General features: G+C 45.2%; 2 protein-coding genes across 4 annotated transcripts in view; both read right to left on the bottom strand.

Annotated features, from left to right (window-relative positions):
- The window catches only part of CAMKK2 (calcium/calmodulin dependent protein kinase kinase 2), a 190,314-nt gene extending 161,130 nt beyond the window's left edge, over positions 1–29,184 (bottom strand). For 2 of the 3 annotated variants that reach the window (XM_077461985.1, XM_077461983.1), the window contains exon 1: positions 29,038–29,184. The gene's annotated coding sequence lies outside the window, so the exon portion shown is untranslated. Of the gene's footprint in view, positions 1–23,445; positions 23,566–29,037 lie in introns of those variants that run through there. The other variant, XM_077461984.1, reaches the window with a different exon arrangement.
- Positions 29,185–55,305: 26,121 nt separating this feature from the next.
- On the bottom strand, positions 55,306–134,806 carry ANAPC5 (anaphase promoting complex subunit 5). Its single transcript, XM_077461982.1, has 17 exons — positions 134,508–134,806; positions 128,128–128,207; positions 127,847–127,956; positions 124,088–124,313; positions 118,544–118,610; positions 116,348–116,449; positions 115,979–116,169; positions 114,257–114,338; positions 110,093–110,185; positions 107,713–107,894; positions 102,526–102,661; positions 93,520–93,594; positions 91,966–92,087; positions 91,492–91,599; positions 77,056–77,203; positions 76,568–76,730; positions 55,306–56,584 (listed from the first exon to the last, which is right to left on the bottom strand). Exons 1-17 carry the CDS (start codon positions 134,706–134,708, stop codon positions 56,373–56,375), a joined length of 2,298 nt encoding a protein of 765 aa, XP_077318108.1. The 5' UTR covers positions 134,709–134,806; the 3' UTR covers positions 55,306–56,372.
- Positions 134,807–144,179: the final 9,373 nt, after the last annotated feature.

Here is a 144,179-nt window from a genome sequence, read left to right as displayed (position 1 = left end):
ACATTAACAAAAGAGACTAACCCCAGAAATGTGGTACAGCAGCTTAATTAAATCCCCCCTACAGTATTTTACAAGACAATTATGTAAACTGTGGTGAGAAATACAGGCTCTACAATCAGACCCCAGACACTTCCTGAAGTACACTATACACACATTTTATCAGATTTCACTTTCCACATTATATTACTAATGCCATGTACCCTTACTAATTTCATGTACCCTTCCACAAAGACCCCAGCATGCACTGCTCCACTGCCCTCTCCAAGGCCTCTTCTCTTACCAGCAGAAGCTGGCCACCTTTCTTTTCATTGCCGCAAAGCGTGCCATTGCCAGAGCTTGGAGGAAGCCCTCGGTTGGGTTGCAGAGGTGAAGAGTATTCTGACTACCCTCATGCTTCATAAGAAAATGACCAGTACACTTCAAGACTCTCACGCTAAGTTCCTCAAAGTGTAGAAACCATGGTGCCCTTATGCTCTCCTCACTCTGCCCCCAGCCAGCTTGGGAATTCTAGACTGTTCTGGAACACAATCTAACCTGCAGGTTCCACTCTCTTCCTGCTTAGGTCTACACTTCTTTTCTTCCATTCTTGTATTGACCGTTTCCCGATTTCTCCTCTTGCCTAGTTCTGCACCTCTCTTCTTCCTTCCTTGTTCTGACCGTTTCTCGACATTTTTCTTCCCAATTTCCCTTCCTGCCTCCCAGTTCCTCCTTATCCCCCCTCTTTTTTTTGCCCTTTCCCCTCTGCTAGGTGATGACGATCCCACCCTCTTTGTCTCACTATGTCCTGGGCCTCTGTGCCCAGTTACTCATGGCCACTTCCAACACAAGATGCCGGCTGCATCAACTTTTCGCTTTGAAACCTTGAAAATGTGTTTAGTTTGTATTTACATGTTTTGCTCTCTTGCGTGGGACCCTTTTCCTTTTTTGCTCAAGCCTGTATCTTGGTATTGTTTTACTCAATAAAAAACGATTGTTCCAGAAACCTTTATTCTCTGATACTCAGTATTATTCCAGAGTAGATCTATTTAAAATGAGTATACCACCACATCTGTCACATTAACCACTAGCCGCCCAGCCACTGTAGTTATACTGCGGCATTTTGGCATGGCTGCGCAAATCGCCGGAGGTGTATGTTGGCCCTTTAAGGCGCTATTACAGGCGCGCGCATTTGCCCGCAGCGTGTCCACGGAGCCAATGAGCGCACCCGACGAGCACGATGCCTGCCAGGAACACCTACACAAAACTAGTTATTACCTTGAAAAAGTAATAATGCTGTCACCCGCTGGCTCTACACAGAGAATTGAGCAATCAAAGATTGCTGATCACTCAGTTCTGTGATGACTGTCAGTCACCGCTCTGTCCCTCCTGAGATCACTAGAGTGCCAGTGAGAAGAGGGGTAAGATCAGCTGACTCAGACTCTCAGCAGCACAAAGGGAGGCTGATCCAGCTGTTGGTCAGGCATCCGGGTAGGATCCTGACATTGTCAGGATCCCTGCAGAGCCTGGACCGTCTCTGTGACTTCACCCAACAGTGGACTTTAGCCTGCTGTTGGGTGAATATGGATCACAGGAGTGCAGAACTAGGTGCATTTTTGTGATGCATGGGAAAAGTATTACCAAAAGCGCTTTCGGCCTTGTCCATGAATCTTTTTATGATATTACATACTATAGATAAGTATATATTTAGGCCTCATGCACACTGGATGTTTTTTCTGCTGCTCCTGGGGGAGTTTGGTGTTTTTTTTTTCCTGCTTCTAAATGACCGTGCATGTTAGCCTATGTGACCATGCATACATAGATGCTTAGAGGAAATTTTATATTGAGAAATACCATTACAAAATTGTTTGACAATTTTTACATACAGTTTCTCACAGAATGGTGAACCTCTGTCCATTTTTACTTCTGAGACACGCTGGCTCTCTAAGGCTAGATTCACACTTGTGCAGGTTGCATATTGCTGGTGCATTTTGCTTTATCCAATACACATCCTTAAAACCATTGAAGTCTATGGAACTGAAAACCAAAAAAAAAAAAGAAAGAAACCTGCAGATGTGAACTACATCCATAGGAAACCATGTTTAAGGCTGGATTCACACCTATGCATTTTTAATGATTTTTGCATTTTGCAGATTTAGACTACAGAACGTGTTCCATAAGAAACAATGTTAAATGGACTGTAGTGCAAATCTGCAAAATGCAAAAAGCACTGAAACTGCATAGGTTTTAATCCAGCCTAATGGACTGTAGTATGTTTCTGCAAAACTGCATAGGTGGGAATCAGGCGTAAGATGCCCTTTTTATATCATATTACTGACCTGTTGCCCATTAAGCTAATTTGTTGTTCTTCCAGCTCTTCCTTGTTAGTACCATTTATTTTACTGGCTTTTTGTTGCCCTGTCCCAATTTTTTGAGAAGTGTTAATGCCATAAATTTCAAAATTACCTTTAGTTTAAACATGTGATATGCTTTCTATTTTCTATTGTGAATAAAATATTGGTTTATGAGATTTGAAAATCATTGCATTCTGTTGTTTGTACACAGCGTCCCAATATTTTTGGAATTGGGATTGTATAAGCAACTTCCCCAGCAAAAGCAAAAAAAGCTAAAGCTGGCTGCCTGGTGACCTAACAATACCAAGAAGGTCATGCAGACAATGAAAAGAAAGATCCGCATTGTTTTTTTGTTTTTTTCTGGTAGTGAGCAATACGGGCCTTACAACGAGATCCCACGTGATCCCTGAAGTAGACTGTCAATAAATTTAATATCCTATTCAAATTACATTTTTTTACTTGCGAGAACAAGCTGTCTGTGCAAAGCTCATCTGAAATGTTTTGTGGCAAAAGATGCTTTATAAAAAAACAAAACACTCAGCTCTTTTGTTGATAGACTGATAAACACATTTGCAGCTTTAACAAGCAGGATTAATCTGACATATGCTACGTTAGTTGGCAGAGGAACAAATGAGAACAAATGCAGTTATCAGCCCCTGCAGTGCAAACAGCTTCCCACACCATTGCTTTTTATACTCCTGGTTCCAGGTAAGAAAGACATCTCTGAATCATATCCAGCTTGGATTGAGATAGCTTCCAACAATAATAAAAGGAGGTAATAAGAAGTTGATTGATAAAACTGGAGCAAAGGAAAAAAAAAAAAAGACAGCTACCTTTAAAAGCCAGTCAAATGCCAGGTTGTAATTTCACATGTGCACTAGGTGAAAGATACATTGATTTTGATTGGCTGCAGCAAGATTGGCAAAGGCCAGATGACAGGTCCGTATCCTCTCAGTTTATGCACAGCAGCCATAGACACAGCCTGCTCTGCTCTATGGGAGGCCAGGAGTAAACTGACTCCACTGTCAGTTTACACCTGTCTGCCGTCCAATCCGATCTACCTAGATGGAGGGGGATGGATCCCCTTCCATTTTTTCATAGTGGACTGGATCGGATTGAAGGTAGGTGAGTGTAAATGAACACAAGTCTGTTTACTCCCACCGCTCCATAGAATGAATGAATGAAATACTTGTATAGCGCACAATGCGAACTGAATCGCCTCTAGGCGCTGTGGCGAGCTTTGATCATCTGCTAAAAGAGGAAGGTCTTGAGTTTTTTCCTAAAAGCCAGGTGATTTTCTTCCAGGCGGATGTTGATTGGTAGAGCATTCCACAGCCGAGGCCCTTAGAGGTGAATGTAGGGTCTGATAGAAAGGTCTGAGCTATCAGGTCCAATAGAAAAACCGACCGGCGGACTTGATCAGACTTCGTATGAAAGTGGTCTTATGCTTTCATTTCAAGTTTTAAAATAACCTCTACATATTTCAAATTAATGTTTAAGTAATCTGATCACCAAAAAGAACCTGATTCTGCACAACATAATAAAGTTCTACACAATCCTCATTACATCCAAGCTAAAAGTTTAGATTTCAAAACAAGCTATGAAGAACTAATCACGCCATTTTATATATTTAAAAGTCCAATTCCAACCCCAATATTTTTTTTATTTTAGTAGCATTTTATAGAATGGGAGAGGGTTTGAACCCTCCATCAGACAAGCACAGGGATTATCACACATACAAGCCTCTGACTTGTTACCATGTAGGGAGGGGTGGGAGCGAGATGTTGGTCCCATCGATGGCGAGCAATGGAGTCAAATCCTGGGAGTGGGCCCCTTGGTATCAGTATTAGCAGCACAGAGACTATCCCACCTGTTCATACTACGAAGAGTATACCGCACTCCTGTGCAGTTACATAAGTGGGGTAGGCGCGATTCCCCCATATGTCCCAAATGCCAGGCTCACCCGGGTGATCTCATTCATATGTTCTGGCGATGCCCAAAGCTAGTGAGGTACTGGAATTGCGTTGTTACTAGAATAAACAGTGTATACCAAGTTCAGCTTGTGGTGGAACTTCAAAAGTGTTTGCTAGGTAGCCTAGATGAAGACTTGTACCTCCCCTCAGTATACATTGCCCTCATGAGGCTCCTATACTTAGCTAGGAAGCTGATTGCCCGTTTGTGGCTATCAGCACACACCCCATGGGAGACGCAGTGGATCCAAATGGTCAATGCTACTCTTATTTGAGAAAAAAAAAAACACATATCATCATAGAAAATCCCAAAAAAAAATGTACCAACATCTGGCAGAGTTGGTTGAACTCCCCAGACGTGGCACCACCACAATTGGCTCTGGATAGGCTGCTGATGGGATAATTGGGCCTGTGGTGCTACTCTTGAAGCATTATACTATATGGAAAGATGAGCGACGTGCTAGGAGGGCTTTGCACGATTGACAGGTTTAAACCTGTAAGTGGTATATCAATAGTTGGTCCAACACTTTAATTTTAATTTAATTTAATTTTGTTTCTTGATTAGTTAAGCACTAGGCTGTTCATCTGTATTTCCTAAAACCTGTGGGAACCAGGAAATCAGGGTTCCATACAATGTTTTTTGGTTGTATGATAGCAGTGTTGGCTTTACAGTTAACGCCACTCTTATGTTGATGTGAGTACTAAGGCTCCTGCTATTTTTATGTATCATACGTATGCAAATGTACCATGTAATGCCTTTTGTCCTCATTAATAATTGATATGTGGGTGTGGAGGTGGGGATAAGCATGTGTTTTGTGTCCCCCAGGTCACAGTGGGGGTGGTTCCAGAGGTGCATACAGTAACAGCAATGTAGTCTGGATCCTCTGCTTTGATGTGGGCACTGTGGTTGGGGTGGTATCATATGTTGTACTGTATGTGGTTTCGTTTGGGGATTAGGATACCTGAAGTTGTGTATTTTTTTTTGTGTGTATATGTGTGGCAGTTGAGTTGTTGGTAAGTTCGGTGTGTTCATATAAAAATAATAGTGTCACTTAAATGAAAGTGACAGAAAAAGTGAGGCTCTCTGAAAAGCATAAACTTTTTTGTTTATAATTAACACTTTTATTCAAAAATTATTATTAAAAAATACGGTACATTAATTACCTAATGTGCGCTTGTGGGTAGGATCAACAGGTCACTGTCAAAATCATATGGGGATAAAGTGCAACTGACTAGATCTTAATCACTGTCAGAACAAACACAGACAGGGGAACATAACACATATAAACATGTATACAAAAACCATATAACAAAGACACGTCCGGAGGCCAGTAAAATTGGTGTCAGTCCGGTTGGCGTTAGTAGTATACGGATCCGGAATAGGGATCAAAAAGGACTGACACCAATTTCCCGGGGGGGGGGGGGGCCTGGGGGGGCTCGAGCCAATTGTAGCGGAAAAGATAGGGGCTTAGTCTCCAAACATACTGTTATACTAGCAAGGACCTTGCCTATTAATTCAATAAAGTGGTATAAGTCACTGTATAGATGTCGTGGTGCACTGAAAGGTTATTTCCTGAGGTTATGCTTTTCCATCTATTAAACGCCTGTTCATTATTTCAGAGTACAAATGCTTTGATCCAATGGCATAAAAGGATAGCAGGACTCAGTGTGCATCCATGCACCATATAGTCATATAGATGGAACAGTTCAAAATTAGTGCTAACACATCCGATAGTTGGAAACAAGTTACGGTATACTCACAGGCTCCGGCTGTTTCATCTATGCCTACAGTCATAAATAGCATACCGTAAGTGTTATGTCCTGTGGCTCAGTAGTCGTATACCGTGTATTAGCTCTCTTCGCTCACAGGGACCCACAGGTCATGTTTTGTCATCCAGCATATCTGTGCTCATAGCCTGACTGGGGTTCAGCGCCGTAGCGCGTCTTCTGGGCGGAAATGACATCAACGCGTTTCACCATACTTGTTAGTAAAGCTTCCGCTGGACGTATTGGGTGGTGTGCGGGCACTCCATCTTAACTGCTGTCGGTTTCCCTTACACGCCCACCAAACAAATGAATATTAAAGGAGCACTGTGTTGCGGTTACCTTCTTATATTTCACAAGATTGTCAATTCTTGCATATTCCTGGAAAAAATTTCCTTTCATCAGGTACTTTTTAAAACAATCAATATCAGTGTCTTTTATTGTAACTCTAATAGGTACTCTTTGACTTGCTAGTTTAGTAGGCATAATTGTTAATATAATAATTGTTACTATCATTATATATCGGTGTGTTCATAGTGTTGAGTGTGAATGATTATTATCAGGAGGGGGAGACCTGACCAAATATTTATATAGCTGTAGTGGTAGTTGGTTTGGAGTGTGGCGTAATCCAGTTATTAAATTTATTTTATGGTTAGAACAATGATTGAGTATGAATGTCTGCTCTATTCAAACCCACATATGATTATTGTGGCTCATAGGTACCTTACATGGTTATATGGTTGGATAGATTACAATTACCACCCCTGATCTAGTGGCATTCCAATCTGGGAGATTCCAGAGTGCCGTTTTTGTGGTAAAATCTGAATCCCCTTATAATGTAGAGAATGAAAGCCTTAAGGGAATTTGTGTTATTATAATTTTCCATCATCTTTTTTTTTTTTCATCCCCTTCTTGTTCTAAGGTCATTTGGTATTATTTTATTTCTGGCAGTCTACTTGAGATAACATTGTGCATTCTCCCTCTTTCTTGTAATGTATGGCTCAAGGATATATCCTTCTCTCTTTCATCTTGTACTTATCAACCAATTTACCATGTAGGTTTCCTTAATTTCTATTTATTTATTCAAGACCTCAACTGGTCATTGTCAAGGATGTTTATTTCCATAGTGGATTCTTAAAGAGGAAAGGCTTGAACTCAGTCAGTAAAATTATATAATCTATAATAACCATTGTTTAATGTGCTGTATAAATGCTGTATTTGTATGTTGTATATATTGGCAATCCATTTCTCCTTTTTTATGATTATTAGATTGTACTTCACCCCCTGAGGAAGTGGGCTTTCCCCTCGAAACGCATTGAATCCAATGGGGATCTCATATACATTGATGCTGTGATAAATAAAGTGTGATACAATATCTGTAACATAGTTCAGTCACATATAAAGTCAGCAATTCTACAGAGGAATAAAAATCTATTTTATGGCATGTTCTTTATGTATAGTTTTAATTGGTTTGTTTTATAAATTTTACAAAAATACATTTTATTTTGTTATCTGTGAGCACCTTAAGCCTGGGTTCATACTATTTCAAACACAGACATCGCATGTGATTCTCAACGCATTGTTGTGCAGAATAAATGCGATGTCTGTGCAATGCAAATTCAGTTAGTTTCTATGCCTAAACTCAATTGTATTCGCATGAAAATGCTGCAGCTGCAGGAACCTTTTTTTTCCCCCCTGCACTGAGACTCGGATAGCATGGGTGTGAACAGCCACGTAATTAGATTCCTGTCCGAATTCACAGTTCATACTGCGATCTGCGAACCAATCTGGTGTGTTATTAACTTTGTATTGACACCCGCAGCGGTTCGAAGAGGGCAGTGTGAACTTCCTGCGAGGGAGAATCGTGCTGGTTCCCATATCGCAATAGTGTGAACCCAGGCTAAAAGTCTGCAGTGTCTTTGAATCATTTTTTGTTTATATATACACACAGGATGTGATGCTTTAACACTGGCCCTCCTACTGCCTTTTCAAAAAAATGTAACTACTGTAAAAATGTACAGTGCATCCGGAAAGTATTTACAGCACTTTTTCCACATTTTGTTATAGCCTGATTCCAAAATGGATTACATTCATTATCTTCCTCAAAATTCTAAAAACAATATCCCATAATGACAACATGAAAGAAGTAAAAAAAAAAAAAAACACATGTACAGTATCTCACAAAAGTGAATACATCCCTCACATTTTTATTACGGTAATCTTTTCATGTGACAACACTGAAGAAATTACACTTTGCTACACTGTAAAGAATTGAGTGTACAGCTTGTTTAACTGTAAATTTTCTGTCCACTCAAAATAACTCAACACACAGCCATTAATGTCTAAACCACTGGCAACAAAAGTGAGTACAAAAGTAAAAATGTCCAAATTGGGCCCAGTTAGCCATTCTCCCTCCACGGTGTCATGTGACTCGTTAGTGTTACAAGGTCTCAGGTGTGAATGGGGAGCAGGAGTGTTAAATTTGGTGTTATCACTCTCACTCTCTCATACTGGTCACTGGAAGTTCAACATGGCACCTCATGGCAAAGAACTCTCTGAAGATCTGAAAAAAAGAATTGTTGCTCTACATAAAGATGGCCTAGACTATAAGAAGATTGCCAAAAGCCTGAAACTGAGCTGGAGAGCGGTGTTAAGTGCACGTGCGCAGCTTCATATTCAGAAGTTGTCTTTGGGAAATAGATATGAGTGCTGCCAGCATTGCTGCAGAGGCTGAAGGGGTGGGGGATTAGCCTCTCAGTGCTGAGACCATACACTGCACGATGCATCAAATTGGTCTGCATGGCTGTTGTCCCATAAGGAATCCGCTTCTAAAGATGATGCACAATAAAGCCCACAAGCAGTTTGCTGAAGACAAGCAGACTAAGGATATGGATTACTGGAACTATGTCCTGTGGTCTGATGTGACCAAGATAAAATTATTTGGTTCAGATGGCGTCAAGCATGTGTGGCGGCAATCAGGTGAGGAGTACAAAGACAAGTGTGTCTTGCCTACAGTCAAGCACAGTGATGAGAGTGTCATGGTCTTGGGCTGCATGAGTGCTGCCAGCACTGGGGAGCTACAGTTCATTGAGGGAACCATGAATGCCAACATGTACTGTGACATACTGAAGCAGAGCATGATCCCCTCCTCTCAAAGACTGGGCCACAGGGAAGTATTCCAAGATGATAACGACCCCAAACACACCTCCAGGATGACCACTGCCTTGCTAAAGAAGCTGAGGTTAAAGGTGATAGACTGGCCAACCATGTCTCCAGACCTAAACGCTATTGAGCATCTGTGGGGCAAATTTAACACACCCGCTCCCCATTCACACCTGAGACCTTGTAACACTAACAAGACACATGACACTGGGGAGGGAAAATGGCCAATTGGGCCCAGTTTGGACATTTTCACTTAGGGGTGTACTCATTTTGTGTTGCCAGCAGTTTAGACATTAATGGCTGGGTGTTGAACTATTTTGAGGGGACAGCAAATTTACGCTGTTATACAAGCTGTACACTCACTACTACATTGTAGCAAAGTGTCATTTCTTCAGTATTGCCACAAAACATGTGAGTGGTGTACTCACTTTTGTGAGATACTGTACATAAGTATTCAAAGAAAAAACTAACTGCAGCGATCTAAAAAAATGTATCAATTGTAATCCAAAGTGATGCTATGTGCAACTGAACTTTTGACAAAGCACATGCGTGCGAAACAAGTTATGGCAACAGAACAGAGCAGTAAATGTTTGAAGCAATTGACCTCCGTGATTCCTCTTCCCCCTCTGGCACGGCATTGACATCACAGGAGGTGCGCAGACACGCTGAGAGTATCGACTCCGCTCGGCTTGGTTGTTCTCCCTGGAGCGGTCACCATCACACAGGCTGCCTAGTTTAATTCTCCATCCAGCCACGGAAATCACTCCGGAGCTGGCGGTTCCAGATAGCAGCCAGTTTGCCCCCCCCTCTGGGACCCGGAATTCCTCTCCACTCCTCTGGATACTGATTGGCATTTTGTCCCCCCCAAGCAAGCCTCCCAGATGATTGTTTCCCCCACTATCTATCCTGAGGTCACTGGTAATGTTCACCCGTATGAGTCAGTCATTTTATTTTTCTTTGATTTTTATTAATCCTATGGAATAAACAGACTTATTCATTCATTTGATTGGTAGCAAGCTTTATTTATGCACATAGCATCACTTTGGATTGCAATCGATCAATTTTTTAGAGCGCTGCAGTTTGTTTTTTCTTTGCATTTTTCCATGATGTGCTGGATGCACTGACTTTGATTCATCCATTCTTCAAGAATAACTGATCTCACCTGACCCATAGATTTGCAGCACCTCAGGTTTACTGAGTGTTTTTTGTACATAGAGTATTCACAGCCTTTGCTCAATACTTTGGTGAAGCACCCTTGGCCCTAATTACAGCCTCGAGTCTTTTTGAGCATGATGTTACAAGCTTGGCACACCTATTTTTGAGCAGTTTGACCCATTCTACTTTGCAGGACCTCTCAAGCTCCATCAGGTTGGATGGGGAGCGTCAGTGCACAGCCATTTTCAGATCTCTCCAGAGATGTTCAATTGGGTTCAAGTCTGGGCCACTCAAGGACATTCACAGAGTTGTCCCATAGCCACTCCTTAGTTATATTGGCCGTGTGCTTAGGGTCGTTGTTTTGTTGGAAGATGAACCTTCACCCCAGTTTGAAGTCCAGAGTGCTCTGGAGCAGGTTTTCATCAAGGATGTTTCTGTACATTGATGCATTCATCTTTCTTTCGATCCTGACTAGTATCCTAGTTCCTGCTGCTAAAAAAACATCACTTGCCATTCAGGCCAAAGAGTTTCATCAGATCAGAACATTTTGTTTCTCATGGTCAGAGTCCTTTATGTGCCTTTTGGCAAACTTCAGGTGGGCTGTCATGTGCCTTTTACTGAGGAGTGGCTTCCGCTTGTCCACTCTATTATAAAGGCCTGATTGGCCTGGTTGTTCTTCTGGAAGGTTCTTATCTCTCCACAGAGAAACGCTGGAGCTCTGTCAGAGTGACCATCTAGTTCTTGGTCACCTCCTTGACAAAAACCCTCCCCCCCCCCCATCACTGTTTGGCTGGGCGGCCCCCTCTAGAAAGAGTCCTGTTGGTTCCAAACGTCTTCCATTTACAGATGATGGAGGCCAATGTGCCCATTGGGACCTTCAATGCTGCAAGAAATCTTGTATTAGAGGTCTACAGACAATTCCTTAGACTTCATTGCTTGGCTTGTGCTCTGACATGCACTGTTAACTGTGGGACCTTATATAGACAGGTGTGTGCCTTTACAAATCATGTCCAATCAACTGAATTTACCACAGATGGACTCCAATGAAGTTGTAGAAACATTTCAAGGGTGATCAGTAAAAACATGATACCTGAGCTCAATTTTGAGTGTCATAGCAAAGGCTGTAAATACTGTAAATACTTATGTGCATGTGATTTTTTTCATTTTTTTTTAAATTTGCAAAGATTTCGAAACAAGCTTCTTTCACGTTGTCATTATGAGGTATTGTTTGTAGAATTTTGAAGAAAATAATGAACTTAATCAACTTTGGAATAAGGCTGCAACATAACAAAATGTGGAAAAAAGTAAAGCACTGTGAATACCTTCCAGATGCACTGTAAAATGTAATACTACTGTATTGTCTTTTCTTGAGATACTTCCAAATCTCAAGATAATTGTGTATTCTTTAATGTTATTACAATCAGAGCCACCTTCCGCTACTTCACCTAAATTCAATGGAAACATGTTGAGGTAGCAGCAACATTTATCATAGTTCCATAGCTTGCCATGTCCTTTCTAATCACACATATTACTGTAATTTTGCCGCTGGTGACAAGATGATAATTGGCACAACAACCTGATAGAGGTTCAAGCTCTCTTCTATTCTATGAAAAACTACAAAAAATTAATAAAAAAAGCTTGGGTTGGAATTAGACATTGGCCATTAGTTCTTCATAACTTCTTTGAAAGCTAAACTATAGATTGGAAGTAATGAGGCTTGTGTAGAGCTTTGTTATGTTCTGCTGAACCAAATAAAGTTTTGGTGAACAGATTACCAATACATTATTAGGAAATACAGTATATAGTGGTTCTTTTAAAACTTGGAAGTGAAAGCATTAGCAGTTTCTTACTGCAGCCAATCAAAATATCATTAAATTTCAAGTCTGGGCTAAGAAAGACCAAACCTCCAATCCTCCTCAGCCATGATGGAGTGTCGCTGACCTTATCCTTGTTTCTATCATGCTTTTTAGCTTGCTTACTTTCTTGCAACCCCACTTTCCCTTCATTGTTGCTCGTTTACTGCTGATTTTTTGCATTTCTCCACACTGATTGATAAAGGATAGTTAAAAACTATGTCTTGCTCTGCTTCCCCCTACCTCTGTTTGCTTTGCCTCCGTTTGCTAATCCTTGCCAAAACCCTTGTCTTCTTCTTGTCATTTCCCCCTATATTTCCCAGTTTACCCACCAAACCTACTATCCTGCCTCCCACAATTCCCTATCCCCCAGCACTTGGCTGGAGTATAGAGAGTGGGGCATGTCTGTGCTGGGTAGCTGTAATAAATGTCAGGGTTCTCTCCCATTGAGCAGCAGATGGCAGTGGGTGAATTTAAAAGCTGCCATTTTCCGGTGTGTGCTTATAAAGCACGGAGTGAGAATCAAAAAACAAAAAACAAAGAACGGCGTAACTAACCTCTCTCCACAGCAAACTACAGGCCTTAGAAGCCAAACACAAGCAGACCCCAACCAGATCATTGGGAAATGAGCTTGACACCGTACGCACGCAGATTACTGAGCTTCTACAATTTAAAGCGAAGGCAGCGCTCCAAGTTTGCTGCAAAAAAGATTTCCGAATCTGGCAATAAATGCAGAAGACTGCTAGGCGATAGGGCACACTAAATCAGGGAAGGCCCCAGTACCTGAGGGCCTCACTATTCAGTACTATAAGATACTACTCCCATCTTTAGGTGATCACCTAGTTAAACTCCTAAATGACCTTAGTAAAGGGGGTACATCCCAAAAGATGGTAAAGACCCAGCTCAGTGCGGGAGCTACAGACCAATATCCTTACTCAACACTGACCTTAAATTATTCACTAAGATAATAGCTTCCAGATCTCACACCTACCCCAACTGATGCACGTGTACCAAGTGGGCTTTGTGCCAACCAGAGAAGTGGGGGACAATACCACTAAGGTTTTGAATCCTATCCACATACCTGCTACCTACTTTAAACAAGTGCAATCAGCACTCGGAGTTTATATGGGCCCGGAAAAGGCCTCGGCTTACCAAAAGATTACTCGTACACCCTAAACAACACAGAGGTCTAGCACTGATGGATATTCAGGCCTACCACCAGGCGGTGCACTTGGGAAGGCTTATAGATTGGTGCCGACACCACGAGACCAATTTATGGACTCAACTAGAGCAAGAACAAAGTATAGTTCCCCTTGGGAAAACCCATCAGTGTTTTTCAGCCCTCCCCGCAGAGCTCAAACGTCACCCACTGATAGGCAACTCGATACGAATCTGTGCCCAGCTTGTTTCCAGACCATGCCTCTCCTCTTCAAACTCCCCGATATACCCCATACTAGGGAATCCTCAGTTTACACTAGGCTTACATGATGTGGTCTTTCGGGGTCTGAATGACATGGGCTTACACCAAGCCTCCCACTTTAGCTCTGGAGGGCAATGGAAAACGATCACAGAACTCTCTGACCCCACAGGCCCGTTCCGCTTAGACTTCCTGAGAACGCTTCAGCTGCGCCACTTCCTTAACTCCATTCAGCCCCCCATCAACAGCAGAAAACCACTCACAACATTCAAAGAGCTCTGTACTGACTCTGGAGTGCTACCACACATGCTTTCTCTTACATACAGCCTCTTGAATACACCATCAGAATTTCTACCCCTGGGACTACTCAAGTGGGAAAGGGAGCTGGATTGCAGGTTCAGCGCATACAAGAGACAGCATATCCTTAGATTCACGCACAAATCCTCAATCTGTGCCAAAATTCAGGAGACCAACTACAAGATTCTATCACAATGGTACAGAACCCCAGCACTACTACACAAGTTCTTCCCGGCAACATCTGACCTATGTTGGCGCTGCCTATCAGACAAGGGGACTCTGGTACACATTTTCTGGTTGTGCCCTAGACTAAAACATTTTTGGTGGGTAGTTCAGATCAAAACATCCCGGGCGCCCCAGTATTCTTCCTCTTACATGCGTCGTACATTCCCGAAAGAGTCTACAAGAAACCCAAGATTCGCCACCTTCTAGATGCCCCCAAAGCCTGCATTCCGCTCCACTGGAAATCCCCACACCCACCAACCACTGACATATGGCTCCAAAAGGTAGAGGAAATGTAAAATTTTATTCTCACAGCTCAAAACAGGCAGAGACATTCTCCAAAACCTGGCACCTATGGAATAAATTCATATACTTGGGTGAGGGCCAGGCTCTGCGTGGGTCCACCTCTGACTCAAACAGGCTCACCAGAGTAGCCTTGACCTAAGCTCTGATGGCAGAGATATAATGCCTCGTGGATATACGCTAGATGAAAATGTCTAGTACTCCATGCTCGTGGGAACCCCCCCCCCCCCCAGTTTTCTATTTTCTCTTTTAACACCTACTTCTTTACAATAGGTTTACATATCCTTTCGTTTCAATCCCCCACACAAGGGGGATAAGAAAAGAAAATGTGGGAATGACCCCAGGGGCCACACCACACCTCTAGAACACATAAGTTTGCCTCCGAGGTGGATGACTTAAATGACAATACTACAGACACCACACAGATGCGTCTCCCGAGTATGAGTATGAAACAATGTTTGAATTTAACACACCACTTTTGCCCAACAGGATGTGCTCCAACGTCAGAAGTACTGTTAAATTTGACAAGACTATGTATTACTAGTTACATTATTGTGATTGTGTCCAATCTTCTGTATTGCCATGTAACACTGCAATCCATGTGGGCCCCTTTCCTGATATAAATAAACAATAAAATAAAATAAAAGCTGCCATTGGACTGAATAGTGGCTATCAATCTGCACACTGCCAAGGGCTGCAAATCATAGACAAGCCAAATCTAGTAATGTTAATGTGACTGGCGCAGAGGATAGAGAGGGAACGTACTGAGGAAGTAGTGTTCAGTATGGGCCAGTTTCTGACAGGTACATGAATCTGGGGCAAACAGCAACAATTTTAGTGCTGAGGCCTTTATGAATTTCCTCCATTATATCCTATGCATTTCCAAGTTAATTATGTGTCTTGTTAGGCCTGTTTAGCATATGATTGAACTGGTTGTGCCCTGTAAGCTCTTTGATTAATTCTGTTCATGAACAAGAAATTAGGAATTGTAAATGTGCTTGAAAGACCTGCAGGGAAAACACAGTTTAGTAAGGGGTATAAAAACTGAAAAGCTATTTCCCTGTTTTTTCCTTCTGATTTTAAACATAATTAATACTTGTCAGAAAAAATATGTAGCATACAGTTTTTTGGGCTAGTAGCAGAGAATGAGCCATCATCCTCCTTTAGGCTTCATTCACACCTGAGCGTTTTTCTTGGCGTTTCTATGTGCGTTTTTTTGTACAACCTTTTTAAGCACTTTTTGAGCTTTGGCATTTTTTTACTAGCCAATAGAGAAAGATACCATGTTTCATAATTTGCTGCTATGTTTTTCATTATTATTTTTTTTTTACTTTGTAAGGGGTTAAGGGTTAGGATTAGAAGTTAAAGGTTATAGTTATGGGTTAATTTAATTATAATTTGTTTACTTATTATTTATTTTACCAACCTAATCATCCTCTTCATTCTTCTCAAGACTTCGACTCTCTAGCTCCCTCGTCACCTCCTCCCATGCTCGCCTCCAGGACTTTTCCAGAGCCTGTCCATTCCTATGGTATTCTTATCCCAATCTGTCTGATTATCTCCTACTCTATTAACTTTTAGGCTGCTTTCACACTGGGGCGGTATTCAGGCGTTACAGCTCTAACAATAGCGCCTGTGTAGCGCCTGAAAAAAACCGGCCCCTTTCCCTCCAGTGTGAAAGCCAGAGGGCTTTCACACTGGAGCGATGCGCTGGCAGGACGGTGAAAAAAGTCCTGCTAGCCGCATCTTTGGAGCGGTGAAGGAGCGGTGTATTCACCGCTCCTATACCGCTCCTACCCATTGAAATCAATGGGACACCGCGGCAATACCGCCGGCAAAGCGCCGCTGCAGCGGCACTTTGCGGGCGGGTTTAACCCTTTTTCGGCCGCTAGCGGGGGTTAAAACCACCCCGCTAGCGCCCGCAGACCGCCACTAAAACGACGGTAAAGCGCCGCTAAAAATAGCGGCGCTTTACCGCCGACGCCGCTCCCGCCCCAGTGTGAAAGCAGCCTTAGACATCCCTGAAAACCTTCCTCTTCAGATAAGCCTACCCCACCCACACCTAACAACTTTATTTTCATTTTCTCAATCTGCTCATCCCCCACAGCTATTACCATTTGTTCCACTTGTCCCTCCCTTCTATATTGTAAGCTCTAATGAGCAGGGCCCTCTGATTCCTCCTGTATTGAATTGTATTGTAAGTGTACTGTCTGCCCCCATGTTCTAAAGTGCTGCACAAACTGTTGGCACTATATAAATCCTGAATAATTATAATCATATATTTTATTAGGTTACGAGTTAGGATTAGGGTTAGGGGTAGAAGTCGACTGATATGGGTTTTACTCTGGCCCATGCTTATGCTGATATTTAGAAATCGGGCCAGGCAGATGGCTGATATATGATGCCGATTTTTGCAGCCGATATTTTAAGCAGATTTTTCTTTTTTTGTCAGATGGCACTGGTTGCCACTGGCAATTGACACTGGTAGGTGGCACTGATTGACACTGGCAGGGGGCATTGGTTGGCACTGGCAGGTTTCACACTGAGCCAATTTGTCAGTTTCAGTTACACTATATGTAACTGAATGCAGAGACCAGCTGTCAGAATTCAGCGTGATGTTGTTGGTGGGGGGGCGGGGCCCTGCAGCTAACACCAGCCAGTGACTGGGCGACTTAAGAAAGTGGGCGGAGTCACATACGCGCATTGGCCCACCCAGATCCCATTCCATTGGCTGGTGTTTGATATCTGGGTCACACCCACCCCCGACATCACGCTGAATTAAAACAGCTCCTCTCTGCATTCAGTTGCAAATCAGTTTGCTCAAAAATCGGCTGATGCCAATTTCTTAAAACAGGCCAAATATTGCCCGATATATCGGTCGATCTCTAGTTGGGGTTAATATTAGTGTTAGGATTAGGGGTTAATGTTAGGGTTAGGCTTAACATTAGGGATTCATTTTAGGGTTAGGGGTTCGGCTTAGTGGTTTAAATTATTTTTTTATGATGATCATTATTATTTATGTATTAATTTACTGTAGTTATTATTGTTTATTTTTATTGAATTATTGCATCTGAGCAGAAAATCGCACTGAAGTGCTTTAATCAAGCGTTTCTATGCATTTTTAATGGAATGAAAAAACTCTTCAAAAAAATGCACTCATCTGCCAGACATTTTTTGAGCTTTAGGTGTTTGGCTTCAGGCAACTTTTCTTGGAGATGTGAACCATCTCCATGGAGAATAATGAAAAAAATTCCCTGCCAGTGTTTTGGAGCTTCAAGCTAGCCACTGCACACAATGTGATTCCATGACGCTGGAAATTCTCCCCCTACTTACAAAATATATTGATCTTTAACCCTATGACATGCCCCAGGAACTGACGGAAAATATAGGGAGTTCGAATTTGCGTACAATGTTTGTGTACATTGTCAACAGGATCACTTAATAGTAACATAACTCTGTTGCAAAAGCAACACAAACTGTATATACAAGGGCCACTGTGGCTATTTTGTAGAAACGAATAAATAGTGCAGTGTTGCCCAAAGAGTGATATTATACTCACAATGATTAAGTGGCACTAATCATTATAAATATGATTTTCCATTGTAGAACTAGCTCCTGCTGCTCTCAATAAAATCCTGTGAGGAGGGAGCGGGGGCAGGGCCTAGCCGTGTGTATCAACATATACACATAGATTGGCTTGGGAGTGAGCCCGCAGGTGTGCCATCATAGGAAGGGACTTCCTATGGTGGTACACAGAGAAGAGGAGGAGCCAAGAGCTCCGATGCAGGACCCCAGAAGAAGAGGTTTTCGGGCTGCTCTGTTCAATACTATTGCACAGAGCATTTAAAAGAGAAGTAAAGGATTTTTTTTCTCACATTTATACTTACCTAGGTGGATGCAGCAATGGTCCCATACTGTATATGTCCACTGGCGCCTCTACACTGAGAGCTGAGCGATCGAACACCGCCGATCACTCGGTTTTCAGAGCTCCATGAGCAGAGACCTGCAGGCTGTCAGTCTCAGCTCTCTGCTCAGCTCCCTCTTCACGCATCGGAGCACTGAGCTGTGAAGGGGGTGGAGCAGACATCACTGAGAGGTCATCAGTCCAGGCACCTGGCGGATCCAGACGCCCGTTGTCAGGATGACGCGATGCCTGGACGCATATCCGTAATGGGTCACAGGAGTGCAAAACAAATTGGAGAGTGATTAGAACACCAGTCTAGTTTTCGTATTGGTCTGTGTGCCCATTCCAGAGATTACTTTCTCTCTCGGTGACAGTAGTCAATAGGACTTACACAGAGGGCTAAAGAAAGAAAATGCATTTGAATTAGAAGAAAAGGAATGGAGGAGAAATCTTAATATGGGGACACTAGTTCTGGGGATAACTATATAAGAGGGGAATTCCCTCACATGGAAGAGATTCCCTCTCAATTCTTTATGTGACTATTGAAGAGGAAGTGACGGTAAATCTTCACAACAGGATACAAATGACAAGGGTTTTAACCCTTCCTTACCCTATCCAAAATGAAAAGAAAGTTGTGTCTTTGGGTATAATTTAAAGTGTATTTCTATACATTCCATGTGATTTGGCATGGTGTAATGCAATAAAATGCAGGTCTGTATTTTAGCACAGCCATAGGCTATGTTGCAGTGTGAATGGCACATAGGAAATAATCGTGTCCTTGTGGTGACAGTTGTTTTACAATGCAAGAAAACATCTGTCACCGCATATTCTGTGAGTGAGGCTGAATACACACCGACTTGATAAAATGCAATAAAAATTAGGGATGCACCGAAATATATGGGCCAAAAATTGTCTTTTCAGCAACTTTCCGAAAGAGAAAAATGTCCGATAACAGAGCCGAAAATGGGGCGGTGCCTGGGCGGGCTATAGGGCAGAAGAACCGCCACCTGGTTGATTAGAGCGCCGGGAACATAACAGCTTTCATTTCAATATCTGTGTGTTCCCCGCCCTCACATACAGCCCCTCCCCCATGTCCGGGTGAACTTTGATAGACCGATCACCCTTCCCAGGATTGGACGGTGATCTGTCTATCAAAGTGCCCAGACAAAGAGGAAGGGCTGTATGTGATGGTGCGCGGCGGGGAACACCCAACTATTGAAATGAAAGCTGTTATCACCAGCTCTAATCAACCAGGCGGCGGCTCTCCTCTCTCTTCCCCTACACAGGCAGGCTGCATCTGACAGGCACTGGTGAGGCTGCACTGATCTCTTGTATCATGTCTGCAGTCTCTGACCATCTCTTTTACCATGTCTCCAGTCTCTGACCATCCCCTGTACCATTGTCCCTAGTCTCTAGCCATCTCCTATACCAGGGGTTGACAAATTTGCTTTGAATTTAGGAGCCAGTTAAAAAAGTTAGGAGCCATTTTTTTTTTCAGCTCCCGGGGTAAGGCCACTCATTTTCACCCCCTATCCCTAACTCACAATGGAGCACCCAGTCAATAACTCCATTGAAAAGCTGTTACATCAGGGGTATGGGCTGACCAGAAAGAGTAAGGCTGGCAACAGATGGAACTGGCTGGCACTGCCAGGTGGCACTGGTTGCCACTGGAAGGCACGTGGAACTGCCAGATGGCACCGACAGGTGACACTAGTTGGCATTGGCAGGTGACACTGGTTTGGAACTGGCAGGTGACACTGGTTTGGAACTGGCAGGTGGCACTGGTTTGGAACTGGCAGGTGGCACTGGTTTGGAACTGGCAGGTGGCACTGGTTTGGAACTGGCAGGTGGCCCTGGTTTGGCGATGGCAGGTGGCCCTGGTTTGGCGATGGCAGGTGGCCCTGGTTTGGCGATGGCACTAGTTGTCACTGGCAGATGGCACTGATTGGCGGTGGCAGGTGGCACTGGTTGGTGGTGGCATTGGTAGGCGGTGGCAGGTGGCACTGGTTGGCGGTGGCAGGTGGCACTGGTTGGCGGTGGCAGGTGGCACTGACAGGTGGCACTGATTGGCACTGGTTGCAGGTGGTATTGATTGGCGGTGGCACTGGTTGGCACTAGCAGGTGGCACTGATTTGTGGTGGCAAGTGGCACTGATTGGCGGTGGCAGATGGCACTGGTTGCCGCTGGCAGGTGGCACTGATTGGTGGTGGCACTGTCAGGTGCCACTGGTTGGCACTGGCACTGATTGGCGGTGGCAGGTGGCACTGATTGGCGGTGGCAGGTGTCACTGATTGGCGGTGGCACTGGTTGGTGGCAGGTGGTATTGATTGGCGGTGGCACTGGTTTGCGCTGGCAGGTGGCACTGGTTGGCGGTGGCACTGGTTGGTGGCATTGATTGGCGGTGGCACTGGTTGGCGCTGGCAGGTGCCACTGGTTGGCGCTGGCAGGTGGCACTGGTTGGTTGCAGGTGGTATTGATTGGAGGTGGCACTGGTTGGCACTGATTGGTGGCAGGTGGCACTGATTGGCACTGGCAGGTTTCACACGGAGCACTCTGTTACTGAAATGTAACAGAGGAGCTGGCGGGACCCTGCCGGGGTGTGAAACTGACAAGTAACAGAGAGGTGGATATGTCAGATTTCAGCCTGATGTCAGGGTGGGCGGGACCCAGCAGCTATCAAACACCAGCCAACGATTGGGCTGCTTAAGAAAAGGGGCGGGCCACATACACGTAGCGGCCCGCCCAGATCCCATTGGCTGGTGTTTGATAGTTTGCTGGGTCCCGCCCCCACCCCGGCCGGGTCCCGCCCACCCCGACATCAGGCTGACAGATCCTCCTCTCTCCATTGGGTGTCAGTTTCACACACAGCGCGGTGCTGCAGAGTGTGAAGGAGGGAGGGGGACGGCAGTCAGTGTTAATGCTGCTGCATGTCTGGGGCATCGATAGTGAGTCGGCTGGTGGCAGCTTAGGTGCCAGGTCGCGATTTCTGGTCGCATTGGCGACCTGGCGCCTGGGGTTTGTCGAGCCTTGTCCTATACCATGTCCCCAGTCTCTGACCATCTCCTGTACCATATCCCCAGTCTCTGACCATCTCCTGTATATAAATATATATATTTTTTTAAGTTTCGGTATCAGTAATTTTTGGCATCGGTTTCGGACTAGTGTAATTTTTCATTTTCGGTATTGGTTTTGGCACCAAAAAACCCATTCGGTGCACCCCTAGTAAAAATGGATGAACATTTCCATCCCTTTTAAAGAGGAAGTAAACCCTGATGGGTTTACTTCCTCTTTTTTTCCCTGCAAAGGTAAAGCATAATGGACTACTATGCATCGCATAGTAGCTCATTATGTGTCACTTACCTGACACAGGAGCCAGCGAAGTCGCCGCTGATCCCTGTAGTCCGCCGCATCCATCTTGCTGGTGGCGTCTCGCAGCTCCGACCAATGACAGCGGCGAAGCCGCGATGACGTCACTCCCGCGCATGCGCACGGGAGTCGCGTCTCGCAGCTCGGCCGCTGCCATTCGGCGAAGCCGCGATGACGTCACTCCCGCGCATGCGCACGGGAGTCGACAAATTAGGCAAATCCATTCTTGGATTTGCCGCATTTAGTGCGCCTGCGTGCCGCTGTCTACGGCGCATGCGCCGTAGACAGCGGTGCCCATTTTCGGGCAAATATCTCCTAAACCATATAGGTTTAGGAGATATTGCTTGGACCTACAGGTAAGCCTTAATCTAGGCTTACCTGTAGGTCAAAGTGGTTTGAAGGGGTTTACTTCCTCTTTAATGCGTGTTTTAACACACGTTGACTTGTGTTGATCTGCGGTTTAGCTCACTTGTATAATAAAAGGTCAATGCACAGGCACATAAAAACAATTGTGAATGGTTTTTATGTGTCAAGTTGACAATACAACACTGTGTTAACCTGCGTTGAGTTAAAACCCATACATGTGTGAATTCAGACTGTAACTGGTGGCAGGCTATAAAACAACCACATTCACCTGCCTCCACGGTCCATGAAAAAAAATGTCTTCAATAAAACCGCTCTTTGATGCCAAAACGGTTGGGGGCCACTGCTATATGGTATTAGAAGCACTGTAGCGCATTAGTCCACCAGTCTCCTATCAGAGTTAAAACTCAGTGCGGCACAATACAAAGATCAACAAGTCCATGAATTTCTTATAAGAAGGTGTGCGGGATAACCACTAATAAATTACAGATTAGAAGAGATCTTGCAGTGACTGCGCCCACTACTGGACTGAAGTTCACAGCTGCATATGCACAGATTCACACATTAAGCACACCATCAGTCTAATAAAAAAGTACCAAATCCCACTTTGATCCAGTAAGAATTCTTCTATATTTTTAGGAAATTCATAACAAACATTATCTTGTAAAAGTGTCTAGTTACATGTCAAAGCCACCCTAGGATTTTCAATTCCTCCACCTAATATTTAGCTTGTTGAAGATTACAGTATTCACTAATGAAACCACTGATGGGTAACAGGATCTCTCCATGTCTAGATGTTATGTACAAATAATTGTTTGGAGAATGCCATCTGATAGCTGATTTTTACACTTTACAGTAGTAAATCCTGTATAATAATAATAATAATAATCTAATACCCTTCAAAGTCTCAAATAAAATCCAGTTATCCAGAATAGACAATGTATACACAATTTGTACAATGTTTACAATTTGTGGCTTGTTTAAAAATAATGAAGGAGTTATTTGAAATACTAATAAAAATGATATTTGCAAAAAAATAAAAAATAATGAAGGATATTTCCTATCTCTGTTGCTTATAATAAATCTGGTTTCAGCTACCGATTTCCTACTGCAAGTTGAAAACAAAGAATCCCATTACCGCTGACACTACAGACACTTCAAAATTCCCCATTGCAGAGCTCAATATCCCTCCACAGTTCTATCATCTCCTGAGATCACACATCTAGGAGCACCTTGACAGTTCAACAGGTTAGCTAGAAATATCTTCAGAAGATATTAGTTCCCAGCCTTGTGTACACTGCCTGTACCAACCTTATCACTAATGGAAAAATGTACAGACCTTGTCAGAAGGAGGTTCCCAGCGCTTTCTAGCTCATTTTTCCTCTCCTGTTTGTTCTGGATCTATTTCTGCCGTTCACATTCCTTTATAGCTCTTCCTGTGAGCTCGCTCCCCCCTCCACCCAGACGGCACTGATTTCAGCAATGTTGCAGCATCTGCCCAGATCTTCCGTTAGCCCTCACACAGGACACCCAACCCCATCAGCATCACCCACCTCTAGCACGCTGCCGGCTCCTAGCAACTGATAACCTGGCCAGCAAAGTTCACAGCGATAATACTGCGAGGAGCAGGCTCGGAAGTGCGAACGATCTCCGCGTATCCCACAAACCTAGCGGATGTATCCGTGCAGCTTTCTGGGATTTAAAAATAAAATCTTCACAAGTCTTGTAGTGGAAGAGCTTTTCCATAGGGCCTCATTCACATGAGCAATGACATATATGTGGTCATAGGGCATTTCTAAACGCATATAATAATTATAAATGGTAGAATTCTCCCTGTGAGAAAACAGAATTCTGTGTCCAGGGGCAGATTAGACACTCTGATCACATCTGAACACATGTAAACATGAGAACATTTAAACACAGGAGAATGTGGTCTGGGAAGCATAAGGTTTGTTAAGCCCAGGTTCACACCTTTGCCTGTGTGACAGCACGCACATAAGTAGGCGCATGTTACATATGTTACCATGCAGCGTGTTTAATAATCCCATTTAATTCAATGGGCTACCTAATTAATCAGTGTTTTTTACACACGCCACCCCAAAACATGTGGGGGGGGGGGCGACTTTATCAAGTTTAGACCAGCTGTACATAGCAACAAATCAGCCTTGTGTATTTCATTTTCAAAGCTTAAAGTGGAACTTTAAAATTAAAATAAGAAATACTCACCCACTATATGCAATTGCATTTCACAGAGCGGCCACCAACCTCCTCTTCTGGGGTCCCCTGCCTGTTATCCTCTTCTGAGTCTGCCCCCATTGCAAACCACTTGCTATTAGGGCAGATGCATGGGCTTGCTTCCAAGCTGTGGTGTGTGTGTCCATAGACAAACACAGTGCAGCTTGGTTCCGTCCCTCCTCCACTCTGCTCACAGGATTTGCTTGACAGCAGCGGGAGCCAATGGCTCCCGCTTCTGCCCAATCCTCCTGTGGGATGAGAAAGATAGAGGAGAAGAACTGCAGCTGGGCACAGCACTGGATCGATACAGGACTCAACTCAAGTAAGTGTTTGTTGGGGGACAGCGAGTAGCAAAACATTTTTTTACCTAAATGAAAAATAGCAAAAAGTATTTGTTTTAGAACCACTTTAATGCAGAAGAAACATACCTTGACTCTTCAGCATTAAAGTTGCTTACCTGCCTGTCCCCACTGTACACCAAGATGTCAATACATCTCACTGTACAGTGCAGGGGTAGCAATACCTGGAAGCTGCCGGGCTGAAGATGTCAGTGGTCAGCAGGGAGGTGCAGGATGTTGCAGCACCAGAGAGAAGGCAAGTATTGCTCAGCTATAAAGAGGACCTTCAAGCAAAAGTACCACTAATCCTTCTTCCCACCCCCAACACTTATGAGGGTTTTTTTTTTTTTTTACAGTTCCTACTTCCTCAATTCTTGTCTGGGTAAGAATAACATTGCTTGTCCTGTCCCCACCTCCTTGGCGGGACAATAATGTACCAGGAGGCTGCAAGACCAGTCTGACTGCACCACACGTTTGCATGCATGCTCAGTGGGGAGCCAAGCTGTGATTCATCAGAAAGTCACATCCATCTTCCTGAATACAAGATGGCGGCACCGGGGACCCACAGTTTAAGAATCTGATATTTAAGTCACCGGCTATAGTATTTGTAGCTGCTGACCCTTAAAGGCAGAAGTTTTATCTTTAAGTGGTTGTAAACCCACCAAAAAAACCTGCAAGACAAAGGCATAATGAGCTAGTATGCACAGCGGTCCCAGCACATTGCACTGACCAGTGACATGTCTCCCAGAGTCATTTCTGGGTTTTGCAGGCTTCGATGCTGTGATTGGCCAGAGCCGAAATGCATTAAGATAAAAAAAAAACTTCTGCCTTTAGAACCACTTTAAAGTAGTTGTAAACTCAGTTACACCATGTGTACCTACAGGTAAGCCGATAATAAGGCTTACCTGTAGGTACTGTGAATATCTCCTACACTTGCACAATTGCAGCCAATTACATTATCGGCGAAGGTGCCAGACTTTCAGAATCTGTGCAAAGAAGTTGAACTCTCAAAAAAGAAACAACGGTAAAATAAACCCTAAATCACTCCACTCAAAACATTCTATGTAAAGTTACACTTACCCCAGAAGGTAGCATACACTAGCACAATCAAACTTAATGAAATCAGCGGCTCCCATGGGCATTTGCAGGAGTGATGTCATTGCACCTCTGGCCACGCACTGCGCCAGAGCCCCCCAACCCAGAATAAACACCAGGGGAAGAGGTCAGCCAGCCCGTCATAGGGGCTTCTAAGGTATTTCATAATGTGCTAGTATACTGTGCATACTAGCACAACATGTCCTTGCCTTACAGTTTTTTTTGTATTATTCAGTGGTTTACAACTGCTTTAAATAAGCCAATTGTATGAGGCTAGTGTGAGGGCTTGTTCACACCAGTGCGCACTACAAAAGAATTGGTGCGCATTGTGTAGGGGTGGTGCTTTGCATTGCTACAATATACGGTTTACCTTTTTTCTTTCTGTTTAAAGTGGAACTAAACCTTCCTTCAGTTGGGAACGTAGCCACACTAGTTCTGTAACAGTTATCATTGCAGGTATTCCTTCTTTTGGGAAACAGTAAGGCTCGGTTTACACCTATACAGCTTGCTTCTGATCAGTTTCTGCAGTTTTTTTTCGATGCGTTTTGCATTTTTTCACATGCTTTTTTGATGCATTTAGGATTATTTTTTTTACCAATTTGTTGTTGGGCAGATTAAAAACACAAAACACGCCAAAAACACATCAAAAATACCTCAAAAAACACTACATGCTTTTCTGCAGTGTCTATTTTGAAGTCTATTGAACCAAAAATGTACCATTTGCGCTTAAAAAAGTCCTTGACCGTTTACAAAAATGCAGAGGCTGAAAAAAAAAAAGCATAGATGTGACAGTTTCCCATAGGAAACCATGTTAAATGGACTGTGGTGTGTTTCGCCAAAAAAAAAGTATAAAAAAAAATGCATAGGCTTGAACCGAGCCTTAAGTGGAAATAAAGCCATCGCTTTGCCAAAACAGTAACATTCAAGGCATGCCATAAATGATAACCGTTACAGTTACCTGTGCTCTCAACTGCCCAGTCAACCCATCAAATTTCTGGAGTCATAACTAATTACATGTGCAGCACCATGGCATCTGCAGATCAAACAAAAAGGGGCTAAGATGGCAGCGTCCTTGGCTGCAAAGGACAGGAGGGTTTAGCTCTGCTTTAACTTTATTGAAGTGGCTCAAAATGACACTTCATTCAAGTCTATGTACAGAAGTGTTCAGTGGAAAAAAATGAACTCGTATATAAGTAGTCAGTGTGAAGAATGTCCAACTTACATTAATCAGTGGGAAGTGGTCAGGGGGAAGAAAGTCTTCCTTACATTGGCGGTCAGGGCAAAGAATGTCCCCCTTACATTGGAGGTCAGGGTGAAGAATGTCCTCCTTACATTGGCGGTCAGGGGGAAGACTGTCCCCCTTACATTGGCGGTCAGGGGGAAGACTGTCCCCCTTACATTGGCGGTCAGGGGGAAGAATGTCCTCCTTACACTGGCGGTCAGGGGGAAGAATGTCCTCCTTACATTGGCGGTCAGGGGGAAGAATGCCCTCTTTACACTGGCGGTCAGGGGGAAGAATGTCCTCCTTACATTGGCGGTCAGGGCAAAGAATGTCCCCCTTACATTGGAGGTCAGGGTGAAGAATGTCCCCCTTACATTGGCGGTCAGGGGGAAGACTGTCCCCCTTACATTGGCGGTCAGGGGGAAGAATGTCCTCCTTACACTGGCGGTCAGGGGGAAGAATGTCCTCCTTACACTGGCGGTCAGGGGGAAGAATGTCCTCCTTACATTGGCGGTCAGGGGGAAGAATGCCCTCCTTACACTGGCGGTCAGGGGGAAGAATGTCCTTCTTACATTGGCGGTCAGGGGGAAGAATGCCCTCCTTACACTGGCGGTCAGGGGGAAGAATATCCTCCTTACATTGGCGGTCAGGGGGAAGAATGTCCTCCTTACACTGGCGGTCAGGGGGAAGAATGTCCTCCTTACATTGGCGGTCAGGGGGAAGAATGTCCTCCTTACATTGGCGGTCAGGGGGAAGAATGTCCTCCTTACACTGGCGGTCAGGGGGAAGAATGTCCTCCTAACACTGGCGGTCAGGGGGGAAGAATGTCCTCCTTACATTGGCGGTCAGGGGGAAGAATGTCCTCCTAACACTGGCGGTCAGGGGGAAGAATGTCCTCCTTACATTGGCGGTCAGGGGGAAGAATGTGCTCCTAACACTGGCGGTCAGGGGGGAAGAATGTGCTCCTAACACTGGCGGTCAGGGGGGAAGAATGTGCTCCTAACACTGGCGGTCAGGGGGGAAGAATGTGCTCCTAACACTGGCGGTCAGGGGGGAAGAATGTGCTCCTAACACTGGCGGTCAGGGGGGAAGAATGTCCTCCTAACACTGGTGGTCAGGGGGGAAGAATGTCCTCCTAACATTGGCGGTCAGGGGGGAAGAATGTCCTCCTTACATTGGCGGTCAGGGGGAAGAATGTCCTCCTAACACTGGCGGTCAGGGGGGAAGAATGTCCTCCTTACATTGGCGGTCAGGGGGAAGAATGTCCTCCTAACACTGGCGGTCAGGGGGAAGAATGTCCTCCTAACACTGGCGGTCAGGGGGAAGAATGTCCTCCTAACACTGGCGGTCAGGGGGAAGAATGTCCTCCTAACACTGGCGGTCAGGGGGAAGAATGCCCTCCTTACATTGGAGGTGAGGGGGGAAGAATGCCCTCCTTACATTGGAGGTGAGGGGGGAAGAATGCCCTCCTTACATTGGCAGTCAGGGGGAAGAATGCCAACCTTACACTGGTGATAAGTGGGAGGAATGTCAATTCTATGGTGGTCAGTAGAAAGAATTACCTCCTTGAAGTTCAATGGTATCATGCCACTGACTCTGCCAGGTGGCGTTGTCCCTGGAACCCTGCAGCCCCCACCTGATGAGAGCTCAGGGTAGCCCTACCAAACTCTGAGACTCTGGATGAGAATGGCTGTCAATAAAAGCAAGCAACAAGAGTGTCTTAGAAATGTTGTGCAACAAGCATCATATAGGTGCCAATACAAATCACATACAATGGTCGCAAGGAACTGTCATCATGGCATAAAGCGATTTCCTTTCTGATAAAGAAATGGCAGTGAATCCTTCAGCACACAACAGCTATATCAATGGTAAGACAAGACTGGAGGCTGCCAGATGTCGGAGCACCCCTGTCCTCGGTGAGCCATGTGCCCATGTATACATGTCATGGTGCTCCTCATCTAGCAGTCTATGAGGAGGATGTGATGATGGACAGGGTCAGCGCTCAGTCCATGCCGTGTGATGGACTAGTCTGGGCTCTTACCTGCCTCCCAGATGACTGGCAGCGGCTCACACAGAAGAGCAGACAGTGGCAGGGCAGCGGTTCCAGCAGTTCATGAGAGTCGCCGCAGGATTGGCCGGCCCACACTTCCCCCACTGTGCCGTCCGGCCATCCTCTCCCCGCTCATAGCGTGCCTGTGAATGGCCCAGATGTGCGCGCATGTAAGAGCCCCTCTGATTGGCCCAATCACTCTGTTTGGAGGCGAAGTGGGCGGTTAACTCTGCACTTGCTGCTGACTGATGCTCATCTGGTCCGGACAGAGACAGTCCTGGGTACGAGCGATCCTCATGTACTGGGGGCATGACAGCTTGGTACAAGGGAAAGGCTCACCGAGTCACCCCAATACACACGCCCTATAGCTTCAAAGTATATACTTCCATACAAAATTAGCACACAGCTATTCAGTATATATTAAATAATCTTAGCAACGGTCTGCTCTCGATATGTTTTAAATAGAACAGAAAATTGTACCACACATACCTCATAATGGACGTCAGCCTGGCAGCATACATGAGGAGAGGGCTCCCCTCGTTTTTCCCCTCAGTATGCTCTCATGTTGGTGTCAGGCAAACGGAAAATTGTATCTTCCTTACCTCATAATTTGCCTTTCCTGGCGCCAATCCATGGCAGCACACTGAAGGGAAAAAGGATAACCCTTACCTCATGTATGCTGCCATGTTGGCGCCAGGAAAAAGTTTTCTCTTGCAAAAACATGGCTGCTGCCTGCCATGGAAAAATGCATGTAGAATTACCTGAATAGCAGTTATCTGACAGTATCATATACAGGCTTCATAGATGTGATGAATGTGGGGAAAAAAGAAATAATCTGTGTTATACACAGAAAATGCCAAATTCCGTTACATAACAAGCATGGAAACCCTAAATCTAGACAAAGCTGTTCACCTATACTGTACTCTCTCAGCTCTCACCATCATCACTTTCACAGTGTCCATCTTCAACCATCTATCCTTCCACCTAGCAAACAATTACCCATAGAAACCTCTGCCACTTTAATCTCCTCTCTTTTCTGCTACTGACCTCCTCAATGATAAAACGTCACCCCTGTCCCGACTTCTGTCTACAACAGTTCACTCATCTTCACTGGATGCACTTGCTCCTCTTACTATTATTTAAGGTACATATATAGCGCTGTCAATTTACGCAGCGCTTTACATCTACATTCACATCAGTCCCTGCCCTCAAAGGAGCTAACAATTTTAAGTCACCAACTCCCATTCATACATACACATACTAAGACCCCTTTCACACTGGGGCATTTTGCAGGCGCTACAGCGCTAAAAATAGCGCCCTGAAAGAGCCGCCGCTATTTCTCCAGTGTGAAAGCCCTCAGGGCTGGCAGGACGCTATTGGGGGGGGGGGGGGGCGGTTAGTGACAGATGTTTTTTTTCCACCTTAATGCATAGGGTTTACAACCCCTTTTACTCTCCTTTGTTCACCCCCTCCTAGTAACTCGCTCACTGCTCAAGAAATTGCCAATCATTTCAAAAACAAGGTTGACGCAATTCGTGAATCTCCACTACACAGATATATATACACCACTTAACATACGCTGTACAAAACCACATTCAATAGTTTCCTCTTTTGACCTTGTTACTACAGAAGAGGTTGCCAAATGTTTCTCAGAAGTCTGCCTTACCACCTGCCTAAGCAATCCTAGCAGAAGTTCAGCCCCCACTCTCTGCCCGCAACCTTTTGGGACACGTCACAGGAGGCTGCGGCACCATTCACAGGGAGCAGCCTGGCTCGCACATAAACAGTGCGAAGCCAGCTTTGAAGCCGCAAGGAGTCACAGCCAGCTTTCCACGGTTAACATGCTACCTCTCCTGGGACCTGAAGACCAGTGACTTGCAAGCAACCTCCACAATGTTTCGCTGTTGCCTGCAGACACTCATTGTACCGCTCTCCAGCCCTTCGCTAATAAACTGCCTCTTGATACAGTAAAATTTTTCACATTTTAACTCATCAGTCCAGAGCACCTGCTGCCATTTTTCTGCACCCAGGTCCTGTAATGCTTCACTTCCCGATTCCCTGACAGAGGATGGCGGCGGGGGCAGCAGCGAGACGAGCGATCGCTCGTCACCTGCTGCCAACATCGCTGGACCCTGGGACAGGTAAGTGTGATTTTATTAAAAGTCAGCAGCTGCAATATTAGTAGCTGCTGGCTTTTAATATTTTTATTTTAGGTGCAGAACCGCTTTAAACGTGATCAGAGCTTAATTTTGATATCATGTTATTCCTGGACTTAGAGGCTTGTACATCTTGCGTTGCCTGGGGAAGTGTCAGCTGACTGCACCAGCGTTGACTGAATGGCGGGAGCCAGCGGAGTGTACACGGCGGGATTTTCAATACACAGCCGTTTGGAGTGCTCATTGTAGCATGCAACGTGCACAGTGGATCTTTAGACCGGATTGCTTATCTCAGATGGGGATCGATCTATACTGATGGGTAGAGGTAGCGGGAAGCAGCCAGGGAATGGACACGCATCTAAATCTATTATGATGCTTTGCTCCTGCTTTTCCTCCCCATCCTACCTTCCCTGCTTTGCTTGGCTGAGGAGATCCATGTATAGTGACTGTGTTTGACTGTTCCCTGACTATACTTACAGTCATTATCTACACTCCGCATTTCAGTTTTTCATTAAACAAGGCTAACCTTTAATCTTTATAGAAGGGATCAGTAGTATTCATGAAGTAACTGTGGACTGTGCTCTATTACCCGGTTTCAGATTACTGAACTGCCTGTTCGTGTTTGACTGCGCTGAATTGCCACCAAACACCTATAAGTTGCCATATGCTTATTGAGTTCTATTAAATTGTAGGTATAATTATAATGATTTATTGGTGCATATGAGAGTATGTGTTGGTGAGCATAGTGTGTATGTGCAGCTGCGCCCCCTATTTTAACACAACAATATTGTCTTTTTAATTTATCTGTGGATAACACCTACAGTAGATTCTGTTTTGTCACTTTTGATTAATGTGGATTTTGCTATTCAATACATTTATTAATGAATCACAGTATCCTCATCGTCCTTGGGAGAACTGTCTTCTCTCTGTTTTGTTTGCTTGTACATCTACCCTGTTTCCCCTAAAATAAGACCTAGCCTGATTGTCGGTGTTGGCTGCAATATAAGCCCTACCACCCAAATAAGCCCTACCCTGTTTCCTCAAAAATAAGCCCTACCCTGAAAAGAAGACCTACAAGGACTTTAACTAGGGCTTATTTGGGGGGGGTAGGGCTTTTATTGCAGCTATCACCGACAATCACACTAGGTCTTATTTTAGGGGAAACAGGGTAAGATAGGGTGAAGGTGCAAAAGTGCCAATGGACCAGAAAGTAATGTTACTTTTTCCGCGGTTTCTCATTGCAAAGTATGTTAGCACTGCAGAAATTGAATAACTACCAACCACATTTAGCTTTTATCAGTAAGCACCACCTAGTGGAGCAAATTAATTATTCAGAGTTGTAAAGAAGCAGAGAAAAAAAAAAAGGCAAAATAAGGCCTTATGCACACTGTACATTTTGCTATCCCTCCTAGATGTGCAATGTGTATAGAAGCGTCAATTGCTTGGGTGTTAATTCATTTTATTGGCCAGAATATTAATTTATTCTGACCACTGAAATGAATTTAAGCTCCGATGCTAAATGTAACAAGCGTCAACGCATGTTTAGAAATGCACATGCGTTTACAGGCATCAAATGTTTTCTTCTACCAAAACGCTGCTGCATCTGGATGTGCTGAAACTGTTTTTTTTTTTCCTGCCTCTAAATGCCCATGTGGGCATGGACACTTAGGCTAACATAGGGGGTTGTTTAGGAGCAAAAAAAATAAAAAAATAGCAGATGCCCCTAGGAGCAGAGCTAATAATGTCCAGATAAATAGAAGCGGCAGGGTGGATAACCTTGTTGAGTTCCCCTCCTGATGGGGAAAAGACGTTTCAAAACCGCAATATTTGACTTTAGCCTGGGGGGAATCATATAGTTCCAATATCCATCTCAGAAATGATAATCCAAAACTGAAGTAGCAGAGCACAGTCATTAGGTAAGGCCAGGACAAGGTGTCAAAGGCTTTATTCATATCAAGAGACAATAACATTGTCACCAAAGATCGGTTATGGGCCATGTGCTGTGAAGTTGTACTGTTTGAGTTAGGTCTGTTCACTTTGGCATACCATTTCTAGCGGGCCCAGCTTAGTTTGCATTCTGCCTCATCAGTTAAACATAGGTCAAGTTCTATGTGAGCCTGGTCTAACAATTTGCGGTTAGCCAGAGTAGGAGATTGTTTAAAAATTGTAGATAGGGATTCTAGGCGTGTTTCCAAGGTGCGCCGTACTGATAAGCATTCCCACTTACGTTTTGACACCAATTGAATTACATTACCAATTGAATTACATGTCCCCTAAGAGCCACTCTGTATGCTTCCCAGAGGGTCACAGGGGAAGAGACAGACCCGGTTTTAAGACAGAAATAGTCTGCTGAGGCCTGGTTGAGGTCAGTGAGGATTTTTTTTAAAAGACAAGAGCGAGGCATTCATGACCCAGGGAGAATATTGAGGCTTACACAGTAGTGAGTGACATAAGACTACAACTGGGTCATGGACTGACCAAAGTGCTGCTAGGATCGAGGCGGGACACAACTAAAAGATGCTTCCGCAGAACAAACATATGGTCAATTCCGAAGTGGTAATGGTGGGGGAGGGAATAAAGGGTATAGTCTTTGCCCAAGAGATGGAGCTCTCTCCAGATATCTACCAGGTCATGACTTTGTAAAGAATATGACATTTTTTTTGCATCCAGTGAGGGAGCTTTTTTTTTTTTTCGAGGGACATTTATCCAAAGCAGGGTGCCTCTCTGGTGGGACTTCAACAAAGAGCAGCTATGGGTCATTAAAGCCCAATACAGTAAATGCACAAAAACAGGGTCAAAAGATTTTTCCCAATGTCCACCAGTCTCTCACCAGTTGAAACCAAAAATCCAATTATATAAATGAGAGTCCATATTATGTTAAGATCCGTATGATTATAAATATAAAAGCTACTGTCCAGTAGAACAAACAGGAAAGCATTTAAAACCAGGCGCTCCATATCCAGGGCTGCCATCAGTGAAGGAGAAAAAACATGTTTCAAAGTCTGTGAAAAAAAGCAAACGAAGAGGCACCTCTGGGTGTAGAGATAACATACACTTTAACTATAAAAACTTATTTAATACAGGCAACTCACATTTTGAATGTGATGTATGAGCATTCAATCACTTTAAAAGCTGAGCATGGATGTGGTCATCTGACAGTCCATCAAGTTGAGGCGCTGTAGCCGCTAGAGGCCAGGAAGTGGCACAGACGCCGGCCGTGGAGCGCAATTCAAAGCAGAACAAAGTCTGGAGCGCCGGCGGAGAGAGATGACATCATGAGGTGGGTGCGACCGGTTTCGTGAGAGTACAGGCTGAGATCTTTTGACAGTCAAGCTCCTTCATCAAGCAAGTGGGACAACAACAAAGACTGATATATATATATATAGGCCATGCACAGGAGGAGGCACTTAAAATGCAGGTGCAGAGGATTACAAATCTTAGTTGCAAAGCGAGAACAGGAAATAAGATATAAATGAATTGGAAATGGAAGATGAATAATAAAAATGATGTGAAGCAAGCCCCATCAGCCCTTAGGGCCACCTTTGAATCGTTTGGCCTGCAGATTATGCAGAGCCTGTGAGCCAGGTTGTGACTTCTGATGCCAAGGAACCCCACGCGTGCCTTTTTTATTGCTCCCAGATTCACACCGTGTTGCATTAGTTGATGACAGGCATGTTGACTTCTGAGGGTGCTGGGACATTTGGCAAGGGGGCTGGGATGATCTGGGCCTAGGATGAAGATGAAGCTTCTCCTTGAGAAGGCGGCAGATCCAGCTGCAGTTCTTGGAAGTGGTGTCTCAGGTCGGAAGGAGAAGAGTGGAACTGGCGACCCGGGTGCGAGAATAAGTGTTTAAAGGTAATATACTTGATCTCTTGAGTTTGCAGGACTCAGGAGATAGGGTTCAGGTCCCGACATCTAGCAATGGATACTGGAGAGAGGTCCGCAAATAGCTGAAGAGAGTTGCCTTGGAAGGAGAGATCTAGCTGTTCCCTCGCAGACTGGAGGAGTCTCTCTTTAGTGCAGTAGTAATGGAACTTAATGATGATATCTCTTGGGGGGCTCTCTGATGGCTTGGGGGCAAGAGATCTGTGAAAGCGATTAAATTCCAGCCACAAAAAAAGGCATCTTAGGTGCCAGTTCTTGAAGGAAAGCAGTTACTGTACCCTGAAAATCAGTAATGGTTTCTGGGACTCCGCAAATGCAGAGATTATCTCTGCGGGCCCTATTTCCAGCATCCTCCAACTTGTCTCGCATGGCCTCCAATTCAGCTAACATTTTATCGACCTCTTCCTCATGGCCTTCAAGCACAGTGGTTGCTAAGTCCATACGCTGTTATAATTGATTTATGCAGTGGCCTATCTATTTAAGACCTTTCACAAGGTCAGAGGAAAGTTTGAGGGAGGCCTGAGTGATCCAGTCCCGCACAATGGAACGAAATCTGGTGAGTAGGGCATCAGAGCCTAAATTCAGAGGACTTACCAAGTCCATAGAAAAATGACTCTGGAGGTTCAGGAGCCATTTTCCTTTTGCCTTTCCCTGAGGTTGGAAAGGATTTGGACTGTTGGCAGTGTTTCTGGCATTTTTTTTATCGAGTGGTACATAACCGCCAGGAGCCATTGATGTTACAGAGCAGCGTGGGGTAGACAGTAGGTGCCGGAGTGCAGGCTGTACTTCAGTAGCCAAGATTTACCGGTCTGACGGCATGGAGCAGGGGAATCAGGTGGCTATCTCCCTCACTCACCTGCATGCACCCCTCCCAGGAGAATACCATTTTCTTATTCTTGACAAATTGTATAATGTTTTAAATGTTTTGTTGCATTATTTAATTGCTTACAAAATCACATGGTTTATTCTATTTGTCAAGTTCATGTGGAAAAATTGCATTTTTGTGACTTTCATTTGTCTTTGTCGCCTCTTCTATTCAGTATGACTCTGTTCAAATATATATATACACACACACACACACACACACACACACACACACACACAGTGTATATATGTACATATATTATATATGTATATGTATATATATATATATGTACAATATGTTTGGAATAAAAATGTTTTTCTACTTATTTTGCAGGCAGGCTCTTTATGCACTCCTGCACATGCTCAGGAGTTATGTAATCCCACACTAACCAATCAAGTGGGCTGAAGACTGGCACCTGGAAGAAGCCAGGGAGAAGATGCCAACGAGGGATGTTGGACCGTTGAAGCTTATTTTTAGTTCAATTTTAACATTTAAAAAATTAGATGGTGTTTAGAGAAACTGTTAGGCATCAATCAGGGCTACAAATAGGATCCTACAAGTTTAGTGGATGCTCAAAAGCTATGCTTAAAGTGGTTGTAAAGGCTGAAGTTTTTTTTTATCTTCACTTGCATTTTATACATGAAGGTAAAAAACCTTCCGTGTGCAAATTCGCCCCTCAGCCCCCCTAATGGAAAGAGAGAGAAAGAGGAGAGAGAGATGACGGGGGACAGGGCCCTGCCACAGCTCCGTGTCTGAATGGACACAGCAGCGGCTCAGCTCAGGGTCCCCTATAGCAAGCTGATTGCTGTGGGGGCACTTGGCAGGAGGGAGGGGCCAGGAGCACCAGCGAGGGACCTGAGAAGAGGAGGATCTGGGCTGCTCTGTGCAAAACCACTGCACAGAGCAGGCAAGTATAACAGGTTTCTTATAAAGAATCTATATTACAAACTGCATTTTTTGCGTGATTTATGGGACATGCTAGCCAACAGTTGCAGCTTATCTATTAGGGGTGCACCAGCCAATCAGGAAGTGGATGTGAAGACCCGTTTGGCTGAGAGCAGAAGCGATCGTATTGCCTGCCGAGGAGGCGGAGACGCAGGGTGAAGTCACTGAAGCTGCCCATGACCTAGTTGGGGTAAGTGCATGGCTGGTGGGCAGACGAGTGAGCGATGGGGTCGGAGTGGGGGTTTTGACTGATTGACCAAACACATCGGGAAGTTTGTTTGCTGCCGTACCTCCCCTAAAAAAAGTGGAGCGCCAGCTGCCACTGCTAGCCAAACATATAGGCTGCGCGAAATAAAGCTAAAAGATTCTTCCATTAAAGCGTGGATGGAGGAATCTTCCATGCCAGCTATTGCATTCAGATAGTTGATACCCACAGCCGGCAGCCACAGTTTTTAGAAAAATGAATGGCTTTGGGATGTAATGAATATATGGATTAATAGTGTGCACTCTCATCCCAATAAGGTGATTTAAAGAGAAGTGTTGATATCTCTGGTCTCCTATCAGAGGTGTCAACAGAGGAAGTGTGAGCATTGGGACTATTGCGGGGCACATATAATTTTTAAGAAAGATTAAGATCAAGGCATTAATTAATATAAAAACAATTTATTAAAAAATACAAAAATATAAACATATAATATCTCGAAGTATAGGTCACAATTTGTAGAGACGAGTGAGGTAATTACTCGACTAGTTTCGCTTCATAGCTTCATCAGGACATTACCTACATCTGGAGATACATTGGTTTAGTATGGCAAATCATTAAACACTGTAATCACAATATAAAAATATAGTCATTTTAATATGGAGACATAATTAAAACATTTCAACGTGAAAGCGCATTCCTACCTCTCCAGCCTTGTTCCAGCACCAGGTCAGATCCAATGGTGAAAAAAAGAGGAGAGTCTTTCCCGGCGACTGGGAGGGGAATTTTCTGAACGCCGACTCGGATCCAAATATAATTACTATTGACTGAACATAGAAGAATATGAAGTATGACATTTTTTTTTTTAATTTGTGGATGAAAGAAACCAAGGAAAGAGGTGAAGTTGTCTGGAGATTGGAGGGTGATGGGTGTGAATGATTATAGATGTTAAAAGAAATTAAATTAATAAGAGTAGTGCAGTTAATATTAATCACCTATTATGTGAATAATAAGTGAGCCCTGAAATCTAGTTTAGCAGTGTAAGATCCATGTTCTAAATATAGCGGGTAACACCGTTGTGTGTAAAAAAAGTATTAGTAACACACCATGGGAGTGAAAGGATAGATCAATAACCATATAGACACCAACATGAGGATCAGAAAAATATCACAAAAAATGTTCAATCATAGTTACCCCCTATTGAATTATTAAGGGGAACATGGGTCCCGGAAGTACACAAATGGTCTGGCTAGACCAGTGATGGTAGACACAGGAAGTGTCGGTGGGTGGCGAATATAAGATAATTCCCATTCAACTGAGTTAATTGGTATGCATAATCTCTGTTCACCGCCAATGCCGCACTGTCAGAGTAAAAGTAAAATGCATATGAAGCCATATGTTTATATATATATGTATGGCTAAGTAGAATGTCCTATAGGTATCGCAACTCACCGACACAGCAAACGTCCTGGGTCCCCTCCGTGTCCAGTCGACACACGGAGATGGCGTATTCACCGCCATTTTATGCCCCTCAACCCCGCCATGACCCCAGCGCCGCGTCGAAGACGCGTGACGTCGGCGGGGTCAGTGGCCTGAACAGGGCGCGCACCTACAGCCGTCACGCGCATGCGCCCGACACCAAAAACATGGGCGCGCACCTGTTAAGGGTGCGCCGGCCAGGAAAATATCCCCGGCCTGCAGCGCACGCGTAGGACGAAAAGCGTGCGTGCCTGCGCTCACCAGTGGGGGAAAGGAAGTCCAATCCCCCAAATCGTCAGCAGGAAGGGGGGGGGAAGAGTGCAATCCCACTATCCAAACTGAACGTGGGTCGCCGCCCCCTCCCATCCTCAGGCCACACCAGCCGCCGGGAAAGGAACCTCCCACACACCAGGGACCGCCCGGTAACCAGCTGAAAGCAAGGATTAAATTCAAAGGAGATGATGGGAAAATGCTATCACATCTCCAAAAGATACAGAATTTTTTTTAAAACACTTTAATAGCACTTTAACCACTTCCCGACCAGCGCACGACGATGTACGTCGACAGAATGGCACGGGCAGGCATATTGGCGTACAGGTACGTCCAATATTCAATGCCGCCCTGCCATCGGGAGCGCACCGCCGGCGGCGTGCTCCCGCGCTGGTCGGGACCCCCGTGAGTCCGGTCGCGGGACCCGCGGACTCGATCGCCGCGGGCATCCCCGCGATCGTCTCACGGAGCGGCCGAATGGAGGAAATGCCGAGTAAACAGCATTTCTCCATTCTGCCTAGCAACTAGTGACGCTGATCTCTGCTCTATGTGATTGGAGCAGAGATCAGTGTTCACTAAATGAAAGCCCAACCCCCCCCCAGTTAGTAACACACCCCTAGGAACACTTAACCCCTACACTGCCACCCACTGGTTAACCCCTTCACTGCCAGTGTCATTTACACAGGAATCACTGCATTTATATAGCAGTGATTACTGCATAAATGACAATGGTCCCAAAAATGTGTCAAAAATGTCCGATGGGTCCCCCACAATGTCGCAGTCACAATAAAAATCGCTGATCGCCGCCATTACTAGTAAAAAAAAAAATAATAAAAAATTATTAATAAAAATGCTAGAAAACTATCCCTATTTTGTAAACGCTATAACTTTTGCGCAAACCAATCAATAATCGCTTATTGCGATTTTTTTTACCAAAAATATGTAGAAGAATACGTATCGGCCTAAACTGAGGGAAAAAAATGTTTTTTTATATATTTTTGGGGGATATTTATTATAACAAAAAGTAAAAAATAATGCGTTTTTTTCAAAATTGTCGCTCTATTTTTGTTTATAGCGCAAAAAATAAAAACCGCAGGGGTGATCAAATACCACCAAAAGAAAGCTCTATTTGTGGGAAAAAAAGGACGTCAATTTTGTTTGGGAGCCACGTCGCACGACCGCGCAATTGTCAGTTAAAGCGACGCAGTGCCGAATCGCAAAAAGTGGTCTGGTCTTTGACCAGCAAATTGGTCCGGTCTGAAAGTGGTTAATAGCACATACTATGTATTAGATAGATGAAATACAAAAATTAGCAACAATTTATAAAGAAAACAATAAAAAAATATATAAAGAAATCTTGATATTAATATTAATAGCGACACAAAAAATTGCTGTGTCCTAATGCCCTCACAGGGGTGGGGACGGCAAAGGGGATGGTGCACTAGGACCCTCTCAGCCCAACGCAGGAAGATCCCATCAAGACCAGCAATGGATGATCCAGAGCAAAATCCCACAAAATGGAAAACCACATTTAGGGATTACAAAAAGATATATATATCATTGTAGAAATTATAAAAAGGCTTTCAATGAATTGGTTTCATTGAGACCAGGGGGGACAAGTGCATTCAATTTTTCAATCCATAGGGCTTCTTTTTGTAGTAATATTTTGTCCCTATTGCCTCCTCTGATGTCAACTGAAACCACTTCAAGTGCCACAAATTTAATTGTCCCTACTTCAAATCGATGGTACAATCCAATATGTCGGCCAATTAACCACCATTGGCCGACATATTGGATTATACCATCGATTTGAAGTAGGGACAATTAAATTTGTGGCACTTGAAGTGGTTTCAGTTACGATACCTATAGGACATTCTACTTAGCCATACATATATATACACATATGGCTTCATATGCATTTTACTTTTACTCTGACAGTGCGGCATTGGCGGTGAACAGAGATTGTGCATACCAATTAACGGAGTTGAATGGGAATTATCTTGTATTCGCCACCCACCGACACTCCCTGTGTCTACCATCACTGGTCTAGCCAGACCATTTGTGTACCTCCGGGACCCATGTTCCCCTTAATAATTCAATAGGGGGTAACTATGATTGAACATTTTTTGTGATATTTTTCTGATCCTCATGTTGGTGTCTATATGGTTATTGGTCTATCCTTTCACTCCCATGGTGTGTTACTAATACTTCTTTACACACAACGGTGTTACCCGCTATATTTAGAACATGGATCTTACACTGCTAAACTAGATTTCAGGGCTCACTTATTATTCACATAATAGGTGATTAATATTAACTGCACTACTCTTACTTATTAATTTAATTTCTTTTAACATCTATAATCATTCACATCCATCACCCTCCAATCTCCAGACAACTTCACCTCTTTCCTTGGTTTCTTTCATCCACAACTTTAAAAAAAAATTTTTTTTCATACTTCATATTCTTCTATGTTCAGTCAATAGTAATTATATTTGGATCCGAGTCGGCGTTCGGAAAATTCCCCTCCCAGTCGCCGGGAAAAACTCTCTCCTCTTTTTTGCACCATTGGATCTGACCTGGTGCTGGAACAAGGCTGGAGAGGTAGGAACGCGCTCTCACGTTGAAATGTTTTAATTATGTCTCCATATTAAAATGACTATATTTTTATATTGTGATTACAGTGTTTAATGATTTGCCATACTAAACCAATGTATCTCCAGACGTAGGTAATGTCCTGATGAAGCTATGAAGCGAAACTAGTCGAGTAATTACCTCACTCGTCTCTACAAATTGTGACCCATACTTCGAGATATTATATCTTTATATTTTTGTATTTTTGAATAAATTGTTTTTATATTAATTAATGCCTTGATCTTAATATTTCTTAAAAATTATATGTGCCCCGCAATAGTCCCCATGCTCACACTTCCTCTGTTGACACCTCTGATAGGAGACCAGAGATATCAACACTTCTCTTTAAGCCACAGTTTTTAATCAAAACCATTGATGCTGACAGTCACCCATGGCTCGAATTTCATCAGATTCAAGCTAAATTTGAGACATGTATGACATGCTTTCGTTTCTTAGTGTTTTTAAGTTATTTTGCCAGCACTTACAGATACCACCAAGTCTAGGTCCACAGGAAAGAGAAATAGATTTAAAAAGGAGTAACCAAGAGAGATTCAGAATCAATAGACACAAGCGTTGACCATAAACAAGTCATGTTGAGGCAGATGAGTCGATACACAGGAAGGAGGTCATAATCAGTAGCAGATCACAATGCACTGGTCAGGGCAATGGACAGGAATCAGGCGATCAGGTCATGAACAACACCAGGGTTGCACAGGATACCACAAGACAAAAATATACTGAAACAGTACATAGATACACACAGGTGAAGAAATAGTGGTGTAAACCTCCTGCACTACCAACATTTTAAGACTGCAGGCTTGAGTACACAGCCCATCAATGGATGGCAGGATCTTCAGACCTATGCTCAAATACCAGGCTCACAAAATATATGTAAAGACAAAGGCTGGGTTACAGACAAGGATAACTAGCAAATCAAAAGAGTATTTAAGATATCCTTCAGGAAGAAGGCATTCTTACATATGTCTAATAATTGCTCCAACCAGGCACAAGCGAAGAGTGGGTGGGGATACAAACTAAGCAAAAGATAGACTAGGGACATTAATGAAGCATTTACTGTATGATCAGTTATCAGTTTGGATAACAGTACTGACACATGGACAAATGCAAGAAGTACTTACTACCACCAGCTAGGCTGCAACAGATTCTTAAATAATTCCCACCAGTTTGCAGATTAGCAAACTGACCATAATAAAGACCAATACCAAGTTGGTGTACATAAAGACAACAGTGTTCAGTATGGGGCATTTTGTGCTGGAAAGTTGCCAGGAATGTGACCGTTTCTGCACAGGGTTCATGGTTGTTAGCATGCCAGTGTCCAACAGATTCCTACCAACCTATGACTCATCCATATTCATATGGGCAGTGCCCCTATATGAGAGATAAGTCACACAGGAGGTGGCTCTCATGAGTAACTAGTCTGAGTTGCCCACCAGGTTTCTCCCATCCACTGTCACAGGGAAGGCAGACTTGGAGAACTAGTCTCTCCAGTTCTCCTCTAGTTCATCAGGCTCCACACACTCCAATTCTGAACTTCTTGAGCACATGCCTGTCTGTGCGATATGGGCAGTGGTCAGGAATTGAACTCAGTAATGCGGATCTGGATGGGGTGTCTGGTATGGACATTCCGACCCCAGTGCACCCACTGCCCAAGACATTTCACGTATATGTTCCTGATTGTCACTTTTTTTGAAATACCCCCATGATATACTAAAAAAAAAAAAAACAACAGACACAAATTTACGATGGGTTCGCAAAGGGGCACCAAAAGTCCATGCTGTTGGGGTGGCACTTTGCAGCCAAACGGCCAACATATCAATTTCATTCCAGATACATGACTGATATGTTTGATTTATTTATAGTTTTTGAACCTACATGTTAATATGTTGATCATTAGTGCCTGTTTGTTTTATAATATTGTTTAAAATATGCACTGAACTACATGCTTTCTAAATCCTTAGTTTTGTGGATGGAGGAATCTGTATTTAAACAGAATAACTGAGCTGAACACATATGGTTAGAGAGTAAAGTACAGCAAGCCCACTTATACCACAAGACTATATACAGATGTTAATCAGAACACTGCATTTCTGTTACGTGATCGTCTCTCACTTAGAGAACACATTATTTATAACAAACATTTCTGGTGCTGTTAACATCTCACTGTTTCCATACTTTCTGCATTCATACTGTTCAAAACATCTCAACTTCATAATACTCAAAAAATCTCTGGATTTTGCATACGTTATAAGCACACTAACAGGAATTGCAGCCAAGTACAGAACTTCTATCTCCATTGCCAGACTATAAACAGCTTTCCGTAGCATGACCCTCCAGCAAATTTTCCATGGACATTAAAGAAAGCGATTAAACTTTGGCATGCTTTATTTGTACTATTCTTATGAAACATCTCTGGAATTTTTCCATGAGCCTAAGCAGATTTTACTTAGTGATCATTACAATAAATGCCTTTGTGTGGGGGGACAGTAACAGATTATGTATCTTTAGGCATTAGGTGATACTGTGACACACGGGGAAAAAAAACAACTCATCATGGCCACCAAAAATCTGTAAATCTTCAGAAAGGGCTATTAAATTAGACCAGCCCTTCCCAACCAGCATTCCTCCTGAGCAGCCTCTTTCAATGGTTTTAAAGTGGAGGAAGCTTTGAAATAACCTTTTGGCTTCAGGGAACCCCTGCTGATAATTATATTTACAGCTCACAGTACATTAGTGTGCTGTTCAGTGTGAAGAGCGCTCCTTACATTTTTGTAATTCCCTGCTTTCACATGGCTAAAAAAATAAATAAATAAATAAATAAATATATATATATATATATATATATATATATATATATATAAAAAATATAAAAGTGTCCTGAGGAAGCCTTTATGGTGAAACGAGTAGACGAGACGCACAAGGGCTCAATGTACAAATTTTATATGATTTTTATATTCTTTTTTGAACACTGTTATAATATTGTGTATTTTCTATTAATAAACTATTTTGTTACTTTCTTATTTGTTTCCATGCCTTAAAAGTCTGACCTGTTGATACCTATTTGGTATTTTCTTTGTTTTCCCTTGATATATATGGATGAGGTACTTGAGTTGACATCATGAATTGCTAAACACTCAAAGTTGACCTAGCATTAGAGATATTAAAAGCTAGGTGCGTGCATTTCCTCCAAAAGAGATCACATCACTCCCCCGAATATTCCAACATAAAATTTTCTCTTTAGATTGATGGTGTCATCTTTGTTTAGGCATCCTCCAGGATCAGCTTCTATACATGGAATGATAGACTTGCACAGAGATCATACACTTACATTCTGGCTGTGCAGCTCTTGGCAATTTTCACAAATGTCTGACACAAATCAGCCTGCTGCTGCAGCCTTGTCACTTGGCTACAAAGTTACAGAGTTTGTTCACTGATGAAGAGGAGACCAAGGAAAAGCTCTTTTGCCTACAGCTGACTGATGACATATTTCAGATTAAGCAAAGTCACCTAACTGCAGCTTAAGGAGGACTTCCTAAACTTGAGTGCCGGGTGCATTTTTTTCTGTTTACCCAATAAATCCCAGAGCATTTTAATTGTTGTTTATGGTGTCTTAGTGCTGCATCTTAAATCTTAATACATTTTACATCTTTTCTTCATATCAGAATAGTAATGCTCAAAATAAACACTTGCATTTGACTTTTAGAAACTGTATTTCCTAACATTGCGACACATGCAAGATTTATTTTTTTTTTTTACACACACACCAAGATGAAACCAATTCAGGTTGGCAGAGACACAAATTAGCATGTCTGTGATAAATAAAATTCCAAATGATATTGCATTCGTTTACCAGAGCATTTGACACAAATACCATCCAAACCATCAGCATTGTGTTAACGTATGCCTACTACTGACCATTTATATTAAGTAGCTTGTGGCAGGAGCCTGGTTGGGATCCAAGTGAACTGCTAATTACTTGTGCCATATTAAAACTGGAACATATAGCACCTGGAACTGAAGTGGTTAAGTGATAAAAAGGTATAGTTGTAGATGCAACGGATGCAATGCACTGCACTGGACGGGAGGATGCTGAGGTTCTACTGGAGCATAGGGCAGGGGCGGATCCAGAGTCTAATCTCGGGAGGGGCACTGCTATAAAATATGTTTTTTGGGGGGCAATTTATATGGGAAATGGCTGGTATTGGCGCTTCAATCATTACGGCACCATGGTTGTTATGGTGTCAGGATGATTGAAGCGCATTATTTCTATTAATACATTGTAATATAAAATTAAATGGTTCAACTCACCATATTGCAGAATCAGTGGGAGCCCTGAGGATGTCACTTGCCATGTCGCCTGCCACCAAATGTGGATTGTCACTTGTCACCAAATGCGGATTGTTACTTGCCACGTCACCTGCCACACATTGCGGATTGTCACTTGCCACGTAGCCTGCCACACATTGCAGATTGCCACTTGCCACGTCACCTGCCACACATTGCGGATTGTGACTTGCCACGTCACCTGCCACACATTGCGGATTGTCACTTGCCACATCGCCTGCCACCAGATGCGGATTGCCACGTAGCCTGCCACACATTGCGGATTGCCACTTGCCACGTCACCTGCCACACATTGCGGATTGTCACTTGCCACGTTGCCTGACCCACATTGCGGATTGCCACTTGCCACGTCACCTGCCACACATTGGGGATTGTCACTTGCCACGTCACCTGCCACACATTGCGGATTGTCACTTGCCACGTTGCCTGCCACACATTGCGGATTGCCACTTGCCACGTCACCTGCCACACATTGCGGATTGTCACTTGCCACGTTGCCTGCCACACATTGCGGATTGCCACTTGCCACGTAGCCTGCCACACATTGCGGATTGTCACTTGCCACGTCACCTGCCACACATTGCGGATTGCCACGTCACCTGCCACACATTGCGGATTGTCACTTGCCACGTCACCTGCCACACATTGCGGATTGTCACTTGCCACGTCACCTGCCACACATTGCGGATTGTCACTTGCCACGTCACCTGCCACACATTGCGGATTGCCACTTGCCACGTAGTCTGCCACACATTGTGGATTGCCACGTAGTCTGCCACACATTGCGGATTGCCACTTGCCACGTAGCCTGCCACACACTGCGGATTGTCACCTACTGGTGGTCTTTTGTTGGGTCCCAGAGTGAAGATAGGCAGCAGAGAGATGATGCAATCTCTCTGCTGCACACAGCTTCCTACACAGTGAGGGTGGAACTGGAGGGATGCAGGGCAGTGAGAGATGATGTCATCTCCCTGCTCCCCTGCCTGCTGGCTTCCTGATTGGCCAGCAGCCCTCCTAAGCCGCCCAGCTGCCCCCCCCCTCACCCGTCCACTCAGCGCGGGTACCCGCGGAACCGACCGCGATTGGACCCGCGGAACCGGCCGCGGGTACCCTCGGAACCGGCCGCGATTGGACCCGCGGAACCGGCCGCGATTGGACCCGCGGAACCGGCCGCGATTGGACCCGCGGAACCGGCCGCGATTGGACCCACAGAACCGGCCCGCGGGTACCCGCGGAACCGGCCGCGATTGGACCCGCGGAACCGGCCGTGCTGTCATTAGCTGGCGGTATTCTCGGAGGGGGCAATTGACCCGTTGCCCCCCCCCTGGATCCGCCCCTGGCATAGGGGAGTGCTGTCTTCTGGGGGGAACAGAGGATCAGGTAAGAAACTTTGACCGTCCCTAGACAGAAATGAGCAGTTTTAAGCTACCTCTACCTTAAAAATATAAAAGAACATATTTCTTCACAGGAGCCTGCAAAGATTTGCATGGTGATCATCGGATCAAAGGTGCAATGCCAGGCTCCTCCAGCTCTCTGTCTGTACCAAGGTATGAGCTTTCAGTTGGAGAGCTGGAACAAGTGTCAATGGACTACAAGTGCGGTTATCACAACCACACTTGTATTCCATTGAGAGCCACAAGTCTGCCCTCCACGGTTGCAGATAGGATTGTAGGTTATTCATTTACAGATCTCTGAACGAGTGATGCGGCTGTGCAGGCAGCAACAGCAGGGAACCACATAGCTGCACCAAATTCAAAAGTAACAGCGACTGCAGGGGAGAAGAACCCCCGTCGGCTGTCACAGGAGGGGCCCATTTGCAACGTGTTACACAATAACCCCTAAATATAGATGTAACAAGATACAAAAGATGGCGTTAGCCTTAGGTAGGCCATACATGGGTCGAATTTCGAAAATATTATCTAAGAATTTTTGTTTGTATTTCGCACCAATAGTGGGCTGCAGCAACAGCCGATTTTCCTGCGGCAATCAAATTTGAATAATCGAACATGGAAATTTTTTCAAAAACAAACGATTTTCTAATCAATGATGAGAGAATCGTGCGAGAAATGTAATAGAAAAAGAAATGCGCATGTGCAAGAAAAGAAAATTCCCGGAAAGAAAAGAAGATTCCCAGCCACGAAAATTATTTTCTGTAGCAACATGAGGTGAAATTGAAGGCTTGGTTGGCCGAATTTCAAAATAATTGGTGGCACCATCAGATCACAAAATGCATGAATTTTCTGATTTTCAAAAGAAAATTCTTTCGAAATTCAACCACGTATGGCTAGCCACACAGCGAAAGAAAGGAGTTTTCGTTTTACTGGAGTCGGGCTTAATTATTAAAAGTGGAACTTCACTCTCTTAATTAACATTGACTATTTTTATTCCTCATGGTGCTAAAGTAAGTCATATTGACTTGTTTTAAACTTTGTTTTACATTTCTATAGTTGCTTAATGGTTTCCAGTCTCAGGCAAATGATGTCATACATTCCAGGAGTCTTCAGAAGGGAAGGAGGGGTTTTCTCAGCTAAGCACACCCTCCTGCATGCCTAAGCTAAGGGCTGATGGATTCCAGGAAGTAAAATGTCGTAAGGATCATCCGCTCTTACTCAAGATGAGTAAGAAATGATCAGGGACATTTTTACAAAGTGTTTTCTCAAAATATAAATATTCTTGCAAAATAAAGCATGGAGACATGGATGAATGGAAAGTTTGCTCGGAATATTAAAAATGAATTAGTGTTTTTAGTTTGTAGTGCTCAGATGCAGTGTAGTTCTGCTTTAAGTATGAGCTCTTAACACAAAATGATTATTATACAATGATATATCATTTTTTTTTTTATATCAGTATTTTATAATAGTTGACAATACAACAGTGTATTTATGCATTAGTGGAATATGTGCTTTGTGTCTTACTATGCAGTAAAAGGAGTTATGCCTGAGGTTACTGCCTTTATTACGGTGCCCCCCTCCCCCAAAAACTGTAAAGCATCAGACAAGCACAACCCAATCTGATAAAAGAAGCAAGCATTCTGTGTTATTAAATGATAAATCACATTACTCTGTGCTAATCCCTGGGACTGCCAGATGTTATGTTTAGTTGATTAATTGTAATGCCATTTGTGCCAGTCTGGAATTACTTGATCATCAGAAAACATCAGGTCCACTTATGTAAAATGCCTTAACAGGAAGCATATATAAAAAAATACTAAATCATTTACAAAACAAAACTATAAAAAAAAGTGTAAAATTCACATTTGTCATATAACTCATCTAAAATTGTATTCATTGCATTACCTGTTATGCTGTTTTTTCTGGGTTTTCAGTATTAGGATTTAAAAAAATGGCTTCAGATGACACCAGAGTTTGTACCCTCTAATGCAAACTGCCTTTGTATGAAGAGACCGAAGAGACAGGGCTCTGCTGCAGTATGAACACACTTCCCAAATACATTTCATAAGGTTCGTTAAGAAAAAAAGAAGGGCTCTCTAGACCTATAAATAAACCCGTATCTGTCCCTAGATGCAGTGACTTCATTAGCTCATTTCTTTTCAGGCTTTTTTAGATCACCATCATTAGGTTTGTTTCAGGCTTTTTTTTCCTTTATAATATCACCTGGTGTAATCTGGTCCTGTCCCTGGGTGGCTGTGCTCACTTCTTCACGGTATCTATGGGAAGAAGCCATAGTTCAAGAAAAAGACAACTTCTCCTGCGCTCTGGTGTCTCGGTCTTCAACGTGTGATACCGACAGTTTGAGATGGTAGTGTTAAAAAGGTCTTGCAGCCCTCCTTAGAATATTGGGTATTCAAATACTGGAGAAAAGCAAAACAAAAAGGGAAGGCGCACTGACCTAGTGCATTACCATAAAAAGAGCTTTATTGAAAACAGAACATATAGCAAAATGGCTACTCACAAACGAGTATTGATAAAAGGCATAATCAATACAATTGGATCCATCGCACCGAACATCGACACATCCAGATCTGATGTCAGATAGATTGATTGATGAATACCCCAACGTTGGGGTATTCATCAATCAATCTATCTGACATCAGATCTGGATGTGTCGATGTTCGGTGCGATGGATCCAATTGTATTGATTATGCCTTTTATCAATACTCGTTTGTGAGTAGCCATTTTGCTATATGTTCTGTTTTCAATAAAGCTCTTTTTATAGTAATGCAATAGTAATGCACTAGGTCAGTGCGCCTTCCCTTTTTGTTTTGCTTTTCAAGAAGCCATAGCTGCCACACAGGCTGCCATTTAAAAACATGTCTTCCTTTCTTGCATGTCCATTACATGAAGAAGAGGTGGTTATTGTATTAGTAGTCTACAAAAAAAAAAAAAAGATGATGATTTTCTGTATGTTCTAAAATGTTTTCAGCCTGAAAAAAGAAAACTAACGCAGCCACCACATCTAAGGACTGGTAACCTGCAATATATTACATTTTTGTTCTAGAGTTTTAGTTAACCATTTGCAGCCTGCCCTATAGGCAAATGACAGCTGCAAAGTGGTTTCAAAATCCTGACCGGACGTCATAGGACGTCGTCAGGATTTTGAGCCGCTGACGCGAGTAGAGGAGATCCCAGTGGCTGCTCCTCTGACGGGGGGGGGGGTCTGTGCTGATCGATTATCAGCACAGCCCCCCCGAGGATGCCCACACTGGACCACCAGGGACGCCACCAGACCACCAGGGATGCCCAGCACCAGGTATGCCACCCTAGACCACCAGGGATGCCAGTCAGTGCCCACAATGGATGCCAATTAGTGCCCACAATGGATGCCAATCAGTGCCCACAATGGGCATCACTGATTGGCATGCATTGTTTGGCACTGATTGGCATCCATCAATACAGAACAATACAATACAATGTTGCCTATCAGTGCCCATCCACGCCACCTATCAGTGCCCATCCATGCCCATCTGTGCCGCCTATCCATGCCCATCTGTGTCGCCTATCCATGCCCATTCATACCGCCTATCCATGCCAATTCGTGCCAGCTATCAGTGCCAATTTGTGCCACCCATCAGTGCCTCATATCAGTGTCCATCAATTCCACCTAATCAGTGCCACTTCATTGGTGCCACCTCAAAAGCTCAAAATTGGTCTGGGCAGGAAGGTGTTTAAGTACCCAGTATTGAAGTGGTTAAACCAGATATTTTCAAATGTTTTTACCACCAAGAAAACCTTTGGAAAACAATACAGCTCGCCAGAAACTTCTGAAATGATTTTCAGATATACAACTCATGGTACATTCATTCGTAGAAGGCATACTACACAGTCTATGAATGAAAAGCAGGCGTGCGATTGATCAGTCTGAACCCTCCATTTAGAGATCCAGGTTCAGAGAAGGATTTCACCCAATAAGAGAATCATCAGCAACAAGGGACACATTCTAAGCTATGTCCCTTGTACGGATTTTTCTGGCACTTAGGCTTTAAAAGCATGACAAAAAAAAGCTTTTTTTTTTGTATAGACAGAGTAATTACATCTGTCGGGTTTATAATGCTGTATGTGCAGAAGATTCACCCTCTGTCCTATGTACCATTACTGAGAATGATAGTAAAAGAAAGTCCCAACTTTTGGGTTGTCACTAGAAAAGGAATAGATAGGAAATCCTCCAATGGGGACAATAGTTCTGGTAACAACCAGAGAATCCCTGACTTTGGTGGGGGGTTGATTTCCTCTCATTTCCTGTTTGGCTATGGGACAGGAATTGAAGAGACATCTCCCAAATGAGTCACAGGTGGCAAACAAAACCAGACAGGGCTGAATGTATGAGAAAGTCATACAATCCCTTGGAATGATGGTTCTTGGGAACCTCAGGCCACACCACCCAGAATAAAACCAGACAGGGGTTATAACCCTACCCTATTCAAAATAGAAAAAAAAAAAAAAAGTTTGTGCAGGTAGTTATAGGGAGAGGTGCTCAGAGAGAACATAATGGATGCAGAGCCCTCACTTTCATTATATAGTAATCACAAACCCGATTACCCACTTCACAGGATTGCTCACTTGCCCCACAGCGATAACCATCCAGCTCCACTCTTTCAGGTTGAGCATTATAGTGTGTGGCGAGAGCAGCTGCATCCTTGCTGTAAGCTTCACCCACTTGGTGTCCCTGCTTCCTTGTTACTTTCTCTGCTAGGTCAACCTCCTGGGGAGGGGTTGGGGGGAGTCACTGTTTCCCCTGCTTCTGTTTCGGTCTCTCTAATCACTTTTTCCGTGATCCCTCGCGTCACCCTGTTCTGCCACCTCCAATGGTAGAACCCTGAATAAGAAACCCAGAGCTATACTTATAAGTACCTCTTTGCATAGCTTCCACAGCACATGTCCAGGCCACCTACTAATCAGTTTTCTGCAGAGAGGGAGCCGTTTCTGGTATACAGTACTGCTGAAAAAAAAAAAAGGTGTATTCCTGGTAACTTTGAAACTTTTTCAGGCACTTTTGCATTTGTAGCAAGCGCCAGGAGTCAGTTTCCTGGGCCGGGCAAAGGGGGAGGAGAGCAGATTTGCAGGAATAAAAAATGGTTTACAGTAGCTCCCATTAGATTCTGTAGGACCAAAAACATCCTAATGTGCTCAGAAAAGTTCATGTCGATTTTTGAGCATGGGACATAGAGTAAGGCGACTAAAATTACAAATGTGAACAGGGCTAATTGGAAAGAATGGGATTCTGCATGTTGAGCATAGTGAAACCAGCAGAAACACACTCAAGCATACATGGGGCTAAATTAAACATGGTGTTATTATAATAATGCTGAGCTCTAAAATGTCACAGCACAACATGAATCAAACAGGTTTTTGTGCTTTTTTTGGTGCATTAACCCTGCAACTGCATAGGGAAGCCCGTTCACCTGGCTGGGCTTTCCTACAGGCAACAAACGCTCCAAAGTAGCTCAATTACCTTAGCGTGTGTTGTACATGGCATCCAGCATTGCTCTGGTTTCTTCTTGCTAGAAGCCACCATTTTTATGAAGCTCAGAGCAATCATTTCCTTATTGGAAACTTTCCCCTTTTCCTTAGTCTCAAAAACTATATGTCACTTTCTGCAATTAAAATATGTACATTTTCAGTCTTGATTGTATGTTTTGGCTCAGATAGAGAGGAAGGCTGACAGAAGCTTTAAAGTGCTGGATGCAGTATTAAACCCAAAAAGCAAACATGTTGCAGCTTACCAATTCTTAGATGTGATTGCTGTATGTGTTTCCCTTTTAGGCTCTTTTCTGTCTCTAAATTTTATATTGCTATTTTAACTTATGTTTTTTGGTGAGAAAGGGTCCTCAAATGAACCAACAAGCCCTCAAATGGCCAGTGTCATAACTGCTACTATGTGCAGCACCATGGCAACTGCAGATCAGACAGATGGCTGCTTTCTTGGCTGTAAAAGACAGGAAGATTTAATTCTTCTCCAAATTGGTGGATTTATTTGCTTCAACCATTTCCCAAAACCATTACTTTCAATGTATGTCGAACAATAACTGTCACAGTTGCTTGTGGTCTCAACTGAATTGTCAACCCATCAAATGGCTGGTGTCATAACTGATCACCTGTGTAGCACCATGGCAACTGCAGATCAAACAGGCAGATTCCTTGGCTGTAAATAATAGGAGTTTTTAATTCTGCTTTAAGTATGCAACATGAGGTTTTTAAATCGGCTTGAAAATGGCTCCGCAAACATTGCTGAGAAGATGAAATGACCAGTAAAATCAAAGTACTGTATGTGAGCCCTGGCCATGCTCTATTACAGGGGTGCTCAACGTTGGAGCCCTTTCTTTTAAGAGTAGCTTTACTCAAGCAAAATTGAGACAGTAATCATCTAGGATGTTCCGCTAGGTAGTGGTTTGCAAGGACAAACCAGCTAAATATGGCAGTTTCAAACAAGCATCCTCTGACACTTGGAAGGGGAATGTGTGTCTTCATGCAGTGTCTGTACTGTGTTAAAGATGTTTGGGATTACACCCCTCACCAATCTTATGTGCGAAGACACAACGGATATTCCAAATGCTGGTTCAGGCTCCTGGCAATGTTGTAAGGCACCGGTCCACCTCATGTCGGCCTATCAGGATGGCTCGTAGCTAAACTGGCTAGGTGACCAGACAGCAGCCGACCAAACACCTAGATCAGTATTGCGATCTCTGAAGCAATGTGGATCTTCTCCGTTGGGCTGCCAAGCTAGGTCCCTGGGCTGAACTATGGCGAACCAAGTTGTTGTCACTGTTCTTGGCTCCCCTCAGCCACCCTCTCTCCTCAGTATCCTGTCAGCACTCTCACGGTAGTCTTGGGAAAAGTGTGGCTCTCTCAGGTCAAGTTCCGCCCACACAATCCTGTCACCTCACCTCACATCTCTCAGTTGCTAATAGACAGTAGACATGGCTCTCTCTCCCTCCCTCTCCCTGGGTCCCAAATGTGGCACAGCAAAGGGGGTTTTTGTGGCTTAGTCTCAATCTCTCTGCGAGCCCCCTCAGCCTCCCTTCCACTCTCTTCTCACACTCTCACCTCCCTTTTTCCCCGGGCTCAAACTTATACCTTCTCTTCTCACCACAGGGCATGCTGGGGCTGTAGTTTTCTGCCCATTAAATAATATGGGCTGCATGGTCTCTGGGACTAAAACACATCTCCACCATGGGGTATTACACCCCCCCGCCCCCAAATGTAAATTAATCTTTACTGTCCTAAGCCTCTTATAAAGGCTGTTTTCACACCGATACACTGCAATTAACCCACACCGCTTTCCTGTGGGTTAGCTGCGCCTTGTCATAGATTTCTATTATATTTTGCAGGTGTGGTGCACTTTCTGAAAGCACACTATAACTCCTGCATTCAGTTTCAAGTCCAGGGCCAAATCAAGGTCTCCGAGGGTCAACTCCAAGGTCTCCTAGGGTCAACTCCAAGGTCTCCTAGGGTCAACTCCAAGGTCTCCGAGGGTCAACTCCAAGGTCTCCGAGGGTCAACTCCAAGGTCTCCGAGGGTCAACTCCAAGGTCTCCGAGGGTCAACTCCAAGGTCTCCGAGGGTCAAATCCAAGGTCTCCGAGGGTCAAATCCAAGGTCTCCGAGGGTCAAATCCAAGGTCTCCGAGTGCCAAATCCAAGGGCTCCGAGGGCCAAATCCAAGGGCTCCGAGGGCCACAGGTTGAGCCCCCATGCTCTATTTGCATGTTGTAACCACTGGTTGCTCTGCTGACATCTGTCAATCATTTATACACGCATGCGTAATGTCATTCATAGTATACTCAGAAGCAACAGGGGAATCACAGTCATACCAATTCCTATTTGTACTAACCCAACTTTGTCCTATCTTAATATTATACTAATGTTTTATCTAACCCAATCTTTCTTCCTCCCTGAAATGCAGGGTAACTTAAGAAGGGAATCTGCAGTCTTAAAACTGAAAACCAAACACTACAGATCTTCTGATGTGACACTTTATGTAACACAGAAAACATATGAATACAACAGTAATGCAAAAATAATTTAATTACAAAACAGTGTTCAACAGAATATGCATACAGGTACACACTGATATTTACAATACACTACAAACCATTTGTGATCAGGGTGGAATTAGGATGGTACCTAAAAGCAGTCAGAAGTATATCTTCACACATGGATTACTTTTCAGAGGGCAGAAGACCAGAGGCTGCTAGGCATTTAGGAGAGGATATTGACTTGAATGTGTTTTTTTTTCAGCCAAAGGATTTCCTACTGAAATAGATGGGTAACAGTAGAGCCCGCCAAACACAAACATGCTATATATTTTTTGCCGCACTACAAAGCAAAGCAAAGTATTGCAGGCACAGCAATTTGTGTCTGCCATTGCAGCATGGGTGGTAAAAATGCAGATCAGTTGGTCAAAAAGGTCTCTACCTAGAACTGTATAGGAGGTGGACAACAGCAGGGAAACCGAAAAGTAAATCGTGTACAAGTAGTCTCCAAACATTACTACAGAGTAGATATATACACACACGCGCGTACGTGTGTTGGACAGAACTTACCATTTCTAGTGTGTGTAAGGAAAGATAATGCAAAGCTTTTCTTCATGCCAGATAACCCAAGCACTGTTGTTTAGCTAAAGAGACAGCAGAGCAGTGTATACTTTGAGGCTTATTTTGCCCAAAACCTCAGGCTCAGCTTATAGGGGATGAGTCAGTACTCTGGTTAATTACTGAGGTCTGTAAACAGGGGGCTTCTTTCAGCACAGCTGAAAAGGTTACGATGCCAGTGAGTGAAAAGGAGACTAGAGCTCTATCTGCTGGCTGGCTAGAAGAAGTACATAATATAAAATAGAACATTACAAATAACTGGGGGCAGCCAGCCATGGGCAAAAAAAAAAATAGTATACAAAGCCAACCATTTTTAACCTCTAATGTGTTTATGATCATTTTACCAAATGGTAGGCTTGCTAGTCTGTTTTACTTTCTGTGAGAGACTCTTCTGTATACTCTTGGTCACCTGTGACATACAAGCAATGTGACATCAGGTGCATGGCAAAGTTCTGAACATCTTCGAGCTAGCAAGCAAACCTTCTATAGGCGAAGCAACAATGAAACTCCATGAGATGGAAGTTCCTGATGTATCTGTCGGAAAAGCATGGAGCATTTATTCCTCTCTTGGATTCTTCCTAAGCTGTTGTACAGTCTGGCTTGCAAGTATAGAATGTCCCGAATCTGTTCCTTGCAGTCAACCATTCCAAAATAAGTTTTAGCTTCATTCAAATTTAAAATAGCCGATTCCAGGGCTGTGTAAAATGGTGACAAAAACAAATAGAGAAGATTAAACACACAACATTTGCAGAAACAATTAAGCTAGGTTCACACTGATGTGGGTGCAAATAGCGCAGGGCCATTTTTCCTGCATTGTCCACAGGTACAGCAACCTATTCAAATAAATAGGTTGTTGTGCCTGTGAAAATGTGAGGAGCAGCACATGTATAGGTGTGAACCTATTGTATGAGGCAATTTCTGCCCTTCCAGTTATGATCCCCATTAAACCCAACTGAACCTTCAGTTTCAACTAGCTAAAAACATTCCAGGTTAATTAATAATTCTTTCTTCAGAATTCAGCCTCAGCCAGTAGAAAAGCCAGTACCCCAAGACAGCATGTGCAAAGAAGGATCCTCACTATGTGGAAGCAGGATTCTCCCTGCAGAAGTCCAACATGCCCCCTTCTTAGTCAGATCTATAGTTCAGCAATCCACAATTCTCATGCTTCCTGCTGGATTTTTTTTTTTTTTTTTATTTCAGGTACTTATATAGCACCATCAATTTACGCAGTGCTTTACATATATATTGTACTTTCACATCAGTCCCTGCCCTCAATGAGCTTACAAGCTAAGGTCCCTAACAGACATTCATACATACTATAGTATCTGATTAACCTACCAGCATGTCTTTGGAGTGTGGGAGGAAACCGAGGTACCCGGAGGAAACCCACACAGGCACAGAACGTGCAAACTCCAGGCAGATGGTGTCATGGTTGGGATTTGAACCAGTGACCCTTTTTGCTGCTAGGTTAAAGTGCTAACCACTACACCACTGTGTGAAGAAGCAGTCATCTCCTTCCTGAGGCCTGAATAACAGGGGAGTTTTAGACCTCAGGGAGGAGATGACTGCTTCTTCACAAGGATCTTTCTCTTCAGTGTGCTGACAGGGGACAGGCTTTTTTTTACTCTGGTTGTGGCTGTTTTAGAAAGATGAGATTATGTTGATTGCATTGCCTAAGGTGGCAAGCAGACACCTAAATATGGGTGTGCCACATCATATGTAAGCTATAAATGCTAAATAAAGGAATAATGGACTTTATAGGCACATATAAAAAAGTATACATTTTAAAAATTCACATAAAAGTACATACATATACAACACAATATTGTATATTGTATAATATGGGATACACAGTGTTCAATCACAGGAGGTGACACTATAGAAATACTTCCTGTGTGGTAATATGAAGAAAATGCCCACACTGACGTAGCGTCCCTCTTCATAAATCCCACAGTCCTCATAGATTAAAAAGAATTGCTCGCTCGACATGTTTCGCAACCTGCTGTCAGGAGCTTCAGTAATTCTATCTGGAGAGATATACTCAAGTTAAAATACAGTACAACTTTAACATATGAACATACAGATGTGTGCATGTACATACATCTGTATCACCATGTATCACCATGTTAAAGTTGTGCTGTATTTTAAAGTGGTTGTACACCCTGTACAATAACTTTTACCTACAAGTAAGCCTATATTAATACTTACCTGTAGGTGCTGGTAAAGGACGATATTTTTATATAATGATTTGGTGTTTTTAAATACAAAAATTTTTCTTTTGTCAACTAGTTGGTACAAGTCTAATGTGAAATGTAAATGTAAAAGCTGCCTAGCGATGTACGCGGGGAGAGCGCATCTACCATCCATGGACAGATTACTATTAGAAGGCACTATGGTTTTCGGTGTGGGGTGGAATTTTGCCGGCCCCTGGGCTGACTGACACTTGGGGGAGTGGCCTCGGGGTAAGGTGAATATCGTCCTTAATATAGTGGGGGAGGTATTTTTTTTTAACAGAAAAGTTTTTATTGATTAAAGCAAAGCATCGTTACAACTTATGCACAGTTCTCAATACAGTCATATTCAACAGAGTTCGAACCTCAATCCTAGTTTATTACAAGTGAGGGGAGAAGGAAGGTGTTACAATTAGACAGTAAGAGAGCGGGCACTCAACCATGGATCCCAGATGCCGCCAAATTTCTTGGGACATCTCCGTCCCATATATGTAAGCTTATAGAGTGGCAGCACCGAGTCCACCATCGAGTGCCACTGGAAAACTGTAGGGGGAGACGACTGCTTCCACATCTGCAGGAGTACCTTTCTGGCATAAAAACAGAGATAGAACAGTAGGAGACTCCTATGAGTAGTCTGAACGACATTATCCATGATGCCAAGGAGAAGCACCTTAGGATCCATGGGCACTGAGAGACCAGTGACAGCATTGATATCCACAAGTATTTGTTGCCAATACCCCTGAATGATTGAGCACTCCCAGGTGACGTGATAGAATGTACCAGCCGCCTGCTGACACTTAGGGCAAAGTTCGGACTGGGTGGGATAAATCCTAGCCAAACGTTGGGGGGTGTAGTAGGCTCTGTGTAAAAATTTTAGCTGAATGAACCTATCTCTTGCGGAGATTACCCTAGGGAGGTAATTTTGAATGGCTGAGTCCCACTCCTCCTCAGAGAGGGACGGGATGTCCCCCCTCCAGACTAGAAATAAGGGCGAATCCCCACCCGGGCGCTCACAGGTGAGGCGTAGATATATAGAAGAGAGAATCCTGTCCACCCCACGGGAGGCAAGAAACCTCTCCACCCCGTGAGGCTCAACCAGGACCCTCCCGGGGAATTGGGCCTGCGAGGCATGTTTCAGCTGGAGGTACCGAAACAACATCCAGGAGGGAAGATCATAGGCCTCCCTGAGGTCTGGAAAGGGAATGAGAGTCCCATTAGGCATGATATGTGCAAGGTTAATGATTCCAAACCTGGACCATAGGCCAGAGTCTGGAATAGAGATAAAATGTTGAAGTTTGGGGTTGCCCCATAGCGGTGTATGAGGGGAAACAGAGTCAGCAGCCTTAACAGTGGCAGCGACTCTGTCCCAAACTTGGATGGTAGTTCGCATCGGGATCGTTACATGGGGACTAGACTTAGGTCCCCGATAAACCAACCCCGCCAAAGCTGTGTGTGAGCCCAGAATCGCCGCCTCCAACGTAACCGCCGGGTTAGATTTAGGCTGAGTGAACCACCAGCGAACTGTGACTAACACCGCCGCCCAATAGTACCGCCGGAAATAGGGTAGCGACAGTCCCCCCAAGGACAATGGCATCTGCAACTTGGCCCTAGAGATCCTCGGAACCCTACCACCCCATACAAAGGAGGAAACCACCCCGTCCAACTTGCGGAAGAAAGTGCTAGGGATCGGGACGGGAGTATTACGGAACGCGTATAAAAATTTAGGGAGAAACGTCATTTTAAGTAAATTAACCCTTCCCACCGGTGTCAAGGGCAGCGTCTTCCAGATTTGACATTTCGCTATTAAGGCACTCAGGACTGGGTATAAGTTATCCGCCAGGAAATGGGAGAGGTCTCTGGAGATCTCAATCCCCAGGTATCGGAAACGGGAGACCATCTGTAGTGAGGACGAGGAGGGCGGGGGGGGGGGTGTAGAATCGGAGAGCAAAAACAAACTGGATTTACCCCAGTTGATCCTGACCCCCGAGAATCTACCGTATTCGTCAATTATGGATAAGGCCGACGTAAGTGAGTCCGAGGTATCCCCGAGGTACAATAAAGCGTCGTCCGCATAAAGCGAGACCCGCTCCAACAGGGGGTCCACCCTCAACCCCCCCACCCCCTCCGCAGAACGTAGGAGAATCCCGGAGTCCCGGAGACAGGGGGCAGCCCTGCCTAGTGCCCCTACAGAGACGAATAGGGGAAGAAATGACACCACCCGTGCGTATGCGGGCCCTAGGGGAGGCATACAGTTGTTGTATCCAGGCCACAAATTTAGGACCAAACCCAAAGCGGTCGAGGACCTGCCAGAGAAAGCCCCACTCCACGGAGTCGAAGGCCTTCTCCGCGTCCAGAGAGGCCACCGCTCCCGCACCTTCCCCCCTCCCCACCCACGCTATATTCGTGAAAAGGCGTCGCAAATTAATATTGGTGCCTTTCCCGGGCATGAAACCAGTTTGATCCCCATTGATTAGAGCCAATATTACCGTGTTCAGCCTACCAGCCAGTATCTTCGCCAGTATCTTAGCATCAACGTTTAACAAAGATATCGGCCTGTAGGATGAAAACAGCTCCGGGTCTTTCCCTGGCTTTGGTATTAACACAATGACAGCCTCCGAGAAGGAGTCGGGAAGTACATTCATCTCCAAGGCCTTGGTGAGGTTAGCATGGTAATAAGGGACCACCACTTCTATATTAGCTCTGTAAAACTCAGAGGGGAGTCCATCAGGACCTGGAGTCTTCCCCGCCTGAAGGGACTTAATTGCCCGCTGAACCTCAAGTACAGAAATAGGGCTCTCCAGGGCCAACGCAGCCTCTCGAGTCAGGGCAGGGAAAGCCACCCGGTCCAGAAAGGAGGTCAATTCCCCCTGGGAATACACAGCCTTGGATTCATACAGGTGGGTATAATACTGCTCAAACCTAGCGTTAATTTGAGTGGGGTCAGAAAGGAGAGAACCATCAACCTCTCTAATGTTAGCTATGCAGGGGCTACCCGTCCGCTCCGCCGCCAGCCAAGCCAGCAACCTCCCCGGCTGTTCGCCTTGCTCAAAAATCCTTTGCGTCTGGGAGAGGAGGAAGCGACGGCAGGAAGCGGTGCAGAGTAACGCCAGCTCCCTATATGCGGTGAGCATATCCCCATGGGAACTCGGGCTAGGGGAGCGGGCGTAACGGTCTTCTAGGGTTATTGCTTTACGCTCTGCTTCCGATAGCGTCAGTCGCGAGGCCTTTCGGACCTGAGCAATGTTAAACTGGTACCTGCCCCTGGCATAGGCTTTAAATGCATCCCAGACCGAGGCCGGCGATGCCGAGCCATCGTTATGAGTCCAATAGTCTCCCAGCTCCGACAACATCAGCGGGGCTACCTGTTCATCTGTGATCCAGTACCTGGAGAGTCTCCAGAGCCCCATCCCCGCCACCGAGTCTGTCCGGATAGTCAGCATCACCGAGGCATGATCGGAGATACCCCGCGGCAGGATGGAGACCTCGGAGACCCTCTGCAACAGAGGAGTACTCGCATAGATCAAGTCTATGCGCGACAAAGTGGCATGCGTAGCTGAATTACACGTAAATTGCTTGGCTACAGGGTGTTTCCACCTCCACAAATCGTGCAATCCGAATGTTGCAGCCCATCTGGCCAGACCCACGTCCACCACCCTCCCGGCCGCGAGCCTGTCGACACTTGGATCCGGGGGTATGTTGAAATCCCCAGCGAGAACCACGTTAGTGACTGGGTAGCCAGCCACTATAGCAAGGATCTTCCGGAGTATCGAGAGGTCCGCCGGCGGTGGCACATAAAGTCCAACCACCATCATTTCCACCCCGTCACATAGTGCATGTAGAATAACATATTGGCCATCAGGGTCCAAGTGCAAGTTCAACAATTGAAAAGAGAGCGTCTTATGCACCAAAACACTGACCCCCCTAGAATGAGAGGAGAAAGTGGAGTGGTAGTAAGAGCCTACCCAGGGCTTCTTAAGCGATAGGATACGAGAACCCGTAAGGTGTGTCTCCTGTAAGATACAGATGTGCGGGAGATACTTCTTCAGGTAAGTAAAAACCAGGGATCGTTTAATTTTGGAGTTCATCCCCCGCACATTCCAGGAGATCAACCTTAGGGGGGCCATAGTAAAGAAAACAAGAACATTACAGTCCCAGCCCCGACTCCCCCTCCCCTCCCCCACAGCCCAAGACTGAAATAGAGAAGCAGAACTCCAAACCAGGAGCTGGAGAGCTCCTGCATGTTACGGTGCAGCGAGAAAAGTGCATACAATCTACCCAAAACATAAAACCAAGTATTAAACCCATTGAAACCAACCAACCCCCCCTCCCCCCACCCCACGCTACCCCCCCAACTTGGGTGCGTTTGAAATCCCAAAAAACACATAAGTCTCAGTCCCTGGGGAGCAATGTACCAAGAGAACGTCTAGAAGGCACAGTAAAAGTCACTCACGATCAATCCGCCAATGCAGAGTCAGGTGGATAAACAGTCCATATTATCAACCTCCCTGCGGATAGGGAGTCACCCGGACAGACAGGTCCGGGGGCACAGTTCTTGAGATTACCGGAATGTGGGAAAAAAAAGGGGCAAGCATTCTCCCGCCAATCGCACACCGCAATAACCCACAAGCAGCAAAGCATTAAAGTCCCCCTACTCCATCCCCAAGGACAGGCAATGAGTGCATAGCCAACCATAAGTAATGTTCCATGTCCCACAGGCTGATCGAAAAGGGATGGGGAAAGGGGAAGGCAAAAAGGTAAACTGGTAAAAAAGAGAAAATAAAAAAATGAGGGGGGGACCACAGACAGGGATAGGGGAACCCCAGAGCCAGTAGCAGGACAGTCCTCTGAAGCAGGGTGGAATGAGCAGCGCAGGTCTGTCAGGCTGGCACTTACCGAACCGATGAGTCCACTTGGGCAGATGGTGGTCTCCCGTACGTGTCCGACTTACAACCCCTGATAGAGCAGACAGGTGGCTGAGAGTGCGGAGTGGTAAGAGAGCCTGTGATATGGCTCCAGGAGCAGGAACTTGCAGGAAGCTTCCGGCAGCAGGTGTGTAGATAGGACACAGGCAAACTGGGTACAGAACAGGAGCAGAGCAGGCAAGTCCGGGTGCAGGCAGGGTACGGCAACAGGCGGGCGGCAGAGGCACAGAAGGAGCAGGCAAAAGAGAGGTCAAACAGGCCGAGGTCAGATGCAGGCAGAGGTCGGCGGTGTCAAGGGAAAGCCGGGTCGTCAGGAGATAAGCAACAGGAACACAGGATACGAGCAACGGGACAGGAACCGAGAAGCTGTTGATCAGGCAGCACCTGGGAGATGTCAGTGGCAGACCTAAATAGGCCGTTTGGCGCCAAGCACCACGCACACGCCGACGCGCACGGGTGTGCGCGCCCCCGAACGCCGGCAGACACACCAGCGGTACCCGAAGTGCCCACCACAGCACGCTGACGCGCACCAGCGCCAGCAGGGGCACGTGAGGGGACACACCGACGCGCACCAGCGCCCACAGGAGCGCGCAACACCGCACGCACAGGAACACGCACCCCAGCACGCACCGCAGGACATCGGCGCGCACCAACACGGGCAGCACCGCGACCAACCAGGTAAGGACCCTGACAGTGCCCCCTCCCTAAGGGCAGACTCCGGCTGCCCAGGTGAGCCGATCTGGAAACCTGACGGTTCTTGAAGGCCCGCAAAAGTTCCTGAGCATGTAGATTGTCCTCGGGTTCCCAGGAGTTGTCCTCAGGTCCATAACCCTTCCACTTGATGAGGTACTGGGTTACATTACCCCTCTTCCTGCAATCAAGGATTGCTTCAACCTCAAACTCCTCTTCATTGTTCACTATAACGGGTTCGGGTGGGTCGGTGGTGCGGTCAGCAAAGGGATTTGGGGTAACGGGCTTCAGTAAGGTCACGTGAAAGACCGGGTGCACTCTAAAAGAGTCAGGCAGGTTAAGTTCATATGCCACTTCGTTTATCTTCCTTTTTACAGAAAAGGGGCCCATGAATTTAGGGCCTAACTTCTTGGAAGGACAGGCCATCTTAAGGTTGACTGTAGATAACCATACTTGGCTGCCGGGAGCCAGAACGAGTTCTCCCCGTCTCCTTTTGTCAAACGCCCGTTTATAGCATTCCTGGGACCGGGCCATGGTTTCCTTTAGGAGTTGGTTGTTTTTAGAAAAGAAGTCCAATGTCTCGGAAACTGCCGGAACAAGGCATTCTGGGACTGAGCTGGGCAAGAAGGCTGGGTGGAAGCCGTAATTGGCAAAGAACGGTGTCTGGTTGATGGCGGAGTGCAAGGAGTTGTTATAAGCAAACTCCGCCATGGGTAGTAGCGAGACCCAGTCATCCTGCGAGAAAGAAGAAAAACAGCGGATGTACTGCTCCAGGGACTGATTGGTTCTCTCCGTTTGTCCGTTTGTCTGGGGGTGATAAGCGGAGGAAAAGGCCAGTTCAATTTCAAGAGACCCGCAGAGCGCTCTCCAAAACCTCGAGGTGAATTGGGCGCCTCGGTCGGAAACAATACTTGCCGGGATCCCATGCAGCCTTACAACTTCTTTGACAAAGATCTTGGCCGTCTCCATAGCCGAGGGAGTGCCCCTCATCGGGAGGAAGTGGGCCATCTTGGACAGCCTATCTACGACAACAAAGATAGTAGAGAACCCCTCGGAAAGGGGGAGTTCCACGATAAAGTCCATTGAAATCATTTTCCACGGTCTCTCAGGGACAGGTAAAGGTTTCAGTAGGCCCCAAGCCCGCGTCCGGCTGTTTTTGTTTCGGGAGCAAGTGCTGCACGAGTCCACATAGTCCTTAAGAAGTTGAGGCCACCAAAAGGTGCGCTGAATCAGTTCGGCAGTCTTCCGGGTACCAAAGTGTCCGGCCATCTTATGGTCGTGGCAGAGTTCCAACACGTTTACCTTCAAGGCTTCAGGGACCACAATCTTGCCTTTATGCCAGAACAACCCCTCACTACAGCTGACCTCGGGGCTCGGGGGCATTCCAACAGAAGCCTGTCTGATCCGGGAGATAAGGTCCCCTTGGAGGAGCAAGAAATTCCCAGAAGGGAGAATAGTATCAGGAGGCCGAGTCTCTTCAGGGATAGAAAACATACGTGACAGGGCATCCGGCTTGACATTCTTAGAACCAGGTCTATAGGTGATATGAAATTGAAACCGGGAAAAAAAAAGAGCCCATCTGGCTTGCCGTGGTCTAAGTCTTTTGGCAGTTCTCAAATATTCCAGGTTTTTGTGGTCGGTGTAAACCAGGATGGGATGTGCAGCACCTTCCAATAGGTAACGCCACTCCTCCAGAGCCGCCTTAATGGCCAGAAGTTCTCGGTCCCCAACATCATAGTTCCTTTCGGATGATGACAGTTTGCGAGAAAAGAACGCCACCGGGAAAAGAAGGGCCTTGGCACCCTGCCGTTGGGATAGCACCGCCCCCACAGCGATTTCCGAAGCATCCACTTCCAGAACGAAGGGTAAGGCTGGGTCCGGATGTTTTAGAATAGAGGCAGAGGTGAACAGCATCTTAAGTTTTTCGAAGGCCAGCTGTGCCTCAGGGGTCCAAGAGAATCGGGTACCCTGCCTGGTCAGTTCGGTGATGGGGGCAATAATCGCAGAGAAACCCCTGATAAATTTCCGGTAGAAGTTGGAAAAACCGACGAAACGTTGTACGCCCTTCCTGTCCACAGGTGCAGGCCAGTCCAGGATGGCAGATACTTTTTGGGGGTCCATCTTGATGCCCTCCACAGATATAACCAGGCCCAGGAATTGGATGGACTGGCGTTCAAACTCGCATTTTTCGAGTTTCGCGTAGAGCCCGTGTACCCTGAGACGAGCTAGCACACTACGGACATGTCTACGATGGTCTTCCAAGGATGAGGAAAAGATTAGGATATCATCCAGGTATGCAATTACGTATAGATCCAGGTAGTCGCGAAAGATGTCGTTGACAAAATGTTGAAAGGTTGCGGGTGCATTACACAGCCCGAAGGGCATGACAAGGTACTCGTAGTGCCCAAAACGAGTACGAAAAGCTGTCTTCCACTCGTCTCCTTCTCGGATACGGATTAAATTGTAAGCTCCGCGAAGATCCAATTTCGAAAAGATGACTGCAGACCCCAGCCTCTGGAACAACTCGGGTACTAGGGGTAAAGGGTAACGGTTTTTGACAGTTATCTTATTCAATTCCCGATAGTCAATGCAGGGACGTAAGGAATGGTCCTTTTTTTCGACGAAAAAAAATGCCAGCACCGGCAGGGGAAGTAGACGGACGGATAAACCCTTTCTTTAGGTTTTCGTCAATATACTCCTTCAGCGTGCCTAACTCCTGTTCCGTTAATGGAAAAATTCTCCCAAAGGGGACTTCGGTACCTGGTAACAGTTCAATAGGGCAGTCATAAGGCCTGTGGGGGGGAAGAATATCTGCGCCTTTTTTGCTGAAAACATCCACAAAGTCCTTGTAGGGTTCCGGAACGGTCTGAAGCAATTTTGGATCGACATCCAAACAGAGAAGTTGAGAGGAGTTGCATGTTGGTCGGGCCAAGCAGTGTTGTTGACAGTAATCGGAAAGAAACTTGATTTCTCCTGTGGCCCAGTTAATGCTTGGATTGTGGGCCTGCAACCAGGGTATCCCCAGGATAATTGGAAACAAGGGGGAGGAGATGGCATCCAGACGCAGGTGCTCCTGGTGACAGGTGCCCATAGTAGCCAGCAGAGGAACAGTCTCTTGAGTGACAGGACCGGAACTAAGGGCGGAGCCATCGGCTAGATGTACAGCAAGCCCCTGAGCCTTGGGTATGAGCGAGATGTGATGGTTGGCAGCGAAAGTCAGATCGATAAAGCAGCTGCATGCTCCGGAGTCAATGATGGCTGACACTGGAAAACTCCCTCCTGGAAGCTGCAAAGTGAGGAGAAGGGCAAGGTGAGAACTGGGTTTTTCGTAGAACAGAGGCACACGTGAAGGAAGAGGAAACACACTTACGTGTCTTGTTGGGGCAAGCCCTGACATAATGCCCAGGTTCACCACAGTAGAGACATAAGTTAAGAGTACGTCTGCGCTGCTTTTCTTCAGGGGTCAACCAGAGCTGCATTGGTTCCGGAGCTTCCAGAGCGGGAGCAGAAGAGGTAGAAGAGAACTGACCAGCAGAACTGGGAACCTTGGGGAGCACCCAGGTGGGACAGAAGTGGCTGGAGGACCTCTCCGACCGGCGTTCCCTTAACCGGCGGTCAATCTGAATGGAGAGGTTGACTAACTCATCCAGGGTTTGTGGTATTCCTACCCGTGCCAACTCATCCTTAAGGGGGTCAGAAAGTCCCATCCGGAATTGGTGACGCAAGGCGGCGTCATTCCAATCCGTGTCGGAGCTCCAACGGCGAAACTCCACTGCATAGTCCTCGGCCGCTCTGCGACCTTGTTGGAGAGAGTGTAGTGCGGCTTCTGCAGTCGCAGTCAACTGAGGGTCCTCATAGAGCTGAGACATGGCCAAGAAGAAGTTGTCAAGGCTATCCAGGGTTCCAGATTTCTGCTCCAGTAAACGATGGGCCCAGGTTTGAGGCTCGCCGGACAACAGGGATATCACAAGGCCCACCTTGGTTGCCTCTAGAGAGAATGTCCGGGGCTGCAGTGCGAAGTACAGTTCGCAGGAGTTGCGAAACGCACGATACTTGGTGCGATCGCCGGAAAACCTCTCGGGTGTAGGTACCCTTGGCTCTGGAGGAAGCATCACTACGGAGGGTGCAGATGAAAGACCGGTGGGGGAGGTTCCTTGAGGGTTAGATGAGGAGGACAAGGCTTGGACTTGCTCCTCCAACCTTGAGTAGCCATCCTGGAGACTCTTCACGGCTTGGGTCAGACCGGCCAAATGTCTGCATAACTCATCCATAGGGGAGGCCCCCTGCCCGGACTCAGTCATGGCTGCCTGATACTGTCAGGCTGGCACTTACCGAACCGATGAGTCCGCTTGGGCAGAGGGTGGTCTCCCGTACGTGTCCGACTTACAACCCCTGATAGAGCAGACAGGTGGCTGAGAGTGCGGAGTGGTAAGAGAGCCTGTGATATGGCTCCAGGAGCAGGAACTTGCAGGAAGCTTCCAGCAGCAGGTGTGTAGATAGGACACAGGCAAACTGGGTACAGAACAGGAGCAGAGCAGGCAAGTCCGGGTGCAGGCAGGGTACGGCAACAGGCGGGCGGCAGAGGCACAGAAGGAGCAGGCAAAAGAGAGGTCAAACAGGCTGAGGTCAGATGCAGGCAGAGGTCGGCGGTGTCAAGGGAAAGCCGGGTCGTCAGGAGATAAGCAACAGGAACACAGGATACGAGCAACGGGACAGGAACCGAGAAGCTGTTGATCAGGCAGCACCTGGGAGATGTCAGTGGCAGACCTAAATAGGCCGTTTGGCGCCAAGCACCGCGCACACGCGCGCCCCCGAACGCCGGCAGACACACCAGCGGTACCCGAAGTGCCCACCACAGCACGCTGACGCGCACCAGCGCCAGCAGGGGCACGTGAGGGCACACACCGACGCGCACCAGCGCCCACAGGAGCGCGCAACACCGCACGCACAGGAACACGCACCCCAGCACGCACCGCAGGACATCGGCGCGCACCAACACGGGCAGCACCGCGACCAACCAGGTAAGGACCCTGACAAGGTCAAGGCGGCAACGGTTGTAGGAAGGAACCATCGGAGTCAGCAAGAGTCAGATAAATAGGAGCAAAGAACGGCCTCACCAGTTAACGACGTGGCAGGGACTCCAACCAGTTGGATGCATCTTCGGGCGAGGTGAAAAACCGATAGGACTCCCCATCCTGTACTCGAAGGCGTGCCGGGAAGAGCATGCTATACTTCAGGCCCTTCTGCCGTAGGGCCATCTTTACATGGTCGAACTGCTTCCGCTGCTTTTGTGTTTCCACAGAGAAGTCCGGGAATATCATGAGTCGGGTTCCCTCGAAGCGGAGGTCCTCCACATTTCTGCTCTCTCTCAACACCAGGTCCCGATCTCTGTAATTGAGGAGGCGTAGAATAAGTGTACGAGGGGGGGCTCCAGGAGGACCCCTAGCCGCCGGCATTCTGTGCGCTCTCTCGACCGCAAAAAACGGCGAGAAGGCCGCCTGGGGGAATAGCTGACGGAACAGATGTTCAATGTAGGCCGCAGGGTTGGAGCCTTCGGATCCCTCCGGTAAGCCAATGACCCGGAGATTGTTTCTCCTATTACGATTCTCAGCGTCCTCCGCACGATACTCCAATGCGCGGACTTTAGTAGTAAGAGAATGGAGGGAGGCGGTAAGTTCTGCAAGGGTATCCTCCACCGTCCCCACGCGGTTTTCGACCTCCGTTACCCTAGAGCGAAACTTGTCCATATCTTTCCTAATCCAGTCCCATCTCAAGCTGAATGGTGTCTATTTTCGCCGTCAGCGCGGTTTGGCACGTGCTAATGGCCTGCATAAGAGCAGAAAACTTATCCTGGTCCCGGAGTTCAGGGTCAGCAGGGTCTGCATCAGCGGCTGGCGACTCCATATCCGAGAGCACGCAGGGCCGAGGTCCTCCACCACGAGGTAGGCCACGCGGCGTAACGGCTTTCAGTGGGGTCCCGAAGTTCTTTTTGCTGGGCATACCACACCGGGGGATCAGTATCTGGGACCCAGGGACCCCGATGGTAGTGTTATCCGCAGGGAAATAGGATGTTTAGCAGCACGGATCACGGAGCTCCCGCACTATGCTTCCACTCTGGTCCCCATCTTGGACACGCCCCCCGGGGGAGGTATTTTTATTGGCGCATGTCCGACGGGGAACTCCCGGGGGGTAAATGGGTCACAACACAGTAGTCAAAATGGTCGACCTGGAACGTCCGGTGACGTACTTCCGGCGGGAAACTTCTGGGGGAACATACAGGAGTAAAGATGGCCAACCAGGGACATCAGGTGACACATATCCGGCTGATGGCAACTTCCGGGTATGCGTTTCCGTTGGGTAAATGGGGCGGGGAAACCACCGGCAATTAGGGTGTTTGGCAGTAAGATACAGTATAAAACAGGATGGACGGAAAAGAGTAGCAGCTTCCTGATGACGCAACAATTTTTGCGAAACGCGTAGTGGCTGTCGGGACCTCTGTTGATCAGGTTCGGTGCATGAGAAAGAGGCTTGGGACATATTCAAAAATTGCGGACCACTGTCGAGGGTTTTGAGCACATAGAGGGACAGATTGAATGCATATTCCCACGTACATGGCTGGACATGCTTGGTGCCGGCTCAGGCACAAGCATATGTGAGTGTGGACTTTGTTATTTTAAAACTTTTAAATAAATTTGTCTTGATATACTGCACTATGATGGTGCCTTATATATCTTTGTGAGATAAATAGCACGAAAGGTTTCTATTTCTGGTTTGGAGAGGCTGTTGATGAAGGAGTGGTTATCCTAAATGAACTAAAGGCGCATATACAGATTAGATCTGGTGAGTGGCCATTTCATTTGGTGGTGGTGAAGTCACTTGGCTGGTGATTATAAGAAGCACTTTATATCTGAAAAGAAGCACTTTGAAATAAGAAGAACCAGTCAGCACTGGAGTGATTGTTCATTCATGTATTGTGCACTTTCATCATAGGAGTGATCACTCACTTGGGACATTCATAGTATATTGCAATTGGTTTCATATTTTTATGTGGTTTAAGACACTGTTAGGCACTTAAATCATCTGATACCACTGCGGGGGTGACCAGCCTGTGGTACGGGTTAGGTGGATAGCTCTGCAGAGGTATTAACATTTCTTAATATTTTGATCATTTTGTTTTTTTGGTTTTCACTACTTTATAGCACTTTTGTAATATTCACTATTGGGAAAGAGGAGTCATTTTCTCTTGCTTGGGAGTAATTATTACAATACAAAGTCAAATTGTGTTGTGGATGTGGTCAATTAATATATGCTGCTAGTAAATAATTACGGATGATACATCATTATTACTCCATGCTCAGGGGTGGGGTACCCATATTTGTTGCTGTGCTTTGCTAATTGCTTTTTTGTAGTGGCCATCTCATGTTTTTTTAAATGTTTCACAAGGCACTTTTTGCACTGCAGCCCTCAGTGTCTTGCTGATCTGGGGATCCCTCAGGGCATGGTTGACATTGACAACTAACTGCAATGTATGACCAGCACACCTGAGAGAAGAGAAGCCATGCTTTTCTTCCAAAATACGCAGAGCAGCAACAATAATATATTAATTTACTGCAGACATTTACTCTCCTAGCCGTACCCTCTTTGAAATACACAATACAAGTACATTATTAGCATTGAGCATTCATGTTGGTTAAACTTGGTTCCTAAATGTTAATTATTATTGTGTGTGTTTTTTTTGTTGTTTTTTTCTCAGGAAGAGGCAAAGATGTGTACAGGAGTTCTTCCATAAAAAGGATGTCACTGTTTGCACACCCCAAATGTCTGTTGCATATACCAATAGCATACTCAACATGATTGTAAAAGATATGAGACCTCTTTTTATTGTAGCCGGTCAAGGATTTTGTGAGATGATCAACACGTTTTACCCAGGTTACACGCTTCCCTCCAGGTCCCATTTCACTAAGCTGATGGAGAATTAATATGAGGAGAATTTTGAAAGATTGAAAGCATCATTCAAAGATGTGAAATCAAAAATAGCTCTCACCACAGACGCATGGACCAGTATTGCCACAGGGGCATACTTGGGTGTCACATTCCACTTCATCAATGAAGACTGGAATCTTACATCGTACAATCTGACCACTATGCCACTTGAAGATCGGCACACAGCTGAAAACATTGCTAACTGGGTGGAAAAAGCATCTGAAAAGTTTGAGATATCCATGGCCAATGTAAATGTAGTTGTGCATGATAACACTGCAAATGTTGTCGCTGCTCTGCGTATTTTGGAAGAAAAGCATGGCATTTCTTCTCTCAGGTGTGCTGGTCATACATTGCAGTTAGTTGTCAACCATGCCCTGAGGGATCCCCAGATCAGCAAGACCCTGAGGGCTGCAAAATGCCTTGTGGAACATTTAAAAAAAAGTGAGCTGGCCACTACAAAGATTAAAGTAAAGCAGCAACAAATGGGTACCCCTGAGCATGCACTAATAAATGATGTATCCGTAAGATGGAACAGTACTTTACACATGATCAGCCGCCTGCTTGAACAGAGGTGGACTGTGACTGCAACTCTTTCCGATCCTGATGTCACACCACGAGGGAAGCGCTTCCTGGATTTAAAACATGATCAGTGGAGCTTACTTGAGGAAGTGGAACAAGTCCTGAAGCCTTTTGAGCGTGCTACTGTTTTCTTGAGTGGAGAGTCTTATGTGACTGCTTCCGCTCTACCTCCTCTGGTAAAGGGCCTCCAGAAATCCATACAGAGCACAATTTGCGAGACAGCAGCAGTCAAGGCTTTCCAAAGTGTTGCTGCACAGGAGATGACATCAAGATGGGAGCGGGAAACTAAATTCAGAGATGATGGTGGAGAAAATATATGTCTTATTGCAGCAGCCCTGGACCCCAGATTCCGCAAACTAAAATTCCTGCCAGCAGAGGACAGTTTAAAAGTTCACCTCAAGGTCCAAGCTCTTGCTCTTGAAGTGAAAAGAAGATATGAGGAAGAGCAAACGCAACATCGATGTGAGGAACAACAGTCAGCCAGTGCAGACATTAAATTTTCTCAGAAGAGGCAAGTGTCTGTTAGACACTTTGCTCGGTTCTTCAGATTCAGATGACCACCACAGTAATGGCGAGGATGACATGACTGGTCATATCCAAGATCAAGAAACCCACAGTGAAGTTGTGAGGAATGAGATACACATGTATTTCAGTGAGCAGGCTATTCCAAAGGAAGAAAATCTGCTGAAATGGTGGAAGGAAAAAGAAAATAGGTTTCCCATCTTGGCCATGCTGGCAAAGAGTTACTTGTCAGTGCCTGCAACATCAACCCCATCTGAAAGGCTTTTCTCAGTTGCTGGCAACATTGTGACTAAAAAAAGAGCAAGCCTAACTTCAGAGCATGTTGATATGCTAACCTTCCTCCATTGCAATGCTAAAATATAGCATTACAATGGAGTAAGTAACAAAGGCCCCCAACCTTTTGCACTCATGCACTGTTCTTGTTGGGCTGTATTAGTGTATTTATGTTGAGATGGCTCATGGCTGCCTTCAGTGTATTGGCCATTATTTTTGCACAGCCACAATGTTGAGCAGTGCTTTTGTTGGGCTTGGTTCCTTCCTTCCTTGAAAACCATTACCTCCTCAGGTATGTTTTACATTACAATTACAAGTAACACACCACAAAAATACTGCTCAATCGACTCTACAATAACACTATGTAAGTAATGATTAAATTACATAGTGTTATTGTATGTTGACCAGCATTTTTGTGGTGTTACTTTATAAACAACAACACTTTAGGTCAAGGGGCATAATGCCATATAAATTCTATCTAACACTTTGCAAAAGATGCATTCTGAAGGCATTATGTGTGGTTGAGTAGTAAGGTTACCACACAATGCCTTCTGAATGCATCTTTTGCAAAGTGTTAGGCAGAATTTATATGGCATTTTCATGCCTCATTCCCTAAAGTGTTACCTTTTATTTTTGGGCACTTTATTTTTGTATATTATGTCTTTCATGTGTTTTGTACACAGTGTTGAGCAACAGTGCAGAGCAGCAGTGCTTTTGTTGCATTTTTATATGGCATTTTTTAATGCTTCTGACTCTGAATTAATGGAAATGCCATTATTCGTGCCTGATGCTAAAGTGTTGTTTACGTTTTATTTTTGGCACTTTTTTATACTGTAAAAACTTTACCACATTGAAGTACTTTTTGGAAAAAATGTAATTAAAGTTGAAATATTATATTAGAAGTTGTACTTATAATTTTTGTAAAGTTATCCAAAGGATTAATTATCTAATCACAAAAAGAACACACTAGATTAAGTAAAAAAAATAATCGTATAATCGTTGACTAATCGAAAAAATAATCGATAGATTAGTCGACAGACAAATTAATAGTTGCAGCTCTACTGTATTCTACAATGTTTTATTATTACTATGTTTTATCATGTTTGCTTTTCAGGTATGTAATTCTTTTATACTTGTTTACTGTGTTTTATTGTTAATCATTTTTTTGTTTTCAGGTATGCCATTCAGCTGCAGTACTGATTTATTTATCTCGACAGCAACAATGTTTGCTCCCACAATACGTAAACCAGCGACTCCAGCACTGTAGAAGGTGATTTCCCCATCGCAGCAAAAAAAAAAAGGGACGAGCATATATGCCAAAGCATGGGGGCAGGGGTGGAGGGGCAATTTGCCCCTAACTTCAGGGCGGATTTCCCCCATGTTTCAGCATATATTTTTTAGGCACAGATTGCGTTAAAAAAATGTTTATTTTTTTTACTATGTTTTATTGTATTTGCTTGGCATGTATGGTAGGTCTTACTGTTATACTGTAATGCTACTTTGTTTTATTGTTAACCATCATTTGCTTAGCAGGTATGCCATTCAGCTGCAGCACTGATTTTTCTTCACAGCAACAGCGTTTGCTCCCGCAATACGTAAATGAGTGACTCCAGTGCTGTAGGAGGTGATTTCACCACCACAGTTAAATAAAAAAATGGTGCATGTATGCCCATCATTAGAAGTGGGTGGATGAAGGGCAGTATATTCATGGAGGGCATACCCACTGATCAATCTTTTTTTCGTTCAGCCCACAGGCTGCATGAAAAAAAGAACATTACAATGTATGTCCAACAAGGACCAGCAACGTACTGGTATTGGTACTGGTTATACCAGAATGATGCCTGCAGGTTTAGGTATCATCTTGGCATCATTCTTTTCAGCCAGCAGTCGGCTTTCATGTAAAAGCAATCCTAGTGGGTATTTAGCCTCTAGACTGCTTTGGGAGGGAATGTCACCCCAGCCCCCCACCCCCACCCCCTTCCATGGTTTTCCTGGGCGCTCCTGTCCAAACAAGGAATCCGAGAATGCAGCCGGTGGTTCGACCAGCTGACCATAGAGCTGATCATAAACCAGAACGGCTCCAAATCATCTCTATAGACTAAGAAACCGGAAGCTACGAGCATTTCATGACTTAGATTTCGCCGGATATAAAGCGTCATTGGAAAAGCATTTTATCACACCAATCTTGGTGTGGTCAGATGAGAAATCTAGGATCTAATAGACCCCATTTTTTTCAATAAAAGAGTACCTGTCACTATCTATTGCTATCATATGGGGATGTTTACATTCTGAGATAATAAAAATGATAGAGAAAAAAAAGCACCCCTGTACCCCCGTGCTCACGCGCAAAGGCAAATGCAAGCATTGGCCTGTTGTCATATGTAAACAGCAATTGCACTATGCATGTGAGGTATCACCACGAAGGTCAGATCGAGGGCAGTAATTTTAGCAGTAGACCTCCTCTCTAAAGTGGTAATATGTAAAGGCTTTTAAAAATGTATGTAGTTTGTCACCACTGCACGTTTGTGTGCAATTTTAAAGCATGTCGTGCTTGGTATCCATGTACTCGGCATAAGATCATCTTTTTTATTTCAAACATTTGGGCAATATAACATTTAAAATAAAAAAGTGTGTTTTTACCAAAATTAGACTACACTAGTGTTGCCTGTTGAAGAGTAAAACACAATGGATCACTTTTCAGAGGGTGTTTGACAAACGGAAAGGAAGCATTATATTGCCTCCTTGCCATCTGATTTAATCCCTAAAAATCTGCACCACCTCGCTACAACGGTGTTTGTTGTACATGGTTGAGATGTATCCCCATTCAGTGGAGTGGGATACATTTGGGCACTGAACCTGATATTTTTGTATACCCCCATTTCCTGCCTTTGCAATTACCCGCTCCTAACCACTGCATTCTATACATCACATATCCCAGACCCCTGCATTCCATGCATTACCCACGCCTGACCTCTGCACTCTGTATATTAAACACTCCTGACCCTGCACTGTGTACATACCCTAGACTCCTGCAAACTGTACAGTACATACTCCTGAAACTACACTGTGTAAGTTACATAGTCCTTAACCCTGCACTCTGTACATTACATATTCTTCACACCTGCATTTTGTAAATTATATACATACACCTGATACCTGCCCTCCCACTGTGCAGTTTTACCACATCCTTATCTCTCCAAGGCACACAGTCCAGTCTGCCTCTTTTTTCTCTGCTTGCTGCCTGCTGGCTAGGTGAGCAGTGGTCGGGCTCAGGCCCCATGCCCTGTCAGGTGTGGGGGGGGTTGTCAGGTAGGCTGTACAGGGCCCCATAATTTCTAACACCAGACCTGGGTGCAGAGATGGCAAGTCTGAGACTGAGTGCTGCTGAGGCAGTGGTTATAGCAAAGAATGCAAATATTGCCTTTACTTTTTACCTTTACTACCCTTTCTTACATGACAAGAGTCTAAGAATGATTACCTTCTGTTTTCTTCTGAGGACTGTATGATGAGGCTGATGCCACTTGACACTTTGCAACAAGGAACATAGCCCGTCCCTTATCTAGTACTGCTCCATGAGCCAGAATAGGCTCTATTGCCATGTGCAGAATGTTCAGGGCTTGTTCTGGGATTCCAAGCATTAGCTTAAAAAAAGAAAAAAAAATCCAAACTATCAAACTTATTGTATTTACCAAACAAGAAAATTAGCTGGTGTTATAGCAACCAATCATTTGAACAGGATTTTTTCAGTTGTTTTTAACATAACATCACATCACATAATGCACACATTTTAAGGTCAAATGATTTCATACTGTACATAAGTTAGGATTCTGTGGAATCTTTCCATAGCTTCTAAACCACACCTTTATTGAAAATTATTAGAAAACACTAAGCGTGTAAATGTAAGGGTCTAAACATTTGATCTGCTCTTAGGATTATTTGAAAATACAGCAAGATTGTAGGCCTTACTTGTGAGAAAGCCAAATTCAGCACCGTTTCGGATGCCAGATACTGGAGGCGGTATTCTCTGGAGAGAGCGAGAGCTTGTAGCAGCAAAGGCAATGCCACTGGGTGACAGAAGGATCTCCAGTACAGCTCTGCTAGGGACAGAAGGACCCTGGAAAACAAACAAACACAACTTCATCCTTTCTGCCATTGTGCAATAATACAGGTCATTGTCTTAGAAAAGTGTAGAACATTCACAAGGAAAATAAAATGGCTCACATATTTCAAGAGTATGCATCAGATACACTTATAACCATTGTATGTAATAGCGATCACCTCACTCTTGGGATCCTGTAGGCCATAAGCTTATCAATTTGAGGAAGCAGAGAATGCGATATTGAGGATGTTTGCACACGCATTATGTAAGTCTCCAAATATTTATTTATTATTTTGGACATCAATGGGCTAACAGAATAAGGCAGTGAATTGAGCTATGTGTAAGCTGTTGTCCACAGCTAAGAGTAGTGATGCATCGAAAGATCAGCTGCCAAAAAGGGGTTATTGGCATTTTGCCAATAGAAAAAAAAATTAAAAATAAAAAGGAAAAATATTCTGTATAATGCTGCTGACTTTAATAAAAAAACATATACTTACCAGCCCAAAAGGTGCAATTCTGTCTTGCTACAACCAAAGTCTTCACCACTGTCTTCATTCCCATGCCACCATTTTAAATTCAGGAGCAGATTGAGACCTCCTAGCCACTGATCTAATCGGTGTGACTTATGCAATTTGATAGTTTCAAATAAAGCCGCACCCTATTTTCTGCAATGAAGGTGGTCACACCGGAGTTGCACTGATTTTGACAGTAGTTCCTGCACTACTTTTTGCAAGTTCAGGTACAACTTGCAAAGACATCTGTGCATGAAGTCACAGATGTCTTCAAAGTAGCACCTGAAGTAGTACTACTTTGAAATCAAAGTGATGTAGCACGATTGTGACTGGGAGCTCAGTCACAGCCCACCCTCTACTGCACACGTGGAAGATGTGCTGACTGGAGGAGACTGTTCCGAAGCCTCCTATGAATGTTTGACGTGATCACCTCATCATAGTTATATTGAGTCCTATTTCGATCCAGCGCTGTGCCCAGTGAGTAAAACCTATGGATGCACAGAGCCTGGCTTGGAAACAAGCCCACAGGTTTGCCTCTATAGGAAACAGCTTCCCATGGTAGCACATGGCGAAGAGGAGCAGCCTAGAGCGCTAGTGGGGGACTTCTTAAGAGGAGATTCAGGGCTGTGTAATACCATTTTACAGAGCAGGTAAGTAGAATGTTTTTTTTTATTTTTCCTAAAATAAAAAAGTAGCCTTTACAACCACTTTAATCTATGTGGCTGGAAACTGCAGTCTGCACCATTATCAGTCATTATATGCCTATAATGTGTCCTATTCTGGGGAGCAGTTGTATTTACAAAAAGAGCTGGTTAAAAGAAAAAATATGTAGACATTGTAAAGCCTCGTACACACTAGGAGCTTTTTTTGTTCAACCCAGAAGGCTGAAAAAAAAAAAAAAAAAAAAGTCTGGAGGAACTCGCTATACTAACTATGCGATGTTATAACTATTATCTCCCTGCTTAGCTATTGCGTTCTGACAGGGGGACCAATCTGGTCACATTTTCTCACCTGTCTGAGCCAGCGGCGTATGTAGGGGAGAGGAGGGAGCACCAATAACAGCTGGGACATGAGAACCTATGGCGTCACCGCTCCAGGTTTTACCAGCCGTGGTCTCCTCTGCAGCAGCCACTGGCTGACACAAGGAAGATCTCATGACCAGACCTGGACAGGCTGAAAATAGATAAGCATATACTTTTTTATTTTTTTTACACAGTGAGATTTGTTTATATTTTCTTTCCCTGGCCCACCTCACGTTAGCACACGATGGTTAACATCTCCTTCAGAACCCCCACATGACCACCTGTACCTAGCTGAATAAAAGACAGCCCTTCCCCCAACTAAGATATTGTACTTTTTTGGTGTGCTCCAGGCCACCTGTTGATTGCAGTTGGTAAGTAATTTGTTAGCTGCATCCCTCCCTGCCGAACCTGCCCCTCCATGTTCAGCTTCTCATGGAGTTGGAAGACCCTGAATGCTGAAGGAAAATCCTTTTTAAAACTGGGTGCCCTTTTGTGCCAAGACCGTGGACAAAATGATGCTTAACCACTTGCCGACCGCCGCACGACGATGTACGTCGACAGAATGGCACGGGCAGGCATAAGGGCTTACATGTACGTGCCTGCGGCGGTCGGTATTCGTTCGGGAGCGATCCCGGACGAGGGGACGGCCATTCATTCATGGCCACCCCCTCGCGATCGCTCCCGACGAATGAAAATGTCCCGTGACATCACTTCCTCTCCTGTAATGTAAACACAGGAGAGGAAGTGATGTATTCTCTCCTCTGTGTCGGTATTTTTCGTTCCGGCACCGAGGAAAGAGCATCGGTGAGTTGCACAAGCACTACACTACACAGTAGAACATGCCAGGCACACTCACACCCCCCCTTTACCCCCCGATCACCCCCCAATTACCCCCAGTCACAGTGACACCAATTGCTTTTTTTTTTTTTTTTTTGCATTGGTGTCATTTGTGACTGTAATAACTGTTAGGGCAGTTAGGGTTAGCCCCCTTTAGTTCTAATGTGCCCCCCTAACCCCCCCAATAAAGGTTTAACCCCGTGATCACCCCCCCTCGCCAGTGTCACTAAGGCTGGGTTCACATTGCAGCGGTTTATGAGAACGAATGTGATTCGCACCGCACTGCAGTGCAAATCACATCCGATCTCTGTGCGATTCGAGTTCAGCCATACAGATAGTATGGCTGAATTCGTGTCGCACCCGCCGCACCCGCCGCAAATTCGCACGGGACCCTTTTTTTGGCCCGCAGCAGAATCGGATCGCATGGGTGTTCACACCATGCGATCCGAGTTTGCAGATCGCACTGCGATATGCGAACTGATCTGGGGGTGTCATTAACATTTCACTGACACTCCCAGCAGTTCGCATAGGGCAGTGTGAACTGCCGCCGGGAGGCATGCGATGCGGGAACCCGCCGCGGATTCATGGCGTTCCCGCATCGCTCCAGTGTGAACCCAGCCTAATAAGCGATCATTTTTCTGATCGCTGTATTAGTGTCACAGGTGACGCTAGTTAGGCAGGTAGGTATTTAGGTTCGCCGCAGCTTTTTATAGCGCCAGGGACCCCCATATACTACCGCATAAAGCCCCCTGATTGCCCCCTAGTTAACCCTTTCACCAGTGATCACCATATAACTGTTACAGGTGACGCTGGTTGGTTAGTTATTTTTTTATAGTTTCAGGGCACCCGCCATTTATTACCTAATAAAGGTTTAACCCCCTGATCACCCGGCGGGTGTCATTTGTGACTGTAATAACTGTTAGGGCAGTTAGGGTTAGCCCCCTTTAGTTCTAAGGTACCCCCCCAATAAAGGTTTAACCCCGTGATCACCCCCCGTCGCCAGTGTCACTAAGGCTGGGTTCACATTGCAGCGGTTTATGAGAACGGATGTGATTCGCACCGCACTGCAGTGCAAATCACATCCGATCTCTGTGCGATTCGAGTTCAGCCATACAGATAGTATGGCTGAATTCGTGTCGCACCCGCCGCAAACTCGCACGGGACCCTTTTTTTGGTCCGCAGCAGAATCGGATCGCATGGGTGTTCACACCATGCGATCCGAGTTTGCAGATCGCACTGCGATATGCGAACTGATCTGGGGGTGTCATTAACATTTCACTGACACTCCCAGCAGTTCGCATAGGGCAGTGTGAACTGCCGCCGGGAGGCATGTGATGCGGGAACCCGCCGCGCATTCGTGGCGTTCCCACATCGCTCCAGTGTGAACCCAGCCTAATAAGCGATCGTTTTTCTGATCACTGTATTAGTGTCACAGGTGACGCTAGTTAGGCAGGTAGGTATTTAGGTTCGCCGCAGCTTTTTATAGCGCCAGGGACCCCCATATACTACCGCATAAAGCCCCCTGATTGCCCCCTAGTTAACCCTTTCACCAGTGATCACCATATAACTGTTACAGGTGACGCTGGTTGGTTAGTTATTTTTTTTATAGTTTCAGGGCACCCGCCATTTATTACCTAGTCTCACTAGTGTACCCCTAAATTTAGGGGTGTCTACTTTCCAAAATGGGGTAATTTGGGGGGGGTTTGTGCCATCTTGGCATTTTATGGCCTTTAAAACTGTAACGCCCTAAGAAAGCCTGAAAGCGGTGCTTGGTTTTCGGGGCCCCGTACGCGGCTAGGCTCCCAAAAAGTCCCACATATGTGGTATCCCCGTACTCAGGAGAAGCAGCAGAATTTATTTTGGGGTGTCATTTCACATATGCCCATGGCATGCGTGAGCAATATATCATTTAGTGACAACTTTGTGAAAAAAAAAAAAAAAAAAAGTTTGTAATTTTCCCGCAACTTGTGGCAAAATATAAAATAATCCATGGACTCAACATGCCTCTCAGCAAATAGCTTGGAGTGTCTACTTTCTAAAATGGGGTCATTTGTGGGGGTTTTGTGCCATCTTGGCATTTTATGGCCTTCAAAACTGTAATAGGTAGTGAGGAGTGAAGTCAAATATTTACGCCCTTAGAAAACCTGAAGGCGGTTCTTGGTTTTCGGGGCCCCATACGTGGCTAGGCTCCCAAAAAGTCCCACATATGTGGTATCCCCGTACTCAGGAGAAGCAGCAGAATTTATTTTGGGGTGTCATTTCACATATGCCCATAGCATGTGTGAGCAATATATCATTTAGTGACAACTTTGTGAAAAAAAAATAAAAAAAAATTAAAGTTTGTAATTTTCCCGCAACTTGTGGCAAAATATAAAATATTCCATGGACTCAAAATGCCTCTCAGCAAATAGCTTGGGGTGTCTACTTTCTAAAATGGGGTCATTTGTGGGGGTTTTGTGCCATCTTGGCATTTTATGGCCTTCAAAACTGTAATAGGTAGTGAGAAGTGAAATCAAAAATTTACGCCCTTAGAAAGCCTGAAGGCGGTGCTTGGTTTTCGGGGCCCCGTACGCGGCTAGGCTCCCAAAAAGTCCCACATATGTGGTATCCCCGTACTCAGGAGAAGCAGCAGAATTTATTTTGGGGTGTCATTTCACATATGCATATAGCATGTGTGAGCAATATATCATTTAGTGACAACTTTGTGTAAAAAAAAAAAAAAAAAATTATTTTTTGTCATTATTCAATCGCTTGAGGCAAAAAAATAAAATATTCAATGGGCTCAACATGCCACTTATCAATTTCCTTAGGGTGTCTACTTTCCAAAATGGGGTCATTTGGGGGGGTTTTGTACTGCCCTGCCATTTTAGCACCTCAAGAAATGAGATAGGCAGTCGTAAACTAAAAGCTGCGTAAATTCCAGAAAACGTACCTTAGTTTGTAGATGTGACAACTTTTGCGCAAACCAATAAATATACAATTATTGACTTTTTTTTTACCAAAGACATGTGGCTGAATACATTTTGGCCTAAATGTATGACTAAAACTGAGTTTATTGGATTTTTCTAATAACAAAAAGTAGAAAATATCATTTTTTTTCAAAATCTGCGGTCTTTTTACGTTTATATCGCAAAAAATAAAAATCGCAGAGGCAATCAAATACCATCAAAAGAAAGCTCTATTTGTGGGAAGAAAAGGACGCAAATTTTGTTTGGGTACAACATTGCATGACCGCGCATTTACCAGTTAAAGCAGCGCAGTGCCAAATTGTAAAAAGACCTCTGGTCATTTACCAGCAAAATGGTCCGGTCTGAAGGTGGTTAAAGAGGAAGTAAACCCTGATGAGTTTACTTCCTCTTTCATTCCCTGCAAAGGCAAAGCATAATGGACTACTATGCATTGCATAGTAGCCCATTATGTGTCACTTACCTGACACAGGAGCCAGCAAAGTCACCGATGTCCCCTGTAGTCCGCCGCATCCATCTTCTCGGTGGGTCTCGCAGCTGCGCCGCTGTCATTCGGCGAAGCCGCGATGACGTCACTCCCGCGCATGCGCATGGGAGCCGAGACGCGCGGCATCTTCGTTATCGAGGATGCCACGGTCAGGGCGCCTGCGCGCCGCTGTCCACGGCGCATGCGCCATAGACAGTGGTGCCCGTCTTCGGGCAAATATCTCCTAAACCGTATAGGTTTGGGAGATATTTCTTGGACCTACAGGTAAGCCTTAATCTAGGCTTACCTGTAGGTCAAAGTGGTTTGTAAGGGTTTACAACCACTTTAAACAGCATTGATATTGTACAGGTGTGGTATTATAAGAGCTCTGCAATGTCATCATTGCCTCTCCTTTTGGCTTTTTTCCTGTCTTTATATGCAGTGCACCGCACTGCTCTCCTGGCTTTATTTTCAGTGTGAGAGCGGATGTGAATGGTGTCACAGGGTGCAGGGAGATGGGCAGCACAGGATGGGAACTGCCATGCAATGAATGGTGTATATGATCTTGGAGGTCTGCAGTTGTGAGGGCTTCTCTCCCTCTCTCTGCAGTCCTGCCAGGTAAAGGACTTACCTCAGATCTTAACTGAGCCTCCCGTCTGTCTCTGGATGTGATGTCCTGGCTGCCTTGCTATGCTGTGTACTCCTGTGGGTTTGACAGTCTGACTGTTTTTTGTCAGAGCCTCTAAGACCCCATACACACTAAGCAACTTTTGTCTGATTTCTTGTGGCTTTAGCAGAGCCATGTGGTGCAGGGGCCTGCCTGATTGTATATAGGTTAAGATTCTTAGGTTTGGCCTCTTATTATGTGGTTTTGGTGAATCTGAGGGGAAGAGGTCTGGAGAAGATTGTATAGTGTGTATCCAGCTTAACTGTGTCTGACGTCTGCCTTTGGAAATCCTGCCTGAAGCTCACCTGATGCTTCTAAAGTGAGTGGATGAAGGCAGATGGCTCTTAAAGAGACAGGGTAAGATGTTTTTTGTTGAGAGGTAATATGCTTTTTGTGCAAATATGAGCTTGCCACCCCTGTTAGTGGCACAGAAGATTAACAAAGGTAGGAGGGGGCGACGTGGGACATGGTTAAAAGAGTGCCCAAGGAGATTATGCAGATTAAGGTGTTTTGCATAATTTTAAGAGCAGAAACCCTGAACGCAAATGCTCCACAAAACATAAGACCCGCTAACAATCGTCTTATCCTGACCAGGGCAACGACACCCAACAGGTTGTTACATTCAAGTGGATGTAAACTCTCCATGCACCCAGTGAAGTGAACAGCCTCAGATGATGCACAGAGAAGAAACAAATCTCCCTACATAAGTTTTACCTGTATATCTGCTGTCTTCATATTTATCTACTGTTTAGAAAGTTCAGATTGTGTTAGGAAATTTTCTTTTCCTGTTTAACACGGAGTATGATGTCTGGGCACACAGCCAAGATAGCGAAAATTTCTGATGGGAGGAAAGGCAGATACTCTCAGAGGTGCTTTGTAACAGGACCAGCTCCCTGCTAATCTGTTTATAGCAACCTCCCCAGACAGAAATGTCAGGCTGCTTTTTTCTGATGTGTCTGAGAATTTGTGGGCCAGAAGAGAGCTATGACTTAGCTCTTTAGAGAGAGATAACAAAACAGTGCAGATATATGTGCCCAGCTCAAATTTCATGAATTGGGTTCACATCCATTATAAGCATGTGGTTAATACACTCTAAAGGAGTTGTTTCCACTTACCCTGCGAGGAGAGAGGACCCAGGAAATTGGCACGTGTTTATGTCAGCATGATAGAAATTGCCTCACACAGCTCAGGCTGCATTTTGGGTCTGCAGGCAGTCTGCAGTGGCAGAGAGATGAAATTGCACAGGTTGCCTCACACGAATGTGTTAGTGCAAAATTCTAAGCCCTATTAAGGCACCTATTGCAGAAAGTGTGCTGCAAATATCCACACCACAAGCAACGTCCATAATAATAAAGCGCAAAGTGCTCATTGTTGAAGGATGATCTTTTCCCATAATGGCAGAGCATAAAGCTTTTGTTGAAGGATGACTGAGACCTCATCAGACCAATTTACAGTAACAGGTTCCCTAAGCTTTATCCATATAAGACGGCTGCTATATGTTTATGCACTGCACTTCCAGGGGTGGATGCTGCCCTCTAGTGTCTGGTGCAACAAATGTCTTTGCCTTTTTATAACTCAGATGCCTTCAGAGATCCTATGGATGAGAAAGTGGACTTGCTCACACCAGATGCAGTCCAATGCGTCTTCATTCTGCATCAAGAACGCATGGACAGTGTTTAACTTTTATTTGAATAACATAGTTCACTCCAGTACAGTGCATTCTAGTGCAGTCAACAAAAGTAGAATGTTGCTTTGTTTCTGTATGGAACACATCTAGAAAGCAGCAAACGCATTAAGAATGCATCAAAAACAGTCATGCAGAAACATGTCTGGAACACAGAAATTGTGGTGATCTGGCATCAGGCTTGCATGGAATCTATACAGTGACAGATTTTGCCTGCCAACCAGCAATAGGGTTAACTTAGCTATATAAACTTCAGAAATGGCATTACATTCAACACTGGAAACTGCAAGATTTGGCACAGTTTCTGGAAAGAGTGGAACCTGGCAAATGACTTTTGGTTGATGCCTTTGACAGACCTAATATAAGCGCTGGTGCACCAAGTCACTGCTATGAGAGCATTGTGGTTACGCCACTGGAGGGCAGGTGGAACTTCTACACAAGCCTTCAACATTTCCTATAATTGGGGATAATTGTTTGGCCAAACACTGAACAGCGTAATTAAGCGAATAACAGGAAAAAAATAAAAAAGTCTAGCTACAGACTAGAAAGAGGAAGCCGCCATCCTTCGCTCAAGCCTACTGAACTTTAGAGGGTGCATGAGGCCAAATCTTATAGGACAGCCTACAGATGTATAGATCACAGTGGCAAGTCCAGAGCAAGCCGTTAAGATGGTTGGAAGGTCTTTTTGAAGGTGCGGCCAACCAGTCTCTTCCAGTTGGGGCCAGAGTGAAGTTTATGATTGTAGCCTCCTTCTGGGAGTTTGGAAGACAATCAAGACCAGTGGGTCCAGAAGACAGGTGGAAGTTCAATGGAGAATTCCAAAGCTGACCACTGAATCTATTTAATTTATGCCCAACAAATCTCAGAAGAGAAAATGTTGGCAAGATTTTTATACTGCTACAGGGCCATCATGCCAGTGATGCCGAACACATTGAATCATCTGGGGGCCATTCTCCCCAGTTTTTTCTAGTACCTAAGGCAGGAGCCTTCTGGCCTGTTTCAGTTTGCAGGAATCAAATGTGTCCGTATATGCCAATTGGTTCAAGATGGAGCCCATGCAGACAGTCACAGGGACAGTTCAGCAGGAAGACCAGTTGGTAGCAATTAACTGGCTGACTCATAATTCCATGTACCGATCAATGCCGAGCACCAGAGGCATGTGAGATTTCAAGTGGCCAGATGTCACTTCCAGTTCAGGTGTCTGCCTTGTACAGAATTGGCACAGCCCCAGGAATCTTTTTGAATATTTTGTTGGCAGTGGTGGTACCTTGGGCCAGGTGGCACATGAGGGTGCCTCAATTTGCCTTCTTTAGCCTATGAGCTGGGCTGTCTATGGATCAGAAAATCTTTGTACCTATACAAATTTAACAAGAACTGGAATTTTGGACATCAACACTGTGCTTCTTTCGGAGGCATGCCTCTCAGCCCAGTAGATGGGATGATTCTGATGTCAGTCTCTGGGGCTGGGGAGTCCACAATTTAAAGAAAACAGGTGCAAGGCAATTGGAGAACGGTAAAGCACAGACTCTCCAGGTATCTTGAATGGAAGGAAGCCTTTCAGGATCTTTGAGGGGGCCTGAGTAAGGTTAACAAGACAGCAGTAGTCTAGATTGCCTGACAAGGGGGCACCAAGTCTTTTCTTGTTACATATTGCAAAGAAACTTTTCGTGGGGCAGAGAACCACTTAGTCAGTTAAGGTTGGTCTTCTTGCCAGGGAAGCAAAATCAATTATTCATTCGGTTATGTTAATATTGGCCCTATGGTGCGTTCCAGCAGTAGTTCTCAGGGAGACTTCACGGAACATGCAGCTTCTGACATTTGTAGCAGGATACTAATGCAAAGACTCCATCATACAAGGTTCAGGGTGCCATGGAATTTTCTGTTTGATTTTTGTCCCTGATCAGATTAAATCTTTTATGGCAAGGTCAGTAACAGCACCCAATCCAATTAGACTACTTTTACTAGCCTGGCTATGGAATAGGCTGCGTTAGAGGTGCAGGGATTCTCATCGGAGGTTGTTCAGATCTTGGTGACCAAAAAATCATCCATGAACTCTACATAGAAGAGGATATGAAAGAAGTTTTGTTTGCTCAGCAAAGCTTTCTCTCCTATGTTCCCTGCTCTAGCCAATATCCTTAACATTTTACAGTCAGCGCTAGAGGTTGGTCTGGCATACAACTCCATTTAAGGGCTATCTACTTCATCTTTTCACAGGCTGCAGATGGGTGCAAAAGCCAGTGACCAGATGCTTCTTCCAGATAATCTATATATGACCTTGAGGGAAATCCTTGTTCCCTCTGTGGGACTTAGGCTTGGATCTGAGAGCACCCTTTGCTCCAATAGGTTTAATTTCCATTGAAGTACCTCATGGTAAAAATAGTCCTCTTGACAACTACTTCAGACAGAAGGATGTTGAAGATTGCAACACTTTTTTTCCTGCAAGGGCCCCTTGGTTACGGCTTTCTTTTTTTTTTTACCAGAGATAGGGATACCACGTCTAACTCCAAAGTTGAACTTTAAAGTGGTATACAGTTTCCAGAAAAATGGGGAAGTAATCCCTCTGAGTTTTCACACAAGAGTCACTGAGTGCACAGCAGGGAGACTTCAGTTTCTTACACATGGTCGAGTTACTAACGGTGTACTTGGTCAAAAGAGGAAAGTGTACAATCTTTTCATTTAGTCATCAGGCCCTCGAGTCATCCACTCTTGGGTTACCAGAGTGATTAGATCGGCATGAAGGAAGTACACTTTTCTGCTCTGAAACAATTGCAAGCCTATTGACTAGAGGGTGGCAGCCTTTGAGGCAGTTATGCCAGGATTGCTTGAAAGATATAGGTAAGGGCTAGCTTGAAGGTCTGGTGCAGCCTTCATTCAACCTTACAAACTAAATATGTTACCAGCATGTTTGGGACCAGAGAGATCAATTCCTTATGGCTTTGGCAGCTTTTCTTTAAATGTCAGTGTCTCTCTTCATTTGTTCTCTCCCACCCTATATTAGCTTTGGTATATCCCGTTGTGTGCTGACTTGAGGTGAACCAGGAAAATGGAAAATTGTTATCAAATACTTACCGTAATTTTCCTTACCTAGCCCATCCTCATGTCAGCACAGGATTCCCTCCCTAGTGACCTGTAGCAGGCTAAGTTATCGAACATCTTATTTGGGGAAGGGCTGTCTTTTATTCAGCTAGGTACAGGTGGTCATGTGGGGTTCCCGAAGGAGATGTTAACCATTGTGTGCTGACGCGAGGATGGGCCAGGAAAGGAAAATTATGGTAAGTATTTGATAACAATTTTCCGTTATACATTTTCTTTATGCCATTTTTTTTATTGGGACCTTGCTAGTTAACAAAAATGTTTACTTTTTGTTATAATATATATATCCCCCAAAAATATATAAAAAAACATTTTTTCCCTCAGTTTAGGCCGATACGTATTCTTCTACATATTTTTGTAAAAAAAAAAAAAAAAACGCAATAAGCGATTGATTGGTTTGCGCAAAAGTTACAAGTTTACAAAATAGGGGATAGTTTTATGGCATTTTTATTCTTTTTTTTTACTAGTAATGGCGGCGATCAGCGATTTTTTATTGTGACTGCGACATTATGGCGGACACATTGGACATTTTTTGACACATTTTCCCATTTGACCATTCTCATTTATACAGCAATCAGTGCTATACAAATGCACTGATTCCTGTGTAAATGACACTAGCAGTAAGGGGGTTAACCAGGGGGTGGCAGTGTAGGGGTTAAGTGTTCCTAGGGGTGTGTTACTAACTGGGGGGGGCTGGGATTTGTGTTAGTGAACACTGATCTCTGCTCCAATCACATGAAGCAGAGATCAGTGTCACTTGTTGCTAGGCAGAACGGGTACGTGCTGTTTACAATGGCATCTCCCCGTTCAGCCTCCCTGTTAGACGATCGTGGGTATCCCCTGCGGCATTCAAGTCCGCGGGGCCCACGACCGGACCCATGGGGGTCCCCGACCAGCACACAAGCATGCCGCCGGCGGCGCACACGCAATGGCAGGGCGGCTTCTGGAAATGGACGTACCTGTACGCCAATATGCCTGCCCGTGCCATACTGCCGACATACATCGTCGTACGCCGGTCGGGAAGTGGTTAAAAAAAGTTGCACCCCTTGAATTTTGATCTCTTCCATGTTGCTTAGATAGATCGCCACTTCTCAAGAGGTTGCCTACTTCTGATCTAGAACAACTTAAAAATAGTTACATTTTATATGGGTGATAACTTCCTTAAAGTGATACTAAAGTTTCTTTTTTTTTTTTTTAAATATTAACCCTTTCATAACTAAGCCTATTTCAGACATTTGGTGTTTACAAGTTAAAATCCCTATTTTTTGCTAGAAAATTACTTAGAATCCCCAAACATTATATATATATATATATATATATATATATATATATATATATATTTTTTTTTTTTTTTTTGCAGAGAATCTAGAGAATAAAATGGCAATTGTTGCAATATTTTGTGTCACACGGTATTTGTGCAGCGGTGTTTTAAATGCAAATTTTGGGAAAAGGGACGCTTTTATGAATTAAAAAAAAACAAAAAACAGTATAGTTATCCCAATTTTGTATAATGTGAAAGATGATGTTACGCCAAGTAAATAGATACCAAACATGTCACGCTTTATAATCGCACACACTGGTGGAATGGTACTTAAAAATCTCCATAGGCGACGCTTTAAATTTTTTTTTTTACGATTACAGAGGAGGTCTAGTACTAGAATTATTGCTCTTGCTCTGACGATCGCTGCGATACCTCAAATATGTGATTTGAACACCATTTACATATGCGGGCGCGACTTCCGTATGCGTTTTTTTTGCTGCGCAAGCTCGCGGTGACGGGGGCGGCTTGAAATTTTTTTTCTTATTTATTTTCATATGATTAAATTGTTTTAAAAAAAAAATGTGATCACTTTTATTGCTGTCACAAGGAATGTAAACATGCCTTGTGACAGTAATAGGTGGTGACAGGTACTCTTTATGGAGGGATCGGGGTCCAAAAGACTTTGTTCCAGTCTGTCACTAGTTGCCGGAAGAGCCGGATCGTCGATCGGCTCTCCGGTGCCACCGGGAGGCCCAGGAAGAGTCGCGGGATGTACCCTCCCGCTCCTCCGGGATAACAACCGAGCAGCTTTTAGTCGCATCGGTTGTTAACCTCGGAAAGCCAATCGCCCGCTCTAAACAACAGTACCGGGATGATGCCTGCAGCTGCAGGCATCATCCCGGTATAACCCCCGAAAGCCGAGTACGCACGTCTGCGTACGCTCAGTGGGAAGGGGATAAACATATCATACTTACCTCAACTGTGCGGCTCGTTTTGCAGAGTAGCCCTGATCCTGGTCTTCTGGGGTACCTCGGCAGCTCTCTCGGCTCCTTCCTGCTTCAGATAAACCCCTTGGGAGAAGCGCTCTCCCGGGGGGTTACCTTGCAGACACGCTCCCGAGTAGTAGGCACGCTCAATAGATGCCAAATGCAGGACTCAACCCCTGCGTCGTTGAATTTTATTGACAGCAGCAGGCGCCAATGGCTGCACTGCTATCAATCTATCCAATCAACAGCCGAGAACCCCAGGCAGAGAGACGGCATGTGTGTGTGTGGGGGGGGGGGGGGGGGAGTTGGTGGTGGGGCTGGGGGCCGGTCACTGACAGGATGCAATAGGGTGAAAAAAAACCCAAAAAACGTACCTTTACAACCCCTTTAAAAAAAAAAATGGTATGGTAGCCACCATCTTGCTCGCTCCTGTGATGAACTAGAAACTATGGGATTTGTAGTGGGCAGGACAGCAACTAACACGCACTGCACTTTCCAAAAGAACTGAAGCAAAAGGGGTGAAAAGTAGAGGTTGGGGACCTCTCAGCGTATATTATAGGGAGGCAGAAAAACATAGTAAGAAACTAATTTCATGAAAAATAGATTGCAGGGTCATTAGGTTGTGGATGTGTATATATTTTTTGGGGAGAATAAGGATATTGTTTAGTAGCTCTTTACAATTACACCAGGAGGTTTACAAATGAAAAAGATGAGTAATTTTGCAGCACAGAATGACATTCAAATAGCAAAATGTGCTGAAAGGCACTCACCATGATTAAATTCACAGTGACTCAGCAGCTCCTACTTACCTTATAACCATCTCTATGTTCTTTACTTTCTGGCAGTAAGTTAAAAGCACCTGCAGAATTTTATGAGCTTCTGCTGTTTGGTTTTGAGCTTTGAGAACAACTGCTTTCCTGCAAATAAAAATACAATTTGGTTCACAGAAAGGTTTTCTTTCATACAGGAAAGATTAATAGTTGTGAGCCCCAGGCACATAGATAACTCAGAAGCAGGATATGTTAACAAGAAAAGGTAAAACAGACATCTAAACATATGATCTAGGATACCCAACAGTCATATGTACTAGATCACCTTTACATTATGGTCAATGGGGAGGCTCAATAGAAGAGAACACTTTAAAGAAGAAATAGTAATGGAGGGTACATATTTTATCTCACAATTTGCATAGCTAATTTTGTAGAATATGTAGGGAAATGTTTGTCTTCCTTACACCATAAAGAGCCACAACTAGAATAGGATAGACAAGCTGCCCCTCAAACCTGTATAATCCTTCCACATTGTCAAGAGCAGTAATTCCTGTCACAAGCGATTCGGTCAGGTGATACTTCCCATCATTCATAGCTCGATTAAACTGGATTTTCTGATCAAACAACATCCAAAGCTGGAAGAGAACAAGTTATACACAATAGAGCTGGCAATCAAATAAGTACAATGGGCTTAAAGTGGTTGTAACTTTTTTTTTTCCTAACATAACAAATAAGTTATACTTACCTGTTCTGTGCAATAGGACTGTACAGAGCAGCTCTGAATCTCCCTTTGGTGCCCTCAGCTCCTCCTCTTCTGTTAATGCCCCCATAACAAGCTGCTTAATAAGGAGGCACATCAGTGGCTCACTCCCATGTGCACCCATAGACACCCAGAATGCGGCTCAGCCCCACCCCTTCCTCACAGGATTTGATTAACAGCAGGAGCCAATGGTTTCCCGCTGCTGCCTCTGTGTCCTGAGTGGAGTGGACCAGAGACCAACACTGCAGGCAGCAGCACTGGACAGAGATTAGACTCAGGTAACTATTTGGGGGGGGGGGGGGTGCGGGGGGAATACAATTCCCATCAGCTACTGAAATTCCACGCCAAGAGCTCTTTAGGTGCTGAGCATATGAACATTGGTTGCTCATTAAGGTATATGTGCAGAGTGTGAGTTAAAGTCCACCTTTTGCCATCGCACGTGTGTTGGGTGGTTGTAAAAGGGTTAAAGAAATTATTGGAGAAAAAAAAAAAAAAACTTACATCAGCTAATGGCTATATGAATAAGGAGAGCAGAGGTGTCAAACAAAATGTGGACAGACATATGATTAGCGTTTTCTAATCCATATAGTTACAATGTATTCATTTTTATGTTAAAAAGAATAAATAAAAAAATAAATTAAAAAAAATATATATAAATGCACATCTATTTGCAGGTTAAAAAAAAGTTTTTTACTTGGAACCTGCAAAGCATTGCACCCATGATCAGCAGATTGTAGGTGCAATGCAAGGCCCCTGCAGACTGTCAGTGTAAGCTGTCTGCTCCTACCTCGTATAAGACATCAATGAACTACCAAGAGTGCTCATCAGGGCCGGGCAGCTCATTGAGAACTACAAGTCAACAGCCACAAAGTCTGTGGGAACTGGTAGTTTTCCCATTTACAGAACACTGAATAAAATAAATAATAATTAAAATAAATACGGAAACATACCCTCTTAGAGACACACCAATGGCACAGGTGTCTCCATTGGAAGATTTACCTTCAGCTTTGGTTCTGATGACAATTTCCCATGTCTCTGTGACAATGATCACCAGTACCAAAAGAGAGAGGGTTTACCTACCTAGCAGGGGCACAGGCAGCAATAAAAACTTGACAGGGGTTCTGATCTTTCCCTGCGCTATCCATGACTACTAAAGTTTTGCATTTACATACAAATATTTACATACAACTTAAATGCAGAAAATTTTCCAAGGTACAGATATTTTTTTAGATATACAATGTTATTTTATATGAGTCAATTGAAGTTTCTCCAATAATAGTGATGGACAGCCTAAACACTGTGCTTACCTTTGCATGCTGGCAGCCAGGGGGAAATCTCTCCTTTAAATGTTTCAAGATCTCAGAAGCAGCAGAAAAACAACCCTGTAAATGTAAGCAATACTTAATATACCCTAGTATTGAACTTGTCTGTGAAATATACCAGTGTTTTATGTTTTTTCGCCAAGTGGAAATATAGGATTTTTATACCCAATGTAAAATCCTTTTTGTCAGTTAACCAATGAGGAACACAGGTTTATGGCATTAAGCAACCAAGGGATGTCCAAAAGTAGTACAAGTGGTGGACTACTAAAACAAAAGAAAAATCCAAAGCAAGGTAATCGCTGTTTGCAGAGCTTTTTGGCCAAAACTAGAATCTGCAGAGACCAATACATTAACCTAGCAAAACTTGGAGAACCTTACAGATCAGATACACCCAATGACAAAGCCCCAAAAGCACATATTACTTTAGTGGGGTGGGCTTTAACTGCTGGCTAAGCTGCCCGTTTTTAGTCGCCTGTCTGAAATAGCACTAAAAAAAAGAAGGAAAAAAAAAAATCTACAAGTGGTGTAGATTTCAAACAACTGCTAATTTCAGTTAGCCAAAAGCAGATCTAACACAAGAGCTGAGAGACTGTTGCTAAAAGAAGTCTAAAAGAACCCCAACATTTTATTACAGGGTGTTCGGGTAACTATAGGTTATGCCAAAGAGCATGCAAATACAACCAAAAAGAGGTTTCATCAATTAAACCTGAATGAGAGGTGTATTAAGAAAAAGCCTTTGTGGTCCAAAAATAAACTAAACCAACAACGAACATTAGAGCAAACAGGCAAAATCTAGGCCTTCTGGAACAATGTGTTGAAGATTCATTAACCAAAGATAGAGTTGTTCGGTCATAATAATTATGGACATGATTGCCACAAACTGAAGACGTTATTTAAGGGGCAGGACCTCATGACAAAAACATGAAGAACGGTGGTGGAAGCGGCATGGTTTCGGATTGCTTTGCCGTTATTAGGCCTGGGCGGCACACAGTCATCGAGTCATCTACACATCATATCAAGTGTGCTTCAGGACAATATGAGGCCATCTGTCTGAGAGTAAGTTGAATAGAAAAGGAGTATAAAAGCAACAAGATAATAAGCTGAGGTACACTAGCAAAGCCCTTGATTGGATTTGAATTGTAATGGCAGTTCATGTAAGGAAACTCAAAATCATCTTGCAACTGAAGGAGTCGATGCCAAGAGACTGCTGGCCATTACATACAGTGGAAATAAAAAGTCTACACACCCATTAAATTGTCAGGATTCTGTGATGTAAAAAAGAAAAAAAATGGAGACTAAGGCCGCGTACACACGCGCGGACTGTTCGCCCAACTTTGTCCGTCAAACAGTTTCGGCAAACAGTCCGCTCAAAATTAGCATGGACGGACATGGCCACACACGACGAACGAACAGTTTGCTGAAACCGTGCGCGATGACGTGAACGGCACGTACGACGGGACGAAAACGAGAGTTAGACTTACCGGTAACTCTGTTTCTAGGAGTCGTCCAGGACAGCACTAGAGAGATAGGCTCCACCTCCAGAGGCAGGAAACACAAACCAGATCTTTAAAGGGCGGTCTCCGTCCCTTCCCCTTCAGTCTTGTAAACGAGAACTTCCCCGGAAACGGCTTCTGTAACGACAAAAACACTTGTCCAGCATTATAACAGCATATAGGGAGGGAATCCATGCTGTCCTGGACGACTCCTAGAAACAGAGTTACCGGTAAGTCTAACTCTCGTTTTCTCTAGTCGTCTGTCCAGGACAGCACTAGAGAGGATCAACGAGAACTTACCAGATTAGGGGGGGACTACCGCTTGAAGGACCTTTCTCCCAAACGCCTGGTCTTGCGCTGAGATAAGGTCCAATCTGTAATGCTTCATAAACGTCGAGTAGCTTGACCAAGTTGCTGCTCGACAAATTTGTTCTGGTGTTGCTCCAGCTCGCTCTGCCCATGAGGTCAATAGCGCCCGTGTGGAGTGAGCCCTGGGGGAAAAAGGACATTCCATTTTCATTCCTTTGTAGGCTTCTACAATAGCTTGTTTGATCCACCTTGCAATTGTATTTTTTGAAGCTTGTGACCCCAATTTTTTACCCGCATGTAAAACAAATAATGCATCTGATTTTCTAATGTTTTTTGACATCTCCAGATATTGTAAGACACAGGCTCTCACATCCAGTTGGCTGAACTCAACCTCCTTAGGATTAGTGGGAGACCCACAGAACGAAGGCAAAACAATTTCCTGTGTTCTGTGGAATTTTGTCACTACTTTGGGTAAAAACCCAGGGTCCGTGCGCAACACCAGCCTATCCTCAAAAATTTGTAAAAACGGCTCTTTCACCGAAAGTGCCTGAAGCTCGCTAATGCGTCTGGCTGTGGAAATAGCCACTAGGAACACCGTTTTAAGCGTGATCCATCTCAAGGAAGGTTCTTCTTCCAGAGACTTTTTTACCCATCCCTGTAACACAATTGACAGGTCCCATTTGGGTAAAATTTTGAAAGGAACAGGTTTAATCCTGGTCAACCCCTTAAAGAACCTGCTAACTAGCGGGTCTATCGCCAGAGGTTGATCCAAAAAAACAGACAGGGCCGTAATTTGTACCTTTAAGGTACTAATGGCCAGCCCCTAATCCACACCGTCTTGTAAAAATTCCAAGACTGTCGGGATACTTATAGACACCTTTTTAGTGTCCAACCATGAACAAAAAACTTTCCAGTATTTAACATAAATTGCTTGGGTTACCTTCTTCCTACTAGCAAGAAGTGTTTTAATTACCCTATCTGAGAGTCCCTTAGACTTCAAGAGACTTTCTTCAGACGCCAGGCCGATAACTTTAGGGTCTGTAGTTCTTGTAGCAGAACTGGACCCTGAGACAGCAGATCCTCCCTCTCGGGCAGTATGAGGGGAGGTTCGTCTGTCAGGCCCAGCAGCACCGAGAACCATGGTCTCTTCGGCCAGTACGGAACCACTAGTATCAATGTGGTCTGTTCCTGCAAAAATTTCCTCAGGACTAGAGGAATTAACTTGAATGGGGGGAAGGCGTAGCAAATGTGAAAAGCCCAGCTTTGTGCCAAAGCGTCTATCCCTTTTGCCCCTGCCTCCCTCTCTAGGGAAAAGTATACTGGGACCTGGGTGTTCGCTTTCCTGGCGAACAAGTCCACTTCCGGAAGACCCCATTTGCGCACTAACATCTGGAAAATCTCCCTGTTTAGTGACCATTCTGATTCGTACACCCGGTGTCGACTCAGAAAGTCCGCCAGGTGGTTGTCCACCCCTTTTAGATGGACCGCTGAAAGCGATTTTAGGTTTTCTTCTGCCCAATGCATGATCGTACTTGTTAGCTTGATCAAGGACGGGCATCTTGTTCCTCCCTGCTTGTTTAGGTAGGAAATCGTCACTATACTGTCCGAGAGGACCTGTACATGGTGGTCCTTCAGATCCCTGGCGAACACCCTTAAGGCTTCCCAGACTGCCTGCAACTCCCTCCAATTGGCTGACCTCTGGGACTGTGTCTTCCCCCAGCATCCTTGGGCTACCTTCGACCCCAAGTGGGCCCCCCAGCCCCAAGCACTGGCATCCGTGGTGATGCGAACAGACACTGGAGGAAACCACCAAAGACCCCGTACTAGGTTCTCTTCTCTCTTCCACCACCAAAGAGACCTTTTGGTCTTTGAGGATAGATGGATAGTCCTGTCCAGGGACTCTTGTGTCCCGTCCCAACTGCCCAGAATATTGGCCTGGAGACACCTGAAATGAGCTCTTGCCCAAGGAACTGCAGGGATTGTTGCCACCAATAGGCCCAACCCTGCCATAGCTGACCTGATGGAAATTGTCTGATTGGACTGCAGGAAGGTTACCATGTCTTTCACCTTTATCACTTTTTCCTCCGTGAGGAAGACTTTCTGTGACACTGAATCCACCAGAAAACCTAGATACTGTAAGACCTGTGTTGGTATCAGGTGTGACTTCTCTTGGTTTATCAACCACCCCAACCTTTTTAGACAAGAGATAGCTACCCTCAGATCTCCCTGCAGTTGGAGCTTTGAGGGGGCAAAGAATAAAAGGTCGTCCAAGTACGGTATGACAGCGATCCCTTTCAGTCTTAGGGGAGCCAATGCTTCTGCCAGGACCTTGGTGAAAATCCTGGGGGAAGAAGACAGACCGAAAGGCAGAGCCCTGAATTGGAGGTATCGAATCTGACTTCCCCAAAGAATCGCTATCCTCAAATACTTTTGAGAGTCTTCTCGAATCGGGATGTGAAGATACGCGTCCCTTAGGTCGAGAGAGGCCATGAAACAATTTGGAGGGAGTACTGATCTCACTGTAAAAATTGTTTCCATCCGGAATTTCCTGTAAGTTACCCACTTGTTCAGTAACTTCAGATTCAAGATCAACCGGAATTTGCCTGACGGTTTCCTTACTACAAACACGTGTGAATAGAAACCCTGATTTATTTCCTGTGGCGGAACTGGCACTAGAACCCTCTGATCTATTAAATCGCCAATTTGCGACAGCAAAGCTGACGCTTTCTGGGGGTCTTTGGGAGGTTTGGTCAGACACATCCTTGCAGGTGGGACGTGTGTGAACTGTATTTTGTAACCCTCCCTGATGATCCTCCGGATAAAAGGACTTGGAGTAGTGTATTCCCACTGTGGGAGGAACTGCCCCAGTCTCCCCCCCACAGGAACCGCGTCACTGGGATTTAGTGGTTTTTTTAGAAGAGGAAAAGAGATTGCTTTTCTGTTTTCCTCCCATCCACTGTTTCTTAGGGGTTGACTCCTTAGAGGTCTGTCCTTGTGACTGTCCCTGTCTTTGAGGACGAAAAAAGCGTTTGCCTGTAGTCTTCTTAGGTTTGACAGGAAAAGCCTTTTTCTTGTCTGCAGTACGGTCCAGGACTTTCTCAAGATCCTGTCCGAACAGAAGGTCTCCCTCAAAGGGGATGCCACATAACCTCACTTTTGAGGCTGAGTCTCCCGACCAAGACTTCAGCCAAAGTGCCCTACGTGATGAATTTACGAGGGCAGCGGTCCTGGCTGACAATTTAACAGACTCCGCAGAGGCATCTGCTATATAGCCTGCTGCTTTATGTAGCATAGGAAGGGAATCCAGAATTTCCTTTCTGGAGGTCCCCCCTTCCAAGTGGCCCTGTAATTGTTCCAGCCAGACCTCCAAGTTGCGAGCCACTATTGTCGTGGCCATTGCAGGTTTTAAGTTATTCATGGTTACTTCCCATGACCTCTTTAACAGTACTTCCATCCTTTTATCCATGGGTTCCTTTAGAACACCCATGTCCTCAAAGGCGAGATCTGTTGACTTTGCACACTGGGAAAAAGCTGCGTCTACCTTGGGCACTTTATTCCAAACACAAGAGGGGTCCTCGCTGAAGGGGAATCTCCGCTTCATGCTTTTAGGAAAAAATAACTTTTTCTCTGGTTCCTCCCACTCTTTTTTGATTGAGTCTATCAGTGTGCTATGAACCGGAAAGACCCTAACTGAATCAGTTTTAAGGGTCTGATACATCCGGTCATGCAAGGACAGGGAGACTGGCTCCTCTCTGATTTCGAGCGTCTCATAAATTACCCCCAGTAAGGCATCAACCTCCTCGAGTGAAAGCCTGTATCTGGGAGAGCTTGACCCTTGAACAGGAACATCTCTGGATGATGCCGCCTCACTTAGGCCATCCAGAGAATCAAGTTCCTCCTCCTCTGATTCGTCACCTACAACTGGGGTGGAAGCAGAGGGGACTGCGGCTGGTTTTGGGGTTTCAAGGTTCGCTAACATTGCTTTGATGGACTCCATTTCTTTCTGTACTCCAGAAATCAAATCCTTACAAGCTCCCGTAGCTTCCTTATAGACCAATTTGTCTATGCATGGTTTACAAAGGGGCTTAGACCATCCTTCTTTTAATTTAGCCATACATGAAGGACATCTCTTCTTCCCCCCTGACCTCTCTGGTTCTTTGGGCAGAGCCTAAGGCAAGAGAAGGAGAGAAGAAGGAAGGGAAAAAACAAACAAGCCAACGTCAGCGAAACCTTTAGCAAAATAGGACGCCTTCACCAAACACCTATGTGCACCCCACCAACCGCTAACAGGATTCGCAAGACTCTTTAGTCCGGATCCTGTTTTGAGAGAGAGAGGGAGGGAGGAAAAATACACCTGGACCATTTCAAAATGCCTTTGCATTGATTAGTCCATTACTCCCCCCCCCCTCTCTCCCAGCCCTGTAGGTACAAGACACCTCTGTGTTTGCCTACCTGAGCTGGTTCGGCTCCACTGCCACTCTCCACTGCATCCATTTCGTTCAGAGCACGCCTGAAGGCTTCCCCTCGTAACGGTGATGAAGCGATGCAGCACGAACGCTTGAAGCACGCGCTTAACCGCCTGGAGGTTTTCCTTCGTAATGGCGATAAAGCGATGCAGTGCGAACGCCTCGTGGCTGCGGCTTTTTATAATAGCCGCCAAGGTCCCGAACGTCCACGCTCGCCGCGCGACCCGGAACCGGTAGTGGATTGCCGGAAGTCCTCTATCCTCCTCCTGTGATGCACAGGCCGGAACTCGAAGCCTGTGCCCGCCCCCCGCCTGACTTCGCGCCAATTTAGAACCTATTGTCAGGCGGGGAAACGAACGCCCTCCCCGGGCTTCAGAAGGAGAACGCCGGTTCGAAGCTGCAGTCAACCCGACCGGAGGACTTCAAAAACGTCCGTTTACCAACAGGTAATCCGAACTCCTTCCCCGTCTCTTATGGGCTATCCCACCGTCAGGGGAAGGGGAGCTCCTGATCCAGCCTCCTCCTCCGGTGGAGGAAACACAAAGACTGAAGGGGAAGGGACGGAGACCGCCCTTTAAAGATCTGGTTTGTGTTTCCTGCCTCTGGAGGTGGAGCCTATCTCTCTAGTGCTGTCCTGGACAGACGACTAGAGAAAAATACGACGTCCTATACACTGCATTATAACTTTCGGCGTGTAAATCCTTTCTGAGCATGCGCGGAACTTAGTTTGACGAACAAGCCTACACACGAGCGGACTGTTCGCTGAAACAAGGTTTCAGCGGACAGTTTTTCGGAAATTCCGTAAAACCTTGTTCGTCAAACTGTCCGCTGAAACTGTCCGCTGAAAGCCCACACACGAGCGGACTGTCCGCCCAAACACTGTTCAGCGGACAAAGTTGGGCGAACAGTCCGCGCGTGTGTACGCGGCCAAAGATAAATAATTTCAGAACATTTCCACCTTTAATGTGAACTATAAACTGTACAACTCAATCTTTTAGGTGGAGAAAAGTAAAAAAAAAAAATATTATGGTTACATACGTGTGCACACCCTTAAACTAAATACTTTATTGAAGCACCTTTTGATTTTATTACAGCACTCAGTCTTTCTGGGTATGAGTGAGTTTATCAGCATGGCACATCTTGACTTGGCAATATTTGCCCAGTCTTCTTGGCAAAAAACACTCCAAATCTGTCAGATTGTGAGGGCATCTCTTGTGCACAGCCCTCTTCAGCTCACCCCACAGATTTTCAATCGTTGTCATGCTGAAAGATGAAATGAATATTCATGCTCAGCTTTCTAGCAGAAGCCTGAAGGTTTTGTGCCAATATTGACTGGTATTTGGAACTGTTCATAATTCTCTCTACCTTGAATAAGGCCCCTGTTCCAGCTCAAGAAAAACAGCCCCAAAGCATGATGCTGCCACCACCATGCTTCAATGTGGGTATGGTGTTCTTTTGGTGATGTGCAGTGTTGTTTTTGCACCAAACATATCTTTTGGAATTATGGCCAAAAAGTTCAACCTTGGTTTCATCAGACCATAACACATTTTCTCACGTGCTTTTGGGAGACTTCAGATGTGTTGTTGCAAAATTTAGCCAGGCTTGGATGTTTTTCTTCGTAAGAAAAGGCTTCCGTCTTGCCACTCTACCCCATAGCCCAGACATATGAAGAATATGTGAGATTGTTGTAAAATATACCACACAGCCAGTACTTGCCAGATATTCCTGCTCATTTAATGTTGCAGTAGGTCTCTTGGCAGCCTCCCTGACCAGTTTTCTTCTCTTTTTTTTTATTTATATCAATTTTGGGGTGACGTCCAGTTTTTGGTAATGTCACTGTTGTGCCATATTTTCTCCACTTGATGACTGTCTTCACTGTGTTCCATCGTATATCCAATGCCTGGGAAATTCTTTTGTACCCTTCTTCCGACTGATCCCTTTTAACAATGAGATCCCTCTGATGCTTTGGAAGCTCTCTGGGACCATGGCTTTTGCTGTAGGATTCGATTAAGAAGATGTCAGGAAAAAACTAGTAGAACAGCTGAACTTTTTTTGGGGGTTCATCAGAGGCACTTTAAATGATGGCAGGTGTGTACTGACTCCTATTTAACAGGAGTTTGAATGCGATTGCTTAATTCTGAATACAGCTACACCCCCAGTTATAAGAGGGTGTGCACACTTATGCACCCACATTATTTTAGCTTATTGTTTACTCTCCCCTTAAAAGATTTCAGTTTATTTTTCAATTGCATTTAACAGTTTATAGGTCACAATAAAAAAGGTGGAAAAAGTTCTAAAATTATTTCTTTTTGTCTCTTTTTTACTTCATAGAAACCCGACATTTTAACAGGGGTGTGTAAACTTAGAAATGGATATATCTATCTGGGAGTTTTTTTTGTTCAACCTGCGGTGTGAGCTACACACCGAGCTTAACAAGCCCCTATGAACTATCATTATTTAAAAGAATTCCATCAGAAATAAGGATGAAACTTCAAAGTAGTTAGATAGCCAGGTCCCACCCATCTTAGGACATATGAAATTGTATTAGAAGCTTGTGTTGCTCTCCCTGCATGCTTGTATAATAAATACATCTACTTTTCAATTGGCTTCAGTAGTCCAAATATTACAGAACCCCCAAGAGTCTTTGATTTCCCTGTCAGTGTATACAAAGATGATAGGAGCCTGATCTCTTACTTTATAATAGAGATTCAAGTCAAACTCACCTGCTCAGCATGGAGTTCTGCAAGATGACACAAAACTACAGCAAATGGCTCAGTATTGTTCTGCTGGACGCTCACATTAACAGCATCCAGGCTGTTCATAGTAAGGAGCATCTGTGCCTGCTGCAATGCCATGGTGCTGTAACACAGAGACAATATCACTTTCAAGGCTTACTGTATGGAGAGAGATATGGAGGCTCCCAATATTTCCTTCTAAAAATGCTACTCTGCCTTTCATAGTTATCCAATAGTTCTATATCATGGATCACCTGCCTGGATTAAGTATGCAGATCCAGTGGTTCAACTTTACTTTCTCCATGCTTACACCAGGTCAGTAAGTATTGAAGCCAGATACAGCCAGGCAACTAGCAGTTTTAGAAGGAGATCTACAATGGCAGCTTCCACAATTCTTTCAGCATTGTTTTTCTTAAAGTAGTATTAAACCCAAAAGCAAACATTATGTTGCAGCTTACTATTTTTAGATGAAGGCTGCATGCATTTTCTCTTTTTAGGCTTTTATTTAATTTTCATCTGATGCTCCAGCCAAGAAGTGTTTTTCAAAAGAACAAGCAGAATGCATCAGTTACAGAGATGAAACAACCCATTTAACACTAGCAGGGGTGTTTACAAGGATTAGCTTTCATATTTATATAAAACCCTTTATCCCAAATGGGGAAAAAAAATAAAAAATATTTGCTGTAACTGCTTATAACGCAATAGCTGGAGTTTGGCTTCAATTTATTAGTGTATTTAAATCTGCTAGAACATCTTACACTCCCCACTATCTGCTGTGAAAAGGTGCCCCTGTTTTCATTGATCCAGAGTGGGGGCATTCTCATACAGAAGGTGTGTTGGTGTTACTGGCCAGATCACCAGATGAAAACAGAGGGCAAAATAAATAAGACACGGATGCAACACCACCACATCTAATGGATTGGTAAGCTGCAATATATTACATTTGTGGTACACAAGGTTTGGCCACACATGTAAATAAGACCTTGGGTGTTAAACAACCCTCAAACATTTGCATTACTACCTTGGCTGCTCAAAATCCATCATTTGGTCAGCCTCAAAACGCTTAGCAGCCCATTGTGAACTGAGAGAAAAGGCATAAAAATCAGTCTACAGATAATCTGCATATCTATTATAATCCTTTTTACCCTCAACCAAGAGCACTAAGGGAAGAATGTGGATGTAATGGACAAAGTCTTCTGACTGAAATTCGATAAATGAATTCCGCAATTTAGTCCCCTATTCTGAAGAGTTTCCATAGTTGTCCACAAAATATGTTTTGACTATTCTAAATATATTATCTCTATCACACTGGTGTAGGCAGCCAGGGATGGATGGTAGCTATGGGTATAGGTGAGAAAAAACCTTCAGCAGCTAGTGCAAGTCGGTCATGTGATCAAAATAGTTAAGGGCTGAGCTGAAACGCTGATGGATCCAAGGCAAATGCAGGTTGCAGACTTTCCACTGTAGTTAGTGATGACTAGAGTGATCTAAAAAGACTAAACTAATAGTTTTACATAACGCAGCAACATCCACACACATAGGACACCCAACGTTAGAGATTATTTTTTGCAGGGGTCTCAAAATGGTCGAAACAAAGGGCCAATTTACTGCCCTTCAAATATCAAGTAAGAGGCCACACCTGGTCCATAGGTCTCAGTTAGGAGAATGTGGTTCTAAAGCAAACAAGCCTTTGCACACTAGTACTGTACTAGTATTCCAATATTTCTTTGCCTCGCTCAGCTAACATGGCCCCAGACAGAGAGGGGCAAACAAGGATGCTGTGCAGGTGCCCGATTACCACCATATCAACTGATGGCGTCATTAGGATGCTGGTGGCTTGAAGGTTGTAATGGTGCACAATAAAAACCTGTGCCTTTGTGTAATGAAAGGCAGGCTTCATCCACTGCACTACTATGTTATGGCAATTTTTAGGCATTTTGCCAAGGCACCCCTAACGAATCCAGAAGGCATCCTGGTTGAAAAATGCTGCATTTATAAAAGCCCTTCTCCCTTTGTGGAAGACTAGCTGGGCAGCAGCACTGGTAAAAAAAACAATGTAGTAATGCTGTATTCCCAGTCAGTCAGCAATGAAGTAAGTGTATTACCAATGACAGCACCACAGTGAGAGCTGATTTTAATGACAGGCTTAACTTCTCTTGCCAGGTTAGGGTAGGTTGCAGACTCTGAATGTCAATGAGCCAGCTGAAGTGCTGCTAGAATGACTGACTATGTCTGAGCATCTTTCTGTATGTGTGTACATTTGCTACAGCAGACATTATTGTGACACTCATGGCCATCATCTGTATTGTATAGATTAAGAAAAAAATTAAAAATAAATAAAAGGATTCGGACTATATAGGCCAAAACATGGAGTAAAAAAAAGTATTTATAAAATCATATAAATTTTGTTGTATAGTAAGAGTTTAAAAAAGCTCATACAAGATGTACGTATCATAATGATTGAAAACAATTTTAAAGCAGTGCAGTAAGAGTCACTGTATATGTTTATACACCAATAGATGTTAACAGGCTTTACAAACTTCAGTGCAAAAATAAAAAAATAAAAATAAAAAAGAAGTCTTCCTGTGTCAATGCATTTCACCAGTATTAGCTTCATCAGGACTCATAAAAACAATACAGCAATGATCTCAGCACTAAAAGCATCAATATACCGAACAGCCCGCAGGGTGGGTACCAGAACATCAAGGGGAACCCAATCAGATACAGAATCACCCAAGGTGAGTGATTAGGGCTCATACATATTAGGTACCCCATGTAGAGACAAAAGTTCAAGAGCAGCCTTCTGTTGCTACCCAAATACCGGACTCAGTCCGTTATTCGGGTAACCTCGTGTCCCCCTTCCTACCTCTTCTGAACAATCCTCTTTACCCTCCAGGCCTGTAACAACCAATAGCATTTTCCTGGTGGTCATCTCACGGCTTCACGCAGGTCCATCACTTTCTCATGTCTCGCATTTCTTTTGCGATCTTCCATTCAGGAGACTCATGGGCCCCCGTCTGCTGAATTTTTTCCCTATGTTCGACTATGTTCATTGGTTGTCCTCCTTGAGATGCAATTCCACCTATCCCTTTCAATCCATAGCTTTCAAACATACCTGTCAACACTCTCATGGTGCTCCAGGCACTCTCTCTGATCTATTCACTCCTGAATGCCATTGACCCCCCTCTTCTCAACCTCCTACAGATCCAGTTGGGATCGAGAACTGGGAGCCTCTATTGACCCCAAAGACAAGGCCTGGTCTGCAATAGCCAAATGTTCTTTCAACACGACTATGCTGGAGGCAGCCTACAAGGTCCTTTTGAGGTGGTACTGGGTCCACCCATGACCCATATTGCAGGTATGAACCCATCATACAGTGACAGGCACTTCAGGGGCTGCGGCCAATGTGGTGATGTACTCCATATCTGGAGATCCTGTCCACGTCTAAAAGGATTTTGGTCCAGAGTCTTCGGGCTACTATACACTTTATTTCATATAACTATCTGTAAAGATGCTAAACTTGCCCTACTGCACTGTCCAATTAAGGGCCTATTTGCATATCAGCAGGAGCTTGCAACTTACCTATTCATAGCTGCCAAATACATAAATCGCTATAGCCCGGAACACACCTCGGTATCATTTGCAGTGGTGAACAGCAACCTGACCATCACGATGATTGATGAAAAAATTTCCAGTATCCGATTCCCACGCTAACATTTCTGAAAGTGTGAGCTCCTTGTTGGTAATATGCCCTCCCCATCCTGCATCCGACCACCAGTCTGGGTATCCTATAATGGAGGATACCACCCAAGCCTGCAGATGCCCCTTTCCCTATCCTTTTCTCCAATTCACAACTTCCCTCTTTGAGAACTACTCCCATTCCGCAGCCCCCCCCCACTCCACATTTTTTTCCCCTTTTCTTTGGTGGCCGACTTGCCCCTCTCGTCTCCTCATGGTAAACCCCTAGGCCTTTGGGCTTATTCTGTGGACCTACGGTTCCATCCTTGAGGTCAGCTAGTTGACATTTTGCTCTGCTAAAAATGTTTAGTTGCACAAGAATTTACCCCTGCCTACATGTCTTTTTCCTGTTTATTGTTGTATATCCCCTGCATGGGTAATCAGCTGGCTTGTGCAAACAATAAAAAAATGTATCCAGAAAAGTCCAATGGCATATAGTGGAATCTATATCTCAAAAGAGCCAGCTAGTAGTTTGAAGGATCAAACCCATTCACAAGATGACCAATAATCAGGCTAGATAATGCTGAAGGGTCAAAAAGGACCAAACAACTAAAAAATGAAGCCCCTTTTAGATCGCAAGTTGGACATAGCTATTCATATGCATACACAAATAAATCAAGGGGAGCCCATGTAATATATCCGCAATGCATCCAGTATTGTAGGCATCCAGGTGGCCCGGTATTGCCTCACTTTTTAGTCTGTTGGTCCTTTGACCCTTCAGTGGTATCTGGCCTGATTTTGGTCTTTAATATCTTGTGAATGTATTTGATCCTTTGAACTACTAGCTGGCTCTTTTGAGATATAGATCCAACTAAATCCTCTTTGGATTTTTGTCTATCTGGATGTACATGGGGTGCCTATATGCATAAGCCCTAATGACTCACCTTGGGTGGTCCTGTACCTGATTGGGTTCCCGTTGATGCTCCGGTGCCCACCTAGGGGGCTGTTCTGTATGTTGGTGCTGAGACGATTGCTGTATTGTTTTCAAGTCCTGATGAAGCCAAATCTGGCAAAACGCGTCGACTTTTTTCAGAATTGAAATTTGTAAAGCATAGTAACATTTAACGACGTATGAACATATACAGTGAATTTTACAAGCACTGCTTTACAATTGTTTTTTTAAATCATTAAGATGCATACATTTTGTATGAGCTTTTTTAAACTTTTGTTATACAAATAAAATTCTATGATTTTATAGATAACCTTTTTACTCTGTGTTTGGCCTATTTCTATCATGTCAAGAGGCAGCTTATTTTTACTTTAGATACCTTTGCAGATTTTAAAGAAACCCTGTCAGGTTAAAAATATAACTGGAATGCAATGGAAGAGTTTTTATTCTCACCTATCTGGCATGCCTCAGAAATTCTCTCTAATTCCTTCAGCCTTGCCACCTAGCTTACATAAAAGTATCATAACAATTCTATAGGGCAGTCATACCTCTGACCATACAGTCTCCATATCGCAGTCTTCTGAGCAAGGCTGATGTCAATCAGATCTGATAAACTGTGCTTCCAGTGAAGGAGGTCAGAATCTTTCAAGGCATCCATCAATTTATCTGCAGTCTTGCCGGCTATAGCTCTTTGCTGAACTAAAGACTGAATGCCAAGAGAGGCCAAATACTGCAAAGACAGAGAATATGTACTGGTTCAGAGCAGAGAATACACACAGGAGAATGTCTAGTTTAGAGTCTTCAAGACTCTACCTGAGTTTCAAGACATAGTAAAGTTTTTTTTGTTTTTTGTTTTTAATAACAGTCATGTTATACTTACCTGCTCTGTTCAGTGGCTTTGCACAGAGCAGCCTTGATCCTCCCAAGTCCCCCACCTGGCCCCTCCATCCTGCCAAGTGCCCCCAGTGCAAGCAGCTTGCTCTAGGGGCACCCAAGCAGGATTGCTCCCAAGCTGTGCCTCTGCCCGTCTATTCACACACAGAGCTGCGACTCGACCCAGGCCCCTCCCAAGCTGGCTCACTGGATGCAATCGGCAGAAGCAGGAACCAAACAGCCAATAAGGAATGAGAGTCCCTGGAGAGCCGAGGCTCTCGTGCACATTGTTGGAACAAGGTTGGCAAGTATTAGGGGGAGGGCTGCTACACACAGGTTTATGCACAGAAATTGTCTCCGCCAGGAGAACACTGTGATTATTACTAGTACATAGTAGCCGTTAGCAATAATTGCATGTAAAATCAGGCAGACTGGCTGTACCCAAGTTGATTGAGTGATCAACTTGTGTACATTCAGCCTGTCCATACATGGTTCGAATCTCAGTCGGTTCCTACTGATCCGACCAAGATTCAAACATCTATGGCCAGCTTTAGTGAGGTAAAGCTCTGCAGACTTCAATCATTGTGGAAGCAGGAGAGAGAGATGAAAAGAACGAGCAGTGATGTTGCAGAAAGAGGAATCTTCAGAGACCTCATACCTTGTGCTCTCTACCAGCCAAAAAGAGTAAAATGGCTACACGTACAATTTTTTTTGCCTTCAACAATGTAATGAAAGGGACTTCCTGATTGCATACCATTTGTTTACAATTTGTCTGACCTCAAATTATATGGTTTTGTAAATCTAAAGGAAAATTGTACTAGGAAATTCTTCCCAATATCTGATATAATCTGGCCAGCTCAAATGACACAAGAAAACCAGGTTTGCAAACCTAACTAAGTTGCCCAGATGTAGCAACGCAGCTAATGTGCAAAAAACAAGATATGAATCTCCATCAGGTTTTTATTGCGGTTCATTTCCCCATTGAAGGAATTTCAGTGTGGTCACCAGAAAAGGAAGTTTACTGCATCTTTCCAACCAAGCAGCAATAGAACATTTTTGGTAAAATGGTGAGAGGTTAGAATCTCGGTCAGCATTATTTTGTTTCTCTTAGGGCTCATTCACAAGAGTACGTAGTGGTAATGTACATGCAAGGCATTATGCAGCCAAGTTTGGCTGCACTGTCACTACAAAAAGATTGGCTCCACAATGAACTATGCTTTAGGTAATTCTTCAATACTATTACAGACAGAAATAACAACCTAATAGATATTCTAACTCTAGCCAACTTTTCCCCTAAAATGAAACAAAAAAGTTTTGATGGGTGTGACATTTCAATTTTTATAGTGAACATAAAATGTATTTGTATAATTATTGTGATCTTGGGCTTTACACGTGTGTTAAAGCAAGTGGCACACACAGAAAAAAAAAAGTGTTGTTAAATTCATTATGAAAGGGGATATGGATTAATCCCCCTATATATGACATATTTTTAAAAACACATCAGGCAAATTATTTAAAGAGATAATTATTGTGATCTCTGGCTTTACACGTGTGTTAAAGCAAGTTGCACACAAAAAAAAAAAAAAGTGTTGTTAAATTCATTATGAAAGAGGATATGGATTAATCCCCCTATATTTGACTACATCTTTTTAAAAACACATCAGGCAAAGAGTCAGCCATTGCCAGAAAACATATGAGTATTAGGACCTGGTATTATACCATAACAAATATGTTAATAAACATGTTATATTGGGACCCGGTGGTGGGGGGTTACATTTACAGGTAGGGTCTGAGCCCCAAGTTTGGTTAAAACATCTAGTATACATAAAGTCACAGTTACAATACCCAACTGAATAAATACACTATTGAAGGTTTTAAAAAAAAAAAAAAAACAAACAAACACCCCTACAGGGACCACTGATTATCATGATTTGACAAGGTCCCATTTCCCTTTTAAACATAGACAAATAGTGCTGGGTGCAAGATTAACAATATTATGGATTTACTTAAACCTGCATTTACCAGCATGGCCACCAACCGTATTAAGCAGCTTACCGGCAGTGCAAAGTGGACAGCTTTCTTTATAGAGTGCTCCAATAAGACACTGCTGTCTTCTCCCTTTCTGTTCTTCAGGATATACAGCCAAATCTGAAAAAAACAAAACAAAAAACAAACAAACACACATCATACATGAGACACTCAGAGGTTTGATGAAGTCCAACTTCCTCAGTGAAACAAGTTAAGGATTACTATTTTGGTTTTGTGGGAAGAAAAGAAAAAATTAAAAAAAAAAACACACACCCCAAAAACATGGTTTCCACTGCACACTAAAATAACGGCATTTATGGAAAAGTAAAAGACATGAAGAAAAATAAGTATAAAAAAAAAAAAATATATATATATATATATATATATATATATATACACACACACACACACACACACACACACACATACACAGGTCCATCGCCGCAAAGTCTGAACAAAGAGTCCATACATGGACAAACCCGTGTGAAATGACCCTTACTCTGGTGTGTGTAGTGCTATGCAACATGTGTAGCATAATTATTTTATACATAGGCTCCCTCAATGTGTGTGTTAATGTACATAAATGTGAGAACATTAAAGGCAGGGTGGCTCAAAAAAAACTTTTTAAACTTCCCCCTATGTGATAGAATGTTTACTGTGACACACTGAGGTTGATTTACTAAAGGTAAATATACTGTGCACTGCAAGTGTATTTGCTCTAGATCTGAGAGGAAGCTCTGGTGATCTCTATCATCCAATCATGTAAAGCAAAAATGCTAGTTTTTATTTTCCTTGCATGTGATTAAGTATTCTTTGTGAAGCTTTACCTCATATTTACTAAGGAGCAAGTGCACAGTATATTTGCCTTTAGTAAATCAACCCAATTACATTTAGTGAGACATCAGAGGTCTGCTGGTGCTCTGATGTTTCTCCTGCACTCCATTGAAGCCAAAGGAGCACAGACAGCGCTCCATTGGCTTCTTTCCCCAGCTGCTTTGGAGGGGGGACGTGTCGGCCTCTGTATTCCTCTTGCTGCAGCTTGTCTTGGGAAAGTGCCCAGAGTTGAGATAAGCGTTTGTGTCCTTCCTAGCTGTTGTCAGATCATCCGCAGCAAGAGGCGGTATAGATGGGACCTCATAGCTAAGCAAAACAAATACATACACACAATCTATATCTATATCTATATCTATATATATATATATATATATATCTATATATATATCTATATCTATATATATATATATATACACATATACACACACACACACATACATACAGCTGCCCGATTCTGGTTAAAATGGGAATCACAATTATTTTGCTTAGAATAAAGATCACGATTGCAGCATAATATCTCACATTATACGTAAACAATTGGGCTAACGTTTCTGTTTTAAAAAAATTAATTAATTGGTGTTTACAAGTTAAAAACATTTTTGCTATATATAGGTTCTAAACACCCTAGAGAATAAAATGGCAGTCGTTGCAATACTTTGTCACACCGTATTTGCGCAGATGAGTGAGGGGAAGATGGGGGCCATCTTCCCCTCACTCATCTCCATACCCAACAGGGAGAAGGATCCGATCGCCTGCGCCACTGCCGGGCGCTCCGGCAAGCAGCGGAGAGTGGCTTCTCCCGCCGCCGATAAAAGTGATCTTGCGGCGAATCCGCCACTGAGACCACTTTTATCTGAAACCGAATTGCTCACTGAAGAAGAGAATGCCGGGGTTATGGCAGCTAGCTGCTGCCATACCAACAATATCCCTCTTCAAAGTGCCGATGTATTTTGTCCTGAGCCGATCCAGAAGTGGTTAAAGTGTTTTTTGCCAAAACTGTTGCATTTGAAAAACCGCTGCGCAAACACACTGTGACATAAAATATTGCAACAACCGTCATTTTATTCTCTAGGGTTTCTGCTAAAAATATATAAATAAATACATTTGGGTGTTCTATTAAGTAAAATAAATACATATTTTAACTTATAAGCAACAACAAGTGTCAGAAGCAGGATTAGTCTTTAGGTGGTTAAACTGCCCTCATCTACAGACAGAAGTTCGTTCCTTTGATCTAAAAGAAGGAAATGTTATTGCGATCTATATTCTTTAACGATTAATCGTGCAGCTCCAACACACATACACGCACAGTATATACCGTATATCCCTCTATCTTGAGGCACATGGTCAAGTTCTTATACCTATAGTCACATGACCAGCAACTGAGGCTGCGTAAATTGGAGTTTTCAGCATGAAAAGTTAAAAATTTTAAGTTGGCTTTTGAGTATATCTTTTCATTATTAGGTGTACATGGACAGTTAGTAACCCAAGCTTTCATTTTTGCCTGCACTGAGAAAATCTATAGGCCAACAGTAACCGCCAATTGCTGAGGCATGTCATGTGGGGGGGAAATGAATTGGAGAATTTCAAATTGCTTTTGTTTTCCCATTGAGAAGTCTGCTCCAGAAGCATAAGTAGCACACCTTCTTTTACTATTAAAATGTAAACAGTGGCACTGTGCAATACTCAGGTATTCCTGGGTAAAACAAAAAACAAAACAGCTTTAAATGTGAATAAATGTTTAGACACCTAATTACCCCATGAGGTCTGGCCTGCATGTTTGACTGCCTTCTTCTGCCTCTTGTGGACTTTAACCACTTTCAGACCGGACCAATTTGCTGGTCAAAGACCAGACCACTTTTTGCGATTCGGCACTGCGTCGCTTTAACTGACAATTGCGCGGTCGTGCGACGTGGCTCCCAAACAAAATTGACGTCCTTTTTTTCCCACAAATAGAGCTTTCTTTTGGTGGTATTTGATCACCCCTGCGGTTTTTATTTTTTGCGCTATAAACAAAAATAGAGCGACAATTTTGAAAAAAAACGCATTATTTTTTACTTTTTGTTATAATAAATATCCCCCAAAAATATATAAAAAAAAAATTTTTCCCTCAATTTAGGCCGATACGTATTCTTCTACATATTTTTGGTAAAAAAAAAAATCGCAATAAGCGATTATTGATTGGTTTGCGCAAAAGTTATAGCGTTTACAAAATAGGGATAGTTTTATAGCATTTTTATTAATAATTTTTTATTATTTTTTTTTTTACTAGTAATGGCGGCGATCTGCGATTTTTATTGTGACTGCGACATTGTCGGGGACCCATCGGACATTTTTGGGACCATTGTCATTTATACAGTAATCACTGCTATATAAATGCAGTGATTCCTGTGTAAATGACACTGGCAGTGAAAGGGTTAACCAGTCGGTGGCAGTGTAGGGGTTAAGTGTTCCTAGGGGTGTGTTACTAACTGTGGGGGGGTTGGGCTTTCATTTAGTGTACACTGATCTCTGCTCCAATCACATGGAGCAGAGATCAGTGTCACTAGTTGCTAGGCAGAATGGGAAAATGTTGTTTATACAGCATTTCCTCCATTCGGCCGCTCCGTGAGACGATCGCGGGGATGCCCGCGGCGATCGAGTCCGCGGGTCCCGCGACCGGACTCACGGGGGTCCCGACCAGCGTGGGAGCGCGCCGCCGGCGGCACGCTCCCGATGGCACGGCGGCAACGAATATTGGACGTACATGTACGCCAATATGCCTGCCCGTGCCATTCTGTCGATGTACATCGTCGTGCGCTGGTCGGGAAGTGGTTAAAGAATAACTACAGTCTGCAAAATCTTTGCCATTCTGAAGCTTCCCTCCAACCACTTTGCATTTTATATATACTGTGATTCTGTACTTGCCAAAACTGCTGCAGAAATCTCCCTCTACTGAGTCTGACTGCATCCATTTTAGCTGTGAAGCTGCTGCCCATTCACTTCCTGGATTTACACAGAGACACACCTGCAGCTCCCATTGGCCCTTTTATGACTCACCCCCCCCCTTCCTTCTGAGAGAGAGAGAGAGAGAGAGAGAGAGAGAGAGAGAGAGAGAGAGAGAGAGAGAGAGAGAGAGAGAGAGAGAGAGAGAGAGAGAGAGAGAGAGCTGTGCATGATGTCATAAGCCTAGGCTAATGACCAGACAAGAAACAGGAAGTGGGCTATATAAGGTATTTACTGGCAGAAAAAAATATAGATGTTTTACTATCCAAGGGCAGAAGATTTAAATAGATGGAAAGTTGAAAAAAAAATGACTGAAGGTCCACTTTAAGTACAAAATAAGCACCAACATTATTGAAGATACGAATCATAATTTACCAGACAGTGCTGCAGGCAGACATGGTCACTTGATTCTTGTGCTATCCTTATAGCTTCCTGGAGAGCAAGCTCTGCTTGATGACTAAATTGAATGAAATAAGCAGGGATGTGACAAATACAATATGGTAAGTACAACTCGATACCTAGCATAGTTACCCTACTAATACACTTTGCTGGTAGAATTGCCAGGTATAATTTAACCGAAAGCAGGAGTTATACAGCAAGGCCTTTAAACATTTACAGTAACATAATTGATTTACCTGTTTGGGTTTAAATACACATTAAGGCCTTACGCACGCAAGCTGTAAAGCCAGCACAGATGCCAGGAAAAAGCAGCTTAGAAGAGTTTTGCATTGATGTTAATGCGCATTTAGCTGTGTTCACCTGGTCCACGCCGAGGGAGCTAACATGTTGCCTCGGCGTGTCTTCCGGGTATCGTGGCTTCAGTGCTGTGAGTGGCTGGAGCCGTGATGGCGTCACTCCCGTGCCTGCGGGACTTCTTTCCGGCAAAGTCCGGCATCTGCCAGGCTTTCAGCCGAGAATCCCCTGTGCGCATGCGCCGCTGAAGTCAGCGGCTCATTGCAGGGGGAATATCTCCTAAACCGTACAGGTTTAGGATAGATTCTTTTTACCTACAGGTATGCCTTATTACAGGCTTACCTGTAGGTAAAAGTCATACAATTGACTATACAACCACTTTAAGCTGTAAAAAAATAAAAAAAAATAAAAATAAACACATGACGCTGCTAAAAGCAGTTGTAAAAAAAAACTGTGGGCATGAGGCCTAACAGAAGAAAAAAATAAATAAATAAAAGTTATTGAACGAAATCCTAACTACTTCAGCTTTACAGTTCCAACACCTGTACACCCCTATTTCATTGATTTTGAAAAGAAAAAAGTAAAAACTGCATTTTTTTTCTTTTACTTTGATCAGTGTTAGGTCAGCAATACATGGTTCGAATTCTGAAGGAATTTTCTTTAGAAAACCTTTTCTAAGAAATTTCGTCTGAATTTCGCACCATTAGTGGCCCGCAGCAACAGCCGATATTCATTGAAAAGCTAAACAATTTTCTAATCAATGATGGTAGAATCGTGTGATTCTCATACGATTCTACCATTTCAAAAAAGGAATGTGCATGAGCATGAGAAGAAAATTCCCGGAAAGAAAAAGATTCCCAGTCATGAAAATTCTTTTCTGTAGCAACGTGAGGTGAAATTGAAGGCTTGGTTGGTCGAATTTCAAAATCAATGGTGGCACCATCGGATCACAAAACACACAAAATGTCAGATATATTATATATAATTTTATTCTACAACCTGGCCAGTTTAATGATGTTACATTAACACCGATTCTGGTACAATCATTTAGAAATTAAATAAAAAATATTTTTTTTTATTTTTTTCCTTCAATTCTGCATTTTCTAAAAAAACAAAACACCCCAGCAGTGTGGAAGATATCAGCGTATACTCAATCAAAACTGCGTACAGCTTTTCACTTGTATTGGTGGCTGTATGTGACTCTCCAAGCGCCAGGCATTTTATGCCTCGGCACACACGGGCCGGTAAGTGTGTGTGCGCGCACACATAAGGCCATACATGTCCCAATAATTTTTCCTAGAAGTATTTAAGGGCTTTGCGTGAATGCAATAAGCTAAAAATCTGCATTAAATAAATAAAACTAAATGTGCATACTATAAATAATAATAATGATAATATACATACTAGTGCCCGAAACGACAATGGAGGGAAGCCAGGTTGAGTGCTGCATACCGCAGACTCCTCCCATAACCTTCATCCCCATTACTTTTACTCTCTGCACCAGTGAGAATCAAGCGGTCAAAGTAATGCAGCAAGCTGTGTGTTGAACTGAATACATCCTGGACGCGCAAGCTATTTAAATAGCTTAAATAATGCTGAAAGAGGAGATAAGAAAAAAAAAAAAACACGTTAAAAAATGGAAGACAGAAAAATGCTTTAAGTATAAAATATTTTCTTGGAAGTGGATTTTCCACCTGAAAATATATCCTGCAGCTCCAGGAGCCAACAGCTCATTTATATAATAATCACAACACACAAAAATACAGGACTTACAGCTTCTGCAAAGTCTGGATTGAACTTCAGCAAGTTATTTAGCTCTTTCTGCAGCAAGACTGGTGACAGAGCCTTACTTTCATCATTCTTCAGAAACGAGGCCTAGAAAACAAATACTGGTGAGTGGATATTGTATAGAAACGATCAGTGATAGTTGGGAAGTATGGCCAAGCATATACCAATTAACTTTATTTCAAGACTACAGTGAAAGGTTTCTGAGCGGTTCACTTTGCCAAGCACCCTGCTCAATAGAACGGTCACAAAAAAAAGAGAAGAAAGGAAGGAGGAGGATGCTGATGAGTATAAAGTGCTGGTGTCTGCACAGACCCACAACGTCTTTCAGATCCCCCACCAAATTCCAAGCTGGTCTGATTGGACAAAGCTCTTGCTCTTCCTGGCAGTGTGTAAGCTTCTTGCCTCTCTCATCTGCCACAAATTTCTATTGGCCAGCAAGGTTCCTAGTAATAGGCCAATAACAATAGGGGATTTATTTGCTGGGATCAGAAAAAGTAGGTTTTGGTTTGTAAACCATATAAAAACACTGAACAAAAATGATTTGAATAAAGGAACGTATTGGAGGTGGCGGTGCCTGAGCCATGTCCAAATCAGAACTGCCCAGTATTCATGTAGGTATGTTCACATTATGTCCATCAGCAACCTGTTTTTTTTATGACATAGTGACTTTATAGTTCTGGGAGAAGATTCCCCAAATCCTTACAGCACATGTAAACCCAACTGTACAGTCCCATAGCTAATAACAGTCTAATATTTTCTAACTTAAAAAGCCAATGTAAAGGATATAAGTTAAAGCTGAACTTTGTCAACAAGAGAATGTGGGCAGGTGTACAATAAAAATAAAATCAGTCCAAATGAAGTGTGTGATCTGTGAAAGCTGCAGCATTCTGTAAAACCTGTCATTCACCTTGTACAGTATAGTAAGCATCAAACCATCCAACGCTTAGGCACACAGTTTTGGCTGGAGTACAGTTATAGCAGTTCACACTCATCACTTCACCTGTTGAGAAAATGTATTGCCTCTTTTCACAGGATGCAAGGTATTCTGTGACTGGGGGGGGGCCATGAGGCTCATGAGCAATCCTTATAGTGACAGAACACATTGCATACTAAGAAAAGAATGCAAGTCGTTCTCAATGGACAAGGTGCCAAGGGAGCAACCAACTTTGATCAGTGCACTCCAGCTGGAATTGCGGGTCTATGTCGGACATTTGCTTTCTTGGCACAGGTGCCGTCACAAAACACTTTGGTTTGCCTCAATGAATGCAAAGCGTTCTCCGATTGGAAGAAGTGGAGATCATGAAGTCACTGCCTCACTTCTCATCTCATTCAGAGAATTTTCAACAATTTGAGAAAATTCTAAGCCCTTGTACACACGGTCAGACATTCCGACAACAAAATCCGTCGGATTTTGTCTGACAGATTTTTTCCCGAAACTTTTGTTGCATACACACGGTCGGACAAATTTGTCGGAAAATCCGATTGTACATAACGTGATGACGTTATTTCGTTACAACGGGACTACGTTCAGGCTAGTAGCCAATAGCTTTGGTTGATCTGAGCATTCGTGGCACTTTGTCTGATCGGAATTCTCTACACACAATTGGACAAAGTCAGATCGGATCATATTGTCGGAAAGTTTTATAGCCCAGCTCTAAAACTTTGTCCGTCGGATATTCCAACGGAAACAGTCCGATGGAGCCCACACACAGTCGGATTATCCGACAACAGGGTCCGATCGGACATTTTCCGTCGGAATGTCCGACTGTGTGTACAAGGGCTAAGTGTTTTCTGTGCCTAGCAAGTGACCTCTAAAGTTGACTACTACAGTGATTTCCAGCTTCCGTAGGGATTGGCTAGGTATGGCACATGGATAGTTACACTGGTCATAGCTAGACCAATGTAACTATGCAAATATAGGCATACCTGGAATTTACATATGAAGAAACCTACATTTTAAGGAGAAATACTCTAGAAAGTTGTGCCATTAATGTTCAAGACAATAGGAAAAAAAAAGATTGGGGAGACAAGGACAGGCTGCATGACCACTGTAAAAATATATTTCAAAAACAGCAACAATACCACAGCACAAATTGAAAGTAAAACCATTATTAACCAGAATGGGTCACAAAAGAAAGACTAATTTTGACAGGTGTTCCTTTTCATTCTTTTACACCATACCTGCTGAGAAAGGAAATATTCTGCCTGTTTTTGAGACAAAGGTCCACTGCATGCCAGATCTTCTTCTCTGTTGTGTACAAAAACAATTCTCTGCTATTAAGAATTAAGTCAATTATGTATTTTTTGTTTAATAAAATGCTAATGTAAATATTATATAGACACAGATAAATAGCAGAGCGATGTATGGCATCACACACAGAAACCTGCCAGAGCATCACCCAGTATTACCCTCTTAATGTCCACAAACAGAGGAAACACACTAACCAAAATGTCTCACTTTTGAACACATACACTTCTGTAGATATTCATGCAAGCACACTGCAAGAGCATCAGTTCATAGGAGCGTGTTCTGAAGAAAAGGGTTAACCCTTAAAAACGTGCAAGCCACATGGGACGCTGAATGGTCTTCCCATGCCGTATGGAGCAGTGTGGATCTGGAGACAGTCTCATCTGTTATTTAAAGATACGTTTGTTTTTCATGTGTGTATGTGAGTATATCACTTGTTTTATTTATGAATAAAACTGTCTGATGCAAATGCGCTAGGCCGGTGTGCCCTCCGTTTGTTGTTTTGAAGTGTTGCAAGATAGGATAACCACAAGCCCGATAGGGGCAGTAAGGCATGTCAGCACTATATTTGGAAGCTGGGGAAGTGGCCAGTGTATTAAGTTCTTAAGTACCACACTCAAGTGCAGGAGGTGGTTTTGGTTTTATTATCAGAACACACTGATCAGCATTGCTGGCTATAGCCGGTAGCAATGATCATTCGGAAAAAAACTGACAGGCTGGTCGAACAGAAGTCGACTAGTAGCTCAACGTTTGCACAACCAGCCTCCCCATATGTGGATCAAAATTCGGCCCATCACAGCTAAACCAGTAACATTTTGATGCGTGTATTTTGTTTTTCATCCAATCCACCCAACTTTCACCAAAATTTTACATTCATTTTTATATTTGACCCATAGATGAAAAAGGGTTAATCTTTGGTGAAAACATGGATAAAAAGTATATAAAAACCATTAAAACACATTACTGCGCATAAAACTCTTAGGCCGCGTACACACGCGCGGACTGTTCGCCCAACCTTGTTCGGCAAACAGTTTCCGCAAACAGTCCGCTCAAAATTTGCATGAGCGGACTTGCCCACACACGAGCGGACTGTTTCAACGAACTGTTTGCCAAACAGTCCGCTCAACTTTTGAAATGAACGGACTCGCCCACGTAAGGAGGAGGCAAATCCGCCCATTTCGAGCGCATGTACAGGTAGGCGGGGCCCGCGAAGGAGACGTCGCGGGCTCCGCCGCCTGGAATGGGCTTAAAGTGGAACCCCAACGCCGAAAAAAAATCGGCGTGGGGGTTCCCCCAAAGTCCACACCAGACCCTTGTCCGAGCACGCTACCCGGCCGGCCAGGAAAGGGGGGCGAGCGAGCGCGCCCCCCCTCCTGAGCCGTACCAGGCCGCGTGCCCTCAACATGGGGGGTACCTTGGGGAAGGGGGGGCCGCGCGGCCCCCCCACCCCAAAGCACCTTGTCCCCATGTTGATGAGGACAAGGGCCTCTTCCCGACAACCCTGGCCGTTGGTTGTCGGGGTCTGCGGGCGGGGGGCTTATCGGAATCCGGGAGCCCCCTTTAAGAAGGGGGCCCCCGGATACCGGCCCCCCACCCTATGTGAATGAGTATGGGGTACAATGTACCCCTACCCATTCACCTGTGAAATAAAGTACAAAAAAAAACACAACACAGGGAAAAAATATTTTATTGCACAGCTCCGGGGGTCTTCCGTCTTCGGGGGTCTTCTCGCCGGACTCCTCCGCTATCTGTGTGTAGCTCTTTTACTAGCGGAGGAGTCCGGCTTTCTTCCTCCCCGCCGCCGGCCTCTTCTCCCGACTTCGGGGGTCTTGTCCCCCTCTTCGGTTCTTCTGCCGGGCCACCGCGCCTTCTTGTAGCTCTTTTGCAGGCGGTGGCCCGGTCTTCTGTCGCCGCTGCCTTCGGTTCTTCTGTCGCCGCCTTCGGTTCTTCTGCCGGGCCACCGCGCCTTCTTGTAGCTCTTTTACAGGCGGTGGCCCGGTCTTCTGTCGCCGCTGTCGCCGCTGTCGTCGCCGCCACCGCCGCCTTCCGTTCTTGTTCTTCTTCTTCTTGTTCTTCTTCTTCTTCTCCTGGAGATGTTGACTCGACGAGCTCTCCGGCCGGAATGCCAGAGCCGCGCTGTGCGGTCACTTATATAGTGACAATGGGGCGGTGTCACATGGTATATGTCACATGGGTTGGCCACATGGTGACCCCGCCCCCTTACGATGTCATAGTCCCCATGTGACATCAACCCATGTGACCAACCCATGTGACATATACCATGTGACACCGCCCCATTGTCACTATATAAGTGACCGCACAGCGCGGCTCTGGCATTCCGGCCGGAGAGCTCGTCGAGTCAACATCTCCAGGAGAAGAAGAAGAAGAACAAGAAGAAGAACAAGAACGGAAGGCGGCGGCGGCGGCGGCGGCGACGACAGCGGCGACAGCGGCGACAGAAGACCGGGCCACCGCCTGTAAAAGAGCTACAAGAAGGCGCGGTGGCCCGGCAGAAGAACCGAAGAGGGGGACAAGACCCCCGAAGTCGGGAGAAGAGGCCGGCGGCGGGGAGGAAGAAAGCCGGGCTCCTCCGCTAGTAAAAGAGCTACACACAGATAGCGGAGGAGTCCGGCGAGAAGACCCCCGAAGACGGAAGACCCCCGGAGCTGTGCAATAAAATATTTTTTCCCTGTGTTGTGTTTTTTTTTGTACTTTATTTCACAGGTGAATGGGTAGGGGTACATTGTACCCCATACTCATTCACATAGGGTGGGGGGCCGGTATCCGGGGGCCCCCTTCTTAAAGGGGGCTCCCGGATTCCGATAAGCCCCCCGCCCGCAGACCCCGACAACCAACGGCCAGGGTTGTCGGGAAGAGGCCCTTGTCCTCATCAACATGGGGACAAGGTGCTTTGGGGTGGGGGGGCCGCGCGGCCCCCCCTTCCCCAAGGCACCCCCCCATGTTGAGGGCACGCGGCCTGGTACGGCTCAGGAGGGGGGGCGCGCTCGCTCGCCCCCCTTTCCTGGCCGGCCGGGTAGCGTGCTCGGACAAGGGTCTGGTGTGGACTTTGGGGGAACCCCCACGCCGATTTTTTTCGGCGTTGGGGTTCCCCTTTAAGCCCATTCCAGGCGGCGGAGCCCGCGACGTCTCCTTCGCGGGCCCCGCCTACCTGTACACGTGCTCGAAATGGGCGGACTTTCCGAGCGGGAACAGTTTGCTCATTTCGAAAGTAGCCTACACACGGGCGGACTGTTCTCTCAAACACAGTTTCAGCAGACAGTTTTTCGGAATTTCCGAAAAAGACTTTGTCCGTCCAACTGTCCGCTGAAACTGTCCGCTGAAAGCCCACACACGGGCGGACTGTCCGCCCAAACACTGTTCAGCGGACAAGGTTGGGCGAACAGTCCGCCCGTGTGTACGCGGCCTTACACTGATATTTAAGACCTTTAAATCAGTGTTGCCAACCTACAAGATTGAAATTTACTGACACAACACCCAAAATTTCTGTCCCCACAAATTGAGAGACAGAGAGACTGCACTGCAAATCCAGAGAGAGAGAGAGAGAGACTGCACTACCAAAATTTATACTGCTACATTTCTTTGGTAAAAATAACCCAAATCAATGTATATTATTTGGTCTGTGTGAAAGTTATAGTCTACAAGCTATGGTACCAATCATTGAAAATTTATCACACCTGATGTACTGACGGCCTCTTACATTTCTTAAAACCCTAAAGGGCTCTTTCACATAGGCGATGACAGGTCCTTCTCCACTCACTGTGCAGAGATGGACCTGTCAGAGACCCGCTCTCCTCTAATGGGAGATCGGATGAAAACAGACAGCCGGGGCATGGCCTGGACCGGCATGGTGTGAGGAGCGCAACTCAGGAGCTCTGCTTGGGAAATATCCGCTTCATTTAATCCTGTGGCTATCCTCTTGCTCTTCTACCTATTGTATACTACCCGGACTGTTACCCTTCAATACATCTCATGTCTCCATCTAAAAGTAGGACACTTTAAAGCTAGGACACTGGTACACTAAAAATGTTTTTGTGCACTTGTACACTATGACAGATGTTGATCGCCCACCAGGGGTCACTGACAGAGGTTGATGCCACAATGGAACACCATTGCAGATGCGTTTTGCACTTTGTACAGATGTTCATGGGGACACCGACAGATGTTTTTGCACTGGTACAGGTGTGATGGGGACAAAGACAGTGGTGCTTGGTGTACTGTGTGTGGGGATCTGTGACAGGTTTGTGTGTAAAATCATCCGTACACATAGAGCGGTCACAGAGGCTGCAGAATACCCTGATCCCCCACCCCGCACTGAGCTCAGTGTGGAGAACTGTCACAGAGACACGTGTCTTGGTTTACACTGTGAAGGCTAAGATTGGACACAGCCGTCACATGATTGAGAGGGCAAATCACCCATATCCTGATCCCGTCTTGACTGTGATCACAGAATAGCGCAGCTGTGAGCGGGCCCCCAGTCTGAGAACGACGAAGCTCCCAACCGATGTTCTGAGTGGACAAATCTGTCAGTGTCCCATCACATCTGTACCAATGCACAAAACATCTGTTAAGCATTTTAGAATGCAAAAACCCTACAGGCAGGAGTACAATGTCAGTTAAGCTGGGAAAACAATTATGGTGTTAGCCACATTTGACACAGAACACACCACCTGTAATGGTTAGCTTTGCCTTTTAGGATTACTGCAGGCCAAAATCCGATGTGGATCAAAGGATCTACTGCCAAAGGTTGCATCAAAAAAAGAGCATGTAGCCACTGTTTTTTGGTCTTTGTCTGGATTTCTCCTTTAATAAAGCCTAAGCCCTAGTAGAGATGTATTAGAGAAAAGCATAACTATGCCTAGGACCAAAAGCAAACTAGAAATATTATCTATGCCTGATGTGCAAAAGCAGAATAGTGTATGATTGCATACCCTGTAAAAGAGTAAAAGGTTTGACTTCCAAGTCTGCGTTGGTTTTTTCACAACTCTGCAAAGAACCACTTCCCTCCTAATGTTTTCAGGACATTCAAAAGGAGCGCACTAGCTTTTTAAATTCTATCCTGACAATACATTTTAATTAAATTATCATTAGGCATTTTTGTTGAATTGTACCATGGACCCTTTACTGCCTCAATAATTATATTCTTCTACCATGGGACTTTAGACCCTGTATGGATACACTCGCACAAGGGTACTTTCTAGTACTGAGGAAAGCACACGTCTATTATAATACTGATGTGTTTGATTCTGGATTCTACAGCCAGACATTTGACAATTATTTTCAATTTTTTTGATTGCTGGGTCTCTTTGCTCTTCTTGATTTTCCCATGGCATGGGCAGACACACAATGTGATGTGATATGATCTGATGTAAAATATAAAATATTCCTCCCGATAACCCAACCCAACCCCCCCCCCCCACAAAGAAAGATTAAATATATATATATTTTAAAAAGATTACCCAATAGCAAAATCAAGGTCTTCTTTTGACATCTTTCCACCTTCATCTACTTCTTCACCCTCTTCATCACTGTTACAGAGATCCATTTCCGCCTCCTCATTTTCTGGCTTTGGTAAAGTCTTGGACTTATCATTGTGGTAGTAACGATGCAATGAGGTATGCAGCTTGTATACCTGACTGAAGGAAAGTTTGTTGTAGGCCAAGATCATGTGCCGAAGGAACAGCCCTATAAACAGGAATTATATACATCAAAATGGTTTTAAAAATGGAACTCAACATAAAGCACGTGTTTTATATACAATAGTAACAGCAATGGCTTCAGTGGGTGTTCACTACACAATAATAACTTGCACGGAGTATCTGGATTAGTATATCAGCTACCTTATTAACTTCCTAACACTTTCCTTGCCTCCAACTGTAAAGTGATTCAATGTTTTGCCCATGCAAGGGAAAGTAGCATTCACTTTAATGTGGGCACCTGAAGCAGCTTAACCACATTTTCTATTTGTTCCTCACTTCTTTATGTGCCATCAGAAGCAAACAGATATACCTGGTACTTCAGGTATAGAGGAGCATTGTAACACACTTGTCCCTCTTCCCTTTTAGCTTTGATTTTTCAGGGTAGGAACATTTTCAGCAAGTTGAAGTAGACTTCTGGGATGTACCTAAATAATCTTGAAAATGCTCCCTCCCACCTCCTAATACTTATACTAAGCTGTGTCAGAACATGCTGCATACCTACCCATTTTTAGGCTGCTCTGGACACGTGATCAGATTTCCCTGTGTCAGCTAACGACAGCTTCAGGGGAGAGGAAAGAGTCCTAACAAAGGATGGGCCATAGTAAGCCAATGGATGACATCACCATTCCAGGCAAAACCAGTCATTGCCAGAGCGCTCTCTCCTCTGCAGCTGTGCTGGCTGACACGGAAGATCACGTTGACTAGATCAGAGCGGCCTGAAAACAAGTATGTATGCGCATCTTTCTTACCCAGCTCAGTTCATTTAGTTGTTAGGAGGTGGGAGGGAACATTTAAGATTGGTTAGGTATATCCTGGTTTTCTACCACAAGAAAATATTTGTTGATCTTGCCAGAAATGTAGTGTCTTTATCACTTCTTGTGACCCAAAAACAGGAAAAACAATCTTTATCTTTCATGAATTCACCATGTAATGGAAATAAGTCATACATGTTTGAAGTCAAGTAAGTGTGGCCATGTCAGGACAGGAAGTGTGCCATTTTCAGGACTATGAGGTACAAAAGAAATAAATAATAAAAAAAATGATTATATATATATATATATACACACACACACACACACACACACACACACACACACACACACACACACACACACACACATATATATATTTACATTTTTTCGAGCTGATTCATGCACAGATGTCTATTAAAATTGCCCCCGAAGTTGTCAAAAGTAGTGCAGGAACTACTTTTGGAAATCGGTGCGGTGCCACAAAGTCAGTGTCGCACCAAATGGGACAGTGCCATTGCCAGCAATAGGCTGCGATTTGACATGTCACCAATATGAACGTGGGGCTTATTGTCAAAGTTAAATTAAACAAGCTGAAATTAGAAGCTGATTGATTGCTCTGCACAGCTGCACCAGTTTTTTAAATAAATTTCCCCAAAGCGTTCTGTAAATGGACAAGGAGAGAAGGGGTGGCGAGTGATTTCTGGGTAGGAATGTTGCAGCCATGGCCGGTGCTACCACTAGGCGGACTAGGCAACCGCCTAGGGCGCCCAGCCGCTGGTTATTGTACTCCTCTCCTGCATAGTGCACTGTCCTTGTATATCCTGCCATGTCAAGCAGCGCCGCCACCAACCCCCGCCCCGCCCCCCCTCCCTTCCGCTGATGTAAACACACACTGCAGGGAGCCAGCCAGTAAACCTCTGGGCGCTCTCTGTGTGTGTCACTGTGTCAGGCAGCAGTAGCGCCCTCCACCCCCCCTCGCTCTCCTCTCTCCGCTCTCTGACTGTCTGTCAGTCTGTCACATGACACATCTCGCCGAGGCCACTCTCCAGACTCCAGCAACACAGTTCCCCCGGCCCCGCCCCCCCCCCACGCGCTCCTGGAACGGAGTAAGTGTCATGGATGGATGGAGGATGCAAGCATCGTGGGATACATGGCTGCGTGGCGCCTGCTCTCTCCGGGCTTTGGGACAGGTGCAGCCTGGGCTGGCTGTAACAGGAAGAGGCACCACAGGACACAGAACAGAACCAGCAGGTACACACTGTACACAGACAACACAGCAGAGTGGGTGCCAGTGAGAAACAGGTGTCACTGGTGGAATAAGTAAAAACTGTTGCTTTCTCTCTTAGGCCAGGTTCACACTATAGCGATGCGGGAACGCCGCAAATCCGCAGCGTTTTCCCGCATCGCATGACTCCCGCCGGCAGTTCACACTGCCCTATGCGAACTGCTGGGAGTGTCAATGATATGTTAATGACACCCCCAGATCCGTCCGCATATCGCAGTGCGATCTGCACACTCGCACAGGAATCGGATCGCATGGTGTGAACACCCATGCGATCCGATTCTGCTGCGGACCAAAAAAAGGGTCCCGTGCGAGTTTGCTGCGGGAGCGATGCGAATTCAGCCAGACTATCTGTATGGCTGAACTCGCATCGCTACGGAGATCGGATGTGATTTGCACTGCAGTGCGATGCGAATCACATCCGGATCTCCCCCCCGCAGCAGTGTGAACCCAGCCTAAATGAGATTGTATATGAAATGTCATTTTAAAATGTGTATGAGTGTATATGTATTATATATTGACTGATCTGCTAAAATGTCCCCCCCCCCCCGAGTCTGTATTTTATGGGCATTGCTGAGTCTCTATTGGATCATGGGCGCTGGTGACATGGTATTTGACGGGCGCTGGTGAAGCGGCATTGATGGGCGCTGATCCGTCTGTATTTGGTGGGCGCTGGTGAGTCTGTATTTGATGGGCGCTGGTGACATGGTATTTGACGGGTGCTGGTGAAGTGGCATTGATGGGCACTGGTGAGTCTGTATTTGATGGACGCTGGTAAAGTGGCATTGATGGGCGCTGGTGAGTCTGTATTTGATGGACGCTGGTAAAGTGGCATTGATGGGCGCTGGTGAGTCTGTATTTGATGGATGCTGGTAAAGTGGCATTGATGGGCGCTGGTGAGTCTGTATTTGATGGGCGCAAAAATTAGTTTTGAATTATTTGATCCAAAACCTGGTTTGGGGCAAAACTGTAAAATTTAGTTGGTCTAGCAAAGTGTTGCATGCAAAATAGTAGCGGCCATTAAAAAGGTGGGGATTACATGAGCAGGGCAAAGGGGGTGGAGTCAGGGGTGGAGCCAAGGGGGCGGCAAAATGAGGTTTCGCCTAGGGTGTCAAAAATCCTTGCACCAGCCCTGGTTGCAGCTCTTCTGTCACAAGGCTGGAGGTATAGCATCAGTGAAACTGTAGATAGCGATCCTGGAGGCAGAATACACCTTATTACAGGCAACTTTTGGTACCCAACACATTAAACAAAAACCCGTTCTGGAGGTCTACTTTAAAGATAAGCTGACTACCTGGTCTCAAGGGTAGAATGGCACTATAAATGACAGTGTGGCATACAGCAGTACAATAGTACAGATAGTGTCCAGGCACCTTTTGGTGCATGCTTTTTGGGGTAACTGACCATGATTGTGCCAGCTTACTTATAAAACATGTGTCCCCACTTTAGTATTGTTTGCAATCACTTTAATTCTATTGGACCTACCGACAACACTTGTTTTGTGTACATCAGGCTCTGTTCCTGAGAATGAATCTGAGAGTTCATCAAAGAACTGTTCCATGTCTTTTAACTCTCCTTCAGCCATCAGCTTTATCCTTTAGGAAATATGCAAACAAAGGCATTTAAGAGACCATGGGATAATACCGGTCATATATTGCTCAACACAACAAAAATGTCCATGTCAAGACTAACTTTTAAACTTTAAAGCTCTATACAATTTATTTCCACTAAGCATCTGTTAGATGTGTTGTTTTGTAATAGTGTACCTGATTTGCACTGAACTTGCCATATTTGGACAGCAGTCTTCAATAATTTTCAGCAGTTTGGACAGTGACATATCAGGACCCTGCAAAGAGAAAAATGAGGGTCAAATACAGTACAGAAGGAAAAACGACAGATCAAATGCACATGGAAAGGAACTCTGAATGATCTCAGAAGCATCTCAAATTCATTGACAGGCTGGGGCAAGGAATTTTAAGAGACATATTGCCCTCACTGTGTGAGAGCTTGTTTACACCACAACACACATTACATCATTAATTGCACCAAAATTAACATTTTTAGTGCACTATAGAGCACCACATTGCACAGCTGCAAATAATCCGTGTTGTGGTGGGCTGCACTTCAACAGCTAGTGCAGGAACTATATTTTCGTGTATTCAAATCCTATTTAAAATGAAAGAACTGCGCAACGCAGCACACCTCTTGTGCCTTGAAGAGCACAGTATTTTGGAGGTTCTGCACTTTTCATACACCTTGGGCTGATTATTAAAGCACTTCAAATGGTCACCCTTCTCTGCTAGCAGTTCTAGTCTAGGTGTAAACAACGAGGATAGGTAAACATTGTATATGTAGCACCCTTGTCCTAAACAACAAAAGTAATGTCACCAGCACACCAGGATCCCCAAAAATTACTCCAAAACTTTAATCGGCGATCACATAATTACAGCAGAAAGCAACGTTTCTGAGCCACGCAGGACCCCTTCATCAGGCATCCAAAACATTGCTTAGTGCTGTAATTATGTGATTAAAGTTTTTCACCCATTTTTGGGGATCTTGGTGTGCTGGTGACATTCTTTTTTTTGACTATACACGATTCCAGCCAGTGGTCACTTCAGCACCCATTTACAAATACAGCCATCTCTACAAGAATGTGTGCGTTGGGAATATTGCAATGGAAGTCTTGTCCTAAACAAGGCTGCTAGTAAATTGGCGTTGTGCTAGGTGGTAACCAGCCTGGCTAATTTGTAGTTTGATCAGATGGTTTTCTCCTAAGCTTGAGTTGAACTGTGATTCTCTCTTCTGTCAACGGGTGTTTCCTTTAGCATTAGAATGATAGATTACAGTGAATACGCTTTTCTCAGCCAATCAACAGGGGTAGGGCACAGGAAATTTGCCTTAGAATTAGTGATGCACCGAAATTTCGGCCGCTGAAACATATCGGCCGAAAATGCCCTTTTCGGCAATTTGCCGAAAGAGAAAAACGTCCGATAATGGAGCCGAAAATTGGGCGTGGCCTGGGTGGGGGGCGGGGCTCCGCCCCCCGCCCCTGGTGACGCCCATCATAGCGCAGGAGAGCCACCTCCGCCGCCTTTTTGATAACAGCGCCGGGAACATCACAGCTTTCATTTCAATAGCTGTGTGTTCCCGGCCGTGCGCCGTCACACGCAGCCCCTCCCCCTTGTCCGGGCACTTAGATAGACAGATCATCCGCAGGATTGGACGGATGATCTGTCTATCAAAGTGCCCGGACAAGGGGGAGGGGCTGCGTGTGACGGCGCACGGCCGGGAACACACAGCAATTGAAATGAAAGCTGTGATGTTCCCGGCGCTGTTATCAAACAGGCGACGGAGGCGGCTCTCTTCCCTGCACACAGTGCACAGGCTGGCTGCAAAATGGCACACAGGCTGCAATGGAGACACACTGGCTGCAATGGGGACACACTGGCTGCAATGGGGACACACTGGCTGCAATGGGGACACACTGGCTGCAATGGGGACACACTGGCTGCAATGGGGACACACTGGCTGCAATGGGGACACACTGGCTGCAATGGGGACACACTGGCTGCAATGGGGGATGCCTCCTGTACCACGTCCTCTGTCTCTGACCATCTCCTGTACCATGTCCCCAGTCTGACCATCTTCGGTACCACGTCCCCAGTCTCTGACCATCTCCTGTACCACGTCTCCAGTCTCTGATCATCTCCTATACCGTGTCCCCAGTCTGACCATCTCCTGTACCGTGTCCCCAGTCTCTGACCATCTCCTGTACCGTGTCCCCAGTCTCTGACCATCTCCTGTACCGTGTCCCCAGTCTCTGACCATCTCCTGTACCGTGTCCCCAGTCTCTGACCACCTCCTGTACCGTGTCCCCAGTCTCTGACCACCTCCTGTACCATGCCTGCAGTCTCTGACCACCTCCTGTACCATGCATGCAGTCTCTGACCACCTCCTGTACCATGCATGCAGTCTCTGACCACCTCCTGTACCATGTCCCCAGTCTCTGACCACCTCCTGTACCATGTCCCCAGTCTCTGACCACCTCCTGTACCATGTCCCCAGTCTCTGACCACCTCCTGTACCATGTCCCCAGTCTCTGACCACCTCCTGTACCATGTCCCCAGTTTCTGACCACCTCCTGTACCATGTCCCCAGTCTCTGACCATCTCCTGTACCATGTCCCCAGTCTCTGACCACCTCCTGTACCATGTCCCCAGTCTCTGACCATCTCCTGTACCATGTCCCCAGTCTCTGACCACCTCCTGTACCATGTCCCCAGTCTCTGACCACCTCCTGTACCATGTCCCCAGTCTCTGACCACCTCCTGTACCATGTCCCCAGTCTCTGACCACCTCCTGTACCATGTCCCCAGTCTCTGACCACCTCCTGTACCATGTCCCCAGTCTCTGACCACCTCCTGTACCATGTCCCCAGTCTCTGACCACCTCCTGTACCATGTCCCCAGTCTCTGACCACCTCCTGTACCATGTCCCCAGTCTCTGACCACCTCCTGTACCATGTCCCCAGTCTCTGACCACCTCCTGTACCATGTCCCCAGTCTCTGACCACCTCCTGTACCATGTCCCCAGTCTCTGACCACCTCCTGTACCATGTCCCCAGTCTCTGACCACCTCCTGTACCATGTCCCCAGTCTCTGACCACCTCCTGTATAAAAATATTTTTTAAAAACAGTCATTTTCGGTATCGGTGCTGTTTCGGTATCGGTTTTGGTTTTCGGCCTAGTGTATTTTTCATTTTCGGTATCGGTTTCGGCACCAAAAAACCCATTCGGTGCATCCCTACTTAGAATGTCCTGTGCTCTACCCCTCTCTACCCTTGTTCCACGCATCTTTCCATCTTCCATCTTGCACTACACCCACCAATAAAGGAGCACTCCTCCCACTGACACTACAGGTCCTTCTCAAAAAATGTGCATATTGTGATAAAGTTCATTATTTTCTGTAATGTACTGATAAACATTAGACTCATATATTTTAGATTCATTACACACAACTGAAGTAGTTCAAGCCTTTTCTTGTTTTAATATTGATGATTTTGGCATACAGCTCATGAAAACCCCAAATTCCTATCTCAAAAAATTAGCATATCATGAAAAGGTTCTCTAAACAAGCTATTAACCTAATCATCTGAATCAACTAATTAACTCTAAACACCTGCAAAAGATTCCTGAGGCTTTTAAAAACTCCCAGCCTGATTCATTACTCAAAACCGCAATCATGGGTAAGACTGCTGACCTGACTGCTGTCCAGAAGGCCATCATTGACACCCTCAAGCAAGAGGGTAAGACACAGAAAGAAATTTCTGAACGAATAGGCTGTTCCCAGAGTGCTGTATCAAGGCACCTCAGTGGGAAGTCTGTGGGAAGGAAAAAGTGTGGCAGAAAACGCTGCACAACGAGAAGAGGTGACCGGACCCTGAAGAAGATTGTGGAGAAGGACCGATTCCAGACCTTGGAGGACCTGCGGAAGCAGTGGACTGAGTCTGGAGTAGAAACATCCAGAGCCACCGTGAACAGGCGTGTGCAGGAAATGGGCTACAGGTGCCGCATTCCCCAGGTCAAGCCACTTTTGAACCAGAAACAGCGGCAGAAGCACCTGACCTGGGCTACAGAGAAGCAGCACTGGACTGTTGCTCAGTGGTCCAAAGTACTTTTTTCGGATGAAAGCAAATTTTGCATGTCATTCGGAAATCAAGGTGCCAGAGTCCGGAGGAAGACTGGGGAGAGGGAAATGCCAAAATGCCTGAGGTCCAGTGTCAAGTACCCACAGTCAGTGATGGTCTGGGGTGCCATGTCAGCTGCTGGTGTTGGTCCTCTGTGTTTTATCAAGGGCAGGGTCAATGCAGCTAGCTATCTGCTGAAAAGCTTTATGGAGATGAAGATTTCATTTTTCAGCACGACCTGGCACCTGCTCACAGTGCCAAAACCACTGGTAAATGGTTTACTGACCATGGTATTACTGTGCTCAATTGGCCTGCCAACTCTCCTGACCTGAACCCCATAGAGAATCTGTGGGATATTGGGAAGAGAAAGTTGAGAGACGCAAGACCCAACACTCTGGATGAGCTTAAGGCCGCTATCGAAGCATCCTGGGCCTCCATAACACCTCAGCAGTGCCACAGGCTGGTTGCCTTCATGCCACGCCGCATTGAAGCAGTCATTTCTGCAAAAGGATTCCCGACCAAGTATTGAGTGCATAACTGAACATAATTATTTGAAGGTTGACTTTTTTTGTATTAAAAACACTTTTCTTTTATTGGTCGGATAAATTATGCTAATTTTTTGAGATAGGATTTTTGGGTTTTCAGGAGCTGTATGCCAAAATCATCAATATTAAAACAAGAAAAGGCTTGAACTACTTCAGTTGTGTGTAATGAATCTAAAATATATGAAAGTCTAATGTTTATCAGTACATTACAGAAAATAATGAACTTTATCACAATATGCAAATTTTTTGAGAAGGACCTGTATATATGGGGCATTACTCCTCCATTTGATAGCACTATTCCTACCACTGACACCAACTATTCATCCTTCTGAAACAGACATTTTTTCCCACTGAAACCAATGATGGGGCACCATTCCCGGCATAGACAACAAAATGACAGGGGAGGGGGCGACAGATCCCTGGCCGCGCAGGGGGTGGGGTGGCGACAGCTCCCTGGCCGCGCGCGGGGGGTGGGGTGGCAACAGCTCCCTGGCCGCGCGCGGGGGGTGGGGTGGCAACAGCTCCCTGGCCGCGCGCGGGGGGTGGCGACAGCTCCCTGGCCGCGCGCGGGGGGTGGGGTGGCGACAGCTCCCTGGCCGCGCGCGGGGGGTGGGGGGGGGGGCGACAGCTACCTGGCCGCGCTCGGGTGGGGGGGGGGCGACAGCTACCTGGCCGCGCTCGGGTGGGGGGGGGGGCGACAGCTCCCTGGCCGCGCTCGGGGGGGGGGGGCGGGGGCGACAGCTCCCTGGCCGCGCGGGGGGGGTTGGGTGGGCGACAGCTCCCTGGCCGCGCTCGGTTGAGGGGGGGGGGCGACAGCTCCCTGGCTGCGCTCGGGTGTGGGGGGGCGACAGCTCCCTGGCCGCGCTCGGGTGTGGGGGGGCGACAGCTCCCTGGCCGCGCTCGGGTGTGGGGGGGCGACAGCTCCCTGGCCGCGCTCGGGTGTGGGGGGGCAATAGCTCCCTGGCCGCGCTCGGGTGGGGGGGGGCGACAGCTCCCTGGCCGCGCTCGGGTGGGGGGGGCAACAGCTCCCTGGCCGCGCTCGGGGAGGGGGCGGGTGACAGCTCCCTGGCCGCGCTCGGGGGGGCGGGTGACAGCTCCCTGGCCGCGCTGGGGGGGGCGGGGGCGACAGCTCCCTGGCCGCGCTCGGGTGGGGGGGGGCAACAGCTCCCTGGCCGCGCTCGGGGGGGCGACAGCTCCCTGGCCGCGCTCGGGGGGCGGGGGTTGGGTGGGCGACAGCTCCCTGGCCGCGCTCGGTTGAGGGGGGGGGGCGACAGCTCCCTGGCTGCGCTCGGGTGGGGGGCGACAGCTCCCTGGCCGCGCTCGGTTGAGGGGGGGGGGGGGGCGACAGCTCCCTGGCTGTGCTCGGGTGTGGGGGGGCGACAGCTCCCTGGCCGCGCTCGGGTGTGGGGGGGCGACAGCTCCCTGGCCGCGCTCGGGTGGGGGGGGGGGCGACAGCTCCCTGGCCGCGCTCGGGTGGGGGGGGCGACAGCTCCCTGGCCGCGCTCGGGGAGGGGGCGGGTGACAGCTCCCTGGCCGCGCTGGGGGGGGGCGGGTGACAGCTCCCTGGCCGCGCTCGGGTGGGGGGGGCAACAGCTCCCTGGCCGCGCTCGGGGGGGCGACAGCTCCCTGGCCGCGCTCGGGGGGGCGGGGGTTGGGTGGGCGACAGCTCCCTGGCCGCGCTCGGTTGAGGGGGGGGCGACAGCTGCCTGGCTGCGCTCGGGTGGGGGGCGACAGCTCCCTGGCCGCGCGGGGGGGGGGTCGACAGATCTGCATGCAATCTATAACATTATCTGTGGATGTCATTCCAAGCCACGGCCTATGTTGGCTGCATCCTCCCTCTATGTATAGGACATGGCTGAAAGCAGCTCTTTATACTATAAAGGTTGGAATGAAGATGTCCGATGATGTGTGCTAACCTGGAGAAGGGGCAGGATGTGCTTATTGAGCCTCCTCTTCTCCAGCGCACTGATCTCCATGTTCTTGGTCATCTCACTCAGCAGTACCAGTACAGAGATCTTGTACGGCGTCACCCAGTCCTTAATACCAAAGACATTGGCGTGCACCACTCCATTGGTCATCATGGGGTTGAAGTAAAGGCTCTCATGTACACTGGCCATGGTTTCAACAGAGACGCACACAGCCTGCCGCCTCCTTATCCTACACAGAGCTATGGCTTTACAACATCCCGCGTCATCCCACCGACCAATAGGAACACGGCGGAAGCCGGAACTGCATCATTCAGAAAAGGGTCTGGACTTCGGGTGTCACATGATAGGTTGCATGTATGAGGGCGTGTTCTAAAACCGGAAGCGTGTTGCAATGTATTGTAGTGTGCATGTTCTGCACTTGAGTAGAGCAGACAGGAAAAGAACGTGGAACCCAAATATGGGGTGCGGGGGAGGACGGAACGTGAAATTAGATGTATAGCAGTTGCAGCAATCTGGTGCAGGAGAGGATAGTGAATGTAATATAGGGTGCAGAAGAAGACATGGTGGGGTTCAGTTGCTAAAACTGTAGAGTGCAAAATCTGGTGCAGCTGTGCATAGAAAGCAATTCACTTCCAGTGACTGGTCAAAGCTTTAAGGGTAATTCCACTTTTGAGTGGAAAAACATAGCAAATATGGGAAAAAAATAGTACAGTATATACAATTGCGACAGAAGTCATATTGTGATTAAAACAGAGTTCCACCCTCCCATTTAACCTCTTGACCACCGGGCACTTAAACCCCCTTCCTAACCAGACCAATTTTCAGCTTTCAGTGCTCGCACACTTTGAATGACAATTACTCAGTCATGCAACACTGTAACTATATGAAATGTTTGTAATTTTTTTTCACACAAATAGAGATTTATTTTGGTGGTATTTAATCACCGCTGGGTTTTTATTTTTTGCGCTATCAATCAAAAAAGACTGAAAATTCTGTAAAAAAAATTATTTGTTTCTGTTAAAATTTATTGCAGAGTATTGGCGAGTGTTGCAGAGTATTGCACATACTGGGGAGAGTATTGGCACTGAGCAGCGCTGTGGGCACTACACATTTAGCCCACAGTGCTGCTGCCATCTCTCCGCCTCTCCCCTCACACTGTACCGATTGGTACAGAGAGGGGAGGGAGGAACCGGCGCCATGACATGACGCCGGTTTGTTTACAAGTGATCGCTCCGTCATTTGACAGAGCGATCACATGGGAAACGGCTGCTACCCGCGGCCGCGATCCGTGATGTACCGGGTCTTCCGGACCCAGCGGTCATGGATGTTTGTGGTAGCGCGCCCCAGGGGGTGTGCCAGAGCAACATTCTGTGAGGACGTCCACCCAGAAAAACAATACTGCGCTGTAGCCGTCTTTCGGCTATGGCGCGGTCAGCAAGTGGTTAAAAATTAAGTCAGCAGCTTTTAAGACACATACCTGTCCTGGAGTCCAGCGATATCGGCACCGCAGCTGATGTTTCCATCGGCTGGTCGGGTGCTGCCATTGCGGGTAATGGAGCCCGGCAGTGTAGCCTTGTGGCTTCATGACTTGGTCCCTACTGCGCTGCCCTCTCTCACTGGTCCGACTAAAGGGGAGGGGGGATGGAGCTGCTGATGTAATTCGCCGTGGCCCTGTCTCCCGGAAATGGGGTCAGGGTACCTTTAAAAAAACAGGTACCTGAAAGGTCACAAATGTGGCACCAGAGCTGGGGAGGAATCAGACAAGCGGAAGTTCCACTTTTGGGTGGAACTCCGCTTTAAATGTTATTAAAAATGACCTATCCTTTTAAATCCACAGCTCTGTGATTTTATGTAAATGCAATGCAATATCTATCTAGAGGTGTTCTGTACAGAATGCCCCCCCAGAAACATAATTTCCTGATTGTGTGATTGGCTCACTGATTTTGCCAGAAGTCTGCATAAAAATATAAGTCAGATTTCAGGCATCACCTGCAACAAAAATGTCCTTTTTGGTGAGATACTCCCAGTAGGAAATTACATCTAAAGGGATGAACACCCTGCAATTTTCCTAATAGGAGCCCTGCAGGTGCTGCAGCCGGTTGATAATTATGAAACCACTTCCATTAAAACACACACAGGGATTTCTTCAAAATAAAAGGTTGCCATCTGAAACAAAGTTTATTAAAATCCTTGCAAGTACATAGATCACCCAGAGGGGAATGCTTACTTTTTCATTTAATTTACTCTTTAAAGGTTTACTAAACCCTCTTCTTTTTTTTTTTAATAACAAACATGTCAAACTTCCTCTGTGCAGTTGGTTTTGCACAGAGTGGCCACAATCCTCCTCTTCTGGGGACCCTCAGCGGCGCTCATGGCTCCTCCGCTTCTCAAGTGCCTCGTGAGATGAGCGTTCTTCTTTGATACACATGTTGGTGTGCTCCCATGTCCTGCTGCTGCACCTATTGACACAGACAGCAGGGCATTGGATTTAATTGACAGCAGTGAGAGCCAATGGCTGCACTGCTATCAATCCATCCAATCAGGACAAGAGACACCAGCTAGAGGTGGTGTTCAGAAAGCAGAAAAAAAGGGGAAACATAAAGATCTGAGCGACTTTAACAGGGGCCAAATGGTAACAGCTAGATAACTGGGTCAGAACATCTCCAAAACAGCAGTTCTTGTAGGATGTTCCCAGTCTGCAATGGTCAGAACCAACCAAAAGTGGTTGAAGGAAAGAAAACCTGAGACAGGGTTAAAGCTCAATGATACACATGGGGCAAAAAAGTTGGTCCCTGTAATCCAATCCTATAGAAGAGTTACTGTTGATCAAATTGCTGATTCCAGTAGAAAGGTGTCAGAACACACAGTGCATCACAGTTTGTTGTGTATGGGGCTGCGTAACTGCAGACCAGTAGGGATGCTCACAATGACCCATGTCAGCAGTCAAAAGTGCCTAAAATGAGCATGTGAGCATCGGAACCAGACCACAGGAGCAATGGAAGATTGCCTGGTCTGGTTTGCGGAACACAACAACAAGTTAAAGGTGTTGACTTGGCCTCCAAATTCTTCAGATCTCAGCCCACTCGAGCATCTGTGGTATGTGCTGGAAAAACAGGTCTAATCCATGGAGGTACCTCTTAAAGTACTTACTGATGGCTTGATGCCAGGTATCACAGGATACCTTCAGAGGGCTAGTGGAGTTCATGCCTTGATGGGTTATAGTGGAAGGGGAGAATATTATGCCTGATTTGTGTATACAAGGAATTCATAAAGAGTGTCTTAGGCACTCTTTAGAATTTCAAAGTGCCTCTGCATAACAAATGTCAGCACAACGACAGATTCATGCACAAACATGACAAGCATTCATGTATAAACAGACAAATGAATCTGGGGAGGGCAATGAGACCTGACGGTCTATTTGGACACTCTATCCTTGGAGCAACTCAACCTCCTGCTGCAGCTGTCACATAGACAGTGCACCTCCTGAAGAGTTTTGAAATTGGGTGGGTGGAGCAATATGAGGAAACCAAGGCAATAGTTCCTGATTAGGGATGAGCTGAACACCCCCCGGTTCGGTTCGCACCAGAACTTTCGAACGGACCCCAAATTCGTACGAACTTTGGAACCCCATTGAAGTCTATGGGACTCGAACGTTCGAAATTAAAAGTGCTAATTTTAACGGCTAATATGCAAGATACTGTCCTAAAAAGGGTTTGGGGACCTGGCTCCTGCCCCAGGGGACATGGGTCAATGCCTAAAATGTTTTTAAAAATGGCCGTTTTGGCGGGAGCACTGATTTTAATGACGATTAAAGTGAAAAAAAAAGTGAAATATTCCTTTAAATATGGTGCCTGGGGGGGTGTCTGTAGTATGCCTGTGAAGTGCCACGTGTTTCCCGTGTTTAAAACAGTCCCTGCACAAAATGACATTAAACGGAAATAACACCATTTAAAACTGCTTGCGGTTTTAATGTTATATCTGGTTCCTGCAATATGGTTGAAAATCATTGAGAAAAATGGCATGGGTAGCCCTCCCTGCCCATTACCAGCCTATTTGGGTCTTGTACGCATATTAAGGGGAACCCTGTACCCATATTAAAAAAAGGAAATGCGTGTGGCCCCCAGGCCCTATATACTCAGAACAGCAGTATACAGGCGGTGCAAACAAGACAGGGACTGTGTAGGTTTGTTGTGTTAAGTTGAATCTGTTTGTAATTTTCAACTGGTACATTTTTAAAGTGTAGCTCCAGTCAAAAAAACTATTTTTAAGCTTTTTGGAAAACATAGGGAAGGGTTATCACCCCTGTATAATTTGTTTTGTCGTCCATCTTTTTTCATCTCACTTGCTGTTGTCTCCTTCCGTTTGCAAGTAGGAGATGTTTGTAAATTGGATGTTTGAAAGTAGGAGCCTGCCCTATATGCTCTGCAGAAATGGCGGAACAAGGTGTTGGTTTTGCCACAACATTGTAAGCCCTCAAAGTGACTCTTGGTGGGCGCTGGAGCGCCCTACTGTGAACGATTATATCAAGAATTGTAATTACATGCCATTGTTGAACAGTGGTAGAAAAATTGACCTTTGGTGGTTGTGGTGCTGGTGCCACAACACTATAAGTCCTCACCGTTACTCTGGGTGGGCACAGGAAGGGGCCCTCCTGTGAAATATTATATCAAGAATTGTAATTACATGTCCCTGTTAAACAGGGGCAGAAAAATTGGGCCTTAGGCACTGCTGCTGGTGCCACCACACTGCAACCTCTCCCATATACTCTAGTTTTATTGCAGGAATTAGCCCTGCTACAAAGCATTGCATCAAAAATTGTACTTAAACACCCCTGTTAAACAGGGGCAGAAAAATTGGGCCTTAGGCACTGGTGCTGGTGCCACCACACTGCAACCTCTGCCATATACTCTAGTTTTATTGCAGGAATTAGCCCTGCTGCAAAGATTTGCATCAAAAATTGTAATTAAACGCCCCTGTTAAACAGGGGCAGAAAAATTGGGCCTTAGGCACTGGTGCTGGTGCCACCACACTGCAACCTCTCCCATATACTCTACTTTTATTGCAGGAATTAGCCCTGCTGCAAAGCATTGCATCAAAAATTGTACTTAAACGCCCCTGTTAAACAGGGGCAGAAAAATTGGGCCTTAGGCACTGGTGCTGGGGCCACCACACTGCAACCTCTTCCATATACTCTAGTTTTATTGCAGCAATTAGCCCTGCTGCAAAGCATTGCATCAAAAATTGTAATTAAACGCCCCTGTTAAACAGGGGCAGAAAAATTGGGCCTTAGGCACTGGTGCTGGTGCCACCACACTGCAACCTCTCCCATATACTCTTGTTTGATTGCAGGAATTAGCCCTGCTGCAAAGCATTGCATCAAAAAATGTACTTAAACGCCCCTGTTAAACAGGGGCAGAAAAATTGGGCTGATGGCATCACCCAGAACCAGAAATGTTCTTCCAACATATCAGCGGAGGAGGAAGAGGATAGACAATCAACATAACAGGACAGTCACTCAGCATCAGCATAGGCAGTCTTGAAGGGATGTGATATTTCAAAAATAATTATTCTGTTACATCAGCTTCAGGTGCTTGGTAGCTGTGGGTGATCCAAGACTGATTCATCTTGATGAAGGTCAGTCGATCAACTGATTCGGTGGACAGGCGCACCCTGTGATCGGTAACAAAGCCACCAGCAGCACTGAAGGTGCGTTCCGAAAGAACGCTGGATGCAGGACAGGCCAGTAGCTCAATTGCATACTGTGCAAGCTCTGGCCAGTGATCCATCCTCAAGACCCAGTAAGCCAGAGGATTTTCGGTGGGAAAGGTGTCCAAATCTGACCTTGCCCCTAGGTATTCCTGCACCATGTAAATCAGACGCTGGCGATGGGTGCTGGAACCGATCATACCTTGGGGCTGCGGACTAAAAAATTGTCTGAAAGCATCAGTCAGACGGCCACCTTCTCCACCGCTCCTTCTGACCGATTCCTCAGCAACACGTTGTCCAGGACCAGGAGTTTGTAACCTCCCAGTCTCTGGGAACGCGTTGCACAGACCTTTCTGCAAGGCCTCCCGGAGATGTCTCATCCTCTGCTCCCTCTGCGATGGCAAGATAAGGTTGGCAACCTTACCCTTGTACCGTGGATCAAGGAGAGTGGCCAGCCAGTAATGGTCCCTCTCCTTGATCCGAAGAATACGAGGATCCTTCTGCAGGCTTTGCAGGATCAGGGAGGCCATGCAGCGTAGGTTAGCTGAGGCATTCGGTCTGGAGTCCTCTGGGTCACTAAGGACAACATGATCCGCAGCTACCTCCTCCCAGCCACGTAGAAGTCCACGTGTTTCTTGGGACTGTAAATCATCCCTACAAGACTGCTGCTGCTGCTGCTGCTGCTGCTGCTGCTGCTGAGTGCCAGCCTCCACCTCCATGCTGACACAATCATCCTCCTCTTCCTCCTCCTCATCCTCTTCCTGTGTGATGGGTGGCACAGCAGGAACACTGTCTGGATAAAGGGGGCCTTGAGAGGCAAGGAAGTCCTCCTCTTCCTGCCTCTGTTCTGCCTCAAGTGCCCTGTCCATTATTCCACGCAGCATATGCTCCAAGAGGTGGACAAGAGGTACAGTGTCACTGATGCATGCACTGTCACTGCTCACCATCCTTGTGGCCTCCTCAAACGGTGACAGGACAGTGCATGCATCCCTGATCATGCCCCACTGGCATGGTGAGAAAAAACCGAGCTCCCCTGACCCTGTCCTGGTGCCGTAGTCGCACAGGTACTCATTGATGGCCCTCTGCTGCGTGTGCAGCCGCTGCAGCATGGCCAACGTTGAGTTCCATCTGGTGGGCATGTCACATATAAGGCGGTTCTTGGGCAGGTTCAACTCCTTTTGGAGCTCAGCCAGCCGAGCACTGGCATTAAATGACAGGCGGAAATGCACACAGACTTTCCTGGCCTGCTTCAGGACATCCTGTAAGCCGGGGTACCTGCCCAAGAACCGCTGCACCACCAGGTTAAGGACGTGAGCTACACAGGGCACATGGGTCAGTTGTCCCTGTCGGAGGGCGGAGAGGAGGTTGGTGCCATTGTCACAAACCACGATTCCTGGCTTAAGCTGGCGTGGCGTCAACCACCTCTCGCCCTGCCCCTGCAGAGCTGACAAAACATCCGCCCCAGTGTGGCTCCTGTCCCCCAAACAAACCAGCGCAAGCACGGCATGGCATCGTTTTGCCTGCGTACTTGCGTAGCCCCTGGAACGCCTACGAAGCACCGCTGGTTCTGAGGACAGAGCACTGGAAGAGGCCATGGAGGAAGAAGAAGAGGAGGGGGTGGAGGAGAGAGGTGTGTCACAACCAATAGTAGCATTTTGGAGGCGTGGTGGCGGAACAACCTCCAACACTACTGCACCTTGTCCTGCATCCTTCCCAGCTGCCAGAAGAGTGACCCAATGGGCCGTGAAAGACAGGTAACGTCCCTGTCCATGCCTGCTGGACCATGAGTCAGCGGTAATATGCACCTTACCGCTGACCGCCCTGTCCAGTGAGGCAAGGACATTGCCTTCCACATGCCGGTAGAGAGCCGGAATCGCCTTCCGTGAGAAAAAGTGGCGTTTGGGGACCTGCCACTGAGGAACCGCACATTGTACAAACTCACGGAAGGGGGCCGAGTCTACCAACTGAAAAGGCAGCAGTTGAAGTGCTAGCAATTTAGCCAAGCTAGCATTCAACCGCTGGGCATGTGGATGGCTGGGGGTGAACTTCTTTCGCCGGTCCAGCAGCTCTGGCAGGGACATTTGCCTGCTATAATCGGATGTGGGTGTACCGCTAGCAGAGTTCCCGGAAGCACTTGGCTGTGACACACCTAATTCTACACCTTCATTCCTCTCAGAGCAGGTTTCAGAGAGGACTGAAGGTCTAGTGGGGTTGAAGATGCCAGCTGATGAGGAGCAAGGAGAGGTCCGCTTTGTTCTTTGGTGTGGGTCTTTGAGGTACACTTGCCAACGAGCTGCATGGCAGGTCAACCTATGTCTGGTCAAGCATGTGGTGCCCAAGCGGCTGATGTTTTGGCCACGCAAGATACGCTTGAGACATATGTTGCAAATAGCAGCGGTGCGATCTGATGCACTCGTCTCAAAAAAGGCCCACACCAAAGAACTTTTAGACTAACGCGCAGAGGCAGCGCCCTGCACAGGCGGAGCTCTGCGGTGTGATTCAGTCGGTGTGCTGCCCCTAAGCTGGCCCCCGGAGGGCATCCTGCCTCGTTGGACATGTGCCTCCTCCTCCTCCTCTCACCTTCCAGGCACCCACGTGGAGTCAGTGCCCTCATCATCCACTCCCTCTTCATCGCTGTAGCAAACCTGGCAGTATGCTGCAGCTTGTGGAACATGACTGCCAGATTGCTGTCCTTCTTGAGCATCCCCTCTCTCTGCGCTCGCGCTACTGCCTTCCTCTAGCTGAGTGTCATCATCAGAGCCCACAAAACACTGAGCATCCTCCTGGAGCATGTACCCAACACTGTGCTCAAAGAGTTCAGGAGACTCCTCAGGAGGACGTGGTGGGTCTAGGGAAGGAGTCACTGATGATGACATTGAGAGGAGGGAAGACGATGCGTTGGCAGCTGCTTTGCTAGTACCCTGAGACTGGGTGAGAGAGGATGAGGAGGATGAAGAGGGCTTGGTCATCCACACTACCAAGTCGTTGGCATGTTGCGGCTAAACATGTCCAGCTGCCGAAAAGAAGGACAAGCGTGTCCCATGGCCACGTGCTGATGACAATGCACCGCGTCCACGACCAGCACTGTTGTCTCTAGACACAGAGCCTGCTTGCCCTCTTTTATCGGCTCGCGCCTGTCTGCCTCTCCTTGCTGGCCTTCCAGACATGGTAATGGCCTGAAGGGAGTTGGGTAAAAAAGCAGTTGGGTAGTGTATATTGTGCTAGAGGCACACAACACCCACTAACTCCTGCAGATGCCTTTATTATAGAACACCAGAGATAAAGGGGTATATACAGATGTATACTGTGCTGTGCTGGAGGCACACACAACTTACAATAACTCCTGCAGATGGCAAGTGGTCTCAAATAGAGAAGAGCTATGTAGGTGGATATAGCGGTATGTACTGGGTACAAAGCACGCAGACAGCACGCACAAGCTCCTAACACTACTGACTGCAAGCTCGATTATAAAAGATAGATCACTAGCTATATAGGTGAGGTGAATATAGCTGTGTATACTGCGGTCAGGGCACGCAGACAACAACCACTACACAACAGCAAGATCGAAAATCGTCCGAAAACGATCAGTGTGTACTGTGTTGAAGGTACACAGAACACCCACTAACTCCTGCAGATGCCTTTATTATAGAACACCAGAGATAAAGGGGTATATACAGATGTATACTGTGCTGTGCTGGAGGCACAGACAACTTCCAATAACTCCTGCAGATGGCAAGTGGGCTCAAATAGAGAACAGCTATGTAGGTGGATATAGCGGTATGTACTGGGTACAAAGCACACAGACAGCACGCACAAGCTCTTAACACTACTGACTGCAAGCTCTATTATAAAAGATAGATCACTAGCTATATAGGTGAGGTGAATTTAGCGGTGTATACTGCGGTCAGGGCACACAGACAACAACCACTACACAACAGCAAGATCGAAAATCGG

Source organism: Lithobates pipiens, unplaced genomic scaffold (genome assembly GCF_037356315.1).
Source record: "Lithobates pipiens isolate NorthernLeopardFrog02 unplaced genomic scaffold, aLitPip1_a1.2 Scaffold_3, whole genome shotgun sequence".
Taxonomy (NCBI): domain Eukaryota; kingdom Metazoa; phylum Chordata; class Amphibia; order Anura; family Ranidae; genus Lithobates; species Lithobates pipiens.
This window is presented reverse-complemented; position numbering and strand designations above follow the sequence as displayed.

Bases quoted from the DNA above. Each gene is read 5' to 3' on its own strand.
- ANAPC5 (XM_077461982.1), bottom strand. From the start codon at position 134,708: ATGGCCAGTGTACATGAGAGCCTTTACTTCAACCCCATGATGACCAAT. The intron at 116,170-116,347 runs GTAAGTCCTGTA...CTCCTCTTTCAG, and splicing joins ATCCAGACTTTGCAGAAGCT to CATTATTTAAGCTATTTAAA. The intron at 56,585-76,567 runs GTAATCATTCTT...CATTTTACACAG, and splicing joins TCCTCAGAAGAAAACAGAAG to CCCTGGAATCGGCTATTTTA.